The sequence below is a fragment of the Sphaerodactylus townsendi genome, linkage group LG03 (genome assembly GCF_021028975.2).
Source record: "Sphaerodactylus townsendi isolate TG3544 linkage group LG03, MPM_Stown_v2.3, whole genome shotgun sequence".
NCBI lineage: Eukaryota > Metazoa > Chordata > Lepidosauria > Squamata > Sphaerodactylidae > Sphaerodactylus > Sphaerodactylus townsendi.
The window spans coordinates 46,665,536-46,787,431 of record NC_059427.1 but is presented as its reverse complement, the minus strand read 5'-3'; the positions used below and the strand labels follow the sequence as shown (position 1 = coordinate 46,787,431).

The 121,896-nt window shown below is 42.6% G+C and overlaps 4 protein-coding genes across 7 annotated transcripts; 2 read left to right on the top strand and 2 right to left on the bottom strand.

The window, feature by feature from the left end:
• The first annotated feature begins 1,628 nt into the window (after nucleotides 1–1,628).
• NR2C2 (nuclear receptor subfamily 2 group C member 2) lies at nucleotides 1,629–45,280 on the top strand. Of its 3 annotated transcripts, XR_007243791.1 has the most exons (16): nucleotides 1,629–2,055; nucleotides 4,930–5,013; nucleotides 17,670–17,780; nucleotides 18,534–18,734; nucleotides 19,852–19,954; nucleotides 21,641–21,820; nucleotides 23,271–23,418; nucleotides 25,419–25,512; nucleotides 25,736–25,869; nucleotides 26,241–26,418; nucleotides 27,261–27,382; nucleotides 28,403–28,542; nucleotides 30,216–30,353; nucleotides 31,095–31,187; nucleotides 35,278–35,383; nucleotides 37,283–37,314. XR_007243791.1 is itself a non-coding variant. In XM_048487987.1 (15 exons), the coding sequence occupies exons 2-15, from the start codon at nucleotides 4,954–4,956 to the stop codon at nucleotides 37,455–37,457; spliced, it is 1,890 nt and encodes a 629-aa protein (XP_048343944.1). In that variant the 5' UTR covers nucleotides 1,629–2,055; nucleotides 4,930–4,953; the 3' UTR covers nucleotides 37,458–45,280. The 3 variants fall into 3 exon arrangements, 2 of the variants coding, with proteins under 2 accessions (XP_048343944.1, XP_048343945.1); XM_048487987.1 differs by lacking the exon at nucleotides 31,095–31,187 and having other exon boundaries at nucleotides 37,283–45,280; XM_048487988.1 differs by lacking the exons at nucleotides 35,278–35,383; nucleotides 37,283–37,314 and having other exon boundaries at nucleotides 31,095–31,585.
• A 2,144-nt stretch (nucleotides 45,281–47,424) lies between these two features.
• Nucleotides 47,425–52,789, top strand: MRPS25 (mitochondrial ribosomal protein S25). Its single transcript, XM_048488581.1, has 4 exons — nucleotides 47,425–47,643; nucleotides 48,698–48,804; nucleotides 50,343–50,430; nucleotides 52,409–52,789. The coding sequence occupies exons 1-4, from the start codon at nucleotides 47,510–47,512 to the stop codon at nucleotides 52,614–52,616; spliced, it is 537 nt and encodes a 178-aa protein (XP_048344538.1). The 5' UTR covers nucleotides 47,425–47,509; the 3' UTR covers nucleotides 52,617–52,789.
• A 2,334-nt stretch (nucleotides 52,790–55,123) lies between these two features.
• Nucleotides 55,124–78,479, bottom strand: RBSN (rabenosyn, RAB effector). 2 transcript variants are annotated; one of them, XM_048488580.1, is made up of 12 exons: nucleotides 78,340–78,479; nucleotides 73,113–73,363; nucleotides 69,735–69,875; nucleotides 69,121–69,221; nucleotides 67,341–67,386; nucleotides 67,091–67,252; nucleotides 64,556–64,797; nucleotides 63,743–63,813; nucleotides 60,406–60,492; nucleotides 59,840–59,942; nucleotides 58,657–58,761; nucleotides 55,124–57,354 (listed from the first exon to the last, which is right to left on the bottom strand). In XM_048488580.1, exons 2-12 carry the CDS (start codon nucleotides 73,273–73,275, stop codon nucleotides 56,197–56,199), a joined length of 2,379 nt encoding a protein of 792 aa, XP_048344537.1. In that variant the 5' UTR covers nucleotides 73,276–73,363; nucleotides 78,340–78,479; the 3' UTR covers nucleotides 55,124–56,196. The 2 variants fall into 2 exon arrangements, with proteins under 2 accessions (XP_048344537.1, XP_048344536.1); XM_048488579.1 differs by having other exon boundaries at nucleotides 73,113–73,392; nucleotides 78,340–78,464.
• A 17,319-nt stretch (nucleotides 78,480–95,798) lies between these two features.
• TRH (thyrotropin releasing hormone) lies at nucleotides 95,799–102,733 on the bottom strand. Its single transcript, XM_048491747.1, has 3 exons — nucleotides 102,439–102,733; nucleotides 101,017–101,231; nucleotides 95,799–98,480 (listed from the first exon to the last, which is right to left on the bottom strand). Exons 2-3 carry the CDS (start codon nucleotides 101,213–101,215, stop codon nucleotides 97,888–97,890), a joined length of 792 nt encoding a protein of 263 aa, XP_048347704.1. The 5' UTR covers nucleotides 101,216–101,231; nucleotides 102,439–102,733; the 3' UTR covers nucleotides 95,799–97,887.
• Between the last annotated feature and the right edge of the window lie 19,163 nt (nucleotides 102,734–121,896).

The window sequence follows — 121,896 nt, the reverse complement described above, 5'->3', positions numbered from 1 at the left end:
TATTGTTCAATTAACCATTTATTCCAAATCTCCATTAAAACTTTCAACAAGCAAACTGTAACAATGCCTTGCATGAATACCTCCTGCCTTTCTTAAAAGAGTCTCTGTCCAACAGGGACATCAAGAAATTCCGCCGCCAAGAAGAGGAAGAGTTTGGATTTATATCCCACTTTTCTCTCCTGCAAGAAATCTCAAAGTATCTTACAACCTTCTTTCCTGTCCTCACCCCACAACAGACACCTTGCGTGGTAGGTGGGGTTAAGAGAGTTCTGATAGAACTGTGACTAGCCTAAGGTCATCCAGGCAAGTACCAGTCATACCTTGCAACTATTATACAATAATTTAATTCGTCAATATATTACTACTGGTTAGTAAGCTTCCAAATCTCATTAGTTCATTTCCAAAAGATTAAAACACTTCTTCAAAAATAATCATGCCACTCTCTTGCCATAACAATAAAAGCACAGCATGTCCAGATTTGGAACTTTTTAGGAAGTGTGATTCCCTTGGGGGATGTACCAAAACAAATTACAAGAATGCTCACTGAGAAAAATGGGAAATGTCTGAAGAACCTATGGAAATACTGGGGTCCAGAAATACCAATTAATTTGCATCGGCTCCACTGAAATACATTGAATGTGTGCTTTGCTGTCAAATCACAACTGACTTATGTTGCCTGCCTCTGCATCATGCCCATAGTATTCCTTAAAGGTCTCCAATCGAAAAACTTGCCAGGGTAGACACTGAGGGTGTGTCACACGCCCAAGGTCACCCAGCAGGTTTCCATTGCAGAATGAGATTTGAACCTGGGTTTCCCAGATCTGACACCTTAACCACTACACCATTCTGGCTCTCTTACTGAAAAACGTTACAGCACACAAAAGTTGCAAAGGAATTATAGAATGGATTTCAAGAATCCTGTTCTGGGGACTGGAATAACAGCTTCGTCCGCCAGTAGAATGGCAATCCCTCAGACCAGGTAAACTGATCTGCGATTGAAGCCAATGCTCCATTGTTTCTCCCCAGAGTGGAGTGATGGTCTCTGGGACTGGATGGAAAGTTACCAAAGTCAGCCCTGGGACTATATACTGCTCAGGGCCTGGAATAACAGACCCCCACATTAGAATGACCACTTATTAAGATTGTCATTCCACTCTGGTCACTGTTATCCCAGTCTCTAAATGTCCCATTTTCAGGGACTCTCATTCCACTCTGGGGGTTGCCATTTCAGTCCCAAAGCCAGATTTCTCTAAACCCTTCCCACATTTTCACTGCAACTTCTTTCCACTGTAATATATTTCAATAGAGTCCACACACATCAGTTGGCATTCCTGGCTCCCATTCGACCCAACTGGCACTCCTGTCACCCCTTCCACTTACATAGCTCTCTGGGTAGCCTATATAGCCCTGGCGAGATGGTTTTGGGCGCAACTCTGTGCAAACTAGATCTAGAGCAAACTTTCCCTTAGCATAAATTGGGAAGTTGGGCCAAGGAACACAGGAACTTTCCCGATCCTATGGGGGTCCAGTTAGTTCCGACCGGACTGGCTACAGGAAGGGGCTGCACTACGGCCAGTCAGCGGCGTCCTCATCTCAGCGTCCGAAAGGCGTCAGAATCCTGGCGAGGATGGAACGCAGATGGAACTCAGGCGGAAGCAAGAGGGGTTCTTTGGAACGCCAAGGCGCGAACGTTTGCTGGCGCCCAGGTAGCCCCTCCCTCTCCCCTGCTGTTTCCCCTACACTTCGGCCCCGCCTCATTAGGCGCGGGGGGGGGGGGAAGGAAGAGAGATGGAGGGGGCCGTGGACGGCGTGATGCTGGGAAGAGGAAGCGGGGCAACGCTGCCAGGCGGCGACGGCGGCGCCTCGCGGGGTCACGAACTCTGACCTTTCGCGAGAAAAAAAGGCGCCCCCCCCCCCGTTCTGACCCCACCAGAAACAAACAATAACAGACGGCCGCTCCGCCCCCTCGCGGGACACGTTTAACCCCTTCCTCGCCGCCGGGGGAGGGGGGCCAATTCAGGCCGCCGCCGGGGGGGTCTGGCGCCAAATCCCGAGGTAGGTTCAGTCTTAGCCCTTCCTCGTTGTGTGGGGCAGCGCTTGTCTGGCGGTCGGTCGGGCGGTCGCCGGGTTCAGTGGCTGGGTCTCGAGTCGGATAGCGGCGCGTCCGGGCGGGTGTGGCGTCTGGGTTTCCTGGCGAAGGGCGCTGGGTGCGGCGAGTTCCCCGGGGCGTGGGTATCAGAGGGCTGCCGGCCGTGCCGATGCGAGGCAAAGCCAGCAGCGAGAGAGGAAGGAAGGAAGATGGAGTCTGAGCGGGCGGAGGCGGCGGCTTGAACCCGACCCTTTTACCTTTGCCACCGGGAGGGCGGAGGGGAGGGGGCGGCGGGTATTTTGCATACGGGGCAGCCCGGCGCCATCTTAGGGGCCGTTTTCCCCCCTCACTTGACAGTTATGGCCAACCGCTTTTCACGTTCTGAGGAGAACAAGGGACGGAAGGTTTAAAAAGAGGAGGAGGTCGGGGAGGCTAATGGCGGAACTGAAGGACTTGGCCGCCGGCCAACTCCGCCATCTTGAGCCTCCAGCGCCTTTTTTTCTCTCTCACACACTCCCCCTTTTCCCTGTTGGGGGGCGGGACGAAAGAGTGAAGGGCGTCCCAGTTTACCAATCAACATTACGGAACTGGAGGGTGGGTTTCTGTGGTTTGTGAAAAGAGCTGATTGGTTGCAGGAAACGTCTATTTAATGTCAAGCTTCATTAAAGGGGACGAGTTTCTCATCACATTTTTCTTGTCAGTTGCTGGTTACATTCATCCATTATAGTCTTAAGTGGTCAGAAATGCACACAATTCCAGAAGCAGATCAACAGTATCTTTATATAAGGTCGAGCCAAAGCTATTCAATAAAAAAACCCCACTCAAATTAAGGCATGTGGTAGTACTACCATCAGATGAAACAGCTTTTGATAGCTAATTGGTGACAGAATGCACCCTGTACATTTATTTGCATGTATCTGATGTGTTTTAACAGTATCTCTTTAATTTGCACTTTGGGGACTCTCTTGGAATAAAATTTTTCTAAGCATTTTACACATGCGCTCTCCAGAGGCTTTCTATTAGCCAACATTGTAAATCCCTGCCTCTCAAGGTTGTCCCTAGTTCTCTTGGAAATGAGGAAGGGATCCCTCTAGTCACATTGAGGAGATTTTCACACGGTTGCCGGTCTAGGTTGTTCTTGCAATTTGAAAGATATCTTTGGATGCATGTCCTTTATAACAGGATTTTACTAATGTTAATTTGTTAGTCTTTAAACATTACATGATGTATTTTAGTACATTCATAGCAGCTTACAAAAATCACAACCAGTTTTGAACATCTGTCCTGTAAACTAAAATATCCAGCCTCCATGAAGCCCAAAAGAACACTACAGTCATCGGAACACTAAAATAGGAACAATCAGGGTACAATTGTCCTCGGGAAAAATGCTCCAAACAGTCTTCTGGCAAAAGTGTACTGAAAAAGTCAAAAGAACTGCCTGACAAATTTTTCTAAACCTTTCTGGAAAGGTTGCCTTGCATACCTCATGTGGTAAGCCATGCCAAGGAGATATGGCAACTCCTTGGCATGGCTCTTATAGATATGGCAACTCTTTGTCAAAGCTCTTATAGAAAAATGTACCTCTTGAAAAAAAAGTCCATCTAGTAAGCAGGTGGTAAGTGGACTGAAGAGTTGCTTTAGCATGCAAAAAGTCATGGTCAAACCTAACTAGTTCCACTTGTGAACTACATATGCACCCCTCAGATGGTTTCACACCAAGTGTTAAATCAGGCTAGATTGTCTACTTTTACATGCATGTGGCAGGCATACTGGAGTTCTGTAACAGAAAGGGTTAAAGTAGAAAATTAGAAAACTTTTGTGGTAGTGAATTTAAATGTGTCTTCATACAAAGCATCCACAGACACGATAGCACCTGAGTTAATTGAAATGAAAGCCCATGTTTTGACTCCCTCTCTATCCTCTCTGCACTCTACAATTGCAGACATTTTCCTAGTTTCTTTATCGAGAGAAATGATGTCCAAGGACTTTTGCAACTCCACGTGCCTGTGAGCACTATTCTGAATGTAAACTAATTACATAACTACCATGTAGAAGTTCACATATCCACTTATGTTTAAATCATTCAGAGTTATGAGAAGATACCACCAAATCCAGTTTTGCAGCTTCTTTTGCTAAATATTTCTTTCATTCGTAGGCCACCGTCTACTGTAGCAAACAGTAAATATAGAAATACAAGGCTGTTTTATCCCCCTGAATTAGACAAAGGTTATCACTAAGCTTTGTCTATTTTTTGAAATAAGCAATGCTATTGTCTAAGCAGAAGTCCTAACATTAGTACTGAACTATAATTGTTCCTCTTGGCTTCTCTGGCACTCTCAGAGGGGAAAGGAAGGCCTTGTACTGTCACTTTGCATCAAGCTTGCAGAAGCATTCAGAATCTCTGATCATGTCTGAGTGTTTCCTAGCCTAGCACAAAGTGAGAGGCTGTTCTCCTGCCTCTGTTCATGCTGGTAGAAGTATGCATAGGATCTGTCTTACTAGCCTGGCACACTCAAACAATTCTTCCCTCCCTCTCTGCAGTGAATGGTAAACTTGGAGGAGAGCCTCTCCCAAATATGGTTGCCACAATTTCTGGTCCCAGTGGCAATTTTGTGATTTCATTTGACACTAAAGCTGTTTTTATTAAATAAGTGCTTTTAAAAAAAAAACAACCAATTTTACAGTTGTAGTGTAATAGACACCATTTTCTTACCAAAATACAGCACAGTGTTCCCTACTGGCATAAAACTATCATATGTATTTAATTGTCTTTGGTAATAAAATGGCAAAAATCTTAATTTTTCTGTGCATAACAAAGTAATTGGCATCCCTCCAAACAGGTTCTCTAATGATTGCCCTTCACCATGACAACCAGTATGGACGTTCTGGCTCAGCAGATAGTGGAAACACAGCAGGTGGCTGAGGTGAGTGATGGATGATATTATAGCAACTCAGCCTTGAGTTTTAAAAGGCAAATATCACTTTCTAATGTTGTTTACATCTGATCTGGTAGAAGTCATTCATAATATGCTTTATTACACAAGAAAGAAAGCTATTTTCAGTCTTAAAGTTACATACCACAGTTCATCTGTATGTAATAAAACATCCGTTGGAAGAATGGGGTGTGTGCTTTCTTCTACCCTCTAATTGCAGTTTACAGCAAGCTGCTAAGTAAGAAGGATTGAAATGCATTTAATTCTCCAGATGTGTTGCACATCTTTCTTGGTCATAGCAGCAGCCTACCTTTGCAAGTGGTTGCATGTATGAAACAAAGCTTTCGACTTCCCCTCTTCCCCCATTATTGAATTGACAGCAACAGTTCGATCTCAGAACCAAAAACATGCAAGCAGGCCTGTTTACTGTCATCCTTGTGGTATGAACTAATCAATGGTTTTTAGAGTACAGTAATCTCATAACAGCCACAGACACATTTTGGGTTCATAGAGGAATGTTCCAAAACCTTTTGATTCTGAATACTTGTGGACATATAAATACACGGGAGCTCTTGAGAGAGTCTGTTTGTTGCTGTTGCGTCAGTGCAACCCTAAGCAGAGTTGCATCATTTTGAGCCCATTTTAGAAGGGTGTAACTCTGCTTAGAGTTGCATGATGTATGTGTCAGTGCCACAGCTGTCAGTGAGGAGTAGATGCACACCATCTCTCTAGAACATGTGCTCTTAAGTTCAGCAGGGTAGGTTTGCTAGCTCTTGGGGCATATTTGGGGGAAGGAGAGATTTGGGGAGGGGAGAAATTTCAGTGGGGTATAGTGCTGTAGGATTCACCATCCAAAGAGCTTTTTTAAAAATGGGAACTGATCTCTGTCTCTTGGAGACCAGTTGTAATTCTGGGGGATCTCCAGTTGCCACCTGGAGATTGGCAACCCTAAAACAGGGTTCAGTCTTGTACAGTCTTCTTTTTCATATGAATATTCGATTATTAGTTAAGATTGGTATATATTGCCTTAGGCCTACCTTCAAGTTGTAGATTCTTTTGTAATTGTAGTTCAATATCTCTTAATTATACTAGAGTTGTGTCTTTGTCCCATGAGTCTCTTGGTCTCAGTTAGACTACAACATTATTACAAATTGCTTTAAGAGGGCCACTCAGTAACATCCTACTTCCTGAGGTACAAGTACAGTATGTAACAAGAGTTTGGAATGAGGTTGGTTTTACTAAGAACACAATCCAAATTGCCACAGTAGAGCTGTGCTGGAGCCCACAACTTTTAGAGAATATTTTTTAATGTTTTATTATTTATTTGTTTGATGATTATCCACTCTTTCCAAACTGGAGTGACTCAGGGCAGCTAACAGCATTTAAACTATACAGTTCAAATGAATACCCTATACAGACGTGTAGGTGAACATTTAAAATCCTGAACACTCCCATGAGACTAATAGCAGTAATGGGGAGAGCAATCACCGAGAGGATGAAAAAGGAGGGGGAGGAAAAACCAAGGGAAAGAAAGGAGGAGGGAAAAGAAGGTACAGGACAGAAGGAGGAGGCCAGCTAAAGCGGAACTGTTGCTGTGCTCAACCACAATCCCAGTGGAACAGTCTCGCAGGACTGCAAAACTGAACCAGGTCCCGCAGGGCCCAGGTCTCATTTGATAAAGTATTCCAAGACAGCCAGACACTTTTTGGGCAAGGGACTGCTAGTTAAATTGTTGCTAGCTGAGCGTAAAACTCTTAGGGGAGAACATCAAGAAAGGTGGTCCAACACATGATGATCCCAGACAGTTTAGGGCTTTTAATCTAGGCATATCTCATAAGTGCTTGCCACCTCAATTACTTGCCAGATATTCCAAAATGAGGTCATAAACTGGTGCCATATGTAAGGCTCTGCAACCTGCCTTTTGCACGGTATTGGAATTCCAAAGTTTTCTATAAAGTAAAACTGGCTAACTAAAATATAGAATTTGCTAAGATTCTTTAACAGCCTTTCAAAGATCTAGGGCTTTAATAAAGATAAACGTTTGGTCTCCAGTAATATATAGTTTGTCCAGGGACTGCACCCCTGGACTCCCGCCCCGACCAGAAGAAGCCCTAGGAGGAAGGCGTACCCATCCCATTTGAGCACACACAGGGCGGCGGGCGGCGGCGGACAGTCCTGGAGATGCGAGGCAGCTCACAGGGAGCAACCCTGTCCTCGGCCACCGGCTGCCAGGGCTCCAAAGGCCATGCAGTGGCAGAAGAGGCCTAGAATATGTCGAGCCACGCCCAGGCAAAGCCTGATGCCATGCCAAAAGCCCAGGCCCTCAGCAAGGGGCTCGACACTGCAGAAAATAACAGGAGAACAAACTCGGGCAAACAGGCAAGGAGGTGGTTGGCAGTGATGGCTGGCAGGTGGAGGTGAACAAGTGGCAGTAAATGGAAGAATAGTGAATGGTGGCAGTACTGATGGGCAGGTGGAGGAAAAAGGCCGAGACAGCAGGTGAGAATGGAAGAGAAGAGAAAGCAGCACTATTGACCTGAAGTATACTAGAGCCAGCAAGTGGATGAAATCTGCGCTTCTTTCACGTTCGAGTGGTACTACCAGTAATTTTCTCAAATAAAGGCTAGATTCCTATAAAACTGTGCATCAAGTGTTTACATGCTTGATTAATGCTGAAAACTAAATTGCACAGAATGATTTATTTATGAATATAGAACATTTGTATCAAACTGGTCCCACCCGAAAAGGGTCCCAGGGCCACTAATGAGAAATTAAAATTTCGAAATTACTTTTGTAAACTAAAACCAGTGCCAGTCCCAACTAACCATCAGACATATGTCCATGAGGCATAAAAACATGCTTTTTCCAAATGAGATGTAGGTATAACATCAGATCCAAAAAGGATGATCTGAAATAGGAATTGACTTAACCTGCTTTCGTTAAAGAGAGAGAGAGAGAGAGTGTGTGTGGTGAGGAAGCCAAGCAATTCTCTTTGTGGAAGGAGTGCCCTAACCTCTGGGCTACCACAAAAACAGGTTCCGTTCTTTGTAGCCACCATTCTAATCTCTGACAGTTAGAAGATAATTTCAGTGCATTGGCAGGTGTATATGACAATGGGTAGGTGATCCTTGATACCTGACTGCTTAGGACATTATAACAGCATGGTCAAATTTTACCAGACTGAATTTGACCTCTTGATTATACCTTTCGTGCATCAAATCATTTTCACGAGATCATAAAGGCATTTCAGGTTTGGAATAACCAGTTCCAGCTTTTTGCAGTCGATAAACTTGAAATCCAACTAAATAAATCAATGAGACACTGCTTTTCATTAATATGGACTTTAAATGAGTACAGGCTATTTCAAATACATCTTTCTACAGTACTACCAAGGGCAATGAGTCTATTGCTTCCATGGACAAACCTCTTTATTAATACAGCTAGCTTACGTCACGGTATCAAACATCTGTACTTGGAATTGGCCCACTGATTTCATTGGTTTGTTCCTTTAAGCAAAAATGTGAAGGATGGGGACAGGAAAATGGTGTTGTCCTTTCTGTGCCATCTGGCCATATTGTTCATTTACATTTTATTTGTTACAGCTCTATTATTTATATTACAGATATTATAACACTACATCATTCTGCAAATGCTGCTGTTTAACCAATAATAAAAAAATAAACCCACTTTTACATTTGGATTTTCTGTCCCAGTGCATGAGTGGTGTCGTGGTTAAGACTTGAAAAGAGTGGCAGATTCTAATCTGGAGAATCAGATTTGCCCGCTGGGTGACCTTGGGCCAGTCACAGTTCTCTCAGAACTCCTTCAGCCCACATGTTGATAGCACTTTTCACCACCACCAAGTTCTGCAGTCTGATATTGTTTTGAAATTTTAATCTTGGCTGTTCCAATATAAAACAACCAGATTCAGCATAATTAAATCCACATAGAGTGTGTTCTGGTAACAGAATGTACAGATTTACATATGTTACATTCAGCTAGCTTTCACCGGTTGTGCAGCTGCTGACATTTTAAAATGTCCATATGATGTAAAACAATTTAGCTTTGCTGCATCTTGACTCATTGTCAATTCTGCCCAGATTTTCTTCCCTTGGCCCTTGCTTTCTCATTGGCTTCTTTCCTAGGCCCCATGTTTTTCTAAATAGCCTCCTTGTTTACTTTCTGAGTCAACTGATTAGCTTTTATTTGTAGCAGTGTCAGTCTTTTAGAGCATGTTATTTCCACCAGTTAGTTAACTGCTCTTGAATTACAGTTATGTCATTTTAATGGCTAGGTAATCTTTCAAATTGGCCAAATGACTTACCCACATCCTAAATACCAGATATAGCTTGGAGTCCCTAAACATTCTAACAGAGGAAAGACACAGAGCAAGAAAAATAATCTACTCTATGCTGATGTCAGAAAGAACCCACCAGGACTAGGGATGTACATTTTTGGGCTGCCTGCCTTGAGAAAGAGTGTAGGTTTGCAAAACACACCCATGGAACAGGAATCCTCACATTTTGGCTTGGCTTAATAACAGGTCATCATTTTTAGTCGCTGCTGCTGACTTGCACAAGGAATTCAGGACAGGTCAGTATTTGGCCTCTTAAGTTGGACTTTCAAAAAGACAAAAGCTGTGAGAGAAGAGACAACATGGCTCTTGAGAAAAGTGGTCTTTTTCTTTCCTTAACGGTGGAAACGGGTTCTTTGCTTAGAAGAATTGGTGGGACAAAAGATACAAAAGGCTGAGAACCACTGGGCTAGAGCACTTGGGAGGTACCATGTCATCAATGGCATATCTAGGGAGGCAAGTGGGGCAGATGGTCATGCGGGGATGCATTTTGGCTCCCAGCCAAACTCACGTACCCAGCTCATGCCACTTGTGTAGCCCACACCACTTGCCTCCTGCCCCCAGCCAAACCTGCCCGCTGCCACTCTCCTCGCTTACTCAGTCTATGCCGCATGCCCCTTTCTTGCCTGACACACAACACTTCTTGCCTCCCTCCCCCCACCCCCCTGGCACCCAGATTCCAGCTGAACTTGTCCTCCACTGCTTGAGCAGCCTGCCCCATTTGCACAGCCTGTGCCACTCACACAGCCCATGCCACTTGCCCCAGCTCGCACGGCCTGCCACACCATTTGCCTCTCTCTCCCGTCCCCCCACGTTCAGCTCCCAGCCAAACTTGCTCACCACTGCTTACCCACACCAATCACACAGCCCACACCACTTGCCCCTGCTCACTCAGCCCACCATGCCACTTGCGTCCCTCCTCTCCTCCTGCCCCCAGCTGAACTCACCCGCCCCCAATTGCCTGGCCCACCCTTTTTGCCCAGCCTGCCACACCACTTCCCTTCCTCTCCCACCGTGTCCAGCCCCCAGCTGAGCTCGCCTGCCCCTTGCCCATCCTGCTCACCCAGCCTGCCATTCCATTTGCCCAGCTTGGCCCACCTTCAGCCTTCTTTGAGTCCCCACAGCCAAAGGTTCTGGCTCCCGGTTTCCTCGAGGGCTTGCAGCTGCTTCCCCCATGCCCACTCTGCAACCAACTTTGTGGGTTCCTATTTGTGAGCTTTCCCTTTTAGAGAGGACTTTTACCAGCTCTCAGAAATGCAGTTCAAGAGGAAGAGGGCAAATAGACAGTATGACAAAAACAAACATAAAGAGAAATTAACAAATTTAGCTTCTTTGTGTCAGCATTATAATTTTATTTTGGGGGTGTTGTATACTATACCCAACTCCCAGTTTTAGTTCAGCACACACATCTATCTCACAAAAGACCATTTTTATGTTAAAAATGTGAACTGCTTTTCTGATCCAAAAGTTGTGCATAAACTTGAAGAATAGGAACATGAACACACTGTAAATCAACTTTTGTCATAAAATACACTAAGATGGTTGCCCTTTTTAAAATTTAACTCAACATATTCTTGGGATTTTTTTGCACCTCCTTTTGTAAATCTACAGTTCTTGAAATATTAGAGCTATGTGTACATTTTGAGCACTGTTGTTATCTGTTGTTGATGCTCCTCTAGAGAATTAAAATGGTGTCTTGCAGCATTGTGACACATACCATGAAATTAACATATTTGTCATTATGTATCATAAAACCGATTGCATGTGTAGTATTTGCTGTGTGCACCAGAATTTAGTGGGGCCTCTGTTTCTTTAACTGTATTAGCTTAATGAGCTGTAAAGATAAAAGATGTTCCATGGGGAATAAAGTAGAATCCTTTTTTTTTTCACTTCACTGGTTGAAAATTATTCAAGAGCCAGATAAATTCTTTTCCTGTGCATTGTGCTACTTCGTGGTTTATTGCATGGCGCAGGGAAGGCAAAGTGGGGGAAAAGCTCTGTAGGTTGGACACATCTCCCCCAGTGAAATTAATCGTATTATTAGACAAACTGCTTCAGCAGCTGGCAGAACAGCAGGAACACGTCGATTCTGCTTCCTTGGTTACAGGGAGTGATAGTGTACTTGACCTTCACAGGAGCAGGGTCACAGAGAGGGCATTTTGAACATTTCTGTCTGGTTTTGTGATTGGAATTTTTATAAGTGGCATCTGGAGACATATGTTTGCGAAGAGCCTAAAACTGGCCTCCTCATTTCTTCTGAATTGTTTTGGCTAAAAATCTTTGCTGAGGAAAAATGTAAATAAAGCTGCAGGAGGAGTTGACACTGTAAGTATCAGAGTCTCGGTAGTATCAAACTGGGGCTCAAGAAGGGAGTTTAAATTTTTTGCTTGGAATATGTAGAAATTCTCTTGGCTGGTGGATCATTGTAATATCTTGTTTATAAATATTTCCATTTTCAGCAGTTTTCAATTGAGACTCAGTGATCTGATATTGCTACCAATTAAAAATCATTTAAGAGGCCCCTTATTACAAACTGAGTTTTTTATTTACAGTTTTAATGGTCATAATTGGCAAATCTTTATTTCTTTAGATCTGCTGAAAGCTTTATCGTCATTGACCATATCTGTTAGCACACATTTTTTGTTCATAGCTTTTAGCAGCATTTTCATACAGTCTGATAAACTATAATGTGTTGTATTTTGCAGTGTAAATATGGAGGGGTAATGACAGCTTATTCTTGTCTTGCTTAAAAAGAAATCTAATTTAGCAAGCTAATTGTCTACGTACTAAGTGGCAAATGCCGTGGTCTAACCTTTTTCTAAACTATGGAGGCGAGACATAAAGAGAAGCAGTTTGGTAATGGTTACGAAATTATAGGATTCATAATAAGACTGCTAGAATATACAGTCTTAATACTAGAATTAAGTAAGATGCTTGTTATTTAGTGCTGTACTTTTTGACAGTAGTTGCAATATGTATTAACATTTGCAAAGCAAATTAAAATTTGGAAGAAAATTGAGCTTTTGAACTTTCTGTGTACCTTTTCTTCAGTTGGAAAATGTAGCATCCTACTGAAAGTTTGCTGCTATATATGTGACTTATTTATGCAGCCAGGTGTGACCTCTCTAATTTGAAGTTGTGGAGGTTGTATATCACCAAGATTCATGCTGAGTATTTCAGAGTGAGGCATATTCTGCTTAGAATATCCAATTAATATGTTTTGTGTACATTGTGAATATGATAAAAGTGTCGTGACTAAAGAATATTTTGTACTTTTTCGGCTAAGTTTTGCATGTATTTATTACGGAGAGATTGCAGTTGACATTTCTCGCAATATTTCTAGAAATTATAATTACTTCTCAGTCAAGAATTAGTAATTAGCCAGCAGTGTTTACAGTGTTAATAGTCAAAGATCCTTTCCTTGGAGATACATACATACATACTCTAAATATATATATTCACCACATGTCATGTAGGTATCATTTGGTGAACTTAGGAAAGTGGTATTATGAAACTACAAGAATAATTGGAAAATAAATACTGGGCCAGATCCTACCACTCCTTGACCAAAATGTGTTGATTCCTATGTTCCTCTCTATTGCTGTGACCCTTTCTGATTCCTGGAGGATTTGGTTGTTGGATTGAAGGACCCACATGAAGGAGAGGGTCCTGCGTGTGTGGGGTAGAGGAGCTGGGGTGAAGAGGGACAAGGAACAGAAATTGCTCCTCCTTTCTATTCTGCTTGCACAGCTCTAATGAAGGAAGTGGTAATTTCATCCCTTTGTCCTGACTCCTTCTAGACTGTCAACCCTCATGACATCTGCTCTTCCTTCAGGGTACTAAAGAGCAGAGGCCTGAGATCTATTGTTGACCTTGAGGTTTTAAAGAAGGACCTCACATGCAAATGATTGTAGATGGAGAACCTGAAGTCCGTAGCAGAGGCACTCGAACCAAATAACTTTCTGTTATCTGTGGCCTTTACTGAGACCCTGTTCTAGTTATTCCAGTTTAGTGCCGGTTTGCCTACCAAGACAAGCATTGCAAGCTTTCCCATTCAGCCTTGCTTTCATCTTGGGGTCTTCACCAAGATGATTGTTGACAGTTTGGATTACAAAGAATTTATCTGTGCCCTTATCTGAATTATATCCTTACCAAGGTGCCCTCAATCGAATATAATGGAATTCCACGTGACGCTGCAGTGCGTACATTGCCACAGTTTTACAATCAGCCAAATGAACAGTTCTCTCCAGCTGTTTCAGTGACTATAGTGCAGAGGTCTTCAAACTATGGCCCTCCAGATGTTCAGAGAATACAATTCCCATGAGCCCTACCACTTGGCCATGCTGGCAGGGGCTGATGGGAATTGTAGTCCATGAACATCTGGAGGGCCATAGTTTGAAGACCCCTGCTATAGTGCTTCGAAGAGATCATTGATACTTCCAGATAATGTTTCTACTACAGGAAAGGAGTGAGATGGTGCAAAGGTTGGCACACCAAGTGGTAGTTTTTGATCTTCAAAGCTCATATTCTTGGCATATCTCCAAAGTTCAGAAATTGCCTGTGAAGAGCTTGTGCTCTGGGCAAGATTATGCAAGACCTTTTCAGTGGTTTTTTTTCCCCCCCCCACTGCTGTTTTAAATAAGTAACTTCTCTGTCTTTGGACACCAGCAAAATGTTGGTATGTTAGTAGACCGTAGACTCCTGGCATTAGGAGTCTCCTTCCACATTCAGGACTGTAAACTTTGCAGATGCAAACTTTGCTGGTTGAGAAATATACTGGCAAACTCTGCCTGCACAAGATTTGTGGTCCTTTCTAGAGATGTCCCATAGTCTCAGCTGCCTATTGCCAGGGGTGTAGCTACAGAAAATAGCACAGAAAAGAGCAGCAGTGGCGTAGTGGTTAAGAGCAGGTGCATTCTAATCTGGAGTAACCGGGTTTGATTCCCAGCTCTGCCGCCTGAGCTGTGGAGGCTTATCTGGGGGATTCAGGTTAGCCTGTGCACTCCCACACACGCCAGCTGGGTGACCTTGGGCTAGTCACAGCTTTCCGGAGCTCTCTCAGCTCCACCTACCTCACAGGGTGTTTGTTGTGAGGGGGGAAAGGAAAGGAGATTGTAAGCCCCTTTGAGTCTCCTACAGGAAAGAAAGGGGGGATATAAATCCAAACTCTTCTTCTATGTTTAGCACTGACGGTGGTGTACAACGCACCCAGCACCCAATTGAAGTCCTGCTGCCCCCCATCTCAACTCCCCTGCCGCTGACCTCCCTCTATCACCGCACCACTAACCCCACCCCCACCCCACCCTGCAAACACCTTTTCCAAGCAGTGCTGGTCAGCAGCACACTGGGAATGGGGAAGGAGGATGCCCTCCCTGGCCTTAACCCTACCTCCAGTATGTAGTTAGCTGGGACTACTTGGAAAAGGTTTTTTGGGGGATGGTGGTGTGGCGCCAGATGGGGGAGCTTGGCCGAGGGCTGGATTCGATGCAGGGAGAGGGGGCAAGGGGCCAAAGTGCATCCCCCATGTGACCCAGGCAAATGGCGCCTGAGTCGTCTGGTCCCCCTGGTTCTGCCACTGCCTGTTTTGAGAGAGGGGATAACAAAGGCCCCTTCCGCATGGGCCAAATACAGTGCTGTGCAAACGGTGTAAATAACGCTGGTGTCGCCCCGATCCATCCGCACAGCCAGCCGTCCTGTCGACAGCAAGCGCATTGGCAGAGTGCAAGACTTCACATGGCGGTGTGGTGGTTTTTTTCTTGGCCGCACATGTACCCCCATGTTGACATTCCATGAGACCCTGATATGACCCTGGGCGCCTGTATAGCTACGCAGATGTGAACCAGATATTTTTAAAAACTGAAAGTGTGGCTAGAGCAGAAGTGCCTCCTGCTCGGCCTTTCACTCGGTACCGGTTGCAGAGCTCTGTTTTTGGAAAGAATTGCTATTTTAAGCGATTTACCAGTACACTGTTTTGGGGGAAAGAGAGCGTTGCAGCAACAGTGGCTGTGCAAAGTTCTCTCCCCAAACGGTGTTTTTACCGTCCTTAAACCGCTGTTTTTGGCCCGTGCAGAAGGGACCAAAGGGAAGGAGGCAACCGGCACGGATCGGCCTTGATTGAGGGACCTCATCTCTCAATCACCTTTCAGATTGCCAGTCACTTGTACAGGTTGTGTGAAAATAAAGATATTTTTTAAAGAAACTTCCCCAGATTATTTTAGTGTACTTGCAGGTTAATGGAAATGGGTTGTGGCAGTATTCAAAGGTGTCTTTTCAGGTACGTGTATCTCTGCTGTTCTTGCTGCTTCAGAAGCAATTTATGGGTTCAAAAACTGAGATTCTGGTGAATCCCAGTGGGGCCCCCACTCCCCAGTAATGAGTTTTACAACTCTGAGGTCAGAGGAGCCTCTAGAGATGTAATTGCCTCTATCGATTGGCAATCAGGCTCTCCTTGTCTGCTCTGGGCTGGGCTGTGGTGTGAGGAAGGAGGCAGAGGCACCAGCCCCTTCAGAAGCAGAGCAGGATAGGGTTTGACTTTCCCTGCCAGCACCCTTTAGCTCTGAAGTTCCTAAACTAAGCACAATAGTATAATTTAACTTTTCCAGGCACTTGTAAATGCAAATGAATGTGCTGGTAGCTCCCAAGTTAATAACAGTCCATGGTTCCTGAAACAATAACTCCTTATGAAATATAATAAACTAGCAGTCAAGCAAACAAATACAGTGGGCTCCAGAAAACTGTTGGGGAGGGTAGTTATGAGCTTCTTGCCAGTCTGGCTGGGACAGGCCACTGGCCAGGCAGTGATAGCCTCTCTCCTGACAGCGTCCTTCTTTCCCTTGTCTTCTGTTCCTCCTTTCATTTGCTGTGGTCAGTGCCCTGCCCTCCTGAGATCAGCCCCACCCCTTCCCCTTGTGTTACACTGGTTGGCGAAGGGCAGAGAGGCCTGGCAGATGCCACTTCAAACGGCCTCCTTTCAAGCCATGGGCGCAAGAGCAGCAGCTCTGAGTGGCCATTGCAAGCAGGCCTAACGCAGGCGCTTTGTCCAGCTGAGGAGACCCACAGAGGGCTTTGGAAGGGCATATAGAGGTTCTGAGGCATAAGAGAGAGTTGCATTTCTCTGAGGGTGGGGAGGGAAGATATATCAGTGATGACTGTATTGTTGAAGCAAAGGATTGTGGGAGGTGTCGATCCCTCTTTGCTTGAAAAGCAGCTCCCTCAGGACTACATCTCCCAGAGTTCTTTGCTTTTAAGGAGTGAGTCATTGGGAAAATGGTTTGCTTTTTATATAGTAGGATATATAATGAAATACAAAAGGCCATTGATGTTATTTTGCTTTTTTTAATTGCTTCAGTTTTTGTATAATTTTATGTAAAAGTCTCCACTCAGAATGGCCTGCCTCTGTGGCTGTGCGTGCAAAGAACCTGGAGCATTGTCAGAGTGGCTGCACTGCTTTATCCACTGGCCATTAACACATTTTGGTAAGAGGTTTTCAGTATGAAAAACTTCTTACCATGCTCACCAAATGCACAGTTGAACCCTTCAGTCATTGTCCATGATACTGTTTACACCAAAGGTATTGTTTTTAGTAAGAGTGGCATCAGTTCCACATATTCTCTGAATTGGCTGCCCTGTCATTTCAGCCAGGCCATTGTCTTTTTCACAAGGACAAGGTGATGTTCACCCATCCTTCATGTAAATGACAATTCTGTTTTTTTACAGGAGCTCTGCCTTCCTTTATTCTGTCCCATTCTTCAGCATCCTAAAAAAATGAAAGGAAAGAAATGTGGTCACCTCATTCATAAGAAACTGAAAGTGTAATATGTATCTGGATCAACTGGAGTTCACTAATAAAAATCTAATTAATGAAATAAAACAACACAATTTTAAAAGTTTTCAATTATTATCATCAAGGGGAAAAAGCATACTATTGTTTAAAAATAATGGCTAGTTCCAAATGGGCAATAAATGGAATGTACCCCAAACCAAAGAATTTTATAGTACTTTAAAGGCATGTGTTTGACAATTGACAGAACAAATGGCAAGGTGAGTCAGCAGGGGGGAAAAATCTCCATTGGATCCCAAGAACAAGAAGAGCAGTTTTTAAAACCTCAAGACCTCTTCCACGTACACTAATGAAACAGCAGCAGGAAAGGAGAGATGATAGCAGCAAAGGAAGGAGGCAGTGGCAGTCCAGGATTGGATTTTCTGTCCCCCCAATAGCCCCTCACAGGTCTGGCTTGTTATTTTTCTAGTACTGAATCTATGAGATTAAAATGTATCCACTATGTTTACATAGGTGCAAACTGTACGGACAACATTATCTGAATCTCCAGTGATGACCAGCCCCTCACAACGTATCCAGATCATCTCCACAGACTCCTCTGTAGCTTCACCACAGCGTATTCAGGTATAAGGTTTGTTTCCCTAAATGTTGGTTGGATTGGGGGTTTCTCTCTGCCTGCTAAAGCTGTTTCCTCAGATTGCTCTACAATAATAAAACACATTTATTTATACAGGATTGTACAAAATGTAAGACAGGAAAGTTGTTTTATTGTGTAGTAGTTATTTGAGACCATGGAGTGATCAAACAGTGTACCAAACTTTACTGAACAATTGCCCACTTTGCTTCATTACTGAAATTATATTTTTGTTGAAATCCTGACATCTCTCTTGCTAATGTGTTTACTGGGTGGGAGATGGATATGTTGGGAAGATTTCCTGTTGCTTTCCCATTACATTCTAAATAGTCCTATACATCCTTAAGGCGCATCAAGATAAAAGCTGTCCAGTTTTGCTAGTAACACCTGTTTGTGACTGAGTTGTATACATAATCTGACAATGGAGAAAAACCAGCATACTTTATAAAGTGGTGGAATCTAGTCCCTAGCCAGAAATGACTCATTAACACTTATAGAACATTTCCATTTTGGGGGTGCTGTGTGGTTTCCGGGCTGCATGGCCGTCTTCTAGCAGCATTCTCTCCTGACGTTTCGCCTGCATCTTCAGAGGATCCAGCCATTGAAGATGCCAGCCGCAGATGCAGGCGAAACATCAGGAGAGAATGATGCTAGAACACGGCCATACAGCTCGGAAACCACACAGCACCCCAGTGATTCCAGCCGTGAATGCCTTTGACAATACATTTCCATTTTTGTTATAGATTGTCACCGATCAGCAAACAGGGCAGAAAATCCAAATAGTTACGGCAGTGGACTCCTCCGTGTCCCCAAAACAACAGTTTATATTGGCTAGTCCAGATGGAACAGGAACCGGGAAAGTGATCTTGGCTGCACCTGAGGCCTCTAACGCCAAGCAACTTATTTTTACCACAACGGATAACATCGTACCCGGAAGAATACAGGTGAACACAGGCTTCAGAAGGAGTGTGTGCCTCAGGACTCAGTCACGCAGACTTATATAGTAGCATTAAACCAAAGATACTTAGTTTCATCAAAACACAATGTTTTGTTCCATGAGATGATTTAGAAAAAAAAAGTGTTAACCAATGAAACAAAAGTGGTCATTTTTGGCAGTAGTGCGACAATAATTTTGCAAATGAATATAAATTTTGAGAGAATGATTTTGACATTTGTGACTTACATGGAAAAATGTGTTTTTCTTCTTGGAATATTTTATCACACACACCTTCATTATTTATTTATTTATTATTTATTTATTATTAAACTTGTATACTGTCCTCCCTCAAAGGGCTCAGGGCAGTTCACAGCAAGCAAACAAAACAAACAGGCAGATAAACAAACAAATACCGTAGATTTAGTACTGGTCCTCATTAAAACACAGTGCAATATTATTACAATATACCATTACAATATACCATTTCAAACAACAGATGGCGTCTAACAGCTAAAACTCCTCTAGGGGGGGACAGCAGGGCCCCGGTTGTTAAAGGGGGGCGCACATCAGCAGCTGGCCTCCCCAAAAGCCAGGTGGAATAGCTCAGTCTTACAGGCCCTGCGGAACTCATTGAGGTCCCGCAGGGCCCGGACAGCTGGAGGGAGAGCATTCCACCAGGCAGGGGCCAGGGCCATAAAAGCCCGGGCCCGAGTGGAAGCCAGACGCATCATGGAGGGGCCGGGGACCACCAGCAGTTTGGCCTCTGCCTTCATTAGGCATTACTGGAATGTTTTATCATGAATAGGTGGATTCACACTTGACTGTTACAACAGAAACTGTCACAGCCTTTTGATTGATTGTTTTTCTTTTATCAAAAAATATCATTGCCACTGAGCTGATATTCTCCAAGTATTTCTCCCTATATTCTAATCAGTTTCCTTAGATCTTTTCATTTTTTTCTAAATATGCTCTTCTACTCTAGCTGACATTTTTATACCTTCTTTTCTGCTGCTGCTCCTACTTTAATACACTTTGCACTCCCATGTGCATCATACCTCTGCTTTTTTTGTTTTCTTAATCTAATCTGATGCTCTAATGGTAAACATTCTAATATTTCATTTTAGATTGTGACAGACTCTGCCTCTGTGGAACGTTTGTTAGCTAAAACTGATGTTCAGCGACCACAAGTAGTAGAATATTGTGTTGTCTGTGGAGACAAAGCATCAGGTATGTGCTCGTAAGATAATTATTTGGTGTGGTGTAAAAAGTGAACTGTGACTGTTTATACTATGAAAATATCGTTCAAGGTGTATGTATGTGAAATATGGCTTTTGACTGTAGGATGTTGTTAATTGTTTTAGCATTGCTCAAATTAGACATTGACCCTGTGGAGTATGTTGGAGGCCCAATGAAAAATTATCCTGCATGAGCTACAGGAGGGCCTGTGATCAACATGCATTACCTGACTATGGTGGGGTTTGCCTGACGGAAGCAGCACCTTCATCATAGGAAGAAGGCTGAAATTAATCTTTCAGCGAGCTGCTCTGCATTCTGCTCTCTATGCTCACAGGTTACAGGACTACCACTGAAATAATCCTTGACTATCTCAAGTGTCCAACCCTCACAAAATGCCATGTTTACCATTGAAGATTATTCCGTATATATTCTACCCCAATCTTTGGATACCACATCAGCTACAAAACCAAAGGGAGCGAAACAGCTGCCTAAAAACTAGAATTTTAAAAGAAAAAAGAAAAACAAATCTATGTGTGTGTATGTTTCTAAACAATTAAAAAATACCCAATGTTGATATATTATTTCAAAAAATAACAAACATCAACCAAAAAACGCATTCATAATATAAAACGAAATTTCTACAAATGTATGCACGTGTATAACACATGAAATTCACCTTTCATTATGGCAAGTAAACAAGAAAAAAACCCATTTTGACAACGATCTTCATCGGTCAGAATTCAACATGAAGAGTCGCACATCAAAGATTACAACCAACACGCAGTATAATAAACCTGAGAAATAAATATATTTTAAAGTATTATTTCTTTATAATGTACAAGCCATACTTTTCTTCACACTTAGCATTTGTTGGCTGTAACCTTTTCGGTATGTGTAATTGTGACCACTGGTGAAGATGGTTGGTGAAAAGCAATTCCCCCCCCGCCCCCCCCCGCCCCCGCCATTTATTTGCCTTTGAACACCAGCAGAAATCCAACCAAGCTGGTAGACAGTGGATATTTCCCTGGCAATCGGCGTTTCCTTCCATGTTAAGGACTGGACACTTGATTTTACAGGTGTAAACTTTGCAGGTTGGGGAACACACTGGCAAACAACGTCTGCACAGGATTTGTGGTCCTTACTTGAGATGTCCCATAATATCAGGTTCCTCTTGCCAGGGGCATATCTAAGGAAAATAGCACCTAAGACAAGCACTGGCATTGAGCCCCTGTCCTGAGGAGGGAAGAACAAAGGGAAGGAAGCGACCAGCATAGATCCTCCTCACAGTTAACTTGATTGAGCATATCCCATGCGGCAGTACTTTCTTGTCATTAGTAGATCTTTTTTGAATGGAAGCAGCTTTTTTACTGGTCCACTTGCCCACAACAGGTGGGCTTAAGCACCAAACATATCCCACTACCTTAAATTAACATAGTACTGACAGCACTTTTAAGTAAATGCTCTTACAGTGATAGCAGATGCTTTGATCATAGAGGATTTTCCTCTTAACAAAAATCTTCCTAAATTACACCTGAGAGTTATTCAGTGCTAGGAAAAAGTGTAAAAGAACTGAAAAAGAAGTCCAAGGAATAATTGTGCAACATACTCAGCATGTTACAAAAACAGTTTATAAATCAATCATCTTGTTGCCTGTGTATTCTTAATTTTTTTTATTAGGTCGTCACTATGGTGCTGTCAGTTGCGAGGGATGCAAAGGCTTCTTTAAAAGGAGCGTAAGGAAAAATCTAACCTACAGTTGCCGTAGCAACCAGGATTGTATCATCAATAAACACCATCGGAATCGTTGCCAGTTTTGTCGGCTAAAAAAGTGTCTTGAAATGGGAATGAAAATGGAATGTGAGTCTACAGCACACAATTTTTTTCCCTATGGAGTGTTAAATGGTAATTTGGGGCAACTTTGTGGCTGTGATTAAAATCGAAGATTGCTTTCCTATGTTTCGTTACTAAGTTTTCATCATTTCAAAAATAGATTAAAAAAACCTTTTTATCTATTAAACTCTATTATTTGGTTCACTTTCTTAGGTAGCAGTGAAGATGTATTAACAGTGCAATCCTAAGAACATATTCCTGGGAGTAAGCCCCACTGAACAGGCCTAATAGAGCTATGTGTAGACTTGCTTAGGATTGTACAGTTAGAGCCTTCCATTTTTGTTGGATTGGTCAGCAGTATAGTGACATCTGTGGATTAGATGATGGTAGCCCAATCAAAGGATTAACAAAAGGCTAAGACTCTGTATCTAAAGTTTCATATTGAGGTCAAATATCTCGCAGGGTCTTCTGACAATGGGAGTGTGTCAGAACACAGGACATACGGCAGAGCTTAGGAATACAGCATGACTAAGGAAGACATGAATACTAGTAATTTTCTGGTAGTTCAAATCAGAAGTTCAAAGCATAGCCTTTAAAATGTCTAAACCGTCAGCACAATAAGACTGGCCTTTCTTCAATAATCTAAAACTGTTTTATGATCAGCTGTTAAGGCTGATGGTCTTGTTTGTCTGCAGAAATATGTTACCTGTTCAGATGTGATTTTTAATACATGTAAGCACATTATATTTACTAGAGCAGAACATTTAGCTATAAGGCATTCATATCTAGAAAAAGCAAGTCCTCAGCTCACAGATAAAAATAGCCATCAAAACCTGTTTTCATTGGTTTGGTAGCACCCATTCAGCTGATAGTGTGCATGTACTAGTTCATAACTGGACCGCCTTGATACTGAAAAATAAAATTAGGTGCCATCAGCAATTTAATTATAGTAGATTCCATGGATAACCATGGCATAGTAGATAATCATGGATAGTCTTCCTAAATGTGCATACCCTGTTTCTCCGAAAATAAGACACCCCCTGAGAATAAAACGTAGTAGAGGTTTTGCTGAAGTGCTAAATATAAAACATCCCCCGAAAGTAAGACGTAGCAAAGTTTTTGTTTGGAAGCATGCCGGTTGAACAGAACACCAGAGCATGCAGCTGTGGAGCGGAAAATTAAGACATCCCCTGAAAATAAGACATAGCACATCTTTGAGAGCAAAAATTAATATAAGACACGGTAGATGTTAAAGATGGGTGATACAGTTTGACCTTGCACAACCCTTTGGGATAAAACCTATGAAAACGAATTGGCCGTCATCAATTTTTTGAGACTTATCTATCAACAACCAGAAACATTGGAAACTGGAACAAGCACAGCCATGCAAGTTTGAAGTCCTGCTTTAGGAAAAATCAACATGTTTATAACCCTTTGAATAAATATTTGTTTTCAAATCTATATGCCTATGGTGTAGCTGTACAGAGCGAAAGGAAGCCTTTCGATGTGCAGAGGGAGAAGCCAACCAATTGTGCTGCTTCAACAGAAAAAATCTATATCAGAAAGGATCTGAGAAGTCCTCTAATAGCAACTCCGACCTTTGTAGCTGATAAAGATGGAGCCAGGTAAGTGAAAAACGGGCTTCTCTAAGGTCGGTGCAGTCCAGAGCTGTTGGGAAGTCAGACTTCAAATGTTTTGTTGACAAAAGAAAGAGGTAATATGTAATTCAATTAATTTATGTTCAGGACCAGCGGAGATAATTTCCCCTTCTTTTAAGTGCATATAGTACCATATATCTTTCTGTATTTATTGGGACAACGTACACCAGCTCTTGACAAATTTTATTTGGCTCTAAGAACCAGACACTTATGCCAGTGCTGGGGAGACTTGCTGTAGTGCAGTGCAACACTCAGGCACCAAAGGGGTTTTCCCGTGGGCAGGCTTTAGTTAGCTTCCCTTTGGCCCGGTAATGCCTCCATTTGCTGGCATAGACTCATACCAGCGAAGAGGTAGGCACAGCCCATGCAGCTGTATAGAGCAGGTCCATGGGGACTCATGGAGCATCCTTGTTAGTTTGCTAGCCATGGTGCCACTACCTCCCCCTGAGGATTGCACTGTCCACTTTAATAACATTCAAATAGTGGCAGGTAAATTAATTTCTTAAACAGCTACTTTCTATTCTAGTTCCAGTCATCTACTAAATTAAACTTTTCAAACCACACATACACACAATCAAAAACAAAACACAGGACAGATGAACAGGCAGAATGATTAATAGGAATCGGGAAGGGTTGAAGATTAGCTTTTTGTTGTGATGACAACCAGGGTTACCCTAATATGCATTTATATACTATGACAGTGGTGGCGAACCTTTGGCACTCCAGATGTTATGGACTACAATTCCCATCAGCCCCTGCCAGCATGGCCAATTGGCCATGCTGGCAGGGGCTGATGGGAATTGTAGTCCATAACATCTGGAGTGCCAAAGGTTCGCCACCACGGTACTATGACATTTTTGTCACAGCTTTAATACTATTCTGAGAAACTATGAAGAGGTGAGGATTAGGTTTTGGGGCAGCAACAATGAGAAACTGTGGTCACTAACATACAACCTCCTGACGGCTGAGAAATGAGCCTAGTTTCTGAATGGAACATCATCACAAACTAGTCTCTTTTTCAGCAGGAAGCCTTCCATGTTAACTGTGTGCACAAGGGTGGTGGTGGGTGGAAACATCTGAGGATCAAGCAGACTCATTCCTGTCTCAAACAAATTGGAATTTTCCCTTATTTTTAGATGTAGTCATTCAGTAAACATGGCTGTAATCTTTTATTTATTTGTGGAAGTTTTTCAAGACCCAGTGCAGCTTAGTGGTGCATGTCAAAACTTCATCTCAAAGGAATTATACTATTAAGGCTGAGACAAGGCTCTGAAATGATAAACTCCGTGAGGCAGAGGCTTGTCACATGCATTTTATTTCCATCGTATCATGCAAAACCATGGTGCTTAGTACATATAGATTAGAAATGGAGTTTCATAAAAGAGGTATGTTAATTAACAGATTTTGAATAAATATGGGAATTGTGATATTTTCTGAGGATGCATTCTGTAGAAAATTGTTTTAATCATAGTGAACTGCAAGTTATTGCCATGGGGTTGAACCCAAAGCACCACTGGAAGGAGACATGTTGGCAGAGTGGGACTCCTCCCTTGCCCACTGCAGTCCAATGAAAATATGTTCTTATGATTCGTGGAACCCTCAGAAACAGCATGCAGGGGGGGAGGGAAATAACAGCCTTACAGTGGGACGGGGGACTCTGCAAAAACTATCTTCCCCTTTCTAACAGAAGGGCAGCATCTTTCAATCCAACCAATGGGATTCATATTTAAATGAACCTTGTAAAGAATGAGGGCAGAATCAAGTTTAAGATTATTGCATTTACACATCAGCACAGGCATAGCCAGTGTTCACAACTGAAGATGGTGTCCTGTAGTCAAATCTGAGACATCCCAAAATTGAAAGTCAGAAAACTGCTATTTCTCATTATATTCAAGGAAAATTATGTAACTCTCTAATAACATAATATTCATTATTCTTGAATATACCCTTTTGCATTTTTTGAACAGATCAACTGGTCTTCTTGATTCAGGGATGCTGGTAAATATTCAGCAGCCGCTAATACGTGATGATGGCACAGTGCTCTTGGCTACAGATTCCAAGGTAGGCTCCTTGACTTTCCTTGCATCACATTTCTTATTAAATGTGCCTTGATGACCATGCTCTTCTTCCTTGGAAGCAACACTTAGTCCAGATTCTTCTTATCAGCTATGCGAAGGGTTCCCCAGTGATGAAGAATTGACTTGGCTGGTGGCTGAATCTGGAGAATATATATCTTAACTTCACATAACATTAATTTTCATTAAAGTAGTTTTTCCCTTTATAGGCCGAGACAAGCCAGGGTGCATTGGGAACCCTAGCAAACGTTGTAACGTCACTTGCCAGTCTCAATGAGTCGCTCAATAATGGTGACACTCCTGAAGTCCAGCAAGAAGACCAGTCTGCAAGTGAGATAACTCGGTATGCACCATGTCTTATCAGCATTATTGGTTTACTTGTAGATAGATGCAATAGACACATTGGAGAGCCAGTGTGATGTAGGGTTAAGAGTAATAGACTGTATCTGGGAGACCCATGTTTGAACTTCTGCTCCCTCTGTGGAAGCTAACTGGGTGACCTTGGGCCAGTCACATTCTTTCATCCTAATATATGAGGGTTGTTGTGAGAACAAAATGGAGGCAAGGAGAACGATATAAGGTTCTTTGGGTCCGTGCTGAGAAGAATGGTGGGGACAAATGAACTAAATAAAATAATTAGTGGTTGTATTTCCTAATATAAAATGTCTTAAAATTGGATGAAACATTCTTGACAGACTTACTGTTGTATTTCAGAGCATTTGATACTTTGGCTAAAGCACTTAATACGACAGATACTGCTGTAGCTCAGAATCTAGCAGATGGGATGGATCCCACAGGCGGTGGGAATATTCATGTGATCAGCAGAGATCAGTCTACGCCAATCATTGAAGTTGAAGGACCCCTCCTTACAGATACTCACGTGACATTTAAGGTATGGTGTTTCCTTAATTTATTTGGCCAAATCTGATTCATGTTACTTATTTAAAAAGAAGAACCCTGTCAGTATGTGAACTTGGAGGACAATTACAGTCTGTTTCCTCAGCAACCCGATGGCTGGGAAAGGGCAGCAGTATCAGTGAGGATGTGACACTCCCAGGTGACTCAAGCAAGCAGACAGGAGGAGAAGGAACCTCTGCTGCCCCTGACAATGGGTGAAACAGTGTCTGTAAAGGCGAGGAAGGAGGGGGTGAGGAGGGTAACAGAAGCACCCCTGCTAGGGAGTGAGGCAACGTAGCAGGGGGTCAGGAAGACGAAGGAAGGAAGGATGGAGGAGGAGGAGGAGGAGGAGGAGGGCTGGGCAGGCAAATGGTAGGGAAAGCAAGTAACTGAAGGAGAGGAAATAGGGACAAGTGGAGGTGGGACACATTCCTGACAGGTCCCCCCTCCCCCTGCTCATGTCTGTGTCTGTGTGTGAAACTTTCCCAATGCCTAGAAGTCTTACACAAAGTACGTTATGTTCTCACTTCTTTAGCTTAACCCATAACATAAAGAGGAGTTGCATGACTTATTTAATATTCAGACAGACCCTAATGAATAGAAAATAACTATGGAGTACACACTGCTTCATTCTATTGTCTTTACACTCTGAGTTCAGACGTTTTTAAAGCTATTTTTAAGAGAAAATGGGATATGTTTATAGTTCCATAGTAAAAAACCTAAAACCCTCTTGAGTTTATTATGTTATCTATCATATCTAAGAATAATCAAGAAATGATTTTTAAAATAATTTATTGAAATTGAACTTCATGTTTGTCCCTTTCTGTTCTCATGCAGTTGACAATGCCTACTCCAATGCCAGAATACCTGAATGTGCATTACATTTGCGAGTCAGCATCCCGATTACTTTTCCTATCCATGCACTGGGCTAGATCCATCCCTGCTTTTCAAGCACTAGGGTAAGATGATGGTTTGTTGATTTTTCAGGGTTTTTAAAAGGAATTAGTGGAATCTTTTCAATCTGTTTTGTTGGTTTCAAATTTCAAATTGTTTCATTTGCTAAAAGCTCAACCGTTTTCATGAAATTTTAATTAATACTTGGTTCTATGATTCATTATCATATGTGTAAAATGCCTAGGAGGGTAGGTTATAGGCATGAAGTTCAAACAGAATAGCTTATTATCTTTATGAGTGTTATATGCATTGGCCCAGTTTCCAGAATCAAGATTCTGTTGACTGACTTGTTTGATAAAGATTAGTGTGGAACCTGGAAATTGTGCTCTGTGGTAATAACCACAGTAATTAAGGGCAGGTGGAGGGATTGAGGTAGCCATGGAAAACAGTGTGATAATTTCTCTTTAAGTTTTCCATTAAATAATCATTTGTTCCTTTGGAAGTAGGGAACTACATTAGACCTATAGGCTGAGGGGGAAGAAAAAGTTCAAGATATATTCATTGCCTCCATCTGCCCATTCATTCCCTTCAGGCTCATTTAACTATGCATTTAATCATTTGGGTGTATCAGAAATCTTTCCAGATGGAAGGGATATCTATTGGCGAGACATTGTGCCTTCCCCGTTTTGCTGCAGCCCTTAATGCCCCTTCCAAATGCTGTTCCTGTGGAACAATTCTTATGGCCAGCACGGGGTGAGTCAGAGGTTTTCAGTGTTGGAAGGGAGTGGGGGGTACTAGTGAAATTCACCCTTTCCCTTCTACCTGCTGGATCCAATGCAGTGGGGTAATCTTCATACATTGACACCTGTGGACGAGAGCCGGGGAAACTGTGTCATCTCAGGAAGGGCTGACATTTATGGAGATGAACGATTATGGATGAAGGCAGCTAAACCATACTATCCTAGTTAAGATCTGCCTTTCTGGCCCTGTTCTCTGTGCCTTCAGAGATGAGATGGGCAGCAGTATAATAGGTTTTTTTGACCCAAAATGTTATCTTGAGCCTTATAATGCCTTTTTTTTTTTAGGCAGGATTGTAACACAAGCCTGGTGCGTGCCTGTTGGAATGAGTTGTTCACTTTAGGCCTGGCACAGTGTGCACAAGTGATGAGCTTGTCAACTATATTGGCTGCCATTGTCAACCACCTGCAGAACAGCATACAGGAAGGTATGTGCACGGTAATGTTTTTTACAGTTTTCGTTCTGTGACTTACTAAATTGCTATCTTTTATCAATGGGAACGATTTCTAAATACTTATGAATAAGATTACGATGTTGGGGTCGTGGAGGTGCTTGAATACATTTTGACGAAGTACGTTACAGAAGTGTTTCCTCAACAACAGGGTATAATGGAGATCTGTTTATGTCTCTTCTCGTTCTAACGTTGATTGTTTACCAACTTAGTTGTACCAGTTGGGTAAACATGGAAAGCATCTCTGTCGTTGGAACAAGCTGCTAAAGGGATTCTTGGTTTCTTCCTTCCCTTGTACATCTAATGAATTTGCTAACACAGACAAAATATCCAGCGTTCCTTAAAGTTTCAAGCTCTGTGAATAGGTGCTCTGTGTGACGGGTGTGAAAACCGTGTCTGCTCAGCAGGAAGAAAATTCAAACACTACAATATCTGTTCTCCTGTGCATAGAAATTGGCTTCTTATTGCAAAGTTAATTAGTGCCCAAATTGCAACCCCAAACCCGCTTATTTATCGCAAAGTGCCAACCCGGCAATTTAACCTGAATACTGAGGTTTTAGTTTAGAAAAAACGGTTGGCTCCAAGGCGTGCGTTACTCGGGAGTAAGCTTGGTGGTAGTCGGCTTTGAAGCAACTCTTCCAACAGGTGAATCACAACCCTAGAAGAGTTTACTCAGAAGCCAGCAACCAAGCTTACTCCCAGGTAAAGGATTGTGGTGTAGTTCTTCGCATGAAAACCAGTGGGGTTTAACAGCGCTTAATAGGGTTACCTACACTGCTTCCCCAAAACTAGGTCTTAGGTTTAATGCTAATAACCGAGCCCTGCGGCCCAGGCCAGCCTAGATGGGGGGGAGGGGCACTCTGTTTGCGCGTGCCCACAGAGTGGGCTCTGAGTGACACCACTGTAATAGGCAGATCCTACCTCAAAACAGCATAACTTATGTAGTTCCTTTGAACAAGGAGAGAGGCTGGATATTCAGAGGCCCTGGAGAAGATTTCTTATGCTTGACTAAGTGTAGGACTTTATGATTTTTCAGCATCCCAAACTGGAGTGGGTTTAAAATAGATTTGTGGGAACAATAGGCAAAATGGAGTGATTACCTAGAAAGTGAAGGATCACGGTAAACATCTGCGGAGCTGGAACTATATAGTTCAGATATGCTGAATTTTTATTCAGATAACATTTTAGTGGTCCCGGATAGAGTCTAATATTATCAGATCTTGCCTACTTCCTATAAATCAGAATAGATAATAATTATTCTGTAACTCAATAATTAATCTGTAATCACGGGAAATTAATGACTTTATGTTCTTCTATTGTTGGCATACCTAATTTATGAAGGCATGAAAAGGGTTGGGAAGTATTTCAAGTATTTTCTTCTGCATCTCCTCTTGAACCACCACATTAAATAATAGTCTGCCAATTTAGATGAAGCCCTAATCTATGGCCCATTGAATCACCAGGCATGTGGGAAAGCCCTCGTTCTGTCCAGCAATATGAAACCTCAGCATTGGTCAGACCTGTAACTCATGACAAACTGCAAGCATGAGTTGAGCCTGCTGAAAGGCTACTCAGATCTAAGGAAGTTTAGACATGTGTTAACTTTCAAGTGTATTTCTGCTTTCTTAATATGTATTGTCTACTTGTAGATAAACTTTCTGGAGACCGAATAAAGCAAGTGATGGAACACATCTGGAAACTTCAGGAGTTCTGTAACAGCATGGCTAAGCTTGATATCGATGGATATGAATATGCTTACCTTAAAGCTATAGTCCTCTTTAGTCCTGGTAAGGCATTTGGTAATATTTACAGTCACCTTCCCTTATCATTTTAATACTGTGATGGTGAGTTTGTTTTTTTAGCACTAGCTGAATTTAAACCAATTGGTGATAACACTATACTTCTGTGTGGGCTATGAACTCCCTAAGAAGAAACTATTAACATAGTTCAGTTAATAAACTGATATGATCTGCTGACTCTTGATTTGTGTAGTTTATTTTGTCACATTTGCAGCTGTACTTCTTAGAAGAGCAATATTCTCAATTCCCTTTCTCTTTTTTTGTATAGCGCATCTGAAATAATTAAAACACATGAAATATTGAGTAGCCTACAATACTATGACACTTAAGGATTGCTCTAGCATGAGAATAGGAATATAAAGCTTATGGGCTGCATCCAGTAGGCTAGTGGTTTTCCCAAGTCCACAACCTTGTGCCAGCACCGTGTGACAACTTGCCCACAAACCTGCTATCCTGGGGGGGAGGAGACCTTGGGAGGTGGTTGGTTGCAGACCACGGACTTTTAAATGGCATACATACCTTCTGCTAGAGGAACTATCTGATTGATAGACTTTGAATAATGGTTGAATAATATCCATTGAACAAAACCTGTTGGTTTGTGAGAATGCTCTGTTTGCAAAATCATTACTGTTTTATGTTGGACTTGGACTAAAGAATGGTGAACAGAAATATGTCCTCTAGCTTTTGAAGTGGCTGAAAAGAATTTTTGTGTTAACATTTTTTATTAAGACAATCGCCCCCAAATGGTGGAAAATGCAAAAGTGACCTGAAAGGCTACTACTGTGTGGATCTACTTTCCAATAAACACTGAGAAAACGAAAGGTAAACAGGATTTCCCAGCCCTTGTAATCAATTCAAAACAACAATGAAATGCAAAAAAAGAAAGAAAAAAACAGGTGCATTCTACAAGACTGTTTAAATCCCCTGAGTTCTGGATGTTTACAGTGGACTGTAAGCAAAGAAATAAATAAGATTCTGTTGAGGCTTCTTTCACCATGGAATCATCAGTTGAAACTTAGGCAATTCCAGATGAAAGGTTTTTTATATGGAAACAGCCTCCATTCAGTGAAACTGAATATCTTGATTGCTTTTTATGGTCAGGACACCATATAAAACTGGAAGGGTGAGGAAACAGATCCCCAATGAGTATCATACCCCTTTTGAAATTTACAATCTGTTCTCATATAGGACATCCCTTAGACATTGACCAGTTGCAGTCTCAAAGCATTTCTTTTAACAAACATTAATCAAATAGCATTGTGTTTATCTACGTTTTCGTATGTCCAATTCATACGAAACATTGGGTCAATCCTTCCTATTTACCTAGTGGTTAAGAACAAAGCACGGGTTTCAGAGGAGAAAGAGTTAATCTGTTGACCATGAACTATTTCCTGCCTCCAGCTAGGCAACATGTTTGCAGGAGATATCCTACACATGCTCTGGGAGGGGGGGCAAACGTCCCTCATTCCTCCTCCTTTGTATCCCAACAAGGAGGAACTCTCCTTCATTGCCAGAACTCCCTATTTGCTCTCCCACATCATTGGAAGTGGAGACAATCCAGTCTTAATTCCACACAGGAAGAATGTAGATGCTTTGAACATGTAGGAATTTTTAGAATCTTTTGAAAAAGCATTTATTAGCTCATTATCTTGCATTGCTGCATTTTCCCTCTGGACTGTGACAAGCTACCATGTTTAGACACCTTCATCTATAATGTGTGGAACAGAACAGGTTCTTTTTAAAGAAAGATTTACCCATTTACCATAAAGTGGTATTTCAGGTGGTTTACAAAATTTAAAAAAAAACTCAAATACATTCATAGTAAGTCTAAAATACAGACAATTCGTCATTCTAACCCTATGCAGGTTAACTCTAGGCTTTTTTCCCCATTGGATCACAGCTGACTTATGACAACTGTATAGGGTTTTCAAGGCAAGAGGCTTTGGAGGTCATTTGCCGTTACCTGCCTCCATGTCACAATTCTGGTTTTCCTTGTTGGTCTCCCATCCAAATACTAGTCAGGGTTGTGGCTGAGAGTGTGTGACAAACCCAAGGTCACCCAGCAAGTTTCCATGGGGAAAGTGGGGATTTGAACCTGAGTTTCCCAGAGCATAGTCCAAAACTTTAACCGCTACACCATGCTGGATTTCCCAAGGCCTGGTCCGACAGCTGAACCATTACACCAAACTGGCTCTTTACTCCAGGCTACAGCCATTAAAATAAAATTGACTTAGAACGGAATCACTCTTTATTGGATTGCTTGGTAAAATGTCAGATCAAGAAGGCAATACCACTGTAGCATAAATATTAGATCTGCAGTAGATAAAATAAGAAGTCAGTAACACCAGCAGTTGCAAAGAGTATTTATATACCATAATGTATGCCATATATGCTAGGCATTTAGGTAAACTATTCTTACAAGTGGCAGACCTTCAAGTACTTGCAGGGAGCATCTCATTTGCCCTTCCCTTACTATTTCCTCTTTCTCTTCCCCGGCACAGCCTTTTTCTGTTTCCTGCTATCTTCTCTTCCTCCAACCACCATCTAACATATCTTTATCTGTCCATGTTTTCATCTTTCCCTTCTTCACTCACCCTGACCGCCTCTCCTTGAGAAAACTCTGGCCAAACTGTATCTAAGCCAAGCCCAGTTGCACAGTGGGGGAACCTGCACTTACCAGTTCTTCTCCTCCCTACACTGGTTTCTCTTTCCCTCCTCCTGGTAACCTCCATATCTCACCTTTCCCTGATGTCGCCTCTCATTTTGAAAGCAGCTTGCGCCGTTCTCCTTTCCCCCGCATTTCATTCTCACAACTCAATGAGGTAGGTTAAGCTGAGTGTGTGTGACTGGTCCAAGTAACCCAGCCAGATTTTACAGAGCAGTGGGGATTTGAACCTGAGTCTCTCAGATCCTATTTTGAAGTTTTCATGGTCTAGCTGCTGTTGAACAATCGCAAGCAGCCAGGCCTGGGTAAATCATGGTAAGAAGTCACTCAGTGATTTGCCTCTAAGCCTGGCTGCTGTGAATCCTCCCTCAGAGGCCGAAACAGACCCCACAAGCATCCTCCCCTTTCCCCCTGCCCTTTACTGACAGAAACTAAGGCTGGAAGTACTGTTGTGGGAGCCAAGATTTTTCTGCAGACATGGGGCTTTTTTGAGGTTTGTGGAAAGATCTGTCTTGCCAGTCCATGGGCCCAGTCTCCATATTTAGGTAACCGCAGATAGGGCCGCATTAATAATTAGCTACACTGACAAGTGGGAGACCCACAAAGACATGCTGGAGGCATCTCATTTAACACTTCTCCACTATTTCCTTTTTTCCTCTCCTGGCACCCCCCAGTCTTTCCCTCTCTCTGCTTCCTTTTCTGTTTCCCATCTGCTGGTGAATCTACCTTTATCTCCCTGCCCTCCTCGTCTTCAGCTTCACCTCCCTCCCAGCTGCCTCAGCACAGGTAAACCATGGCCCAGTTGTGCAGTGGCAGCCACTAAGCCTAGTTCTGCAGTGGGGAAACCACAAGGACTTGCAGGGGCACCTTGCCTTCCTCACCATACGATTTCCATTCTCACTCTTAATGGCTAACTTTAAATTCTCATGTTTCTCCACTTCTTTCTCTCCTCCTTCCCAACAACCAGCCGACCCTTTATCTAACTTGCTTATCATTGGCTATATTGAATATGTATTAATTTATGCCCCATCTTTCCCCATAATGGAGACCCACCTCTTTCTCCTTCACCTTATGCTCGCAAGAACCCTGTGAGATAGATTAAGCTGAGACTGGCTCCAAGTCACCCAGTGAGCTTCCGCAGCAGAGTGAGGCTTCAAACCTAGGTCTCTCAGTTCCTATTCTGAAACTTTAACTACTACTCCACACTGGATTTCATGAGGTGCCTGCTTTTGAACAGTAGCAAGCGGCCAGACCTGGGTGAAGTATACAAGTCACATAATAGTGATTCTGACACTGGTTGCTGGCAGGCCTGGCCCCAATGAGTTCCCCCCTCCCCCTCCCTGGCCCAAGGCCAAAACAGCCCTGGAAAGAGCCCTGCTTCCAGCCTTTTTTTAATTTATTTTTTTGACAGAAACCAAATCTTGAAGGCTGGCAGTATTGCTGTCGTAGCCCAGCTATGGGCATTTTTTTTTCAAAGTTACAGGCCCTGCCTTTACTGTTGGGGGAATTTTAACCCCCTAGTGTTTTGTTGTTGTTGTTTTGTTTGTTTTAGATTTTTGCAAACCTGGGGCTTGTCTCCGGTTGGTAGAAAGAGCTGTCTTGTCTGTGTATGACTTTAGTCTCTGGATTTAAGATTTGGCCATGTTGAGAATCAGATATATTAATAATACAGATGCAAGGCCTTTTCTTACCATATAAGCAGGAGTTCTAACAGTAATTTAAACCAGTTTTATAGGCAGTGTTCCATGTATCTAGGTAGCCTTCTTTTTGATAAATGGCTGTTGTTTGCTACCAAAATCTGATATGAATTATATTAAAACCAAAATAGATCTTTGATCATGATTAGTAACAGTAGTCTTTTTAACGCAGTGCTTATTGTCCTTTACATTAATCATGTAATCTGTATTTACTGTCAAGAAATTAACATCCACTTTGTTAAATGTAGTCTTTAAGCAGCTAATTCCATTATTTTTCTCCAGTTTCTTTTATACTCACCATTCAACATCTTGGAATGACTGAGACCTGGAATATTCTGTACAGCTAATGTCAAGTTAAAAGGCGCACAAATCTTTGAACTGTTTTAAACAGAAGACTCTAGCCACGATCCTCTTTCCTGGAAGTAATCCCCACTGAATAAAACGAGGCTTACTTTTATATGTAGACCTACTCAGGATAGTTCCCTCTATCAATTAATGTCATCTTCTTTGGTTCAGGTAAATACACACATTTTATTTTTGCTTTTTCTAGATCACCCTGGTCTAACAAGCTGTAGTCAGATAGAAAAATTTCAAGAAAAGGCTCAGATGGAATTACAAGACTATGTTCAAAAAACCTATCCAGAAGATACTTACAGGTATTTTATTTAAGTATTCTATATTTATGTATCCCAAAAGCATCCTTCAAAACAGTGATACAAAAATAACAAATTGAAGCCTATTACAGTGGGCACAAACAACCCAAAACCCTGTGTTTGTTGCAATTTGAAATCAGTGGCATCTAAAAGTGCTTAGCTGTGGGTGGATGATACCCAGTGCCTGTAAACTTTATAAGTAGCAGATATCATGTTGTTAGAATAAAGATTTTAAGTAAGTATCAATATTCACAAAGCCAGCTGTGAGATAAAAAAAATAGGGACCTATGTAACGCTCAGGCTGTTTCCACACGGGTGGAAAACAGCGCTCTAGGGGTGGTAAAAACACTGTCCCTGGAGCGCTGTTCGCACAGCTGGCGCTGCTGCATCGCAACAGCTCCATGTTTGCCCCACTCAAGTGGTGCCAAAAACACCGCTTTTGAATCTTGCTTGGGGAGCAAGGTTTTTCAAAACCAGCGTCTTCCACCTGCTGCCATGTGAACGGCAGCGGTTTCCCTGCGCCGGCCCCAAACACCTCCTTTCCTCCTCCTGGCTTCCGTTGCTCTGTGGAGGCCAGGGGACACTCCTCCTGGCCTCCGTTCCTGCAGTCATCGCTCTGGCCCTGGGGGTGTGTTCCCTGGCCTCCACAGAGTGACAGAAGCCAGGAGGAGGTAAGGAGGTGTTTGGGAGGCTGCTCAGCTGTGCGAAGCCTGCTCCGCCTACTTTGCAGGGCTTGCATCAGCATGAACCATGCCAAAGGAACCCCACCCCTGCTATGGCCGTGCAGAAACAGCCTCACAGGAACAGAATAAGGTTTACTGCACTGCCAAACCCACTACCCAGAGGAAAGCACAGTGGTCATCTCCTACCCACTGGGAATACCATGTTTACAGTCCTCATGTTTGGTGAGATCCTTCCCCACCCCTCACCCCAATGCCACAAAGTCGAGCAAGCCCAAGTTCCCACTGTCAGAGTTAGCCCCTGGTAGCTCAAAGCAGGTTGAAGGAGAAGGAGGCACCAAAGAATGACAGCAACAGCTGGAGGCATCAGCTGACCAGTCAGAGAGGTGGGAATGATGTGTGCACATGCCCAAAGAAATGGGTATTTTGGCAGAGGCGGAACGAGCTTGCCCATTGGGTGATGCTGGTTAACTGACCACTGTAAATAATCAAAACTTTACAACACCTCTAACTAATGGAATTACCTAATGAGCTACGTGAATATTGCCAGGTCCAAACGTGCCCAAGTTGGAGGCCTAACTTTAGTATTTAGTAGTATTTAGTGTCTTTTCCCAACATTGCCATCATATAAATTAAACAGAATTTTCCAAATTTAACACCAATGTAAAATATGCAGTTTTATACATTTAAAAGAATTGATCCCTTTATGCCATCATTTTTATGCTTTTTTCTATCCCATGACATTTCTAGGACACTGGGAATGACATTTTCAGATTATGTAAGCTAAGTAGGATTCATAGAATTACTGTAGATGTGTCTGAATGTTTGGGCATGCTTGGATCTCCGCTTTATCTCATTTGTATGATGGACTTTCAGACCGGGCTGCTGTGTAAAAACAGCCTTTGGTGCACATAACTAGTTGTTCTGTTCTTTCAATGCAGGCCTTTGTGTCTTTTCCTCTTAAAATGTTGTGTTTCAGTATGAAATTTCTTTTTTCTAAGAATGACTTGCACCTCCACAGGTTTGAAGATCTGCTATATATATATTTGTTTCATCAAATGTGTACCCAGCTTTAAAATTTTAATGGAGTACAGCTATTGAGGAAAGAGTTTCCTGTCACAATAGTCAATAGCTCTAATAATAGACAATAGATCTAAATGTTTTAATTTGGCCTTTTGAATCAGACCATCTTTTTCATGTTTTGGGTGCTTTTCTTTTGCAGGCTAGCCCGCATTTTAGTTCGCCTCCCAGCACTTAGACTAATGAGCTCTAGCATTACCGAAGAACTCTTTTTTACTGGTCTCATTGGAAATGTTCCAATCGATAGCATCATCCCCTACATTCTGAAAATGGAAACGGCGGAATATAACGGCCAGATCACAGGCTCGGCTTCCTAGAAGGGATCAGCACATCTCAATGGATCCGAATAATCATGACTCACTGGTTAACTTTGCAAAATATGTATACATATTTTCGATACGTTGTATTTCCCTGCTAGTTATTCTTGTCTATTCAAAGGCAAGGCGGAAAAAAAAATCTTTGGCATAAACCTGCTAGGACCATTTATGGCGTAAGGAATGTTATAATTCCTTTTGATGAAAAGGCTATCGTGAATTGCTGAAAAGGCTCGCAAAGACGCTTTTTTATGTAAATCTTGTCAGTGAGCAAAAAAAAAATAATGTCAGAAAACTAACTGAAAATTGCTGAACTGAAAATGTTCCTTTTGAGCCAGTGACAGAGTTCCACTTGTACAGCCGTCGCTGCTGTCTCCCTTCCTATTGCAGTCCTTTAGACCTCCAGGAAAGCTGCTCTGAAGCATGGGAGGGTACTTTAGAGTGGCATGCAGTGCAGACTCTATAGAAGGGGATGGACAACAACCCACCCCCACCCCCAAGCAGCAGTGCCTCCTGCTTGGGCTGCAGGTTCTTTGGATCCAAGCCAATGTGCATGTATTTTTTTTTAAATCCCTCGGAATGAGCATCTGAAATTTGCCAGGATATAGTGATATTAGCACTTTGAAAGCAGATCTTGTTAAAAATGATGACATCGTGTAAGTGAAAAATAGCATTTTAACTGCAGACATGTGAGTAATTTCTAGGAAAACTTGATAAGCTGTGGGAGACAATCATTTATGTTATGAATTTCAATTGTAGGTATTTATTAGGAATGTGATTCTTTCAAGCAGATTCCTATACTATTAGAAATTACATTCGACTAAATTAATGACAATGTTTACAGCATAAGTAGAACATAATGTTTATGACTCAGCTGTCAGCAGAATAAATGCTGTAGAATTTATTCACAGCATACTAATTCCTTACCTTGGTAATGAAGAATCATGGAGATTTTCAGGGGTTCAGTACCAGCCTGTTACTGTTTTACTTGTCAGTGCTGTACTATGACATGTCTTTTTATTATCGAGTACATCAGTCATGAAGTTGCAGGGGTGCTATCAGTTTCAGTTATCACCACTGGCTCTTCAGCACCTCTTTGTACAATTAAAATTCCAGGTTTATTCCTCTGTCTGAGGCTTAGAAAAGTACATGAGGTGTGGGTCGACTTGGGGAAAATGACTTGGGCATGATCTAGCATCCAGTGTGAAGCTCAATCATCTTCTCTAACGGAGCTGAAATTCTTCCAAAATCATTTCCCCCTCCTCTGTTGCCACCCAAAGCGTCAAACTGAATTGTTAAAAAATCACTTCGCCCACGGCAGTGATCGTCTCAGCATTACCATGATTACTTCAGAAGGCCTTTTTTGTTTCTTTGCCTTTAAAACGCATACAGTTGTGGCAACCCCCCTTCCCTTCTTTGGTGAGTTTTCACTTATGGTCTACGCAAGATTTTATCTATCTGTCTAGAAAATATACCATGTATGAAGGGGACCAACTACAACCATAATATAAGCTAAGGACAATCTGTTTGGAGTTGGGGTACTAAGAGATATCCATTGCACCTTTTATTGCCTCACCTGTCAAAAGACATTCTACATGTTTCAGTAGGTCCAGTAGGCTTTTAATTTTAATATAATGCTTTTCTATTATGTCTTTCAAATCCAAGTTGCAGAATTCATTTTGCTCACACAGCAATGACTTATTTCTGGGATTGTTGATGATTTGAAAACATTCCAAATAGGGTAATTGTTTCTCCTTTTTTAAATTAACAGTAATAGGTGTGGCCAGGAAGGCTTTTTGAAATATTGGTGAGCAAATATCTTTACTCCCATTGTAAATTTTGACTGACGGGTTAGACAATGTAACATTAAATGATAACTGAATCACAGACAGTCCAATCCCGATGGTCAGGGAGCTCTGTGGCAGCTGGGGACAGTGCAGTGAAGGCAGCACCATGCCACCTCCAAAGGGGTTTTGATCGGCAGGGAAAGGAGGCAAAAGCAAGAACCTGTCTGCAGCTGCAGAAGGGGGCATTCCCCAGTGGGAACAGCAGTGGAAACCAACTAAAATCAGCTATACCTCTAGGAACACCTTTGGCTCGCCTCTCCCCCCCCCCCACCCCCCACCCCCCGACCGCAGGTGGCGTGCTCTGACACAGGCATAACTCCTGATTGGCAGCCACTTCTGATTGGGCGCTGTGGAGCTGTGTGGCACCTGCACACCAGGATCCTTTCTCTCTCCGCCAGCATAAATGTTGCTTACTTTGGCAGGGTGCATTGGTGCAGGCCTCCGCCACTCTCACAAGCCATTTGCTCCCTACCCTCTATGTCCTAAGTATAATTCTAGCATCTAAGTATATCCAAGCCTGGAACGTTTCCCATCTTTATAATGTTGAAATGACAGTTTGGTTCACTATACTCTTGTTTCACATGAAGATGATAGGTTGAATATAGTCCTGAATGAACATGAGAATTATCATTCATTTTTATGCACCACCTTTGTCAAACCCATTATTTTGTGCATTATTGAACATGGTACTTTGATACAAGAGCATTCATGCCAAAATGTATTTTTGCTTTCATATTTCCAGACGGATGGGGGGAGCAGGGCTAGGTGGGCACTAAGACCCAGTCAGAGCATTCTAAAACAAGGAAGGCCTGGCATGTTTTGTTCTGGGGCAGAGGACTATCATCTTTATGTGGAACAGAGTATAAATATTGGCAGTGGAGAAATAGCAAAAAGTGTTGTGCCTTTTCATTCTTTGATTTTATAGTTTTGCTCCAACTGTAATCCTAAAATAATTTGTGCACATACAGTCAATAGAATCAAAGTTGAAGGCTAGGTCTTGAAATGATAATAGAAAATAATTGGATGTCCAAAGCTCAATTAAAATGTCCAAAGCTCAATTAAGATTAAAGATCAGAATACTGAATAATCCCGGTGTTTTGTAGCAATGCTGGTAGTTCAGCCAGCTCTTCCATGATGAAACCCCTCTTTTGTTTTCCTCTCAGTTTTGTAAGTGGCCTTAAAAGTAGCCGCAGCCAAAATTCTTATCTTTAAAACTTCTCACAAAGAAGTATATGTACTTTTGTGCGAAAGGAAATATTCGAAGTATATAAATGCTCTTTTTTAAAAGACAATTTTAGTAAAATCCTAAGAATCTTTTCCTGGCACTGAAGTGTCCAGAGTATGATTCTGAGTAGATTTGCTTAGAATTGCTCTCCTAGTTGTAGTGAAATCTACAAAAATAATTGGCACATACTAGTTATATTGTGATGGCTTTGTTTTCCAACATTAGGCCGTGCTTCATACACTACCTTGAGCTAATGCATTTGGTAGTATTAATACAATTAAATATTTTATAAAGACGTTAGTATGTGCTGATAAAGTAAAATGTAGTATTTTCAATAGATAACTGTACTAAGATTATAGCTGTCATGATTTTGGGAGCTGACGTAATTCCATGAAACGCTTAAGAGGACTCTTATTCAAGTGAAGGTTCCTACTGAACTCTGTGCTCTACAGGGGTTACACTGCGTGATTGTCAAACTATTGAACTAAGTTCCATTCTCTTGACTGGAGTGGAATAATTTATTCCTGTTCGCTGGACTAAAAGATTGATGTTAACTTTTTAACTTTTTTCCTTGCTGTGCCATCACAGCTGACTTTGGTAACCCCTGGTAGGGTTTTCAAAGCAAGAGGAGTTCAGAGATTGCCTGCCACTGCCCGCCTCTGCAGAATGACCCTGGTATTCCTTGGAGGCCTCCCATGCAAATACTTGCCAGGGTTGACCCTGAGATCTGACAAGATCAGACTCGCCTGGCTATCAGTGGTTTTACGTAATACCATTTAATAGCTGGTATGAAGCCTTTCAGTCATTTGAAGTTTTCCTGTGTAGCACTTTTTGTGGTTCACTGGTTAACCAGTTGTCATCTACTTTAATCTAATCCCATGAATAAAAATATGTTCTATATCTGCAAAAGAAAAAGATGGTCTTCCCACAGTTTAGGAGATACACAAAGATTTCTGCTTTCCACATGTATGTATATAAAAACTACTGGCCAATTGAAAAAGACCATCCTATTGCATTATGCTCTCCTTGGCCAATATATCTGGCCAAGGAGAGAATAATGCAATATGATGCTCTTTTTCAATTGGCCAGAGCTTGATTGATTTTTATGAAAGGTATCTGGCCAGTGCACTTCAAAGAAAGAGGCCCACCTCATAGGGTGTTTGTTGTGAGGGGGGAAGGTCAAGGAGATTGTGAGCCCCTTTGAGTCTCCTGCAGGAGAGAAAGGGGGGATATAAATCCAAACTCTCTCTTCTTTATGAGGAAGGCTGGATTGATCTGTGTGATATCCAGTGCCACTCATTGGAATCAGCTGGGGCACTTATGTTCCTTTCAATTCTCCAAAATTAGAATGTAGACTTTAGAAGAGAAAGGGATACACATAAGCACACTGGCAAAGAGAAATGCAAAAAAAAAGAGCTTTAACCTTCCTCTCTGCTCATTTGCCCACTGGGCTGTCTTGAGTCAGGGGGCTGCAAGCATCAACTCAGTAAGCCTGGAAGAGCTTTGCTTTCTTTTGCCAACCCCCTCCCCCATTCCAACGCAAGCAACTCTTTAACCCGAGGAGGAGGATTTTAACAGTGACTTGCGATTGTGGGGCTGTTATTCAGGAAAATGAAAGCAACAGACCAACTGTTTATAAGAGTTCTGTGTTTAAATGGGGCCCGGGGGGGGGAGGAAACGATGCAGTTAAGAAACCACTCTGCATTAAAAACCTGGTGTAGAAAATCCCTCAGTCTGGGCTTTGTTTGTTGCTACACTGGACCACAGTCGTACATTTTATTGACTTCAATGAAATGTGAACATCTGTAACTGATCTAGCACTATAGCCTTAGTATCATACAGATTAATGGCTGAACCTGTGGAAAACCATTATATACCATTTCCTGCAGTATAATTTGCTCTGAGGTTCCTTCCGCACATGCAGAATAATGCACTTTCAAACTGCTTTCAGTGCTCTTTGAAGCTGTGCGGAGTAGCAAAATCCACTTGCAAACAGTTGTGAAAGTGGTTTGAAAACGCATTATTCTGCGTGTGCGGAAGGGGCCAGAGTTACAAGAGAGCCTTGAAAGTGGCCATTCAAAGGAAAAAAGTCAGATATTCGATGCTCTTCATCCAGGCTCTTGGGTGTGCCTAAACTAGCATTTTTTATCCTGACCATAGTTACTTAGGTGTACAATGATTATGTGCTTGTATCTAATTTTGTCCAGTGTATTATGTATAGTGTAATATAAGGTGTGTAAGTATGTATATAGAAATATGTACAGTCAGGTAATCATATATGCCAGATTTCTACGTGTTAGCAAAAAAAAGTTTTTAATGCATTGCAAATATTGAGCTTCCTAAATTTTCCTTCTTGCTCAAGAGCTCAGACCTGGTGTAACCATGTGTCAAGTAAGCATCTGTTTTTAAACCCAGGAAGAATTTGCACTTTGGTTTATATATTGAGAGAAGCTATTTAATAGTTCTGGATATTGTTTCTCAACACTAACAAGCTGGGTTGGAAGGAGTAGTGATTGTGCCATTTTAGGCGGATTGCACCCACAGACCGTTGACATTTCTCTGTGTTACTGACATACACAAAAATGGGCTTTTTATTCTTCGGGGGGAAAGCTTTTATTTTATATTATTTTGGTACAGGCACCTTTTTTAGCATGTGAAATTTAACAACTCTGTTAATGCTGCCTGTGTGTATCCTGAAGTTTCTGATTAGAATGAAGAAGGCTTCCATAGAAAAGCCGTGTCTAGTTTTATATGGTTTTATCAATTATGTCTCACAAGTGAATGCAAGATGGAATACAGTAATTAGTGCCATAAATAGCATATGATGCGCCCTGCCTAGATAGGACATTGTCGTATTTGAACAGACTAGTAATGTGACACACACACCATTAGTAGCTATAGGGAATGTTTTTATACTACCATTGAAGGCTGGGGGAGCTATTCCAATAGATTCAGGAGGGAATTGTCTTGTGAATCATAGCCGGTATTCTTTACTGTCATAGCCTCCCTAAATCTTATTTATAAGTGTTCTGGCTTGTCTGAGCTCCTCCCCCACTTTCCTACAGAAGGCCTTTTGAGTTCATATGTGATCATCATTTGAACAAGCAATGGCTATATGGAGTTGCATCCAACATAATTGCAGAATTTTTTTAGAGAGAAGTTTTAACTACCTTTGAAAGAGTAACATATTTGATTAAAGGCTTCATCTAATTTATATATATCAACTTTTAAAAGTTTGGGCTTGAAGAAATAAACAATACTGCCAGTCAAGTATATAGATATGTAGTCCTGCAATTGTGAAATTGTGGTCATGACTGCACAGTCCACAAAAAATGCCAAAGATGTGGGGTTCAATCTTTGGGGAAGTCTTATTCAAATAACTGCAAAGGTTTAAGAGTCTTTCTCCCCTGCCTCCATTTCCTGGCTACCTAATTAACAAATGTACATAGCTTTTTTGTTTCAAGTGTTGACCTTACAGAGTGTTTGTCTCAACTTTTGAGTTTAAAAGTTCCCTTATCTTGAATGAGGCTCTCATCCATTTAGTGCTATGACAATCTTGCTTGCTGTTTTTAAATGGAAATTTTATTGTTAAAAACTGTCCCATTTTGGTCATTATTTAAATGGTGTTTATAGCCCAACCAGTTTCTAGGTTGAGAAAAAATGGCAAATGTAAATGTTGAGAAATACATCTTGCTATTATTAGCACTCTTGTGAAGTATTCTTTACTGAAAGTTTCTGATTTTGATTCAGTAAATAATTCTTATAGAAAAACTAATATGGAAGAGAGGCTAAACTTTATTTTCAGAGCTGGGGGTGGGGGTGGGGTGCAGGGATAAATGTAAAAGGAAAAAATTGATGTCTGTTAAAAGAAGTTGTTGAGCACTACACTGCCCAAAACTCACACACCAAACAGACTTTAAGTAATCACTTGCTAACTCTAAATCGGGGGTATCAAACATATGGCCCAGGGGCCAAATTCAACTCCTTGAGAGGGCTTATCAGGCCCACAACTCAGCTTAGGTACACACACACACACACCCCGCACTTTCCAATTTGACCTGGCTCGCGGACCTGATAAGCCTTCTCAAGATGAGGTAGCCACCCAGTGCCAATCTGGGTTGGGGAGCCTGCTGGGGGCTCACCAGCTGAGGCAGCCACCACCCCTCCCCCCCTGCACCCAGCCCGACCTAAGTCACATTTGTGTTATATCCAGCCCTCATAACAAATGAGTCCAACACCCCTGCTCTAAACCTAATGTATAGCCATCGTTTCCAGTCATTTTATAACGGAAAACTGCACATATTTATCCCTTGTATCATTGTTGTATGTTTTTGGAAAATCCTTCACACTTTGAGCTCTTCTTAAAACGAATCTTTGCTCCAAAAGGAATTGTCTGTGATAATTCCCAGGGGTATATCTTTTTTAACATTGTGCTTTTCATTGTCTCTTAAAATGTTGCCTGTGTACTTTTTTTTTTTCATTTCAGGTTGAAAACCTGACAAATGCTGTTGTTTCCTTGCCATTTCTTTGTAAATGTGATAGCATTTAAAATAGCATGATCTTTTTTAAAATCTGAATTTTTATATCTAATCGACGTCTTCGGTTATGGAGAGAAATTTGCATTGTTGTGTGTGTATATAGAGTATTGCAGTGCATGCTTATGCATTTTATTAAATGCTGTCTAAATGTGGCATTGTTGTGGCTTAATATTGCTACCTAAAGGAGGTTTATACAATTAAAGTAAATAAAATACATTATATGGCCTCTGATTTCCTTTTAATTTGTTTGAAAAGTTATTTTTAATAACAGGCAATGATCGCACACTAGCAGCGTCCTATGTATGGTTAACTTTGTTTAAAACAGTACTAAGCCCTAGATGCCACATTACTAAGAGTGTGGTGCAGAGGTGGGATCCGGTCAGTTCTCACCACTTCTCTAGAAGTGGGTAGTTTTAAGTTTTCAACAGTAGTGATTATCAGCAGGTTGAGAAGGTCCTATCTGATCCCCGATGCAGATCTTCCACATCACCCATAGCTGCATTTTAATCTGCTCTCTGATACAAATGCTCTGGGTCAAAGTTGCGAAAATGCATATCAAAATGTTAGATATCCACTGTATATAACCCTCTGTATATCCACTCCTTGTCCATTCAGACAACTAGTTAGCTATTAATAATTTAATTTACTCATTTATTTACATTATTTATCGTTTGGCTCTCTCTGGGACTCAAAACGAATTTACACAGAGTGAGTCAATACAACAACAACATGGTACAGTCAATAAGCAATGAAGTATGATTTGGGTCTGAGATTCACCCAGGTCTAAAAACAGAACTGAAGCAAAACATAAGTGATAACGTAACACATCCAATTATACAGAATTATACAATGGCAGCCAACACACAGCAACCTATACACAGTAGTATAGACTATAAGTTACCAAGGTACCTTTGTGAATCATTTAGTACAGTGCAGTTCTATTGCCTGCATAGAAAAGCTCTCTTGACTCATTCAGTTTTGCACAGTTTGTGAGAATGGGAGCCTTCCTGACCTCAGGCAGGCCATTCCACAACAGAGAAACACATGTACAGGCAGTTGTGGACGTTGCCCATTTATAAGTTGGCACCTGCAGAAACTTGCAGAAGTTGAGCAAAGCTGTCTTGGCAGAGCAAGGGGAGAAAGATGCTCTTACAGATGTGAAGCTCAAAGGTCATGAAGAGATTTTTTTATGGGATAGCTAATACTTTCAGTTGAGTCTTGTAACTGATGGGCAGCCACTGGAGGGACTATAAAATGAGAGCAACATGCATGTTCCAGATAACAGCCAAGCTGGGCCATTCTGCAGCAACTGGGGTTTCCAAACTGATTTTGAGGGGGAACCAATATACAGTGCATTACAATATTCTAGTCTCGATGTCACCCTGCCATGGATCCAGGTAGCCAGATCTTAATGGGCATTCTTGCCCATCATTTTAGTGCATCTCTATAAAAGCCAGGGTAGTCTTATATTTGCAAACAAGTTATAGTTATGTCAAATAATAACTGTTGCGTGTATCATATTTAAGGACAGCATCCTACATTCAGGATTGACTTCAGTTAAGTCCCAATCATCAGGCGAGCAGCAAAGTAAAAAACAAGGTTTGTTCACATAGATGGCTTCCACAGTAATACATCAGGCAGGAGAGAAACTACGCATACACTCACTTAAATATCTTGCTCTCAGCTGACGTCACCCCCACAACCACGGAAACCTCAATAGCTCAATACACAACAACTTCCTTTGGAGTAAATACAGTGTGAGGATAGGTGGGAGTTGTGTTTTTGTATAAAACAAACTCTTGCAAGACTTGACCTGGCTTCAGTGCTGGAGGTCATGTCAACACTAAAATGCATGAGATAAGAACCGAAGTTCATCTTCGTGGGCATTCTGTGCAGTTCCAATGTGCAGAAACCCACTTGATGAACTAGTTACAAGTAAGTGCAACTTCGTATGGGCAACGCAGCAACGAGCAGCCAAGTCTTTTAATCTAAGCAGCCAGGATTGAAAAAGTGTGAGATCCTGTTGGAAAGTGGCTCCTTCCACCATCAGTTCCGATAACTAATGACGCTTTAGCCTTTGGTAGCAATTCCAGCGGGGCAGCTGCGGTTGCCTGTTTTGCAGCATGTTAAGAACGAACAAGTGCGATTCCAGCATCAGCTTATAAGATATATAATATGCACGTATCTTAAGAAGCGGGCTGCAATTCATGCAAGTTAATGCCAGAAGGAAAATGAGCTACTTTTGTTGGTGCCTTGGTCTTGCAAGTGCCAGCGTTCTTCCTCCAGAAAACTACATTACCCATGGCTCTTTGCAGCAGAGGCCGGATCTTGGGGTTTCCTTTTCCCTTTGGTGCTTAAAGGTGGTTGGCTGTTCGATTGGGCTGGAAGCTGCGTGGTTTACTATCCGGGTCCTGGTGGTACGGTTCTTGCAACGGTATCGCCATCATGCCTATGAAGGGCAGGTTCCCCATTAGGAGGACGCTGCAATACCTGAGCCAGGGGGAGATCGTCTTCAAGGACTCGGTGAGGGTGATGACCGTGAACTACAACACCAGCGGGGAGCGCGCCGACGGAGCCCGGTGAGTGCAGCCCTCCATGGGGGTACAGAAGGGATCCTGCGGCTGCCTTTGCTGTATCTGCGGCCAGTCAAGATGCTGCAATGCACGAACGTCAGGGTTTGTTAAAGTAGATGAAAAGCAGTCCCCAGGCAAGCTGGACAGGCATGTTTGTGAGGTTAAGGGGGGGGGGGGAGAGAAACGCTGCTGGACCCCCTCCTCCATGCACACACTGAGGCCCCTTCCGCACATGCAGAATAATGCACTTTCAATCCACTTTCAGTTCACTTTGCAGCTGGATTTTACTGTGTGGAATAGCAAAATCCACTTGCACATAATTGTGAAAGTGGATTGAAAGTGCATTCATCTGCATGTGCATGTGCAGAATGGGCCTGAGCTTCTGCAACGGGAGCTTATTACAGTAAATAACACAGAACAGCTTTCTGGCACCTTGAAGACAAATTTGTTCCGACCTAGAGTTTGCTTTATGAGGGGCATATGCAATTTTGTCCACCAGAATTATGATTCCACTGCTATATGCATTTTTGTCCACAGAAGTGACTGCCACAAGGGAATCTGCTAATAGGGTTCTTCTGGGCCTATTTTGAGGCTGGCTGGGCAGCTGCATAAAAATAAATCCCCCCCCCCCCCGAAAGTTTATGCTGCAGGAAAAGCCAGGCTGGGGTGCCCCCAAGATTTTGAAGGCAAGTTAAGTCTGTAGCAATTCCTCTGAAGTTTGGGTTGAGAGAGACTGGAGGAAAAAATAAGTGTGCCCTGACACTTCGACGGATTTGTTGTGGCTGCTTCAGTAAGCTTAGGTAATTGGGCGACACTAAAATATCAGCCTTCAAAGAGTCTGAAAGACGTTTAGTTGTTTAACTAGAGCAGATTAACACAGCTGCCTTCCTGGAATATGTGACTATAAAAATGTAGGATATTCTCTTCTGCCATACTGAGTTACGCAGCATTGTCAACTTTTTCCTCCCAGTCCTTCTTAGCAGTGGAAGAATAATTTTTGCAAGCTTCCTCTGACATGCACACCTTTCTGATTTGTGCCCCCTTTTTTCCTCCTCTGTAGAAAATTTGTGTTTTTCAACATACCTCAGATCCAGTACAAAAACCCTGAGCTACAGATTGTGATGTTTAAGAACATGACACCTTCACCCTTCGTAAAATTCTACTTAGGTAAGTGGAAGTTTTGTTTTTCACTTGCTGACGCACAGGAGCCTCCATCCGCACACACACAGAATGGAAATACATTTTTAAAATGTACATCTTGGAACTATTTGAATGGCAAATAAGGAAACAAATAAGGAAGAGGAAGGCAACCAAAATGGTAAAAGGTCTGGATTCCATGCCCCATGAGGAGTGGCTTAAAGAGCTAGGTATGTTTAGTCTAGAGAAGAGACGGCTAAGGTGTGACAAGGATGGTCATGTTTGAATATTTGAAGGAATGTCGTGTTGAAGATGGAGCAAGCTTGTTTTCTGCTGCTTCAGAGGCTAGGACAAGGATTAATGAATTAAAGATACAGGAAAAGAGATTCTACTTAAACATTAGGAAGAACTTCCTGATGGTAAGGGCTTGTTTGACAGTGAAATACACTGCCTCAGAATGTGGTGGAATCTCCTTCTTTAGAGGTTTTTTAACAGCGGTTGGATGGTCATCTGTCAGGAGGGCTTTAATTGTGTATTCCTGCATGGCACCAGGTTCGACTGGATAGCCCTTGTGGTATCTTCCAACTCTATGATTCTAAGTTTTTATTCTAAGGCCCGCACACACACTACTCCAGCGGAAGAAAGTGTTTTACCATTCTTCCATCTGCTTGGATGCCGTGCTGTAGGGAGGGGGGATGGCACCCAGGGCAAAATGGCACCTGCCCACCCCCCTTCCCCACACACCTCACTCACCTTTAAAAGCTAAAAGAGCAGCCTGCTCTGGGCCGCAGAGGCAGTCTGAGGAGAGGGGTGGGGGGAGTGATTCTCTGCCCCCCCCTCGCCTGCATCTGGGGCGTTTGCCCCCCCCCTGTCCCGTGGTAGCTCCGCCAATGCTTGGATGTCATAATTGATTTGTCATTTATCTTATTTATTCAAAACATAGCCAGTTTCAAATATTTTCTAATCCTCACAACCACCATCTATAAACTAACAATATTTATTGCAAGTAGTCAGCAAGGTGCAGCACGCAAATTCACACATACTTTGACCCACAGTTGAAGCTTCCATAAGATTAGGGCTATTATTTGTCTTACAGCATCACAACATATGAGATTCTGCATAACTCAAAAGCATTACAGAATTTTTTTGTCAGGATTTCGGATTAGAAAAATGTGAGATGGGACAGCTTATGGCAGGTTTGTTTTTGTTGCTTCTGAACATGTTTGAGAGCCAGTGTGCTGTGATGGATATAGTGGCAGACAAAGGCCCTGGGCGACCCAGGTTTGAATTTCCACCATAGAAGCTTACAGGGTGACCTTAGGCCCATCACAGACTCTCAGCCTGACCTATCTCAAAGGGTTGTTGTGAGAGAATGCAGGAGGGGAGAAAGATGTTCAAAAGTTGCTTTGAACCCACAGTGGAGATAAAAGTGGGATATAAATAAATAAATGCAAATGCATTTCATCTCTCATTCTTGGGATAAGGCACACCAGGAATTTAAAGCAATAAATGATAGTGTTTGCTGGGGGGAAATGTATGCAGATATTGTAGTCCTTTTTTTTTTGTAGACAGCGGAGAGCAAGTCCTTGTCGATGTGGAAGAGAAGACTAACAAAGAGATTGTGCAGCATATTAATAAAATCCTTGGCAAAAGCGAGTAAGTATATATACAAGAAATTTGTGATGTTGCCGTGGTTAAAAATGTTGGTCCAGACTCTGGGAGACCTGGGTTCAGATTGCTCCATTCAGCTGTGAAGCTCACGTGTATCCTTATGCCACTCTCAACTTAACCTAATTTATAGGGTTGTTATGAGAACAACATGGGGAAGGGGGAATTGTATATGCTGTCCTCGGCTGCTTTGAAGAAGAGCTGCCTAAAAATACACTAGGTACAAAGAGGATATGCTGTTTGTTTTATTCACTGTGACTGGTCACTAAAAGGTTCATACATAGTGTGTTTCAAATTTGAAGCAACAAAAGAGCAAAAAGGGACAAGAATCTGAATTTGTTACCCCAGGGTAAGGTTTGCTGCCCTTTCAGCCTTAATGTCTCAAAGGTCAGAGAACTAGACTGTTGCTCAAGGAAACCACTACAGAAAACAAAGTTTCACTCCTTGTGCTTGGAGTGCACTCAGTGCGACTGAACAGCAGAGCCATTGTGCATAGGGTCAGTCTGAGTCTCTCAGAAGCAATATATGTTGGTGGGAACCATCAAAGACCCAGGCTTCTTGGGGTTTGGAGGAGTCCTTATAATGGCAGGGCAGTTGTTTCTCTGCCTTTGATTACAGCAGGGTTGTTGAGGGGGGAGGGTGACAATCGGAGGTCTGTACTCAAGCCAACAAAGTTCTTGTAGCTTCCAGCAAATCATATCAGCCAAAATATGTGAAGAATGAGGTATCTTGTCAGTAAGTTATAGTCCTGATTAAGGGGGTGTTGTCATGTATGTGAGCAATGACAGCACTTTTGGGGCATTTTTAAAATACAAAAATTTAAATGTTAAGACTGGAGAGACTGCTTGTTTCTTGCCCATCTGCAGTTGCTGTGGTTTGTGCAGGGGTTTAAGCGACAGTACTTACTGCTAAGTCCTGAGTACGGCAAATTGAGTTGCTTGTACTCCATTTGTAATTGGCAGATCAGTCCCTGCCTTATACATTGATTGATAGAGCCATTATAACTGTAGCTCTAAAGCTTTGGAATAAGCTGCTAGAGCAGGGGTCTGCAACCTGCGGCTCTCCAGATGTTCTTGGACTACAATTCCCATCAGCCCCTGCCAGCATGGCCAATTGGCAGGGGCAGATGGGAATTGTAGTCCAAGAACATCTGGAGAGCCGCAGGTTGCAGACCCCTGTGCTAGTGCCAATCAGAAAGCGTTCTTTTTAGTCCACTTTCATAAGGTTTGTACATTTATCTTATCTTAATTTGATATTTAATGTTCAGTCCCTTTTGTAATAATGTCTAGCACAGAATTGCCCTTTTTAAGGCTGCTGCATGGTGTGTAGATACAAGCCTTACAGCCTAACCCAGGTTGTGGGGGTGGGAGCAGTGTTAGGGAGTGGTGGGGGTCCCTGCCAGCTCGTTTGACCCCTCTACTGATGTAAGGGGCATTCATGCTGGTGGGGAGAGCAAACATGCTGGTGTCTGAATGCTGCACAGCTTCGTGGCAGCCAAACCCAGAAGTGGGCACTGCCAGGGAGCTACGCAGATGTCTGAGTGGATTCTGGCATTGGGGATGGAGAGTCTAGGGGCATTCATCGGGGTGGAGCCGACTTAAGGCAGCTTCCACTAGTGTGCCATCCAAGCCTACCTGTTTCCCCAATGGGGTGATTTAGTTGGGAGGAGGTTTTTTTAAAATTTCCCTTCCTTCTGCGCCCCGTGAATCCCTTTTGGGGTGGCATGGCACAATGCTCCCCTCCATCTGGACTGCACTGCCCAGAAGCATGCCTCTACCTTGGATACCCACAGTAGTGCCGAAGTCCATGACAGCATATTACAGCACATGAATTGCAAATGGACATGTGTGACAAAACTTTTGGGGCAGTAAAGGCTTTGGGAGTTGCTTGAATTTGAAATAATTTGGCTGTGGCTTGATGAGATTGTATCAGGACAGTTCTCGACTGATTTTCTCGTTTCTGGCAGGGAAACACTTCAAAAAGAAACACGAGAAAAAATGAAGCTACGGCACCCTGCAACCTTTGGCCCCAGAAAATACCACTTGCGTGAATGTATGTGTGAAATAAAAGGCCAAATTCCCTGCCCTGGGAAGATACCATTACCAAAGGAGATGACGGGCAAATATAAAGCAGCTATGAAGGACAAGGCTGCTTCTGAAGCCAGCACCACATGAAGTTTGCCTCTACTAGGGACTGAAAACACTAGGAGAGATTCCCACTGCTAAAGCAAGCTGGCAAAGTTGATGAAACCACCATTCCTCTGTAAGAGACTATTTCGATGCTGGCCATACTTATTTAATACAAGAAAGATTTTTTTTTTACAAAATAAAGAAACAGATTCCTCCCACCCTTGTTTTAGACTCCTTGAATTGATTTGCAAAAGAGCTTTGATTATTCTGACCTCAGTCCGTTTTCATTATGCAAATACTGTGTATCTACATTCATTATGCATGTGGGCTCTACTGAAAAGTTCCCAATTCAGTTAGCAGTATAGAAGGAGCTGCTGTCACACTTTTCAGATCTTGTATTCTACAGGTTTACCACTTACCTGCACAGCTTTTTATTTAAACAGGCATCTGGGACTGAAGCTATTTCACAGTGTTTGCCTACTAAAATCCCACAGGCTAGTGAGTGTGTGCAGGTGCAGAGTATTTCCTTTTGCCAGGTAGAACCTGGCACAGAATTTAACCTGTTGGAAGGAAAGATCAAACAAAAATGGCAGCTCTGCAGGCACATGATGTAGCATATGGTCGACAGAAATGTTTCAGACAGGAAAAGTCATTTCTTAGCTGTAGGAAGCATACTCCTTTTTGTTCTTGTGGCTCAAATGGTACTGCAAGACATGTATGCTGCTTATATTGTTCATGAGTGTAGAAAACTTTTTCTTATTTTGGAGTTGATGGCCCTGCTGAAGAGAAAAGAGGATAACTTCTCTATAGTGACAGCTGACTTTCTTTCTAGTGGCCTATCACTGGTTCTTTAATAAATAGTTTTAAACTTCTAGGCTGGGGAAAGAGTAAGTCCTATTAAAATGCTAAGGATCATATAACTTAGAATCACAGACTGTAAACACGGAAGGGATTTGCTGAAATGACCGTTCGCCTTAGCCTCTTGAAAATCACCGTACCCACACACACAAAATAAACATGTTATTTTATTTCAGAAAGCTTGCAAACTAGAGTAGTGCATGCAATTGTATAAACAGATGTATTTAATGCTAAATCTCACAATGGCAATGGTTTGTTCCGTTTCATAGTGTCAGTTCAGTAGTACAAATGGAAGGCTGGTCAAAAGGTGGGTCTATCACTACCCTAGTGAGAAGGCTAGTTACCTTTCACATTGACTTGCAGTCAAGGAGCTACAAACCAACACAACTGTTGGAAGAAGCACATCAATACACAACTCTGTGTTAATCTATTCGGCTATGAAGTACATACAAACAAGACCGAACACAAGTAACGCTTTACAATTTTTTTAAAAAAGTAAAGCCACTGAAACAGTTATTTTGGCTGGCTAAATAAAGGATGCCAAGTAAATTTGGTGTACACGTATAGCTAGGTTTCTGCATTTTACCAGACATGTATGCCCATTAGTTGATATTCAGTCCCGCTAGGTTTGTTAAAAAGCACCACAAGCTCTCTTCCAAAAATATTAAAGACAAGCACTTTCCCTTGCAGTTATTGTAGTAAGTGCTGGTTTTGCCACACGAGTTTCCCCAAGATGGCGGATTAAAATAAGCTGCTTTTGAGGATGCAGTGAGTTAGTTGAACCAGTTTTCCCGTTTTTCTTTTAGAAACAGCCTAAAGCCCTACGTATAATTGCCCTTAATTCTGCAGCATATTACCTGCCCCACTAGTAACACAACTTATCTAGAAACATTTTCCTTGTAGCCCAACAGTTTCGATCACCCAGTTTACAATTAACTTACCGAACATTAGTGTCCTGCTGCTCTTGGGTGAGGCCCGTCGTTCTCTAGCATTTAGACCAACATATTCCAGATGAGAACGAAAAGTTCTAAATTTGTGCAGCAAAAGTGGTAGTGTTCTTGGGGCCCTCCCCCCCCCCCCCCAGCAGAAGCCTATCTTCCTCTTCAAATGGTGCCATTTAAAAGACCAAATTCATACAGTACAAGTGGAAGCTGACAAAATGGTACATTAGTCCCTCCACTGCAATTATTTTGATTTCCCCCCCAAATACTCCAGTTTCTGTTTGGAGGACCAAAAGAATCCAGAAGACAGGCATTCACAGCTTTGCAAACGGGGATATGAGCAGCATAATTTCTGCCACTATTGTTTCACAGCCTCCATTCGTTAAAGCAAGGCTTGCACAGGCCCATCACAGAAAATGAATGGAAGCTGCAGCGCCAGTTGCACATGGCGGACTACATGCCCAAGCTTCCTCCCCTGAAGGACATTAGGATTGCACTTTCACTCTAGATTTACAAAGGAACAAAGAAGCTGAAAATATTCCTTGCTTTTCCTTATATTTTACTGTTAAGAGGAGTTAAGCTTTGCCTTAGCTAACTAAAGGTCTATTACAGGGGTAGGGAACCTGCGGTTCTCCAGATGTTCAGGAACTACCATTCCCAATTGGCCAATTGGCCATGCTGACAGAGGCTGATGGGAATTGTAGTTCCTGAACATCTGGAGAGCCGCAGGTTCCCTACCCCTGGTCTATTACAACTTTTTACGCTATCATTCATGACTAGATCAACTATAGTCCGCACTTGGTCCCCATTCAGATTGGCTGTTAGTAGAGGACCTCTACAGCTTCCCCTACAGTGACCGCCACAGACCACCAAATTCAAGGCCCTGAGGCAAGCAAAAATCAGTCCGACTGTCGTGGCACTTCTACCATTTTCCCCTCCAGAAATCCTCTGTAGTTCCAGGAGGTGACAATTAAAAAAAACAAAACTTAGCATCCACATGATATATTCCCGGAAAAAGCCGTTATAATAAAACCAGTTTTTGCTTGTAATGTTGAAGAGAGCTGAAACAGTCAGATAGTGGAGGAAGAAATAGTTCGTCATTCCAAGACAAGGTTCAAGGATAAATTCCTAAAACAAAGGTACTACATCTATTACATCACAAATACCCATATCTAGTTTAAAATCCCCTTATATTATTTTTGTATTGCACAGTCAGATCATTGGCCTTTTAATTCAACAGGTCGCTGGATCTCAGGAACCTGCTTTGTAACACTGGTGTTTTGCACATCCGGCAGTTGAACACATCTGCTAAAAAGATACCTTCTAGATCTGTCAGACGTGCTTGACAGAATTTACAAGATAATCTGGTCCCTTGGCTAATAACAAAACTGGCTCAGAAGGCCAGCCTGTAAAACTGCCACAGCAGCCACACTCCAAGGGAAAAATGGCAGGCTGCTTCCTTCTCACTTAAAGTGTTCGAAAGTATCCATTTCCCTCCTAGCCCTCTTCCATTCACCATCACAAATAAAAGAGACGCTAAGGAGCATATAACCATGCTCTTACAAAGTCTGCTTGTGATACAAACTGGTTGTGAGAAATTTAAAATAGATTTTAAAATGTAAAACAGGTCTTAGGTTGCCGCAGCGCTATAAGTAGTGTGGACAATGTTTGCAAAGTCTGGATGATATAGTGAAAATGCCCAACACCAAAGTGCAGAAGATTAGATGCCACCCCCCAAAATTCCCTCTTGCACCTGCTACTCACTTGCCTGGCCCCTGGGATAAATCAGGGACAGTCCAGGTGTGTGATTAGATGCAGCCACTGATTCAGCAGCTGAATTTCTCCTTCTGTTTTGCTAATGTGCGCTTCAGTTCTTTCAAATTCTCAGTCAGCACTTCTACCTCATCCATCCGCCCACTGTGCTTGGCATCAAAAATATAAGCTTTGATGTTATCTATCTGTTGGAGAAGTAATTCCTCTTCTATGACGTCCTCACTCAACACTTGGTTGTCATCATCCTCAACGTCGAAAGGATTTGTGGAGGGAGATGATGACTGAAAAGGATTCCCAGAGTCCTGACCTACAGCCACGTGGAGTGAATTTCCGACATCCTCTTCGAAGGGGTTCAGAACACTGACAGCCACTCCATTTGCTTGCTGACAGTCGTCGTCCTCGTCAAATGGATTATACTCTTTCAAACCACTGTGCAAGGCTTTGGTGGGCAAGGAAGCCACTGGGGAGGAATCTTCAGCAAACGGGTTATTGGGTTTCTCCCTTAAAGTGCCATTATCTATCTCCTCTCCGAAGGGGTTTGGTACAATCGTCTTATTTTGTTCCGTTGCTCTGTTATGTCCTTGGGCTTCTGAAGGTTGGCCAGAGAAGAATGGGCTCTCAACAGATGGCAGCTGGTAACTTCCACTCGGAGAGGGCGCTTTACAGCCTGGGTTACTTTGGCTCACGGTAGTATCCAGATCCAAAGCATGTGCTATGTGGTTCAGGCTACCTGGTGCAACCTCTAACTTCCTGTGCTTCATTTCTCTGAAGTCCAGGGAGCGGGTCCTTGAGTGCTGAGTCATTTTCTTTCTGTGCTCCCTCTCCCATTCCTTTTCGCAAAGGATTTGCAATTGTTCTCTCTGCATCTCCTCCACCTCGGCTTGCCTTTTAGAGAGTTCAATGGCCTTTTCCGTCTGCTGTTGATCGTACTCATCCTGCAGCTGCCGCAGGTTCTCCTGCAACATCCGGACTTCATCCAGACGGTTCGCTTCTTTTGCTTGCTCAATGAAGGACGTGATGTTGTCAATCTGCTGAAGGAGCGGGTCGACACCTTCCTTCTGACGGGACACGCTGGCAGTCGGTAGCCAGCCTTCCGCTTTCTTCACTGCAACTCTTTTCGGCCGGGAAATCTCCCCATTGGACGCTGCCAAAGATCTGGAAATAAAATCCACGTGCCTCTCTTCCGATTTTCTGTAGGAGTCAAGCGTCACCTATCAAAAACAAGCAAAAATATTCAAGGAACAGTTCTGGAAGTTCTGGTTTTATGCAAAAATTAACGATACCAAAGAACAGGGATTTCCCCCCCCCCTTGAGCCACCTTGGTTGATGATATGACAAGTATCTGAAAACCCCATCACAGTATTTATGTAATACCCAAACACTAGGTTTTTGTATTTAAAGGATATTCTAACAAATGTTGATGGTATGAAAATTAATGAGAGCAGTCAGAAGCAGTGAAGCAGTTTGGACTCCCTAGGCCAGTGGTGGCGAACCTTTGGCACTCCAGATGTTATGGACTACAATTCCCATCAGCCCCTGCCAGTATGGCCAATTGGCCATGCTGGCAGGGGCTGATGGTAATTGTAGTTCATAACATCTGGAGTGCCAAAGGTTCGCCACCACGGCCCTAGGCCTAAGGTGTGCCACTACCATGAGGGTCAGTGCCTGCCCTCCTTGCCTGCCACCAGTGAGGCGGCAGAAAGATTACTCCTATCCCTCACTGTCCTCCAAGGAGGAGAGAAACTGCCACTTGTCCCGTTGGCCACAAGGAGGCAAAAAGCTGCCATCATCCCTTGACAGGTGGGCAAGGTGTGGGGCTGTGGCACCCACCTTGCTCACCTCTTCCCTGCCAGGCTGCCCCTCCACACCACCTTGTCCTGGCTATGGGCACCCTATTACATAGGGCAGCTTAGGGCCCCTAATAGCATCATCTGGGGACCACCTTTTCATAATAGCTTTGTAGTGTGTGGGAGCTACCACAGAACCTTGGTCAAGGTGTCAAGTGCCAGGTTGTGAGGGAGGAATTTGTGGGAGGCAGCTTCTGCCCACAACAGTGTGGCCTCGGTGTTCAGGAGGGTGATATGGAATCGGGAGCAGCTGTAATATAAACAATATAGGCTCTTCCCATATGACCTGTTTTACCAGAGGAACACCAGAAGGAGCTGTTCTGCAGATGCTCCCAAGCCACATGAGGAAAAGGCCTGAAGTGTATAGTAATTTTCAATGCCCTTGTGGAATAGTATATCACACTGGCTTGATCCTAAGTGCCCTTTCCCCACTGTGACTCCTGTGAGGTTTGCAGGGATCTCCTGACCATCGACTGTAGGGGGTCAGGGAGCTGGGAAAGTCACTGTCTACACCTCTCTGTTTGCACTGCATAAGTTCCCAGACCATGAGTCTACTTGACTTCACAGAAACATCAGTCATTTAAAAAAGCATTATTGATTCTTTAACCTTAAACCAAAATGCAAATGTAATGACTATTAGAAGTATATCACAACTGGAGTATTCACCTGTCTTTCCATTTGTAGTTTTCTATCTGCCTCTTGTTTTTTTTTCTCTTTTAATTCTTCATATTGCTCTTTGGTTGGTAAGGACATCAGACCAAGTAATTTTTCCTGAGGTGAAAAAAAAAATCAAATTATTACCTACCAGATCTAAAGTTCACCCAAATCTAGAAGCTGCACTAAAGAGAACTATGCATAAAGAATGTAGGCTAGGCTCGAAGTATACGTATTATGCAGATGATGTGTACGTTGGGTCAGATGTCATCAACATGTGGATGATACCTTGTTCTGAATGTTCTAATCCAAATCCCCTGGTGATATGGTAGAGGTTCTGAATAACTGCTTGGCCACATACCATATTAAACAGTTGGCAAAACTAACTTTTGGAAAATTAAACTTCAGTGTCTTTTACCCACAACTTTTAATACTAAGACTGATGAACGTTCTTGCATTATAACTAATCTCAATAGTTACCTGTGATGACATACTGTGCAATCCAAACCTAAGGGGGGGGGAGTGGGGGGGAAGGACTTTGGAAGCAGTGTGACCCTTGCACTGGAGTCAATGCCACCTAACACTAGCATGACACCTATGCCACCATGGGGCCACTTATGCTGGAGGCCACGAGGAAGCAATGCCCAGGCACTGTCCAAGCCTCTGTGCTGGCACTGCTCCAGCACAGGAGCCCACACTGGCGTCAATAGGGGCATTCCAGGGTCATTCCCAGGGGTGGAGCTGACAGTCGGCTTCCAGTGGGCTTTCAGTCTGGAACACCCCCTTTTGATGGTGTAGATTTACGCCATCCAAAATGCAGGTGCAGCCCATTGAGCTACGTAGGGGGTTCGGAGGGCAGCCAGGGATTTTGGGCAGTTTTTGTGCTTGCCATGTTGCCTGAAATCTCTTTAGGGGTGGTGCTGCTGCATCACAGCAGTGCCATCCCTGGCCACCACACAACTGCACCCCTCCTTTGGACTGGGCAGTAAGAATCATTCACAAGCAAAGTTGGGAGATCAATATTACAAATATTTCTGGTTTTCCATAAAAAAATCTTAGACCAGGATACCAGGCATGAAAATATCCTGCAAAATGTTTCTCACCATAGGGTAGTTAGTATGTCACCTTCTAATTAGGTTTCTAAACACAGTGTAGCATATGCCAGGAGCAGTTCATATCTCAAAAATCCACCTACCTGCACAAAAAGTGTCGCTGAATATCTGATCATTCTTTGAAGTTGCAAAGTTCTGGGGTGAGGCTGTGATTCTTCATTCAAGCCCAGAGTTAGAATTTTCTTGCTAAACCAAACACATCAATGTGTTAGCAATGCCAGCCTCAACCAGCCATAACCAATACACAAAGTACAATACGCATTAAATTCAGACAGATGTCTCCCTAGTTACAGATAATGCTAGAGACAATACCACATATGTATTTGGCTTATGGCAGGCACATGACAATATTTTATTAGCATTTCTAAGCCTGTTGCTTCTCTTCAGTCATGAAACTGTACTACCATATGCAAAATCAACAAGAACACTTATATTGGATTTTGTTTTCAACATTAGAATCATCAACCTAATTTAGCTTCTTTGGGTGCAACCTTTGAATCAGATAGTTCCTAATTAAGGCTACAGAGTCCAATATAAGTGTGGCTGCACTAAGGCCATAATTACCATTATTGACAGAAATCAATGGGCTTCAACATGCTTAGACTGTGCCCTAAAAACACCAATAATTACAGAATCCCATTTCTCTTACCTTAAAGCATCGATTAATTCATACATTTTTTGCACCTCCAGCCTCAGATCACTGGCATGTTCAAGACTGTATGTTGTCTCCCCAGCACTGGAAGAAACAAGGATTGTTACATCATACAGAAGTTATTTTTGTATGAAGTGCTTCACAGTCTTTATCTAAATTATATATTACCAAATTGCAAACCCACAGAGGTTGCCCAACAGAAGAAATTTATGGAAGTAGCAAGTACATCCTTAAACTAAACTGCTAAATATGGGTTAATATAAATTCTTAAGTCTTTAGCCCTGAACATCACAGTAAGAGAACGTAGAGATTTATTTATTTACATTATCTGTAGTCCCATCTTTCTCATGGGGACTTGAGGTGGATTACAAAGAGGCCCCTTCCACACAGGCTAAGTGCCTGCTGGTTGCAGTTGGTGTAAAGAAACCCACCTTGCCATTGGTGCATTCACATACCTCCATACAAGCAGCAAACGGAGCCCACGGAGGCAATGCGGGTTGCCGTTGTGCCTTCACACGGAGGTGTGGAGTTTTTCCCCACTCACCTCCCTATGCTGCGTAGCTATGGGGCGAGGCAGGCATAGACCTCCACACCCATGCTGCTGCCCCTGTTCCCCTGTGTAACTTCGCAGAAAAGAGGCGGGGACTGGGGAAAAAAGGGAAGCATGGTCAAGCAATATGCTTCTCGGGGCAGCTGTTTGCTCACGAGTGGCTGCAACCCGCATTACAACCAAAGAATCGCGGATAGCGCAATTCTAGAATACCTCGTTGAGGGGGAATGCGGAGCGGACTCGCGTTAGGGGCAGCAACCATGTGAAGTTCCCCCCCATGGGTTTTATCCCATTGTTACCCTGGGTTTATTGGCCCATGCAGAAGGGGCCACAATGAGTCAGTGTAATCAACAAAAAGGGAAATTCAATAAACAATACGATAGGAATGCAGAAGCCTGGAACCAACCAGAAATCTAAAAGATAGAACTGAATCACAGTGTAAGTATTAATATTATGTATTGTTGTGCAAAAATTACATAATGGGATCCTACTAACAGTAAGCTATACACAGTAGTATAGACCAACACTCCTTAAGCAAGAGTTGTTTATGAAGCAACTGTATTTAATTTCCAGTCTAAACTAATTAGTTAATATTCAAATGGGATTGGAAGATGTCAACAATAATGAATATTGCAGATTTGCAGGTGCAGTCAGTACCTTGGTTATTTTAACAACATGCACAGTACAGCAGCAACCAACTACCCATTTTAGACTGGGACGTAGCACCATTCATGATTTACTCCCTCAAGTACAAAGAATACAGGCATCCCTGTACCTAGACTGACCCAGAAAGAACACTGGGGTGCATCCAGTGGAGCCAACAGCGACAAGAAGGTGGATGTGGATTTTTTCTGCATTCCCCTCCGAGCCCAAGAAAGTCGATTCCTGGGGTTACAGAACTACCAGCACATGGATTTAAGCATTGCAAGGAGAAAGGAAAAATAATCCCTCTTCGTTTCTCAGCAGATGATACTTTTCCCTATACGAATGCTCCCTGAAAAGCCCATGTTTCACGCTTTTTTCCATTTTGGAAACTAGCCTATCCACAGCAACATGGTGGGCCAGGCAACAAAAATACTGTGCATTTTAAAAGGCTTATGTTCTGAACTAATATCCCCTCATACCTGGGCTAGCCTTAAGGCCCCATCCAAAGGAAAGCAATGTGTAATCCCCCTGGCAAATTTACCCTCTCCCGGGCACTTGTCCGGGTAAAAAGGTAATTCTGCCGGGGTGCAGCCTCCGCAGTGCTCCGCAGTGGGGATGGGCTGGGAGTGTGTCTGGGGGAGGAACTGACAGTATTTGGCCTCCTCCTGGCCATTTGCCTCCTTACATAGACTTTAGACTTATGGCACTTAAAAAGATGCCGAAAGTCTATTAAGCCCAATGGGGGCTTCTTGGCAGTAAGAAGGCTCTTTTGCATTGCAAGCCTCCCCAAACCACCAGGAAGGCCCTATGGGAGCGGTGAGGCGGTGTGGTTGCAACTCCGTTGGCGGCTGCCTGCCCTCTTGGATGGGTTACCTCACTGCTCATGCAGGTAGCAGAGAAAGATGAAGAATAATAATTAGTACAGGGTACTAAATACTTGTGTAACTTCTCGAAGACTTGCATGCAAGAACCCAACCTAGAAATCCCAGTTCAGTTCCTGCTGAATTGTCCAAAATCCACTCCCCACAGTTGCTTCCCTAATCTTTCACTGGAGGAGCTAATTTTCTCTATCTCATGGTAGGATTACCCCAATCACAAAAACATTTAGCAGATCACAACACTGTCTCTCTCTCGCCCTACAGAAGATTTCTGCAGATAGAGGGGCAATTTTTACAAATTCCCCCCTGTGACTGCAGACGTCCCCAACATTTCAGGGGGCAGATGGGGCTGCAGCAGGAGGAAAGTCACACTCTACAAACAAAAATCCCTTCTGCCCATGGAAATCCTCCATGGAATCCAAGCCTTTCTATTCAGCCATTTATTCGGGTGGATGTTGGACAGTTTAGTAAAACATTAAAACCAAAAGCATTATATGCTATTAATGTATTTCTTCAATAATAGATATTTCTATCACTACCCTTACCAAAATGTCTCATAACATGGTAGAACATTTGAAAAGAGAAAAAAATAAAACAAAAATTATATTGAACTACAAAATATCTGACCTGAATATATTATAGGAGGACCTCTTTATTTTGCAGGACTCCAATTCTCAAGCACATTTTTAAACATTTATTACTTTAGAAACTCTGGGTTTTGATCAAGAGAAGCATTAGGAAAAATCCAGTACACCTTCACGCTATTCCAGGGAGGAGGGAGAATTCCTTTTAAGCAGCACATCAGAGAGCATTTTGGGCTGCTACAGGAGATGTCTCCACAGACAGAACTCCTTCCATTGACTGAAGTGTTCTACTGGATCCAGGCCCATGTATTACTTTTGCAAGTAATCAAGACTGAAGAAAGCTATCTTATGTTATTGTTTGGTGTAGTTGTGTAAAGAAGCCATTATATGGCAAAGTCTCTTGTCTAGCCGTAGCAGAGCAAATTGCTGAACGCTTGAATTTTCTCTACCATTATAACAGTCCTCACATGCGAAGGGCACGTTCACGTATGCATCACACAGAACCGACACAGAAACCTCTCAGACTCCAAAAACAGTGTGTGAAGAGGATTGTGTCAAAATTATTAATATGCAATTATTTGAATTCAACAAAAAAAATCTGTAGATAACATCTTTTTCCTTTTTCCGCTTCTTATATTTTTGTATAATACTCATTTAAAATAGCTGAAGGAGCTTACTTCAGTGATTCTGCCATCTTGATATATTCCGGGGCCTTCTGATCAACTTTTTCCATGTACAACCGGAGTTTCTTGTTTAATAAATAAAATCAATTGATTAGATAAACTTCTTAAACAGCATCCAAAGGACATGTACAGGATTATTTAGTGAGGTTTCTACTTTTCCCACTGTGTCTATTAAGATTTTGTAATAGCTGCTGGACTGACTAACCAGAAGATCTGTTTAACCCAAGTGATCAGGACTTACTGGATGCAGCAAGGCCTAAGATAATAAATTACAGATTTTAAAAGCATTTTCACATTCAAGCACATCTATCAAAGCAGTCCTTCCAACAATGGGCTTTACTTATGAGAGTTGCAAAGCCAGTAAGCAACTTGAAGGCTTTCTTCCAGTTTTCTGAACATACTAGGATCACTATTAGATTATGAGTGTCATCCTTTGATAGCCTGGAACATATGTGAATCCAGGACCAAGCAAAATGAAGAGTTTCATTTCTTTCTTAATACTCAGTGTTTTGTTTTCAACCAACCAACTCAACTTCAAATTCCATCAAAAAAAACCTGGCTTAAAAGAACATCAACTTCAAAATTAAATTTCCTTTCCCTTTTCACTGATTTCTCATCAGTGTCTTGTTTGTAGACTATAAGGCCCAGGAAAAGTTTGTTTTATGTTTATCTTAAACCTGAAACACAGCACTTGGCCCTGTTGAAATAATGGTTAAAAAAAAATACTCGGCAACTTATCCCAAATTCCATTCCACTTCCACACCCTTCCCCCACCTCTCTCCTCCAGTCTAACAAATGCCATTTTACCTCATAGAGTTTCACAATGTCTGGGGTGTACTCCCTCTCATCGATCTGCTGCTCCCTTTTGAGCAGAGTATCTTTGCAATGCCCACAGCACCGGATTCGATCATCATCCTTCTCATCCATAACCGAGCTCACACTGCTCACGCTACTAATGCTGCCCCGGCGAGAGCCGTGAACACTGTTGGGTGAGCAGTTTGGGCTTGTATGAGAGGCTAAGGCCTCCTTGCTGGCAGTGGTGAGCTTACCTGGAACAACACACCGGTATTTCATAAGGAACAGAAGGCAACACCCAGTTAACAAAACATTGGCCTAGAACCTAAGTCCAAAGACTCGGGTCCATTCTAGTTACACATCCTAAAAACGGGAAAAATAAAGTCTAATTTACAAGGTTGTCAGGAAGAATTAAATAAGGACTTGTTTTGCTGGCAAGTAAAAAATAATTGTTAAAAGAAGCGTTATTGTGCAGTATCACTGGGCTAGTTTAGTACTGAACAGACAGTGTGCGCCAATGATGTTGCACAGTGATGTAACTACAAGCCAGACATGATTAATCTCTAAATAGGGTATGTTCGAAGGACAGCCATGTAATATTTCCAGAACTTCTACCATGAGGCATGATTTTCCCACTTCCCCTCTCCTGTGGCAACCCCAAATGGCCACCCAAACTTGTTCTTGGGGTCCCCTCTCCTACAAGAACAGGATTTGGTAGGGCATTTCAGGCTGCTGTGGAAGGGGAGAAGTATGAAAACCATGTTCTGTGAACAGAAATCCTGGGCCCACAGCAATGTCTAGTCTGGACCCAAGCCTTCAGCTCCATTATACTGAGCAATGTCTCTAAAGCTACCAGCCCGATTCTTAAAGGCAACTGATTAATTAATTCTCAACATGAGTTTTCATTAGATGATTACCCTAGCTCAGTGATGGTGAACCTATGGCACGAGTGCCAGAGGTGGCACTTGAAGCCCTTTCTGTGGGCATGCACACACAGAGTTCGTCATGTGGGGGGTGAAAAATCACCCCCCCCCCACGCACACACACACAGAGACACATCTAGGTTGGCCTGGGCCACTGAGCACGACGTGCGTGCATCGCGGTGAGCAGGGAGGACTCAGCTGGCAGGTCTGATGCCTGTGCTCCGGGTGGCTGTTGCCCGAGGGGGGGGGGGGGCATAGAGGAGGCAGAGATGCTAGAGAGGCACAGAGCAGTGCATGCGGGACTTGCTGGAGGCTAGAGCAGGTTGGCCCCTGCTCGAGTGGGTGGGGGGAGGAAGAGGGAGCCAACTGGTTTTTTCTAAACTAAAACCTCAGCATTCAAGTTAAATTGCCGAGTTGGCACTTTGCGATAAATAAGTGGGGTTTGGGTTGCAATTTGGGCACTCGGTCTCAAAAAGGTTCACCATCACTGCCCTAGCTATAGAACCTCATAATTATTCCTTAGAATGAAGCCGTCTGGGTTATATTCCTTGTGTAGCTCTTGGGCGGCCTCTCAAGGGATCCCCTTCTCCAGCTAACAGAGCTCGGTTGTGCATCAGGAAGACAACTTCATGTCTGGCTAAGCAACCAGCCATCGTTTTTCTTCTACAGAGAAACCCCGCACCCTGACTGTGCAAGCACTCATAACTTGCCCTTGTATGAACTAATTGTTTGTACAAGAACTTGGAAACCAATTAGCTTTAAGAAGGCATATGATATTTTTACCAAACCAATGATAGCATTTTTGACTAAATGTAAAGTGGCAACGAAAGAAGAAGCCGGAGCTCTGATTTGGTCACACAAAAATCAGCTGCACGCTTTTCATATCTTTGAAAGCAAAACAATTAAAAAAATTTTTTTCTATTACAGTCATTTTATAAATTGGATTTTTATGGTCTGGACAGATCATATCTCCCGCCAGGTAGACTCTCTGTGTCTATCTGCAAACTGACAGGACAAATCATCTTGATTTTATAATACACAGAATTATTAGGAATTATACCAGTTGGACTTGATGGCCCTTGTGGTCTCTTCCAACTCTTATGTTTCTACGATTCTATAATTGTAAATGTTGTAAGAACAATGTATATAAATGACCGTAGGGATTTAGGGAGTAAGGGAAAGAAAAAATTTACAATGAAGTAATACCCTTAATTGGTTAAATTTCTTGAATATTGGGAGGCAGGAGTTAGGTTTTTTGCTGTCAAATCCCAGTTGACAAATGGTGGCCCCATAGGTTTTTTTTCAAGGCAAGAGCCATTCAGAGGTGGTTTGCCATTGCCTGCCTCTGCATCAAGCCCCTGGTATTCCTTGGAGGTCTCCCAACCAAATACTGCCAAGGTTGAGGCTAGGCGTGTGTGACTGGCCCAAGGTCACCCAGTGGGGATTCCAACCTAGATTTCCCAGATCCTAGCCTGACACTTTAACCACCACATCACAGTGGCTCCCAGGAGTTAGTATGTGGGACTACTAACCACAGGATTACAAATATATTTGAGGGGATCAAATCAAAATTGGGACATCTGAAAATGAACCCAAATTACTTATCCAAGACCACTGTACTCACTTGCAAAGGGAAGACTGACAAGTTCCATGCACTTCTTGCACATGATAGACCCACAAAGGCGGCAGTGGTGACGTCGGTTCCTAATGGAGAACTTGGTACCACAGTCTGGACAAAATGGCACATCTTGATCATTAACCCAAGGCACAACAGACTTCTCTATTGCTGCAATAGGATGACAAAGCCCATTGACTATAACCACTGAAGTCCAAGCTGGAAGCAATTAGCAAATGTCAAGAATGCCAGCACCTACCTCTTATCTTTGCTGAATCAGTACTGGTTCTGTCAAAGGAAGTAAGCTGACAAAGGAGAAGGACAACAGAAAAATTCAGCCAAGTGCACTTTTCTATTGAGGCAAACTTGCAATTGCATAGCACTTAAAAATAACAGCTAACCGGTTCATTAAAGAAAAAAAAAACCTTAGCCTTCCTATTATTCCTTTTAAAACATCTTGGACTTTATAAAATCATCCTTGAATGTAATTGAAATTGGAGATCTTACAGTCCAAATTTTTCAGGGCACTTCTCCAGTTCCCTAAATGTGTCCCAAATGCAGTGTTATTCTTAGAAACAGGGGTACTTCCCATACTGACATGCTTCTGGTTAATGGCTCTGAAATACGGGCTTAAATTCATGCTTAACCTGGACACAGGGCTTATTATGACACTAAGACAGGACAGCTTCATCAGCCATTGGTCCAAAGCAATGGAATGCAAAGCTGCCGCAACTGGACTATCCACTTCATTTCTTTTACATCTGGGATATGACACTGCCCTAAGATCAATCAATCAAAGGCGGAGGGATATTGCCTATTCAGCACAGTCTTTTTGTTCCTCTCCTTTTCGATTGGAATTGAATTTACAGGCTCCTTCCAGATTGCCAAGTATTTAAAGAATCTACGGTCCCTAAGTATCGCATCCTCTTTGCTAAGGCCAGATCAAATGTATTGCCCTCTGAAATGCTCCGTGGCAGATTTGCAAGCATCCCATAAATCTCTGGACTAGGCCCCTACTGCAAAAAGGATGTTGATACCATAAAGCATATTCTTTCTTTTTTTGCAATTCCTTCACATTGTTACAACAACAGTTTATTTATCCCTTGCTGAAGCATGTTCCCAGTCAGTCATCTTGATTCTATGTGAAGTTTTTATTAGAAGGTAAGAATCTAAGGACATCACTAACAGTTGCTAAGTTCTTATCTGTGATCCTGAGAACCTGTGAACAAATTAACAGACATTTGAGAGTACAAGCCGGTCTACTTCTGCATTTTGTATACTGTATGTTCTTTTCTGTTTGGGTCTGTATTGAACAAACTTATTTACTGTTACTTCAGGACTGGCCACATATATTAAGAGCTACGACAGTAAGGTCCATAACAGAATATAGAAAGTGAAAAAAGGAAAGAAAAATTGTGTAGATAGAAATCTCTGAGACAACTGTATCTTTAAGTAGGGAAAACCTGTTCATTGCAAATGGAGCAAAGGAAAGATAAAAGGAAGCTCAGGCAATTCTAAAATTTCGAACCTCAGAATTAAAATGTGTGCAAAACTTGTAAGGGAAAGCATAGAGTCCACTGTGATGCACTAAACTCAATTCTAAACATGCAGTCTTTGGAGCAACAATTGGCGGTTGTTTCATGTTAACTGATGATGCTGCCAACAAGAAATACTGCTAAGTTTTCGTCAGATATTCGTTGCAGATCTTGGTCCGACAAAATGCTTTTCTTCCTTCTCATCTCCAGATTCCATATAGAAGGGATATCTCAGCTCACCAAAGTTTAGGAGTCATCGTCCAACCCCCAAATCCCACCTCACTCCCCCCTCCACCACACATATACTTTTTCCTTGGCAGGAAGGTTTAAGGAAAAAATAACACGGACTACTCTGATCCACCCACTCAGATGACAATCTACTGTTAAATTATGATCTGATTTACAGCATAGCAGTACAAATCAAAAGCAACAATTGCCATACATATGAACTGTTCAAAGATGATTTCTCAGCATTTTTACAGGAAAAAAAACAAGCCCATTTACCTTCTCTAACCTGATTATTAATTTATTGACTTCCACAACATAGTGATCAATTCTGGCTGCTCTGTGCTTCTTGAAGTCAGAGAGATGGCTCCTCACAGCACCTGATTAAAAAAAACCAATCAAGAAGTTCTTTAAAAAGAATGAATACGTGAAGCTGTTTTATACTGAATCAGACCAGTATTGTCTACAAAGCCTGGAAGTGACTCTCCCGGGTCTAAGACAGAGATCTTTTACATCATCCACAACCTAGTTCCTTCAATTGGAGATGCTCGGGATTGAACCGGGGACCATCTGCACACTAAGCTGATGCTCTACCACTGAGCCATGGTCTTCCTCAATGATACAATACTAGGGCATCATAAACTGAGGCCACAATACACTACAAAGCTAAGCAACCAAGCTTAAAAACAGAGTTAAGATAGCAAACATCTAATGGAATTTAACTAGCTATACATCTGTATTGGATTGTTGCCTTAGAATTTTAATAAATTTCATCCAGTTGAATTGCCACTTGATCCTTGATAATTTGACATTATTGTGGATAGATCCTACTGGAGCTCAGAATACTTTCCTGAGGAAGTTTTCTATTATCTTTACCATTCTTGATTATTTACCTAACTCCTGGGGTTCCCACATGTATGGATCCACTCCACCATAGCTGTAAGATTCATATCGCTCCTGAGGACCCCCGTCGCTTCGGTCATCTTCTCGTTTCAAAAGTTTATTCTTTGCTTTTTTAGCTTTTTGGACCAGATCTGAAAGACGGTCAAATGGTAGACAGGCAATGGGCTTAGAAGAGTATAAATATGTTTTGGATAATGCCATAAGAAGCTGAACCATAAGAGATCTTACCATTTCTCAAACCACCTTATGATATTTGTCTCTAAGACCCTGACCATTCTCCTTCTACACCTGCAGACTCCTGGGGCTGTTTTCCCACCTATTCTTGGGAATGTTGTGAGCATTAATCAGGTTTGCAAGAAGCCCTGGCGATGAACAGAGCTATGTAAATGTTTCACATAAGAACACAGTCCTGATGAAATACTCCTACTCGGCTCAACCAGGTGGGAATACAAATGTGACAGTTAGCCAATCAGCCCAATTATTAGCATCTCATAGGAATATTTTGTTCCCTTAGACAAAGGCTTAATTTGGAAAGCAATTTGTGAAACAGAACACTGGACAAAGCAGAAGACAAGCGCGCTTTAAAGGTAAAGCAATGACGCATTTAACAGCCTTCGGAGAGCTGAGAAACAAGTTATTAAGCGAAGGAAATTAACACCTTGACATAACTACTTGCTTTTTGCAATTCACTGTGGCTGCTAGGCTATTCAGAACAGAAAGAAGTAGCCAGTGAACATTGATTTTTGTACTTCCACAGCCTAAACTTTTCTTGAGGTCTTCCTACTAATTTGTACATATGCAAATTGGATGGTGACAGAGTTATTTCCATGCCATACTTTATTTCTTGAGAGTACTCCCAAGAATCACTGCCTGAAAGCAAACAATCCAACTTTAAGGGGGGAGGGGGGAAGTGGGGGTGTTAAAATTGCCAAGAGAGACAGCAGGATTCCTAAGCTTTATTGCATATGGGTCCAATAAGAAAGAACAGCCAGTGTGGCATAATGGTTTAGAGTGCCAGACTAGTCTCTGGAAGACTCAGGTTCAAATCACCACTTGTGCCATCAAGCTCACTGAGTGACCTTTGCTAAGTCACATTCTCTCAGTCTCCTGCCTTGCAGAGTTGTTGTGAGGATAAAAATGGGAAAAAGGAGAATGATACAACCACTTTGGGTCCCCCTGGGGAGAAAAGTGGGGTATAAATAAATTAAATGAGCACGTATTAACATTTTCCTGCAGCAATTTAGATCCCACTTTGGAAAGCAGGTCAGTCTGATAAAACAGTCTCAAGTCGGTCTGATAAAACAGTTTCAACAGAAACTGAGACACATAATAGCCAGTGGTTTGGATCCAAGAGTTCTTTTACACGGGTAGCAAAGAAAGGCTCGACCAACAGTGCAACCCAAGCCTTCATAGGAAAAAACTACACCAGAGCACTAGAAAAATAAATGCAATGGCTTTCAAAAATTATACATAAAAGTAAAATTATGGAAGTATAGTACAGATTGAAAATGTAACTTGTATTAAAAGTTGTGGGGGGAAGAGGGAGAATGAAAGAAATTACAAGAAAGAAATTTCTATAGTATTTTAAGCAAGATACTGATGTTCTATCTTGTATTATATGAACTTCAGAGAAACTTTTCCCAGAAGTTACCAAAACTGTCACTCCAACAGAGCAAATTTAGGACATTTCTCATTGCTAACTATTTCAAGCCAGTTTTTGGCTCAGACTGAGCCCCCCACACTTTCTCTCCAAAGCCAGGGTCAAATTTGGAGGCGCGTACAGGCGTATCAAAATCTGTCTTTAGATAGTTTTCTGAAGACAAGAATACAGGGAAAGTGGCAAGGGAAGGACTGTGAGACAGAATAAACATTTCTTTGTGTGTGTGACCCACTGCTAAATTTTAAATAGCACGGACCTCTAATCCTGGTAGGAGAATTCAAGCTTCCAAGATCAAAATACTTTATGTAAAAGACACACTTTATGCATAAGTAAAATGTATCAGTTATTGCACCTGTAGCAAAATTGTTCCTTTTTAACCATTGTAGGAAATGCTCATATAAAATCCAGTTTGCATACTCTTTTATCAACATAAGCCCAATAAAAGGAATCATCTTATCCATTCCATTTTCAGAATCAGTAGCACTGCCAGCACTGTAAAATACTCTATATCAATCAGTACTGCCGGTACGGTCCTTAATCAGAAAACACATAAATCAAAAAAGGTAATCTACACTAGGGATTCCCCTGAAGGGGGGGGGGGGGGGGCATGAAGGGGGATGGCAAGGAATGTTGGGGCAGTAGGGGGGGCAGGGATTCCTGGTCCAGCTGGCAGGGGAAAGCTTTTATCCTTCCATCCTTGCCATCCTTATCCTTTTATCCTTCCATCCACATGGTAATTGTTAAGTTTTATAGGAAAAGCAACAGCACTGTTCTTGCTGTGTAGCCAGAGGTGGAGGGAGCCAAGGCAAAGAGTCGTGTCACTGTTTTTTTTTTGCACCAGCACTCTCCTTGCAAGGTAGCCCTGGGGGAGGGGGAGGCAAGGAAAAGAGTCACACCATCACTGCTTTGCAAGGTAAGATTTTTTTAAAGGAAAAGCAGCACTCTCCTCACTGTTGTTTTGAATTTGCAGCAGATCTAATACCCAGAAAGAGGTATGTGTTCATAAGTGTGTGGGGGGGGGGGGGGGGTCGCTACGGATGTGGCTTGAGAGCCAAAGGGGCAATTCCCTGAAAAAGTCTGGGAACTCTTGGTTTCGTATTGCATATTTAATTTTGTTGGTATAAATCAGTTTATAAAAGCTATACCTCATAAATGTCGCAATCCAATTTCATCCAATTATTTCAATAGAGGAAAAATTTACGTGAAGTTCCAAAGCTGGAGGCAGTGGGACATGGCACCACAGTCGTTCTGCCTTGCCCATCGCCTCAAAGAGGGGTTTTGGTGGCACAGGGAGGCAAAGAAAAAAAACCCCTCCCCACTACTGAAAAGCCCCCTTTGGGCTCAATGGACTGATGCCAGTCAAAAGGTGGCAGAAGTCCAACAGCCAGGGCCACGAAATGGCCACAAACATTGGTTCCACCCCTGAAAACATCCCCACCGTGCCTCCAATGTGCACACAGGGTTAGTGGCATTGTGAGAGTGCTGATATGGCACTGGAGGTTGCAGCGGTGGCCACCCTCAGGCTTTTCTGCCCCTTCACCAGGTAAATACCCTGGGAAAGGCAAATCCACTGGCACAGGCGTGCACCACTCCCACTATTTGCCTCCCCCTTTGGATGGGCCTGATAATATCAGTTACCCATGACTTAACACATCAAACATTTAGAGAAATACACTACAAAAGTCAGAGCAGTTGTGATGTTTCTTACTTCTGAGTTGCCCTTTGACATCTTTGTCTTCACTTGAATGTTCTTCTTCATAATGAGACTGAAGCTGATAAAATGACTGCAGATCCTTCAGACACAAGGGACATAGAAATCCCTCTCTCACCTCCCCAGGGTCATCAAAAGGAGGCGTGTAGCTTGCTGCCATAGTGGTCCAGGGAGTCAAAAGCTAGACAGACTTCAAGTCTCAGCAGTAGTGAAACATTGATGCACCATTCAATGACATGGCTAAAGGACTAACAGGGAAAATGTGTAAAACATTGCTCTGAAATAAATCCAGAAAAGGTTTTTAAACAGAATGAAATCACAAACTTTTTCTGATCTTTTTCTAATTCTTTCACCTTTTCCCCCATGGGCCAAAGCAAGCCACTGCTATGAAATTAACTAGGGAGAGAAAAGCTGTACATAGAGGATCTTCTGTGATACCACTTAGTATACAGTCCATTATGAACCAGGTGTTTGCTGAACTGCACGGGTAAATATATGTTGCAGCAAGGTTTTTTGTGTGGATGTATTTCCCTGAGCCCCACTTTTGATTTCCATTCTCTCCATGCCAAGCAACACCACTTTAAGTGCAACCTTAATTTTCTTTTTTGTCAGAGCAGGGGAGATTTGCCCTGGACATCTTCCCTCCAGCCACAACCAGCCCCTCCCACCCCCTTGCACACCTTTTCCCTTCCCCCTTTGCAGATTTGTTATCAATTCCATTTTTGTTATTTATTGTACAGACAATGACCAAAGAATCACTCAAAATCGCTCTTTTATTGCATTTGAAAACCGTGTGTGTACGCGTGCGCACGCACACATACACAGGGAGAGACACCGCCCAGAGCCCCTAGAGGATGGGGCGGTATAAAAGTTTAAAAAATAAATAAATAAAATAAATAAATAAAAATATCAGTTCTAGGACCTGATCCCCTTTTTCAGCAGAGTCTGCTCCAGGGATTGTTTTGGCTCCTCCTTTTGGTCAGATTATTTTTGAAGAGGGGCTACAATACCTATATAACTGCAATCTGAGGCAGAAGCATACTGGAAGAAAATGGTGCCTGGGGCAACACCTGCCCAGGGTGCCCCCCATGCCCCACTTACTTCAGCCAGTGAAGGTGGGCGGCAGCAGTCCCAGGCAGCCTGGTGGGGCCGGGCTGAGGAGTGCCCAGTGGGCCTCCGGAGGGTTCCTGACCCCGCCAGGTGCCCGTGGCCCCTTGCATTGGCGCCCAGGGTCAATTGACCCCCACCCACATCTCTCTGGCAGATACGCCACTGATCACAGGTATATCGATATAACAAAGCCTTGCAACTACCCGGTGTGATGAGATCTGGGCCTTTAAAAAGGAGTTGATGGGTGGAGTTAAGAGAACCAGGAAAAGCTCAGGCTCGTTGAGACTTCAGCAAGCAGCTACAAGGCAAGTAGAGAATGGCTCCTCGCATGTAAACAGAGAAATGCAAGGAGACCACACAACAGCTCCACTGCGCAGCTAAGAACCCCAAGGTAAGTGTTCCATGCATAATTGACCTATTTCTTCTGCCTTGTCTGACCATTACATTTTGGTCCTTAACTACACTTCTGAATATATTATCAAATTTACAGAGCCAGTGTGAAGACATGGTTTAAGTGTTGGAGTAGGATAATTTACCGCAGAAGATAAAATGGAAGAGTGGAGAATGAGCTTGGATCCCATTATGGAGAAAGGAAAAGTACAAATTAATTAAATAAATACATTTTAAACACGTCTATCTTGCCATCTTCAAGATAGCATACTGCTATTAATAAACTTGCAAAAACTATCAAGAAATAAAAATCATTAAATGAATAATTAAACCATAAACAGTCAAACAGAAGTGGTAGCAATAAAAAAACCCCTGACAGTTCAGTTATCTACAAAAGATATGAGGCAATATAGGTCTAGCTTACAGCCAGAATAATATAGGCGTTAAGAACAATGGACTCTAATTGATTGTTACCCCACTCCTTCACATGAAGCCTGCTGAGTGCCATTAGACTAGTTCTCTCAGAATTCTCTCAGCCTCACCTACCTCACAAGGTATCTATTGTGGGAAGGGGAAGGAACAGTGATTATAGGCCACTTTGAGACTCCTTATGGGGTACAAATCCAAACTCTTCTTCTTTTAAAATCCAGTAAGAATGAGATCCCAGCTTAACACTTATCTAATTTAGAAGCCCCTTTACAATTCTCTAGAACAAGTTTAGACCATCCTTGAACTCTAAAGGGCAATCTTATACAGATGTAAGAGCACAACCCAGAACCCTGGACTGTGCTGCGACAAGCAGAAGCCAGCAAGGCGAAAGTGGCACTGGGCCACCTCCAACAAGCTTTCTGGAGGGGTGGGGGAGGAGGAAAAAACAAAAACCTCCCCGCCACTGGAAAGCACTCCATTCAGGCTAATGGACTTTCACCACCAAAAAGGGTGATGTAAGTCCAGAGCCAGGGCGATGGTGCAACTGGTCACATACCTGGGATGAAAGCATCCATTCCAAATGCCAGCACAGCTTTGCTGCGTCTGGAACCTCTGGCTTTTGCTGCGGCGGGGCTGCGGGGTGGTCAGGCAACAGCACCTCTGACCCCTCCATGGGCAGGAGTACCCCTTGCACTGGCAGAGGGAGCAAACATACCGATGCAGTCCTCCACTGGCTCCTATGACCGATTCTCCCCTATCTGGATTGGGCTATTAAGTCCCACTGCATTGAGTGGGCAAATTCCTATGAAACGATTTCTAGGAGTAAAAGTCTAATAGTGCAATGTTATTCCTGTCGAAATCTGTTAAAAATAATGGACTTAGATTGCAATGACCTTGCATAGGATTGAACTGTAAGTCACTCATTTTGAAACCAGAAGGTAAAAAATGGTTCAAGAAAGTTAACATCCTTAGATGAAAAGAAAAAGATAAGCATAATTAAGAATTCAATAAATAAAGAACATGTATAACTCAAAAAAGATGCTTGAGATGAGCATTCCACTTTGTCTAGTTAAACATCTAGCATTTTAAAACAACTCTAACTAGGCCACTGAAGGCTGCAGCTAAACAAATAAGGCAATTAGACTGGGGAAAAGGGGTAGGGAAACTTGAAAGGAGCAAGCAAATAAGTGATTTTTCGCCACAACAGGATCCCAGCACAAATATTCTCCATTGTTATCTATAAATGTATTCTTACTTAGCAAACCTAGGTTGTACTTGTGTTCTCCCCTCCCACCCTCATACACACACTTTTTTTAAGATTATCCAACTGATTTTATGAATATTCATACTCTTTTACAAACAAATTCACAAGGGAGTAAATCTGCTGATATTTGAATCCCTTATTTTCTCCAACTATTTTCTTTTTATGACACGCTACATACCCTTTTAGTAATACATTATGTAGCAAAAGTTTGCCAATCAGTAGCTGATTACAAAATTTTCAGAGTTAAAGAGTTACATTTGCCAAAGGCCCACAGCCAATGGCAGCAGGACCAGATTATGTCATGCTGAGGCCCTGAACTATGTCAAATCCAAAAAAGCCCCATAACATTACCACAAATAGTAAGAGAGAGTGTGTGTGTGTACTTAGAAGTCTCTCATAATCTGAGGCCCTAACTGTAGTTTAGTTTGTGAACAAAGATCTAACTGCCACGAATTTTGCCAATGATTTCGAAGAACAAATGGCACCCCATTTATGGAATGCTCTCCGCAGAATAATTCATGTGGCTTCCTCTTTACTGGCTTTTAGGCACAAACTAAAAACCATTTAGCCTTTTGATAAATGACTGCAAAGCCGGGGGGGGGGGGGGTATTGCTACTGCTTTCCTGTTTTTACTAATTTTAATATTATTTGAGATTTTTATTGTTCCTTATCAGTTCTTACAATTCTGGTAATAACTGTATGTAACCGTGAAGAAAGGAAAACACAAATATTCATATGAGACCCAGTTTGTGTAGTATAGAATCCCCACTCTGGGGGACCTTGGGCCAGTCGCACACTCTCAGCCTAACCTACCTCACAGGGTTGTTGTGATAATAAAATGGAGAAGAGAGAACAATGTAAGCTGATTAGGGTCCCCAGTAGAGAGAAAGGTGGGGTATAGGTGAAGTTAATAATATATATACATGCATAAGCAAAGAGTATGAAGGACCAAAAGGAAACACAGCACAGTCAGACAACAACAGAGAGATGCACTAAAGAGTATCATGGAAGGTGGCCACTGACATTTCTCAATGGCACAACTTTTCCCACCCTAGTTCATTTAGCATTCTGTAGAAACTGACTATCTTGCACAATTCATGAGCACTTCTTCAGTTTTGCTATTGTTTAAATTGGTCATAGTCCCCCCACCCCCACACCATGCAATGCTGCTTACAAACCAGGTAGCTTCTTTCCTTCCCGCACCCCTTTCTTCCCTGAAATTCAGAACTGCAGAAGAAAAGGACAGAATGGAGATGCAGGATAGGCCTCATGTCAGTGTGTGATGCCATTTGAAAATGTGGCTTAGACACCGGCAAAATAGTAAGCAGGTTGCTGCTTGTCACTTCAGGCAGGGCTCCGAGGCTGTCAACAGCTGGTAGACACCTGACTCATGCTATTTGAAGTGTGTCATGGACATAGAGTTGGAAGACTCTCGCAGTACAAACTTTTGCATCTCGGTGTGCCACGCAGCTGTCGAAAGCACTAAGCTTTAAAAATCAAAATCAACACAGGGGAGGCATGCTTGGGGTCAAACCTGCAGCATCCTAAGTGGAAGCCAGTTGTTCATCAGTATATTCTACTCTGATCCCAAGCATCTCTCCAGGGTTTTGGAAAAACATCCTTCCCATCACCCCAGTGCCGGATCTTCCTTTAAACTAGAAAAGCCAAGGATGGAACCCTCTACATGAACAGCAGATGCACTGAACCAAGGCCCACTCAAAACTCTTTCCAAAAGCAGATGTCAGAGTGGGAAAAGGCACCAGATGGGAGATGACTGCTCAGAGGGAGGCACCCACAATCCTTAGGGAACACCCGGATAAACAGACTTGTGAGATTGCAGCCGCGGTTACTCAGAATGGGGAAGGCACTGCACGCAGGGACCCCCTTCCCTTGACTGCACAAAATACCCCAACGCACAAAGGCTGTCTGCGGCACGCGCCCAGGGGGAGGGGCGCCCCCCTCCCCCAGCAGGCGAGGAGCACTGGAAGGAAGGGGGCCGGGCACCAGCCGCCGAGAGAAGTCGGGTCTCACCTCCACCTCTCGACGGCCATCCCGGCGAGCAGGTCTACAAGGCCGGACCCCGCCCCGACAGACCGCGTGGGAGGAGGGCAGCTCCCCAGGAGCAGCAGCCTCAGGCCGAGTGCTGAACCACCGATGGGAAGGAGGGCCTCTCATCCGGGGCCTTGAGCATGGGCGGGGCCCAAGCTGAATGGAACTGCTGCGGCGAGTGCCGAATAATCGATGGTCGGCGATGGGAAGGGGGAGGCAGGCGAGTTGTCATGCGCAGTAGCCTGCCGGTTCGCTTTGGGTTTATCCTGCGAGGCTGGTTGTGCGGAAGAAGCAGAAAACTATTAATTCACCTGCGTCTTTTATTGTTTAACGATAAGTTTGCAGAGCTGAAATGTCGTGGTTTTCCTTTGGCACACAAGTTTATAAACCCCATTTTAATCTATAGACTTAGATTTCCTGATATTTTAAAGATATTTTATTTATTACATACTTTTGAGCCGATTATATGTGAAGATGGAGCTAGTTTCTTGCAAGCAGAGTAGAGCTTCTTCATGGTGTTAATTAATTTGTAGGAGTCTTTACTACAGTTCCCATATTTTTAAGTGATCCCAGGACAGATTTGATGGGTATATTTCCTTTTTTCCTCTTTTAATATTATTGTATTTTTGGAGCTTTATAACTATGGAACCCTTTTTCCTGATCTGTGTGCTGGTCATATTTATGTGATGCCAAGAAAGGCAATGGAATGTTTAAGGAAAATACCTACGTGAGCTCTTGGGTGAGATGACATTTGAAGTAGAGTTACTATTGCCCATACATTTAACCAAACTAACCTTTAGGCAAAAAATTCTAATTGTTAATAGCTGTTAAAGAGGACAAGCTACCTGGGGCACTGGAAAACAATTTAACTTTGCAGGTTTTCAGGCAGACATTGTTGGAGATGCCTTAGGGTGAGCTCCCAAAGGCACCTGGTGGGCCACTGCGAGTAGCAGAGAGCTGGACTAGATGGACTTTGGTCTGATCCAGCTGGCTTGTTCTTATGTTCTTATGTTCTTAGGGTTACCTAACACAAATTTGTCTCCACATAGAGACAAATAGAGTCAATATGTTTTATCTGGTGAAGATTTATAATGGCATAGACAAAAATCCTCCAAATGGTATGGCAGCCTGGTGCATGCAAAAAACTTGCTGTGTGGAAATAGTACCACAAGTTTCAATTTCAGTAGCCATCCTACATAGGTTGATGTTCACTGAACTGAAGGCCAAGGTCTCTTTTATTACAGGGGTTTAGATTAGATGGTCATTGTCAGTTTTGTACTCTGAAGGTCAAATATTTGCACATGTTTGTGTTTTGCTTGCAGAAATCAATACCTTGATGAAAAAAAGGTTAAAATATTTGGAGACTGATAGATGGTTTACTTTAAAAATATTAACAGTTGAACAGATTGTGAAAGCACATAACATAAATTCCCGTACACTTGATCTGTTTGCGGACTGATGAAATGAATTTTGGAATGGCTGCTAGGCCAAGTACAGGCAACCTTCAGCACATATACAGATGTTGGCATCGAGTTCCTTGCAAAAGTAACTGAGGCAAGCCACTGAGGCTCCGAATTCCAGGAATCTTGCCAAGTACACCCCCCCCCCCACCGCTCCAACACTTAAATTTACTGGGAAACCAACAGCTTCTCAGGAAGATGTCGATTTTCTGTGTATTTGGACCAAAAAGGTTGCCTTCTCCTGCCCTAGACCCTTTGGATCAGGATTTGACAGTGATAGAATAGTCTCGTGCCCGGGACTGCAGGCGCCCCCCACCCCCAAGTTGTATTCAATGGCCTATATGGCCCCTTCCAATTGTATGATTCAACAGACCGAAAACTTCACTGGCAGGAGTGCAAATGTCTTAGTAACCTGTGCCAGGACCTTTTTGCTTTTAGCAAAGACTCAGAAACGTCAATTGCTAATGATGGGATGTAAGGTTTGGAATAAAGGGACAGTGGAACTTGGAAAGTGAGAAGGGAAACCAGCTAAGTGAAACACAGAAGCAATGAGGCAGGTGAGCTGAGAACATTAAGAACGGACCAGCCTTTGTCAAGATTCCAGATAATTCTTAAATCAAAAAATAAATCCTGAGCATTTCCCAAAAAAAGAAAGGGCCAGTCCTGAGTCAAGATGGGAGGGGTTTATCCATCTCTAAACTTATGTAGTTGTTTGTATAACTGGAAATTTAACATAATAAGGAATACTTAAGTGGGGGAATTTTTTGTATTAGTAAATGAGTTTAAATATTCTGATGAAGTAGAGAATTTGTAGATGAAGCAGATAATTGGATTGACGCTTTCCCAAGGGGTATGGGTATTGTCATCATTAAAACAGATCAGCACAAAACGTTCAACCACGGAGTGAGTCACCGAAATAGGTAAAGTGATGTTCTATGTAAATTCACTCCAAGTCTATCAAGCACACGCTGTTTCAGCAGACTGTTCATTTTCTCACAGTAACATACTTTTCTTAATGGGAGAATTTCTTCATGGAATTGTGTGTGTCAATTGACATGTGATCTACAATCAATTGTGACCCAGTTTTTCCCCCTTTGAAATCTGAATTAATGTTTAGGGAACTTCCTGCGAACATAATGGGATTAATATATAACCAGTGCATGAAGTAGAAATGCTAGATAAGAAAATCTTCAGATTTTTTCATAGCAAACCTGTGCTATGAAATCATCTTCAGAATGTCCAGAAGGCTGTATTAAACTGGGGCAGATTCTAGGGTTAGGGTGAACGTAGCCATCTTAAATGCAATTTGACGAAGTTTTATGTTGTGGCTGCGCATGGCAAGTTGTGAAGAGGCAGTCTCTGTGCAGGAAAGTGAGATTTGAGGATTCCACTGGATGGTGCTGTCAGCACAGCTGAAATAATAACAAGTTTTGCTTCCTGGAGAGAGAACTTCTCTAAGATGTGCAACTGGTGAAGTGGTATTAAATCATATGGATATAAACTGGTTTACAAAGTCTCTCACAGCACTAAGTGGACAGGCTTAAGAATGGCAGGTGAAAGATGAGACTGGCAGAATAGCCTTGGTTATTCTTCCATGATGCTGGGAGGAAATTATTTCTTACTTTCTATGAAAGGTTTTGTGGTCATAGTTTAGGAGTGATGCTGCAAGTTGCTTACACAATGGAAATACAACGAAATTGAGATTCCTGAGTTTATATGGCTGATGTAATATTTTTAAAGGGGGCTTGCCTGGGCAAGATTGTATGGAGAAAAAACTATATGGCATAAACTTATTGGACTTGGATATGAGACACCTGGGTTCAGTTCCCTCCATTCAGCCACAAAGTTTGTTAGCTAATCTTAATCCAGTTCTGTACTTCTAGCACTTTACAGAATTCTTTCTTGTGCCAAGAATGTGGATCTCCATGTATGTGATGGCTCTTAGCTGTATAGATGAAAAAGATGTTAGGGAAACAGGACATACACTTACATTTTAAGCTTTCTGTTAAATGACCTGAGCAACATTACAGTTCACTGGAATCCCAGTCTTTTTAATATAATGTGCCAATAATAATCATTTTGCCTCAAATACTTCCTTTTATAAATCATTGGATTAAAGAAGCAAAAAGTGCTAATCGTTCAGCAGAATTTTTTTTTCAAAAACTTAAAATTAAGGATCCATGATTGCATGTGCCTCTGAATGTCTGGTTCTTGGGTAAGAAGATATTTTAACTAGTTGTATATATGGTAAATAAGTCAGCATGTGATGTGTTGTGAGTTGCATTCTCTGACAATAGTTAAGCTTTCTCTTATTATTCCGTCGCAGTCAAGGTAGTAGTGTTATTTAGAAACATTTCTCCCATTACGATTTCAAAACATGAACGTGTACACTGATTTACTCTCTTTTGCCAAAATGTATGTGCAAATACTTGCGTTAATAGAATTGCTCAGTACATCCTATTAGCTATTTTCCAGGTATATTTCCCACATTGCTACTTGTAGGCTCATAAAATTCAACAGCATGGTTCCATTTCTTTTGAGTGGGAAGTATTAGGCCCCCTACAAATGTCAGTTTCAGAGAAGTAACCATGGTACCTCTCTTGCAGCAAAAATGAACAGGAGTTTTTTATTCTACTACACAGCTTTCATACACAATGGCCTACTTTACCAGATGCATGAGGTAGGTCCTTAGTTGCCATACACATATATAAAAGATTATGAAGAAAAAAGTAACCTGGATAGCTTTAAAAGGGGCTTGGACAGATTTATGGAGGAGAAGTCGATTTATGGCTACCAATCTTGATCCTCTTTGATCTGAGATTGCAAATGCCTTAACAGACCAGGTGCTCGGGAGCAACAGCCACAGAAGGCCATTGCTTTCACATCCTGCATGTGAGCTCCCAAAGGCACCTGGTGGGCCACTGCGAGTAGCAGAGAGCTGGACTAGATGGACTCTGGTCTGATCCAGCTGGCTTGTTCTTATGTTCTTATGTTCTTATGTTCTTAAGTAGTAAATAACACGGGGAAAGTGTTTTTGTGCTGTGGAGAAGGGTAACTTTTGGATCAGCAAAACAACATCCTGTAAAAGTGAATTTTTCTCTGATAGACGTTTGAATCTTCCTGTTTTTAATTTTTCCCCTATGATACAAACTAGAATATTTGCAACGAATTACAACATGTGAAACAAAGCATATGGATGAGACCCATCTCTTATTTTATCATGCCAAAACAAAAAAACAGAAAAGCCAGCTTTCCACAAATTTAATGTAGTGTAAGAGATAAGCACTTTAATAATATAATATTTGTTAATAAATGTGTAACCAGCCCTTCAAATGTGATTAAAGTAGTCACACATAAGAGGAAGGGTGAATTTCTTCAATATTCAGTAATAATCATTTTAGCAACTGTAAAATGTAATGTTATTTCTGCATCTGATCAGTCAGCAACTTCTCTTGAGGAACTGAACAAAGATCTACCAGACCACTGCCAGACAGCCCGGAAAACCCACAACAACCAGTTGAACAAAATTAGTTTAGTGTCATCTACAAATCTTTTGCTAGAAAATGTATATCTTAGAGCAGGAGTCTCCATACACTTCTTAAGCTTGCAGTGCCTTTGGAATTTCAGAACAAGGGGGTGGACCATACCACAAAATGGCTCCAGGAAGTGAAGCCAACCACAAGATATCAGGAAGCAAGGTTATGTATGACTCTTCAACATGTCAGGCTTGAAGCTCTGTTTAACAAGATGTCTTTTAAACTGAACAGCCAGTCCAGAAGCATTCTTCCCATTGGGCAAAGTGGGATTTAAAGGGAGAATCTGGGGTCCCCAGTTTAAACATTGAAAGTGGTGCTGTTTCAGGGTAGGGGATAATCTGCTTTCGATGTTGTTTAAACTGGGGACCCCCGATTCTCTCTTTAAGGTGGATTTAAAAGGAGAATCTGAGCTCCCTAGTTTAAACACCATTGAAAATCATGCTGTTTGGGAGTGGGTTCCAGCATCACTTGTTTAAACTTGGGAGCCCAGATTCTTCTTTTAAATCCACCTTAAAGGAAGAATCTGGGGTCCCCAGTTTAAATAACATTGAAAGCAGAGGCGTAGCTGGGCCAGAGTGCACTGGTGCGCACTCTGGCTTTTTCGTGCACACCCCCCACTCCCACTTACTTTAGAAAACCGAGCAGGCTGGAGAACAGGCCTTCCTGTTCTGGTGGGAACTACATGCTGTAGATGCAACCTTGGGTTCATCTTGAGCTGTGAGAGTGAGCAACTTAATTTTTGCATAATAATCTTATTCTTATCATCTTGAGTTCTCATGATTTTGTGAGATGCTTTCACTGCCCAGGTGAGTGAGGCCTGGATTTCCTTACTTGTTTCCTTACTTTGTGGATATGCTCATCATGTACATAAGACTTTCTCACTGTACAAGGGTGGGGGCTCTCTAAATAAACTAATTTTAGCTTGTTGTGGATTTATTAGTTTGTTCATTTGCCTGAGGGTGTTCAGCACTGTGTAAATACACACATGGTATTATCAATAGTTTTGTTGCTGTTTTTCTCACTAGCCCTTGGCACACAAAATGCAAACTCGCACAAAAATCTCCTTGCAGCAGCCAGTAGTAGGTGTAGTCATGTTTGAAATGGATGTGCTCCTTTAAAACTAATAATCGTCTAACGATCAAGCGCTTTTAAAATAAAAAGCCTCACATATGAGAGGCCTCTGTTCCTGAGAAACATTTTGATGCCAAGCTAAAGTATTTTCTCGTTCACGGGAGAAGGGACTTGGATATGATTGATCTGTCTTGTTTGCAGTCCCATCTGTCAAAATGACAGGGTACAGTAATTTATAGGAACTTGAGAGCTTGTCAAGCGCTTTGTAAATTGTTTGTTAAGTGCAACAGTGCTTTCTGACATCTGGGGGCAGCTCACACCCACTCTTTTCTGCTATCTGGGATCATAATGAAAGTCTTTGGATTCTCCGCACTCGAGCTTGCACTTGTCAATTGGGCTTAACCGCTCTGAAAAAGTAGTTGTGTGGAGGAGCCCCCATGCAGTTTGAAATGCTGAGAAGCCCAGATGGCTGTAGCTTTTTCTTTGCCTGAAAGCCCACCGTGGTGGTAGCCCAGAGCCTCTGCTGCTGCAGACTGTTAGGAGGGAAGAGTTCTTGCCGAAGCTGTTTCTGTACAGAGGGTGGCAGGTTCTATGCATAAACCAGCAGTTTCGTATGTAAGGCGAAAACATCTGGTCACAGGTTAAGGTTGCAATCCAGATATGCCACAAATGTATCTGAGACCTGAGGTCTCAGCTTCAGAGAACCTGCAAACACTTTCCTGAATCCAATAAGTACTTTGGAGATTGGCACAAGAGCATTTCAAAGGAAATATAGCTTCACGGCCTGCATGCTTTATTCCCCCAAATTTCACATTTGTTTATGCAGGGGTCTGCAACCTTCGGCTCGCCAGATGTTCATGGACTACAATTCCCATCAGCCCCTGCCAGCATGGCCAATTGGTCATGCTGGCAGGGGCTGATGGGATTTGTAGTCCATGAGCATCTGGAGAGCTGCAGGTTGCAGACCCCTGTGTTAATGAGTGTGCATGGCTTGGTGGAGTGTAAGCCAGTTAAGCATTTCAAGTTCTTGGTAATCCTAAATTAAAGAATCAAGATTTACAATAATTATGATGGCACTGATATTTGGAATATATTGTAACTTTCAGAAGTACCTGTTAAGTTCAAATAATAGCAGTCTCTTCTGGCACAGTAATAGGGTCTCTACAGTTTCATATTTGTTTCTTTTACTGAGATCCAAATCTACATGGATATTATGTTCAAGGGGCACACAGATCCTTGTGTAAATTCACTTCTGTATTAGGAAATGTTCTCCATGTATCTTTTTTTGTGCACATATTGCTTTCCCTCGCACTGGAGACCACGGGAGATCATGCAGAACACTAGGTGTAAATTGAACTCTGTGGGCACATCAAGAGACGTTGGATTGGAGTGTCTGCATCTCTTGATATTCTGCAGAGTTGTTGTTTAGGAAGTCTTCTGGTTGTGGCTGCTTCTTATAACTCCAGCTGCTAAAATGATGAGACTGTTCTCTTGTAGACAAAACTCTAATGTGATGGTAGTATACATCCCAGAGCTCAAAAAAGAAAAGCTATTGAAACAATATTGCTGCAAAGATTTGGAAATGCAAAAATGACATCCTCCCAGGACTTCCTACAGAAGACAACAATATCGGTTTCTTCAATATGTGTTTGATGACTGGAACTCTTACTTGCTTACCTCCCCCTGCCCCCATCCTGATAGTAAGAATTATAATGGAACAGAGTGGATTACACTTATGGACTAGTGAGAGTCCTGTGAGATTTTAGTGCCATCTGTAAAATTATTGTTATATGTTTTAAAGATGTAATGTTTAAATGTTTTAACTATTTATTATGTACATTGTATCACAATTTGAAGTGTGTGTTAGCTGGCCTGAGCCAGCTTCAGCTGGGGAGGGCAGGATATAAAATGCAATTAATTCAATCAATTAATTAATTAAGAGTTCAGTTTGTAAGGCAGTTGACTTCAGTGGACTTAAGTAGGTATAACTCCACTTAGAATTGCACTGTAATTTTGTGTTTGATGACTGGTGACTGCTAGTTACTTGTCCTGTTCCATCTGCTTTGGGAAGACCTGGTGGACAACAGCTGGCAGTTTGAATGTAGCCTGCAAAAGAGATGCAGTTTGAACGTAGCCTGCAAAAGAAAAGCTAAAAACTACACAGCCAGGTAAACCCACAACAGCCAATTGATTCTGGCCTGGAAAACCCACAAGAGCCAGAAGCAAAATTGTTTTTGCAGCTGATTGGCAAAAATTATCCCTGTGGTGGTAGGTTCTGAAGTTCATTTTTGCTCCTTCTGTATTCTGCCTTTCAGCTCTCAGGAAGCAGACAGAGATCTATCAAAATGATGCTTGAAACTGTAAAAACACTTGAGTGATATACAGACCAATTCAGACTGGGCAGGGATGGCACCACTCTGGTACTGCCCCGCCCCCTCCAAAAGGCTTTCCTGCAGTGCAAGAAGCCCCAAAGTAAATTTAAAAAAAATCTTACCTGAAACTCCCCCATAAGAGAAAGTAGAGATACTCCACAAAAAAATGCAGTGTATCTCAAGGCTAGGCCCACTGGTGCAAGGTTGCTGGTGGTGGAAGCTGACATAGGTAGGCTCCAACCCTGGGAATGCCCTCACCATTGCCCCCGATAGAGAGCTGGGTGCCACAGCCAGGAGTCCCGGGGCCATGCAGTGGCCAGGCACCAGCGGATTTGCCCCTCTGCCTAAGTAAGTGTCTGGGAGAGGGCAAATCCACCATCATAAGCTAATTCTGCCTCAATGTAAGGGTCTGTTACCCCAGTCAATAACAAGTCTCAAGAATGGTTCAAGAGCTTTATTAGAACTGTGTCAGCCCAACAGCCAGATAGCCGAAACTGGGGTTTGGCTCTCTGGCCCCTATACATGGAGGTTACAGTTTGACTGAACCCAGTATACCCCCACCCTCACATTCCCATAGTATCAGCATGTGAAAGGACAGTGAGAAAGAGACATTGTTTTTGGGACAGGCAGTTACTCCCTCAATAAGGCAGATAAGGAGAAACAGTGTAAGCACTACTGCTAGTTACTTGCGAGCAAAGGAAAGAGGCCCCATGACCTTGGGCAATGATAATATCTGGGCCATCTGCACTCAGGCTGCCTACATGCAAACTGCCAGGCCGAGTACGGCGCAGGCCTGGCACTCCAGAGGGGGATTGCCCCCCCCCCAGGATTGCACTGCCCAATTGATGTAGATCCCAAGCCTTATAGTTTATTGGTAGGATTTGTGGACATTCTGCCTGGCAATTGAAAGGCGATTGGCAATTGAATAGAGTGGTTGGCAAATTGACAGGTGATATCCCGAAATGCAGAAATGAAGACATTAGGTTTGGTAATATTCCCGTTAAACTCCTTCAGATGATGAGTCATTAAAAATAATAATAAAGGGTTACTTGGTACCACACATCCTGAAACAAGGCATAGCACATACTAATTATAATGATTTAACATGGAGGATGAGAGGATGAGCACTTGCCACAACATCTTGTTGTGTGTGGGGCGCAATCTCAGTGATGAGAGTGGTTTAAAACGAATTGCAAGAGGTGCTAATTATACAGCTTATCCCTTTTTCACCAAATGGGGGGAAAAAATCAAGTTTAAAGAAATTTGTAAAGGTCACAGCCAGGAAACCTAACTATTTTATGCTTCATTTGCTGACATTTCTGAAAGTGGAACTTTTTTGCTGTAAACTTGGAGATGCACGTCATGACTGTGGGAGTGGGTTCCCCCCACCCCCCAAAAAATCTGTTTCACAGCGAAGTTGACACTGGACTACACTAAAAGTCTATTTAGCCCAGAGTTCTGTTCCCACACTGGGCAAACAGATGGTCCTGAAAAACCTACAAGCCAGCATGATGGTGGCAGGGGATGATGGGAACTGTAGTCCATAACAACTGGAGGGCTGCGAGTTTGACACCTACGCCTTAGAATATGGAAGCTCCACTTAGCCATCATATCTAATAGCAGAGGTGGAGCTTCCATGGGCTGCCTGGGGACAAACGCCCTTGGTGACCACCGTTCACGTCACATGGGGGCTGGAAAATCGCCCAACAGCCCTCCTTCCCCCCTCAGCCTAGACTGCAGGTGGGTGATCCTGGTGGGTGGGACCAGGAAGAAGTGAGTGTGGCCCCTGTCTCTTCCCACCACCATCCGTTTTGTAGCAGCTGAAGTCGGTGGGAGCAGAAAGAAACTTGGCCAGGCACGGCCGGGAGGGAGCTGGGCGAGCACTGTCTTTGCAGCCTGGCAGCTGGCTTGTGAGTCCTCGTCAATGCTGGGAAGAAGGGAGCCAGACTCCTGGGCTTGGCAGCTCTCCCCGACCAAAGCTCCCCTACCAGTGGATGGAAAGAGCACAGGAGCCCCATCGGAAGGACAGGTCCACGGTTGGGGGTCCTCTAGTAACCTCTTTGGCATGGGGTGGCTGTTTTGCTCCCCCCTCCCTCAATCTCCCCCCTACCTGGGGTGACTGTGGTGGGCAGCATGAAGGGCATGTACAGCCTGACTGTTGACAAGGTGCTGTGGCGCTTTGAGCTGCAGGAGATCTGCGGGCTCAGCTTGGAGCAGGTATGGTGGCAGCAGGAGAAGTGCAGTCTCAATGGTGAGTCTGGGGGTGGTGGGTGGGCTAGAAGTCCAGACTAGGGTGGGGAGGAGTTGTGAGTCTAGGCTTAGGGGGCAGGAAAGGTGACTGGCTGGTCTTCCCACTCTCCCAGTGGGGTCGGGAAGCCTTCTGGAATTACTACAGATCTTCAGAGTAGGATGATGTCTTGCCAACTTCCCCCACCCCTAGCCATCCCTTGCCACCTTCCCCCACCCCTAACCACCCCTTGACACCTTCTCCAACCCCTTCCCACCCTCCTTCCAACCCTAGTCACCCTTTCCCATCTCCCCCACCCCCAGGCACCTCTTGCCACCTTCTTCAATTCCTACCCAACCCTTGCCTCCCTCCCCTACCCCTAGCTCAACTGGCATTGTTCTGAGAGATGGTGATTTTGGGGTGATTCCGTGCAAAAATCATGAGGATCCACAAGGATCCATGTTTTCCAAGCAGGTTTTTGCACCACTGCGGTGCCACGAAGCATGGGATGTGTGATTGTTGTGTTCAGACATGTGGCCAGGGGCTTGGGTTATGATTTGGTGCTAATTTGGGGATGACCAAGTACAAAAATTAGGAGGATCCATGTGTTTTAACCACGTTTTTGAGTCATTCTGGTGCCATGGAGCATGGGATGTGTTCAGGCATGTGTCTAGGGGTATGATGTGCAGGTGATTTTTGGGTAACCAAGTGGAAAAATCATGAGGATCCACAAGGATCCATGTTTTTCAAGCAGGTTTTTGAGTCACTATGGCACAATGACGTGTGGGATGTGTGATTGCTGTGTTCAGACATGTGGCTAATGGCTGGAGTTGTGATGTGCTGGTGATTTGGGGATGACTTCGTGCAAAAATCATGAGGATCCATGTTTTTCAGGAAGGTATTTGCTCCACTGCAGCGCCACAAAACATGGGATGTGTGATTGTTTTGGTGATGCCTGTGGACTAAGACATGTTCTATAGTTTCATGGTGGTTTCATTTCATTCCAATGCAAAAATCATATGAATTCATGAGGATCCGTTTAAAATAATCTGGATCCGGCTTTTACCCAGATTTGTGAGTTGGGGCATGTTCTATAATGTGATGGTGATTTTGAGATGACCTGGTGCAAAAAAAACTTTGTTTGGTCATGGTGGGGGAGGGCGGCCACCCATACAGGGTTGGGGTGGCGGAAAACTCAGATTTTGCCCCAGGCTCCATTTTTCCTAGCTATGCTTCTGTCTAATAGCAATTGACGGACCTTGCTAAAGATCTACACTGCTGCACTGCTTTGGAATCCTGGTGCTGTCCAATAATATAATTCTTTTTTCCTTTCCTTTTTGGATAAACAGTGGTGGGCTACCTCCACCCGAAGATTCTTTTTGAGTCAGATCAGTACTTATAAGAAAAGCCTTCAGGGCCACTTCTAGGGAGCCTGTCTTGATTCCCTAATCAGAAAGTGTGTGCATACTTGTAGGTATGCAGAGATCACCTTTTTACACCTTGTCTTTCTCTCTGGTGGAACTATCTTCAACACCCTTTGTCACAGTAATTTCATGACTGAGAAATCCTTATGGTTTGCAGGTAGGCATTTCCCAGAGCTCTGTTCCTTAGCTCATCAAAGATTATGTTTTTAAAAACTTTATTGGTTAAACATGTTCCCAGAAAGCACAGATCTTTGGAGACAATCCACAGGCTAACAGAATAATGCACAATGCTAATAAAAGAACAAAATGGAGTAGCCAGTCAGATTTACTGAAAATATCTCTTCCTTCCTTTGAGAAAGGGGGCTACCTCCACTTACAGAGGGTTGTTCAAGGAGAAGGTGAAGATCTCGTGGAACTAAGTGATGAAATAGAATGTCTGACAATGAACAACACCCCAGGCTGTCCCATTTATGGATTTTCCTTCTAGCTTTGGAGGGCCCTTCCTATTATAATTTGGAGTACATCTTCAAAACGCCCTCCAAGAAGACTTTCGGCCAATTACTTTAAAAGTATAGATTAAAGGAGGGTGAGGTTGTTGAAGGGGTTGTTTGCATCATGCACCAAAATTAGTCCTGCATGCAAAAGTGAAGTCCCAGGGGCATTATGGCAAAAGTCAGGAACAATTTATCAAGGCATTGACGGGATTAACAAATAGCATTATGGGCATTCTACTGGGCTTAGCTCCCCCTCCATCAGAGTAAAAGAGCCAGCCTTCCTTTTGGGAATGTAGCTGAAATAGTCCTGTGTTGTTAGGAAATCATATTCATCCATCACTCCATAAATTATCTAATTCCCTTTTTGATTCATCTAAACTTAAGTCATGATCAGCAACGATGCCTTTCAAAGCCCAATGTAATTTAAAAGATGTAAATGTGTTTAGGATTGCACAATGCATTTTATAGCAGTGAATTCCATAAGTTAATTTTGCCTTGTGAGAAGTATTCCGCTTCATCTGTCTTAAATCTGTTGCCCAACAACTTCAGTTCTTGTATAATGGAAAAATGAATTGTAGTATATAAGGAATACCCTTATTCATTCGAAAAATGACAGGAGCTCAGAAATACAGGTCAGGATCTATATATACTTCCCCTTGGGGTAACAAGTCTCTGCATGTTTTGATTTTATGATGCATTTATTCTTCCATGTTGAGAAAGGTGTTGGGCTTTTGCCCACCTGATAGTTATGTGTAGTTTTTCTCTCTGCAGAGATGAAATGTTGTGGTTTTCTGTAACGGTAGCTGGCGTAGACCGAGCGGGCACACACCTAAAGTTCCTGTCAAGCACCAGCTAGGTTACATTTTCCTTTTGTGCACCATCTTTATTAATGGCCTTAATTAATTCACTCTAGAGATAATACCCTATTTCACAATATTAATTTTCCCCTGTACTTTGCAAATGACAGTGCACATGAAATTAATATCCCGCATCCACCCGTCCGCATAAAAAAAGTGACAATCTACAGACTGATTCTGTATAATCTAGCAAAATCGCTACACATGACACAAGCACCATTATTTAAAAATGAGTGTTGTTCCAAAATTACTGAACACCGTTTCTTTGGGAAAAATCCTGTTTCAGGTTCTAGTTTCTGCTAAACCCCTTTGGAGAAGTTGAGTCTGATGATGATTTTAGTCCATTTTGCTTGGAATCTTGGTATTTAATAACTCCACCTGTTCTGTTCAGAGAGCACGCTGCCTGCTGCAAGATTCTGTCTGAATGCTAGCCTGGGTGCCAGCCTCCAGGCGGGACCTGGTGGTATGTGGAATAAAAAGCTGATTCTGTTGCTAAAATCTTTGGCTGTTTCTGCACGGGCGAATAACAGCGCCCCAGGGACTGCATTCCTGGGGAGGAGTTTGCATGGCCGGCGCTTCTGCATCGCAGCAGCACCATCCTTGCCCCCCACCCAAGCAGTGCGAAGGCACTGCTTTCAAACCCTGCGCAGGGAGCAAGGTTTTTGTAAAGCAGTGTCTTCCCGCCGGCAAGGTGCGAATAGCACCAGCAGGAAGACGCTGTTTTCCCCGTCTCCTCCACTTACCTCTTCTGGCATCGTTGCTCTAGAGGGCTGGAGGGACATGCTCACACTGTGTGTAACAGACTTCCCTCTGTGATACACCTCTGAAAATGCCAGCCACAGATGCAGGCAAAACATTAGGAACAAGATCCACCCAACCACGGCCACACAGTCCGGAAAACCCACCACAATTAGTTGAATCCAGCCGTGAAAGTCTTACACTTACCCAATTTGGAAAGATCCTCTTCACAATCCATTCAATTTTCAGTGTCATCTGCAGACTTGGTGATTTCTCTTAGGTAGGAGATGATGGGGATCATCTTCAGGGTTTTTCTGGAATCCCTAAAGCCCAATGTGAGGGGCAGTAGCCCAAGGTCCACTCTAAAGAAGATGACTTGGTTTCTTAAGAATAATTACTTAACTGGCTGAGAATAAAGGTCCATCCAACTCAGCATTTTGCTTTCAACAGAGAGTTGCCAAATACTTCTAATGAGGTGAAACCAGGCAGCAAAGACAACAACTCTCCACTATGGGTTTTCGCAACCATTTGGTATACATTTGAATGTAGGTATTCCACTTACATATTGTGGTTAATAGCTATCTACTGAGACAGAAGGTACAACCAAATGAGGAAATTGTAACAACAATTCTGTCACCACATCTACTTTCCAGTTTCCTTTTTCTGAAATGTTCCTGACTAAGAATGCTTCTGGAGTCCATTAGTACAGCTTCAGGCCCAAGGCCTTGTCTTTTTAAACTCTAGATAGCCCTTAGGTAAAGTGTGGGGTTAGAGAAATAGGCCTCACTATATGACTTGTAGTTCTTTCACAGAGTACTGCGAGATACTAGAACCAGCAAAGCATCACTGCCATGTTGACTTTTTCATCTGTGTATGAACTATGTATTAAATAGAAAATGCATCAGTTGCCATTTTAGTGAGCAGCTGTAAAGTCACATGGAGTTAAACCAACATAAGAGAGACATGTCCTGCACGCTCCAAAAATAATGTGGATAATAGGAAGGCATATGTAAGATCTAGATCAGGGGTAGGGAACCTGCGGCTCTCCAGATGTTCAGGAACTACAATTCCCATCAGCCCCTACCAGCATGGCCAATTGGCCATGCTGACAGAGGCTGATGGGAATTGTAGTTCCTGAACATCTGGAGAGCCGCAGGTTCCCTACCCCTGATCTAGATCCTGTGAAGCTAAAAGCAGAGTAAAGCATAACAAAGGTGCTCACTAGCTAGCAAGGAGCAGTGAGAGTAGAGTCTCAGAAGCAAGCATGATCCAAACATCTTGTGGGGGTGAAAAAGGGCCACCTGATCTGCTCTGGCCCAGTGGTAAAAAGAGGCTTCCTATGAGTGTGGCTGGTCTCCCCTTGTTTCTTCATCTGATGAAACTTAGGCTGAACATCCCTTAAGTTACAAGGTCAAGACACACTGCGAGCTTTTCTCCTGATGCTACATAAAAGTGCGCCAGTGTAATAAACACCAGAAGATTTGCTTACAGTAACAAATCCAATCAGCACCTTCAATCTTCTTCCTGCAGTTTTAGCACTGGCGTGGGCCTCTCCTTTGAAAGTTCTAAGCACCCATGAACTCATCAGAAGGGTGGGATGCAGTGGTGTAGCCTCCTTGGGGTGGGGACAAATGCTGTGGGCAGGCCCCCATTCGGTCACGTGGGGGCGGAAAATTGCCCCCACACCCCTCCTCCTCCCCCCTTGACTGGGCCCAGCCCTGCCAGGCCTCTCCTTCAGCCAGCAGAGGCTCCATCTGCTGAAGGAGCGGCCTAGCGGAGCCATCGCAGGGCGCCCCTTGGCCCAGCCCTACCCTGCCAGGCCCAGCAGAGACCGCAGCTGGTCACCCCTCGCCCCTGCCCTGCCAGGCCCCACCAGGCTGCCAGGAACTGCCACCGGCTCAGGTAAGTGGGGCGCAGGGGGCACCACTTTGCCCCAGGTGCCATTTTCCCCTGCTATGCCTGGGTGGGATGTACCATTTTAAGAACATAATGTTTCCTGGTGATGATAGCTGCCTTGAATTCTCCATTGTTTAAAGGAAATTGTAGAGCATAAACAGAAAAAAAAATCCACCCTGTATCCATCTATTGGATGTGTCCTCCAACAGAGGATTTTGTTCTTGCTGCACCAACCAGATTGCAACTCTACAAGTATCTCATCTCACAAGTGTTCCTTCGTCAGTTTCCTCAACTACATGTTTTCTAGGTCAGCAGTAGCAATATTATTGTACTGAGAAATAATTCAGTTCATCTACAGCCCATTAATATGACTCTGGAGAACACCCAATTTATATCCTGCCTAATGCTGCATGTTCAGTTTTAACAATTGTCAGCTGGGCTTGGATTACTCTAAAAAGTCTTCACAGTTGAGAACACAAGGAGCGTTCCCTGGCACCTGATGAACATAAGCAGCAGGCAAGCCATGTTCTTAACTGCATAGTTAAGATTAGTTTTCCTTGTCTGAAGAACTGCTTAGGCGTTGCTGAATCTTTGGTGCCTGGTTATTTTACATATCCGTAACAGTTTATGAGTTTTGCCACTGTAGCAGTCACAGAAAGAACATTGCAAAGGTTGGAAAATGTGGCTTCACATAACACCCTCCCTTCCCAACTCTTTTATCTGCTAAAACTACAAATTTCCCACACGAGAGTATTTAGGAGTACATGTTCGAATATCTGTGGTTTTGTGTTTTAAGATTTAATAACAAATTTACCTGCCTTGACGAGAGAAAGCTATCTGTTCAGCAATAGGGACGTGAACTTAGTTATACAATGCGTATTCTTCCTTTTTTCAAGATGGAAAAGCATCTAGGTTCACACAGTTTTTCAGTGCTGCCCAGTTCAAAAAGGTGCATGAGCAGAAATCTCCTCTTCTACACAACCACGAGAAAGTAACATGGCTGCTATCCTCTGTTGCAGACCAGATGGTTTCCCAGATTTCCACATCCTTCTCCTTACAAGGCTGGAAACCAATAGTCAAAGTTCACTATGATACAGTTTAAAGGAGGATGCTGCTCGGTTTCCTCATGTTACTTTCTATTGGGTCCCCCCCCCATTTATCATATATAAGCAGATATCAGATGTACTTTTCTACACAAAATGGTCTACTGTGCTGATGGTGAGCTAGTCCTACAGACAGTCACCACCATACACAAGTTTGGCTTAAAAAGTATTAGTTTTTTCCCCCCTTCTATTGGTGACACTGAAATCTTTCCATTTTAAATTCAGGTTTATTTCCTTTTGCACAACCAAAAAGGACGACTGAGTTTGTGACACTGGTAATGATAAATATTTATTGATTCATTTCTGGCAGATAAACACCTTTCGTCTACACAAAGTGAAGACATATACTTCAGGACAATGGGAATTTAAATGAAAATCCACACGATGAGACAAAGACACCTGCTTGCTGCAATTGTCAATTCATACTGTTGTCATTATTCTGAAATAAAGTGAGATGTGGGTTCCAAATCAGCCTTGTGAAACCTTGATAATCAAAAAAGGGTCTTGCATCATTATGAATCAGGTTTAGGGCAAAGGATAATAGCAAATGTCTGATTTGCTGAACATGCATGTCATTTCTCTTTGCACATTAATCTTGTTCATTAGCAGAATGGCAGCTTGATCCATCACAACCAGCACAGAGAAGACAGCAATTGTACGCAATCCCCTGTCATAAAGACAGCTTGTAAGCAGCCTAACCACCTGGAAAATGGCTAGGGGAGATATGGCTTAATGGGATTGATACAGATTTTGATGGAACATACCTATGATGACTGGAGAACATCAGCACCAGCTATAGGATTCCCCTTCTGCATTGGCATTATTTATACTTGCAGAGCAAGCTGCCCCTTGGAATGTATTTAGATCCATTTTAGATCCCAGGATGCAGGGTACAGCAAAAGTTACAGTGGCCAAGCAGCAATCGAGACTGGAACATTGTGGTCTTTGCCTGACGGAAGCTGTGATTTGAACCCCTTAAGAAATGTCTTCTTCATAGTAGCTCACTTTGTCTACTTCATGCATAAGCATTGAACTAAAAGTGTGAGAAGCCACTCTTTTCACTTATACACGTTTTTTAATTATTTCATTGGCCTGTGTTAACTTTCCTCCCCAACACTTTCAGTGAATTCCCTCAAGGGCGTGTGATTGACTATGGGATCATTTTGTTGCCTGTTATCTAGAATAGTAGCTAGACTAGCTATTATAATGATCTGGGGAATCATCATCTCAGTGAACTCATGGCCCTTATGAGGGCACGAAAGTTTATGAGGCAGCAGCTCACTCAAAGAGTTGTCCTCAACAATAAAAATGGGCAGGTGGGGGTGTGGAGGAATTAGAAACTGAAGGAGATAATGGGTGTCATGGTGCTGTTGATGGCTACCCCATGGTGGGCAACATGTTTGAAGGTTCAGGGATCAAGAACAAATTATACATCTAAGGGATGAACTAAGAAATGAATCATGGAATGACATCTCCATATGGTATATTTGAAGAATGATATGTAGATGTTCCTGCAGCGCACTTCCAAGCCCTGCAGTTGCGTGGTGTTTGCTGGTCCCTTTCCTGTCTCATCTAGCCACAATTCAGGCAATAGCAGGTGCAGCATCACAGGTAATGCAGTCTGTGTGGTAAGAATCATATTTTTCAGTCCCAAAATGTTACCTGGTTTTTCCACTTCTCCCCACCCTGGCATGCACACATCCAAACTGTGAGAAGCTCCCACCTGGACATACAGTAAGACACTATAGCTGGAAGCACTATGCCCCTCCCCAGCCCAGATTTGAGTGAAGAGCCCAGTTCAGAAATGAACCTGCAGATGATTCTGGTTATACATTTCTCTACTGAAAGCCCTACGGAGGAAAATGGCTACAAAACAGTCAAAGATGCACATCTTTGTAATGAGGAAATGCATAGACAGACATGAGTATGAAACATGTCACAGGCAAACATTTTGGGGAGCTGGTCTGGCAGTTGAAAGCATTAAGGATCACACTGACTCTTCCCACATTGGAATAGCCCATGTCTTCCAACAGTTTCCTTTTGTTTGTATCTTTGCCCTCCAGGAATCCACAGAGAAAAAATATTGGAATCATCCTATATTAATGCACTTTATTTTATGATGTGGGAAAGCCTGGTTGTGGACCTTTCAATGGGACAACCCGGTCCTGTGCGTAAAATGAAATCCACATTGCTAAATCTGGACCACGATCCAAGAGGAACAAAAGAATTACCTGCATTGTACAGCAGCAAGCAGAGAGTCAAAAAGAGCTGTGAGTGGAACTTTGAATCATCAGGAAGGAGGGGATCATTCAGAGAAATGTAAACAATGCATAATTACAAACTGCCCCTTCCTCACTCCTCTGCCTCCACTGCCCCATCCCAAGAAGACCTCCTTCCCGGATGTTGTCGCTTCTCTTCTCCCTGGCCTTTGTTTATGCTGTCTAGCAGCTCCAACAAGCCGCTTTGGCTGCAGTTGATGGAATCCTGTGGGTCACAGGGGGCAGGGTAGTCTGGACTCTCTAAACCCAAGTACCTCTTCCCTGGATGTTGCCGTTTCTCCAAGTCCTGCTCACTGCTATCGAGCTCATCCTCCCAACTTCTCTTGCCAGGATGCTGTCGCTTGCTATAAGCCAGATACCTCTTGCCTGGGTGTTGCCTTTTGGTTAATTCATTTGAATAGGCCAGCTGGTTGCTAGGGATCTCGGAGTATGGATCCCACAGGGCCCTTTTGCCAGGGTGTTGCCTCTTCTGCAGTTCTACGTAGCGCTCAAATTCGTCATCTTCCTCTCGTTTCCCAGGGTGTTGCCGCTTCAGAGTTTCTCCATAGGAATCGTCGCTCGTGTCTTCCCTTCTCCCAGGGTGCTGCCTCTTGTCTAAACTGTTTAGTGATCGCTTTCCAGGGTGCTGTCTTTTTGAAATCCAGTTCAGCTGAGAAGCACTCGGCTCTGTCCAAGAAAATTTCCAGCGTTAACTAACACGAGAAGTAACATTATTTGTTCTCATAACCAGTGATTATTCAGTTAAGTTCAAGCAGGGTATCAAATGAAAGGCAGGAGTATCCAAAGTGATTCTGGTTTATTTAATGGATATATATACTCCTTAGATATAGAACCAGTATTGTTTGGTTATTACGTCAAAAATGGTCACACCTGCCAACTGGGAAAAGAAGAAACCCTCATCTACAAATGACTGGTTTAATCACGTATGGCAAATTTCATTAATGACTGTTTTAATCATGCATGGCAAATTGCATTAATTAATAAAAAATAACTGGCAGACAATTGCATTAATTAATAAAAAATAACTGGCAGACAAATTTATTGAACAATAGACATTACAATGTTTTGGAACGTTAAATGTGTGATGAAATCTTGCCTTTTGCATTCTGTGAATTACTATAATGGTAATTTTGTTTTTATCTTCTAATAGAATAATTTACTGTATGATTTTCAGCATGATTCTTTAAGGTTAATGTATTTAAGTGTCTATATAGCTTGAATTATTATCTGGTATATATAGCTAGCTTATTGAATCTGTTGAATATAATTAATAGTCATATGTAGTTATATTAATAGTTAATCTTAGGTAACAAATGTAGTTTGATTTATATGTATTCTGCTTGTCTCACTGATAATTGAGCTATGTAATCTTACCTTACCAATAATAAAATGCTAAGGGATGGAATGTCCGACAACGAACCCTCCACCAATAAGGGAGCAGGACTCACAAAGTAAGTCCTTCTCCCCTGTTGGTGGGGGACATTCCATTTTCTCCCACAGACTGAGAACCAGGTAAGTGGCAAGTGTCATGCCGGGAGAGGGGCGGGGCCCACTACAGTCCCGGTAAAACCCATTGCAGGGGAGATGCTTCGTGTTCTATCCTTTGCTAGGACCTATTGCATCTCTCCTGCAATGGGCTTTGCTACTAATTCTGTCATAAATGATATTAACAGAAGCTCAAGCAAGATTAATCATAGCAGTGCTGTATGGGCTTGGACAGGAGGTAATGTTAAACAGAAAGGCTGAACCATAATGGAAATAGTACTATAAAGCTGCTTGCAATATTGAAGACTCCATTCCACTCTTACCAGTCCACCAATGATTACTCAACTCCTGGTTCATGGGGATCAATGGGTAGACATAAGTGCAGAGTTTGCCTCTAAATTTCTGGGTAAGTCCATAATGGTCTTTTCATGAATTCCACTTCAAGAAATTTGTGGTAAAGCAGAAAAAAATTTTCTGCAGTGCCTACTTAGTAGTATTTGAGCAGGTGGGAGGAGTATTTGTTGGAGGGTTCAGATTCAGATTAGCCTATAGATGTGCAATGAATGCAAAAACTATGGGGCCTTATTTGGCATGCAGCAGTGCAAAGAATGTCCACACCTAGTCTACACAGAAGAGGAAGAGAAGTTATACCCCACCTTTCTTTCCTGTTAAAAGACTCAAAGTGGCTTACAATTTCCTTTCCCTTCCTCTCCCCACAACAAACACCTTGTGAGGTAGGTGGGGCTGAGAGAGTTCAGAAGAACTGTGACTAGCCCAAGGTCACCCAGCCAGAATGTAGGAGTATGGAAACACATCTGGTACCAGATAAGCCTCTTCTACTCAGGTGGAGGAGTGGGAAATCAAACTCAGTTCTCCAGATTAGAATCCACCTGCTCTTAACCATTATGCCACGCTGGCTCTCATTAGCTGCTATGCACAATGCAGAGGGCACAGACTAGTTGCTTGTGGAGTATCACCACTATTAAACTGACTTATTCAGAAGTCTAGATGTAGGTACAGCCTTCATAACTCAAGGGTGGTTCTTACCTAGCTCTAGAGAATCTCTGGTTAGTGGGTTTTAGACTGCTATCTGCTTGAGACCCTAAACACTTGCTGCCAGTTGGAATAGATAATATTGACCCAGGTGGAAACTTATGTTCAAAAGGCTTTCACACAAATTAATCACTATCATTTTGATTAGAGTATGTACCTACTGCAAGTAAAAGGGGCAAGATAGCCCCATTTCTCTTGCATAGAATGCAGAAAAGGGATGCAGAACTATTTTTAAAGAATTAATTGTCCGATGTCAGCAGCCAGGAATCAAGGTGTTCTAACATCTGCAAGTCATGCTCCTAAAAACTTGAGAACTTTTGTGTATATATTCAAAAAGTTAAGTGCATGAGTGCCATCAGGTCACAGCTGACTTATGGCAACCTTGTAGGGTTTTCAAGGTAAGGTACATTGAGAAGTCCTTTGCCATTGGCTGCCTCTGCATGTGCTGAGAGAATTATGAGAGAACTGTGATTGGCCCAAGGTCACCCAGCTGAATGCGGAGGAGTGGGAAATTGAACCTGGTTCTCCAGATTAAAGTCTGCTGCTTTTAATCACTATACCATGCTGGGTCTCAAAACGTTGCATGTATCAAATTAAAAAATAAATGTAAGGAAATTAACCTCAGCTGTGGAGACACAACAGAAGTCCTCAGATTCTCACTTACCGTTGTTGGTGTCCTCTTCATTATCTTCAGCCTTCTTGAGAATAGACCTCAAGATGATGTTTTCTGCCCTTTGGAAGATATCATCCAAGTGACTCTTTTCTTCATTCTCGCCATCCTCTGTAAATGGCTGCCCCAAATTGACACAAACACTGGTGAAAGCCAGAAAGAACAGCAGAAGGAACAGTTGAGCCGATGGCATTATGAGACTGAAGGTTCTGCGAAGAAAAACAGGGTGGCAGGGAATGGAACAAATATGATGATAAATGTAATCTTCATAATTATTCAGAAAGATGTGTCAGATGGCCAGGAGCTATAATTCTTCTGCCACTATCCCCCTCTGCTTTAGTTGACCATGGAAATGATTACTTGTCCCTTTTAATTTTCTGGACTCTCTTAGTTTTCACAAGGCTTTTTCAGATGAATATGGATATTTTTCTTTGAGCAAGGCACTGCCGGGCTACATGTGCAAATAAATGCTAATGTTCCTTCAAATCCTAATTCAGTTATAAGAATATGTTTTAGGAGTGACTTGAAGGCATTTAGTACCTAAGATGTGAAGCTATATAACTTCTTCTTAAAACTGGCGGTTAGGTCTCATTGCATACTATACATATTGTGGGTAAAATGTATCCATTTTTACGATGGATAGTATCCAGACAAAATCAATGTGAAGAAAAATTATCCAGTTCTCCAAAGGTTTGTAATGCATAGCTGTGTCACAGCTTTCATTAAAGCCAAATGATCTTTACTTTTAAAAACTTTCTATTTAACCCGAATTTTATAATATACAAGGAATGAAAATCATAACAATATGAACTAGCAGGTCTTCCCTCTCCCTGCAAACGAGATGTTCATCTTTATAAATTCCATACAAATAAGTGGTTTTATATTTGTTCGCTTTCTCCCAGTTTAGGGGTTTCATTTGTGCTTTTTTACCAAGTGGTTTCAAACACCCTAGAAACCAAGTAAGGGTATTTCAAGAAACACTGTTTATGAAAACTTAACTTTTATTTAGCAGCTGGTCTGTTATATTTTGGCTAATCATGAAAGGAGTACAAACATTTAGATTTTTTGAAAATATTGAAATCATTCAATATTTTTCTTTCTGATCTGTTATCTAGCAAACAAGCAACTGGAATTTCAAGACATCTACTGCAGTCAATTCTGAGATGTTATAGTGACTGAGCACTGTTTTTATACAGTGAAACACATTGCTTAAGAAAAATACACACATTCTGATTGAAAGTTTGTCAAAGCAAGAAGTCAGATCAGGCATTTCCTCTCAGTAACTGGCACAATTTGGTAAACATAAAGAACATCACAGAATAACAGCTGGACATTAGCATACAGATGTTTCTCCATTACACTCTTCCCAAGAAGAGGAAACTTCAACCCTGACAATTAAATAGCAATGAGAATTACCTTCTGCACAGGAGCTTCTGTCCTAGGCTGAGGTTTTGAAAGAGTTCTTCCAGTTCACTTTGTTTTTGCAGCTGTTTACACGTCTGAGCTTCAAAATTGTTCTCCTCGGTAAAATCACAGGAGATATCCAATAGAACTGCTGCTCAGCTCCCTTTGGAGGATCAGCTCTTCTTATAGAGAGCTGCCTCTGGACCTATTATGCAAATACCGTGAGGTAATGTAGGTGATGTGTTGCTTCCCCCCCCCTTCATTGATGTCAGCGATCTGAATTTTGCGCACATATTAAAATTTTGACAGTTCTCGGCTGACATCACAATACTGGAGGTTGCTACTTTTTGTTTCAATAGCTAGAATAAAATCAGGAAGAGTTTTTGTCTTGGAGGGGGAGGATCATAATTGCTTCTAAGCAACAACTGCACAGTAAGGCAGCAGGGCAGCAAATCTGGAGAGAACAAAGCATAAATGGTACAGCTTCTCTGTAAGTGTTTTATTAGTTGAAGACTCATAGCTACACATTTGTCTAATTGACCATAGAAGTAAAATCAAACACCATTTTGTGATGCCCCACACCCAAGTCTAGAATATTAAAAGGAAAAACCTGTACAACAGCAACAAAACACCAACTGGGTGTTCCCTAAAATTGCTTGTTACCTGGGGACAGCGTCCTATCATTTTAATAAAGACTTAATGGGTCGTTATTTACCAGGTGATGTTATTTACCTCTGTGCCGTCAAAAGCTTCATCTGTGCATATTAACACATTAACCTTCTGTTAAAGGGACAGGGGTCTTTACCACAGAGATTTGGATAAGTTTCTAGAGTGTCACAAATGCCATGGCATCACAGCATGTGTGCCATGGTTCCTGCCATTTTCCTCCCACTGCTCTTCAAGCAGGTCCAGAGGATACAGTGTGGGATCTGGAACCTAAGGAAAGGAGATATTTATCTAGGTCTGTGGGCAATGCTAAGGAAGTTTCCAAATTATGATTGCACATACAGAAATCTACAAAGAAAAGGGGACAGGATGATATTACAGAGATGTCTAAAGACTTCCTTTTGCAGGGATTTCAAAGGACAATATGAGCATTTAACTCGTGGAGATGAAATTCTTATGCAGATTCAATAGAGTCAGACTCAGATCCGAAAGGGACTTGTAATATGATTGAAGTCTATAAAATTATGCATGGGGTAGAAAATGTTGACAGAGAGAAATTTTTCTCTCTTTCTCACAATATTAGAACCAGGGGGCATACATTGAAAATGCTGGAGGGAAGAATTAGGACTAATAAAAGGAAACACTTCTTCACACAACTTGTGATTGCTGTTAGGAATATGCTGCCACAGGAGGTGGTTATGGCCACTAACCTGGATAGCTTTAAAAGGGGCTTGGACAGATTTATGGAGGAGAAGTCGATTTATGGCTACCAATCTTGATCCTCTTTGATCTGAGATTGCAAATGCCTTAACAGTCCAGGTGCTCGGGAGCAACAGCCACAGAAGGCCATTGCTTTCACATCCTGCATGTGAGCTCCCAAAGGCACCTGGTGGGCCACTGCGAGTAGCAGAGAGCTGGACTAGATGGACTCTGGTCTGATCCAGCTAGCTTGTTCTTATCTTCTTATGTTCTTATGTTCTTAATATTTCTCTCACTACTGAAAAGCAATTTTCCTTCCATAGTGGTTTTTTTTAATTCATCCTACTTTGCTATTTCATCAGTAGATTGGGATTGTTTATTCTTTTGTTTTCACCTGTGCTTCGCAATGGAATGACACGTGTGATGCAATTAGCCACAAGAATCTTCAATATTTTGGCTGTGTTCCAGCTACCTCTCTGGAATTTGTCACTGTGTGTCACTCTGCACCCTCTCAGAAGCCTTTCCTTTAATATTATTTCATATGGTGAAGAAGTGATGCGAGGGAAGGTGACATGGTACAGCCCTATCTTGTCAGATCTTGGAAGGTAAGCAGAGTCAGTACATGGAACGGAGACCACCAAGGAAGACTCTGCAGAGGAAGGCAATGGCAAACTACATCTGCTTCTCACTTGCCTTGACATTTCCTTGCTGGGGTCATCGTAAGTTGTCTGTGACCTGGCGGCGCTTTACACACAGAGAAAGAACTGGCACTGAAAATAAGATCCCTGGAGAAAAGAGGTGTGAGCTCCTCTCTACCTTCAAATAACAATTTTATGATCCCCACTGAATTAAAAATATATGTATTCTTGCTCTTGATTGTCAATTAAAGGTCAAGTCCTAGTACAACATGGCTAAACCTAAGATTTAGTCAAAGGACATATTGTTGAGTTGCCTTAATGTAGCTAAGAAGGGCTGATTATGCACAGCACAAATAAGACATCCTGGGGGTGCTTCATAATTTTTGTTTGGACAGCAGAGACAAAAAAGCCACGAGAGGAGAAAGGCTATTTCCCCCCATTCGACCATTAAAGCCTCTTGTCAGTTTCATCTGCCTCTAGCACCTGACATTTTGTGATGCTGAAGGGATTCTCCGTGCCTGCAGCTTTTTGCTTAAGGTTTTCTTGGAATGTTTGCTCTGCAGGCTCTGACCCTGGGTGCCTTTTCAGCTCAAAAAGTATGTGGTTGTAGTCTGTTTGTCCTGCTGACTCAGGTAATATATAGTTCCCTCCCTTTAAAAAGTTTTGATGCTGTCTTTGAAGACACAAACACGTGCATACAAGAGGTGGCAGATTCTCATATGTGTATGTTTATATCTTCCAAGATAGCTCATTGAAATTTTTTAAAAAGGGAAACTATATATTGTCTGAATTGGCAGGGCAAGCAGAGTACATCCATGAATTTTTCAGGCTGAAAAGGCACCCAGAATCGAAGCCAGCAGAGCAAACATCCCAGGAAAACCATAAGCAAAAAGAAAATTCCTGTGGCACCACAAGATGTCGGGCAGTAGTGGCAGATGAAACTGACAAGAGAGCTTTAAAGGCCAGGTGGGGACAATAAGATGTCTCCTCAGCTCCTGAGCTTCGTACAGCAAGAGAAGACAACTTGCAAATGACTTGGGAGGGAAAGTTGGTAGTTTTGTGTCCTTAAAACAGGACTGCTTGAGCAGAAATAAGGTGTCCTGAGGATGACTTGGGGAAAAAGCTGTGTGGAGTTCCTCTCCAAGACACCTTTTTTTGCGTCCTCGGGACATCTTATTTGTGCTGTCCAAAATGGACCACAATCTGGGGCCTGGGTGGAAGATGCCTTGGAACTGCCACATATACCGTTGGACCCCATTTGAGAAAGGCAAGCAAGAAATGAATCTCCTTTTCAAACAAAGCCATGTATTTTATAAGATAGGAAAGGGGGATAGGAAAGGAATAATCCCTTCTTTTAAATTAGACCAGGGCAGAAATTAAATACCAAGTCTTTCTTCTCTTTACGAACATTATTTTTGATCTTAGTTTGATTTTTTTAAAAATGCTAGTGGGTTTCATGCAGTTATTAATTCAAGAGATACGACCTCACCTTTGAAAAATAGCACTTGATGGGACATGATGCTGTACAATTTTAAATTCCCATTCTTCCTACACACAACTCCATGTAGACGAAATGTCATACGTGAAGCAACCCTGACTTCCTCATGTTCTCATTAACATCATCCACATAACAGGAGATTATTTCTATGATATTCTAGAAGAAGAAGAAGAAGAGAAGAAGAACACTTTGGATTTATATCCTGCCTTTCTCTCCTGTAGAGACTCAAGGTGGCTTACAAACTTCATTTCCCTTCCTCTCCCCACAACAGACACCTTGTGAGGCAGGTGGGGCTGAAAGAGTTCTGGGAGAACTGTGACTAGCCCAGGGGTAGGGAACCTGCGGCTCTCCAGATGTTCAGGAACTACAATTCCCATCAGCCCCTACCAGCATGGCCAATTGGCCATGCTGACGAAGCTGATAGGTGTGGATTCCTGAACATCTGGAAGGCCCTGGGTCCTCCCCTGGACTACCAAGGTCACCTAGCGGGAATGTAGGAGTGGGAAAACACATCTGGTTCACCAAATAAGAGTCCCCTGCTCATGTGGAAAAGTGGGGAACCTTCTAATAATAAGGTTAGAATCTACTGAACTTTCTCCAGAACATTCTGCTTGCTTATTTTTAGACCTTGGCTATCAAAGGATTGTTCCATGCAACCTGTGATAGAATTCTAGAACAGCCTTGGGGAATGGGGGGATAACACCAAAAACTATACAATATAATTCAGGCACTTGAATCTTGCTACTTTGTTAGGAAACCCCAAATCCAGATTTAACTTTAAAAAAAAAAAAAAAAGGAATGGCAACGACTTTCCCCTCCTCACCTGTTTCCGTGCAATTTAGAAAGCGGTTTCTGAGGTCAGAACTGCATAAAATGCTGAGAGTGGGGCTGTAGACTGAAGGGGAAATCCACATTAATTGGAAAGATGTAAACTTGTGTTTTGTACATCCATAAGAAAAGACATTTGTCACTATCTTCTCTGTGTGTTTATATTCCTCATCCCACTTCCTCTTGTGTGCATGGCTTTGCTTCTTGTGGCAGCCATTTTGTAGTAGTATAGGGTTGCCAGATCCCCAGCGATGCTCAGTTTTTGGGTAGAGAAACCGAGAGGGAGGTCAGCAGAGTCCTGACCAACAGCCTATGCATCCAGAAGTGATATGGGTGCATCTCTGAGAGATGGTGGGGATGCTATCGCATTTGGGCAAAACTCTATGGTTTAACTATAGAGTTTTGTAAATGTCACGAGAGTCCCCAGCATTGCAATCTATGTACTGATGTCACTTCCAGTGTGCACAAGAAGTTATGTCGGAGTGTCACCGGTAATGCAACACATCGCCAGTGAGGGCTCACACCATTCAAAAAGTCCCCTCCCCCATTGGTTGCAGGGGGACCTAACAACCCTATAAAAGTGGTACCACTCTATTTCAAAAGGTGCCCACAGACTCAGAAAGATTTGAGACCCTGCACCAAGTGCACAGGAAGCAGTGGAGCTGCCAAGTCCGCTAAAATACTCTTCAGTAACTGAAAAGTCTAATCAGTCAGGGACTGACAGGCTAATTTCCAGGATCCTTCCATTCCTGTTTTGACAACCACTGGGATTGGGTGCAGCTCTGTGCCCCAGTTTATGGCAGGTGTATGCCGACTGTGCATAGAATTTTGGCACATTAACGCCAACTGATCCCAAAATTTAAATCATTGTGAAGAGAGATCAAATAATAAGTGCATCTGTGGACCAACTTTTATTGCATTCATTTAAACCTGCTAATCCAAAGTGACTGCTTCATTTCAAGCTGATGTCATTCTGAAATTGAGATGGTATCTACCTGTCACATTTTCATTTTGCCTTTCCTCCCACTCCCAGGAATTCAGGACAGTACACATGGTTCTCCCCTTCTCCATGCTACACTCACAGCTATCATGGTATGTAGGTTATGCAGAGAGATTGGTGCAAGGTCACCCAATTAATTCTGTTGCAGAGCAAGAATTTGAACTCAGGTATCTCCTAGATGTTAATTCATGTTTTCCCTATTACTGTGTATGGATGTGAAAGCTGGACAGTGAAAAAAGCTGAGAGGAAGAAAGTACATTCTTTTGAAATATGGTGTTGGAAGAGAGTGTAACAGGTACTGTGGACTGCCCCCCCCCCCCCATATCAGTGTGTTCTAGATCAAATAAAGCCTGAACTGTCTCTAGAAGCTAAAATGATTAAACTGTGGGTATCGTACTTTGGTCATAGAATCATAGAGTTGGAAGAGACCACAAAGGCCATCAACCCCCTGCCATGCAGGAATACACAATCAAAACACCCTTGACAGATAGTCATGTAGCCTCTGTTTAAAAACCTACAATGAAGGAGACGCCACCATCATCTGAGGCAGTGTATTCCACTGTCAAACAGCCCAGTCAGGAGGTTTTTCCTAATGTTTAGATGGTCCCATTATGAGAAGGGTTCCTGGAAAAGACAATAAGGCTAGGAAAAGTTGAAAGCAGCAGGAAAAGAAGACGACCCAACATGAGGTGGCTTGACTCTGTAAAAGAAGCCACAGCCCTCCATTTGTGAGACCTGAGGAAGGCTGGTAACAATGGGGACATTTCAGAAGATATTGATTCATAGGGTCACCACGAGTTGGAAGCAACTTGATAGCAGTTTACACACACACACACACACACACACACACACACACACACACACCCCTGCAGTCCTGGTTTGACCCTCTAACTCATAGGTGTCAAACTCGTGGCCCTCCAGTTGCTGTGGACTACAGTTCCCATCATCCCCTGCCAGCATCATGCACATTGACTGGCTGTACCTAAATGTATTGTTGTAAAGCTATCATTTTTTTTTTAAAAAAAATCCTTTTTAAAAAATGTGAACATATTTGGTTTTTTAAGTGGATTTCAAATTTTCTCTCTTAACAGGGAAACTTGAAGAGTAATGAAAACAAGAGCTTAATGGCTTCACAGCTTTATAAGGATCCTGTCGTCTTTAATCTAGGTATCTGTCACTATTGTTTATTACGCTGGACATCAGGACCGTAGATCCTCAGGGTCCATAATACTAGAAAATTAGATCCAGGCATCTGCAAGCAAGTTTATTCTGGCGAACCGCTAATAAGAAAGAAGAGAGTACCACTGAAGCGAAAGAGATGTCGACACTGAATAAATTCCGGTGACAACAGATTCTTCAGGGCTGGAGACTGGAGTTTACAAGCAATTTTCAGAATGTGCTATAGACATGAGAGATTTGAAGAAAGCAGCTTGTTCAACCTGTATAGTGGGCTGATAATAAAGAACAATCCATGCAATAATAAAGGGTCAGCATTTTCTAAAGGGAGCCGTTCTGCTGATTGCAAATATGTGACGGTAAGACAGAAACTGCTGAGGATGGGATACTGGACCAAGTACATGATGTTCCTAGAGAAGAAATACACAGGATGCTAAGTCCAGCCTAGACCCTTTACTGAGCTAACTGGTCTTGTCTTATTTATTTACTTAAAATAGCTGAATCTCCATTAACAAAGAAATGTCAGAACAAGAATAGGCTGCTATGCTGTGCCACATAAAAAGGCTGAAAATGCTCATGATGTTTCTTTTATTAGAATCAACTAAAATATCTCTAAAAATGGTGAAAGCTCTGGAGTTTCCAGAATTCTTCAGGAGGAGGAGGAAAAACCAAAGGGGGGGGGGGGGCTCGTCAAAAATGGCTGACTTTTAAAACATACATTTGTTTAGATATTGCATGATCTTTGATTTACAAATGATCCAACCATTAAAACAAACAACAGTAATACAAAATCAAGCAACCAATGAAGCAACCAATGAAGCTGAATCAGATCCTTGGTTCATCAAAGCCATTACTGTCTACCCACCTTGGCATTTGCTCACCAGGGTCTTAGGCATCTACTACCTGATCCCTTTAACTGGAGGTGCCAGCAATTGGACTTGGAACCTACTGCATGCCAAGCAGATGCCCAGCCACTGAAAAACACAGTAAAGCAATTTAAAGCATCCTAACAAATTAAGGTGAAAGCATACAACTGCAGCAACAATCTTGATGCTTCCATAAAATGGGAGTTTCTGAAAGATCCATTACCCAAAATGACTGCCAAAGGTTTTGAAGCCCTTTGAAAGCCAAGGGGCCCTTCTTTTCTCACCCTGCACACATGACTGATAATCTCACAGGAAAGGTACAAATCCAGAGTAACAGATCTTCTGTTAATGTGAATTTTCTTTCAATCCATACAGAACCTCCCACTTAACAAGTATCAAGTAAGTTAGTGTCACTGAGATACATGGAAATTCTTTGATAAACAAGAGATGTGTGATGTGTCAAAGTTTTATTTTGACACATCACACATCTGATGCTTGACTTTGTGTCTATCTTCTGCACTTAAATATCTGAAGAGATTTCCATTCTTTGATATGTCTTATTGTTTATGGCTATCAGCAACCTCAATTGTTAAGGAGTGCCATTCAGTTCTTTTAAAACATGTACCATACATCTTTGAAGAAACTATCGCCCATTTGTTTATATGCAAAATAATAGTTATCATATAATCCCAAAATGAGGTGAATGTTTCTGTGTAAGTATGCATACATCTAATTTCCCACTGACTTCTTTTAACTGAAATTGTTTGCACATGCATGAGATCGCCAAGCAATACAAACTTTATGTACTTTTTGCAGTGAAATCATGTGCAAATGAACTGCTAGTGGAGGAAACCTTCTTGGGAAACCTTCAGCAAATGCAGAGACAAAGTATCTCTGCAACACAAAATGGTGAACACAGGAAGCAGGAAACGACTTGACCCCATCTTGACGGGGAAAGATTGCTACTTTAATGATTTTTGAGAAACCCAGGTTGGGGGAAAAAAATCTGACCTGAAGACAGCTTGTGGGATAAAGCTGTGCAGAGTTCCTCCCCCAAACCCTTTTTATAACTTTATCAAAACATTTTTTACAATATTCTCAAGACATTATATTTCTGCTATGCAGAATCAGAGGCAAACACAGGGATTGGCCATGGACACTTTGGAGTATGAGCGCTGATGGCCATGGCAGAGTTCCTGGTACCTGCATCTTTTTGCAGTGTAATCAAGTACTCAGGTTTGTTTGTCTGTTTGTTTATATCCCCCTCCCCTATCCCTGAAGGGTGGGTTACACGCTAAAACTTGCCAGTTTAAGTGCTAGCAAGTGCCTAGAATAGGTGGGCGGTCAAGTTATCTACAGAGGTCTGGTGGATAACTTGGCCAGCCATGAGGAGAGAGTGCAGCCCAGCTGGGAACTTTTCAGCAAACAAAGATAGGATTGGCTTAGGGATACCATGATTCTTAGATGCAGTTGTGATAATGTCCCAGTTTAAACTTACTTCAGTGCTCTGAGCAGTAGCCCCAATGGCACATGGAGAAAGGAATTAATCCCTGATTTGCCAGGCTCCTGATTTGAATTTTGCATACCTAACACCAAGCAAGAGATGGCAGGAAATTCTCTAGTAATGCACTGGAAGCTTGCCTCCTAGTACGTGACAAAATCTAAACAGTTCTCAAATGATGTTAAGGGGGAAAGACTCTAGTGTTTTCAGAATAAAACATCAGAGGGAAAAATAAAACATTTCCCAAATGTTTTGAGCAGAAAGCTGTGCGGACATCCAACAGGAAATATTTTATTTACTGCCTCAAAACATTGTATTATGGTATGTGTTGTACAGAACAGGCCATGGATAAGAATGGCACCAAATGAAATTAAGTAAAAGTGCAACATACTGCATAGATACTTGCTTGCTTTGAAGACCTGCTTGTTCAACAGTTAGGCCACACCCCTCCAATGAAAGGACCTGAATGGCATGCAGGCAACAACAACTTCACTTTGATTGATCTGTGAAAGTACCAGCATCAAGATCTCTGCAGATGTAACCCAGTCACACTCTGAATTTAAGAGAGAATGGCTGTGGATAACATTTTGCCTCCTGGCTCACAGGAGACCCAAGAAACTGTGGTGTCAAATCATTCTGCAATTGTTATACTCACACAGGTCAGGTTTGCAAGATATAGACATATATATTTCATTTTAATAACCCCTTAATGTTTAGTTGAAGGGTGTAACAAGACTGGGTTCTTCAGCTTTTATTACCTCTCTGCCCTGGTAAAACTCTTCAGACATTGTTTAAGTGATAGTATTAAGAACGGAATATTTTACTTATATATTGTGTATTAGCAAAACAAATTTGTCAATTTACTTCTGGCAAAGAAAGTATTTTTTTGTACCACATGTTTATTACACAGCTTACTTTTCATTTCCTTCCCTTCCCTAGAATGAGGTTTTTCATTTGAGACTTCTAGAGTTTATTTTACTAATGATATAACATGTTCAGTTTTGCTCCCACGCATTGCCTGGTTTTTCATAAACAGCTCAAACCAAAGCTGTGCTCTGGCATCCTTTCTGATAGCAGCAATGGATAGAAGTTTTGTGTGGGGTCACAAGTTCGTCTCATTGTACAGACAGTGCATAGAGACAGCCTTAGATAGAATAGCTGCAACTACACCATCCTGGAAACATTAAAAAACAACGTTTTTTGGTTTGTGCCAAAACAGAGTATAGAGAGCAGGAAACAAATTTCCCATTATGCGGTGTAGTAAAGCATTGTGGGAGAAAGTGTTCAAACTATTACCTTGCATATATCCAAGCCCGTTGACTTCAATGAACTGGGAAAGGTATGGTTCTGCTTAAAATTACGCTGTCATTTTCCAGCTTCTCATTCTGACAGTTAATACACCGCCAGAATTTATCTTCCAAGACTGGTACAGTGAAAACACACTTCTGTTGGAATTGATCCTTGACTACAGGATCAATCTTTAGCAGGTTTACTTGGAAACAATTCTCATTTCATTCAAGGGAGTTTGCTCCCAGCCACAATTTCATAGGATTGCAGCCTTAGCCCTCTGTTGGCACAAGAGGAAGCCATGAACTCTTGCTAGCTGGCTAGCAGCAACTGAACAAGATATGATTTGGGTTTTTGTGCTCTTCTGCTACAGGTACTTAGGCTTGGATATGACCAGACTCACAGGCCCTTGAGCATAAGATGAAGGCAAGGATTTTTGCCCTTTGGCTCTCAGCCAGTAGAGTCCTATCCCAGAGCTGGATGGAAGATCTGAAGTGGATCTGCACACCCATACACACACAGCGAGAAAGAGACCTGCTTTTCATTCAGAAGTTATCTCTTCTTGTTCATTTTTGATGGAGGTTTTATATTGTAAATGGTTTTGCGGCCACACTGCATAGATTTAGGAAGGCAAGTTTCATGTTTCTATAAAGAGGCACCCTTCCCACCAGAAATTATTGTGAAAATCTCCTTTACTTTGTTGATGCTCATATATGGACTGATACATCTTCACACGTGGACAATATGCTCCAGTATACACAGTCTGTTTCAACAGATCTATGTGTATGGTTCTTTTGCTGGTAGTTCACTGGTTCATGAAAATTAGTTTGACCTTCATATATAAAGCAGTGGGGTTGTTCCTGAATTTGAGAATCAGGTCTTCTCTCTCTGTCAAAAGCATATGGAAAAGCTTGTAATTTACATTCTTCTTGCTAATTTTCTCTTAGCATGGGACTAATCAGGGAGATAATGAAGAAGGCAGGATTTATTCCTTGTGGGTGGACAGCTCCCTCACTCTGACATGCAAGAAAATAGCTCCATAAACCAGTTCACATGAAGTGCAAAATGGTTTCCTTGCAGAAACTATTTTTCCTTAAAACATTACACTACTCAGCCCTCACATCCCGGCTTTAGCCAACCAAAACTATTATAGAAACTTCCTCATGTTAAAACTACTACCCTCTTTCCCAAAAGAGATTCTTTGTGACAGAAGAAAATAATCAGTCAGATTGTACTCTTCCCTACACGCACATACAGAGGTTTGAGGTAGGGGCCTCAGATGCCACCAAATCTGGGTTAAATTGAATGGTAGACCCTTCCCCCACCTCTTATTTCTTCTATTAAAGATACATTCTGACCAACAACTGATGGTCTAATTTCTCCAGATGAGAAAAATAACTGGGCTATCTCTGAATCCAGAATTAGGGTTGCCAACTGCTGGGAGAAAAATGTCCTGTCCCTTTAATAAAAGCTTAATGGGATGTTATTCACCGAGTGATGTTGTTTACCTTCATGCCATAAAAAAACTACAGCTGCCAATTTTCACACATTTGGCCTGTATTAAAAGTTCAAGACTTTTTTTCCTCCAGGTCTTCTGGTGACCGTAAAATGGTGTAGAAGCCATTTTAATGGATGGGAATTGAAGTCTATTCTGAAATTCAGGAACTGCAAGTAAGTGATGTGGCTCCTCATTTTTTTTTAAAAAAAAGATCTGCTGCAGGCAGGCAGGAGCTAGAGTGAAGCCAGGCAAGCCACAGTGAAGGCAGGCAGCACATGAGGTGTAGTCAACCAATCCAGAGTCAGGGCAGGCAGCAAACAAATGTAGGGTCAAGGCAGCCCAGAGTCAGGGCAGGCAAAGACGTGGTCAAGGCAGTCTACAGTCAAGGCACAGGCAGGAGATCAGGCAAGCTGAGAGCCAGAGTTCAGCGGGAGACCAGGCATATGGAGCTCACCAGGAAGGACACTCATTGCACCCAGACAGACCCAATCCAACGCATGGGGTTTATATAGGAAGTTCTTATTACCAAGGCTGGGACCCTGCAAGAGTTCAATCCTCTCAGATGCAGATGCCTCCATCTTACAGATTCTTCTGCCATACCTAGCAGCAATGTGAGCACTTCTCCTTTGACTCTGTAGCTGTTGCCTCTGTCTTTCCTCTGAGCAGCTGGCTCATTACTCAGCTCTCCTGAGATTCTTGATGGCTCTCCCAGCTTCATGCATCAGGCTCTGCCTTAGCTTGCAGCTGGCTCTGGTGCCTGCAGTTCCTCGTGAGAAGTTAGCTCTGAATGCACCATGTCTTCAGACTCTACATCCGAGTCCTTCATTCTCAGTGCCCAGGGACTGGCTCATGACAAAGTATGGGGTTGTGTCTCTTCATAGATTTTTTGTATCTCAATCGGGATGTGGTAATAACTCTAAAAATATGAACAAGGTTATTTCGACCTTGTGTGATGTATAAATGTGTGCAAGCAATTCTGCCCAGCTTGAATTTTACTGTTAGTGTGAAAGCCACAGCTTCTAAATGCTAACAACCCCAGAAAATATGCTACCATGAGCTACCTATCCCTGAAACCTGGAGCACATTCTGCTCTGTTTGCAGGTGACAAGAACAGGACAGTTCAGGAGCATTGCAAATTCAAAAATGTAAATCCTGAATTTCCAACTCTCTGAGAAAATGCAGTCTACGAGGACACTAGATATTTTGCTTGCAATAATGAACAGGAGCATTGGCAGTGAATGAGATTAGGGTATTAATTTGTTGAATAAGGGAGCTTTTTAAAGAATTACTGAACACATTCCTAGCAGAACATAAATAAATTGGCTTAGCTGTTTACATTGCGCAGGTCAGGCTATGATATTCCCCCATGTAGGGCAGGACATCTTCATTTTCTGTCAGGAGAGCCACCTCAACCAGCTCTCTTATATTATCCCTTAACCAGCTCTCAAAGACACATTCCTCAATAAGGTCACCCATTCTCTCTGTCTTACCTTTATTTTATTTAGCCCTTTCTCCCGGATGAAGGCCAACTCTATTTCTTGACTACAGTCAAGGGGCAGGGGCTGTTGGGAAAGGTAGTCCTCAGACCATTCATGGGAAAAACTGTCTGGCTTTTTGAAGTTTAATGATGCACAATACCCATCAGTCCATAGTGGTGGTTATCTAGCAAATAGAATCTGATGGAATCATGCTAAGATGACTGCCTTCAGAAACCTGAATATAGACATTTTCATCCCTCTACTGAAGAACATATTGAAGTCAGATCTCATGATCAGATAAAACGTAGTCATCACAAAATACTCTTAGACTTGCTATTTTCTGTTAAGGGAATATTTGCACTAACATACTGAATTGTCTTTACTGATAAACTGTAGACAGAGCACCATCTTACCCATGCATCCTATCTCCCATTTGAAGCAACTATCAGCCATTTCTGACAGGAAAAAAATGTGGTCTTCCTCCTACACATGCCACCGGCATGACTTCCAGAGAACCTCTATATACTTCAAACAACGAGAGATGATGTGTTAAGAATATTTTTGTGCTGCTCGTTGCATACGTAACTTTAATTGTTTCCATCAGCTGTCAAGCCTGAGAGAGAAAGCTATTAATTTAGGCTTACAACAAGTGACAGAAAACCACAGCTATTTTGATACACACCAAAGGGCAACTAGATACCAAGTCCAGAGGCACCTTAAGAAACCAACAAGATTTTAAGGGCAGGAAAGGACAAAGAGTTGGAAACTCTTTCTTTCAGTCAGTAACTTTGTTAAGCTGCTGTACTTGAGAATCACAGTATAAGTCTGACATTAAAAAAAAACAGAAATAGGTTCATGGAAGCACATGCCGAATAATGCACTTTCAATCCACTTTCATAATTGTTTGCAAGCGGATTTTGCTATTTTGCATAGTAAAATCCAGCTGCAAAGTGCATTGAAAGTGGATTGAAAGTGTATTATTCTATATGTGCGAAAGTACCCTATGTGGTACAGAGAACAGCTACCAGCATCCAAATCTAAAAAGTATTCATTAAGAAGGTAATGCTTTCAGGCATAATTTTAGCACTGCTTGGTGACCTCAAGCTAGACACAGTTCTTTAGAACTCTCTTAGCCTCATCTATCTCACAAGGTATCTGTTGTGGAAGGGGGAAGAAAAGGAGCGGCAAAGCACTTTGAGACTCCTTGCGGCACAGAAAAGCAAGGTATGAATCCAACACTTCTTCAGTTCTAAAAAGGTGACTGAGGTGAGGTGGGCAAGCTATTGAACTGACTTCTCCATTCCTCCTGCTCAGGGAGAAAAAATGGTTAAAAGTTTCCTTCATACACCATGTAGAAAAAGCCAATTCTTCACAGAGATATAAGGGGAAAGGCATCTTTCCTCAGTGAAAGGGTCTATAGATCATCCACAAGGTATGGGTGTTAACCTTCAAGGCCTTGCGCGGCCTGGGGCCCTCGTACCTTCAGGACCGCCTTACCCCATATGTCCCTACACGGCCTCTGCGCTCGGCAGAGGCCAATTTACTGGTGGTTCCCGGCCCCTCAATGACACAGCTGGCCTCTACCCGGGCCAGGGCTTTTACGGCCCTGGCCCCTGCCTGGTGGAACACTCTTCCTCCAATTGTCCGGGCCCTGCGGGATCTTGGAGAGTTCCGCAGGGCCTGTAAGACCGAGTTGTTCCACCGGGCTTTTGGGAGGGCCAGCTGTTGAGGGTGAGCGCCCTCTTTGTTGCTCCCTTTTTAACATCTGGGGAGTCGCTCCCTTTTTAACATCTGGGGAGTTGTGACACCTAGACCTGCCGTCCCCCTCTCTGGGAGGGGTTTTATTTATAGTTTATACTGGACGCCAAGTGGTATGCTGTAATTTTATGTTTTATGTTTTAATGACGCTGTATTTTATATTACCTATTTATTGTTACGATTATTTATGTAACATCATTTTGTTGTTCACCGCCCAGAGCCCTCTGGGGATGGGGCAATAAATAAATAAATAAATAAATAAATAAATAAATAAATAAATAAATAAATAAATAAATAAATAAATAAGAAAGAAAGATATACTTTTCCAAATGAAATGTGGGAATTCAGAGAATCTGGTACAGAGAATTGTGGTAATTTTACTGGAATATAACAAATTTAGTTGCCAATAAAAAACCTAAAAAAGCCCCACTGGCCCTGGGGAGGGTTGGATGGCCACGGCCAAAGGATTGGGGCAGGGGAACTGTGGGGCTTTCACTGCCATATGGAAGCCCTGCACTGTAATGGTAGCCACAGGAGAAATATGGAATAGCTACACATGCCTGTCCCTGTCTTGAAAACACCAATATTATCAAGTACCCACAAGTGGTAGAAAATTTCTAGTAGAAATACATTTATGATCTAAAGCATGCCGAATCTTTGTCTCGGTATTCTGCAGTTATTTATGAGAAGAAATGTACCACAATATTTCTCAATTGCTCAAGTAATCCCATCATCACAAACTGGCTGTCATAGGTTGTTTTTAAAATAACTTCTGGGTGTTCTTAGCAATAATCCATGATGTTTTCCATGTCTTTCTTTGTTTGAGTCAAAATGGCAAAAAATACATTTTTAAGCAAGGCAAAAATTATGGAAATGTGGAGGATTACCTTGTAAACAGATGGTGCTGGTGTTTTGTTAACATTGATGTACATACTGTCTTTTCTGTCATTGGAATAACAAACAATCTCCAGTTCACTGGTGGAGGAAAGTCAATTGTCCATACATGCTGTGATCCTATCTCTTTGGGATATAATAACTCAATTTTCACTGAAATAATTCTCCTTTGTCACTGAGATTTTGAATCAAATAAGCCAATTATTTATGAGGAAGGAACAAGGGAAAAAGTGGTTGAAAAGGATACTTTCCTGCAGAATAGGGCTGATATATTTCCTTGTTGGGCTGCCAACCTCCAGACTACAGAGATCACCCCCCCCCCCCCGGAGAAAATGGCATAGTAGACTCTATGACATCACTACCCTGCTGAGCTGCCTCTCCTCCTCAAACACCACCGTTCGTTCCCAAATCTCCAGGAATTTCCCAAGCCAGAGTTTGCAACCCTAATTCCATACCCCCATCACCAAATGGTTAGAAAGATGATCTATGACAAAGGAGACCTGTGACGTTTTCAGTTAAAGTTTTATTTTAGATGTCCTTAATTATTTTTGTCACATTAGAACCATCCTTAATTATTTTTGTCACAGTACCATCCTTGCCGAAATTTTCAGTGCTGTTAGTTTCTAGAGTATTTAGTGCTTGCATTATACACCAGGAGTATGTGGAATAAGCAAATGATGTCTATTAAAAAGCTCACTCAGAAGCCCTTCAGATGTTGTCCCAGATGAATGGGAACCATTTCTTCCTGAATGGCTTCCATATGACCGGCAGGCCATCCAAGGGACCTGATGAAGAAGCCAGGGACTGATTTCATTGATCTCCCACACAGAACCAGCATTGTGGCAGGCAAGGGAATGCTGATTCCAAGGGCAAGACCCTTGCAACATCTAAAGGTCCCCTGAGCATGCCATAATTGGGGCTATTTCCATTTTGGTATGTGGGACAGACTTCATAAATCCCCTCTAAACTTGAACACCTACCGTACAGAAGTGAGAAGGGGATTAGCTTCATAAAAGAGCTGCAGGGAAGCTACTCTGTGACTTTAAAGCAAAGAAAGGAAAGCAAAGAATATACAGCACCTATATATTGCTGCAGCTACATGTTTCACTAGAAATAAGGCCTCTGGCTGGAAGCGCTCATTATTAACTACATTGCATAACACAATTTCTTAGTTCTTTTTGGAAGACCAAGTGCCAGATCATGCAAAATACTGCCTAAGGCTGAAGAAAACTCTCTTATATTTTTTCCCAGTGAATAACAATGGCTGCAGATTGAAAGGCATGGTTTAAAATTCATTATTCTGCTACCAATGTTCAAAACAAGACTCCCTTGGGATATTACACACACAGCTCTTCCATGGATCTATTGTAAAATAGCAAATTACTGGACACAAAGCCATGAATTTGTATGAGGAAAAATTGCTCGACTAGACTGTAGCTTATAAGTTTGAGAGAAGAACTATATATGGTAGGTGGAAGGATGTAGCAGTGCATACAAAGTGGAAACCTTTGCTCTGTGCTTGGTGCGTTAAAAAGCCAAATTAATCCCTGAAGCTAAGTCCATTTAATTTTTCACAGGAATATTTTATTGAGCCTACAAATGGTGCAAGAAGGCGTGACTATTATGAACTACACATTTTTCTACTAAAGGGTTGTGGGAAAATAAGAATTTAAAATAGTGAATGGATAAGAAAAATAATTAAAATCAAGAGATGTCTGAAAAATCTTCCCTTTCAAAGTGTTTGACGAGTAAAAAAGGGGTCATACAAGCCATCTAGTCCAACCTCCTGTGCAATGCAGGATCAGCCTAAAGTTTCTTGAAGACTGTCAGGGAGGGAAAGCTCACCATTTCAATGTTGGTAACTCTACGGGTCCCCCATTTGTGATTGTAAGGAATTGCAAAGAGCAGAAATAAAAGGCTTTTGAATATAAGTCCGTTTATTCAGACATCTTAGAAAGCACACACACACGAAATGACAGGAATGAGACCTCCCGCCCAAACTACAGGTTATAACGTACCCGAATCCTCCCCCCTCCCTGGGCCATCCGGGCCCATCTCATGAGAACGGAATGCTCATCCTGGACAGCAAGATAAGCCGTCCACCAAGGTTGTTGCTGCCGAATCTGGCCCGCCGCCCGGCTGGAGGCATTCCGTCAAGGCCAGCTGGCTGGGAGAGAACCAGGCAGAATCGCCATCCTTACACTCTGCCTCCCCTAAGAAAGCCTCCCCCCCTGGTTTATTAGGAAAGGCTTTGTGGAAAGCAGAAATGAGGGAGGGGGCATCAATATTTTCTGTATACACCCATTGATTATGGCCAGAGGGATAGCCAACCCATGAAACTAGATATTGTAGACGATTGCGGGAGAAACGGGAGTCCAGAATAGCATCTATTTCATAGTGCTTGTGGCCATCAATTATAACTGGCGGGGGTGGCTCCGGAGGGTCGTGCCAGGCATCTGAAACGGGAGCCTCCTTGAGTAAGCTGGAATGAAAAACAGGGTGAATGTTACTTAACGAGTTAGGCAGTTCCAAACGAGCAGTAACATCATTGATCACCTTTGTAATCCGAAAAGGGCCCACAAATTTCTTGCCAAGTTTTGAATATTTGTGCATGTCTCTAAGGTTTTTAGTGGACAAGTAGACCCATGCCCCAACCCGCAAAGGGAAGTCTGAGCGACGTTTGTCCGCCTGAACCTTTTGTGATTCTTGGGCCTGCTGTAAGGTAGACTGCACCGTTTTCCAACCCTCGGCAAGCGAAGAAATCCATTGTCCGAATTCCGGAGGCTGCAGTACCTCTGCAGGCAGCTGGGGCAACGGTGGGAAGGACCGACCAGAAACAACCTCGAACGGGGTCTTTTGCGTGCTGCTATGAATGGCATTGTTATACGCATACTCTGCAAAAGGGAGTAAATCGCACCAATTGTCCTGATGATAGTTAGTATAACAACGTAAGTACTGTTCTAACGTTCTGTTCGTCCGTTCTGATTGGCCGTCACTTTGAACGTGGTAGGGGGCGGCGACCGCCGGGGTGGTCCCCAACAGCTCCAGGAACGCCTTCCAAAACTTAGACACGAATTGGGGACCGCGGTCGGATACCACCTTGTCGGGGGAGGAGTGTAGGTGATAGACATGTTGGATAAACAACCGGGCCAATTTAGGTGCCGACGGGATGGTGGTGCAAGGAATAAAATGTGCTTGTTTAGAAAAAAGATCCACTACCACCCATAAAACAGTGTTCCCGTGGCTTTCCGGCAAATCAGTTATAAAATCCATGGAAATGACCTGCCAGGGTCGAGATGCAATGGGGAGGGGTTTTAATAACCCATGCGGCTTTCCCGGTATCGACTTGGCTTCCGCACAGACGGGGCACCCTTTGATATACGTTTCAATGTCTTTGCGCATGGAGCGCCACCAGAACTGTCGGCGGGCCAGATGCAACATTTTCAAAAATCCGAAATGCCCAGCCTGACGGGCATCATGACATATTTCGAGAACCTGCCTCCGGAGAGGAGGAGGGACGTACCAACACCCTCCCCGTTTCCAAACACCACCCTCCAAACGTAGTTGTGAATCTCCTTCCTCCGCCGAGAGCTCGCGGAGCCCCGCCTCCTTGAATCCCTGGAGGAAGGGGGAGACGATGTTAGGGATGGCCGGAGGGGGAGGAGCCGCTGTTGTTTGTGATC

What these genes read in the sequence shown, in the direction of transcription:
- NR2C2 (XM_048487987.1), top strand. Translation starts at nt 4,954, where the DNA reads ATGACAACCAGTATGGACGTTCTGGCTCAGCAGATAGTGGAAACACAG. An exon ending in TCGTACCCGGAAGAATACAG is followed by an intron (nt 18,735 to 19,851) that starts GTGAACACAGGC and finishes ATTTCATTTTAG; the next exon opens with ATTGTGACAGACTCTGCCTC. An exon ending in TATCCAGAAGATACTTACAG is followed by an intron (nt 35,384 to 37,282) that starts GTATTTTATTTA and finishes TTTCTTTTGCAG; the next exon opens with GCTAGCCCGCATTTTAGTTC.
- TRH (XM_048491747.1), bottom strand. Translation starts at nt 101,215, where the DNA reads ATGCCATCGGCTCAACTGTTCCTTCTGCTGTTCTTTCTGGCTTTCACC. An exon ending in TGAAGAGGACACCAACAACG is followed by an intron (nt 98,481 to 101,016) that starts GTAAGTGAGAAT and finishes TTTCTTGGACAG; the next exon opens with AGCCGAGTGCTTCTCAGCTG.
- RBSN (XM_048488580.1), bottom strand. Translation starts at nt 73,275, where the DNA reads ATGGCAGCAAGCTACACGCCTCCTTTTGATGACCCTGGGGAGGTGAGA. An exon ending in GTGGGAACCCCAGGAGTTAG is followed by an intron (nt 69,222 to 69,734) that starts GTAAATAATCAA and finishes TTTTTTAATCAG; the next exon opens with GTGCTGTGAGGAGCCATCTC. An exon ending in TGATTCAGCAAAGATAAGAG is followed by an intron (nt 67,253 to 67,340) that starts GTAGGTGCTGGC and finishes ATCCTATTGCAG; the next exon opens with CAATAGAGAAGTCTGTTGTG.
- MRPS25 (XM_048488581.1), top strand. Translation starts at nt 47,510, where the DNA reads ATGCCTATGAAGGGCAGGTTCCCCATTAGGAGGACGCTGCAATACCTG. An exon ending in GAGCGCGCCGACGGAGCCCG is followed by an intron (nt 47,644 to 48,697) that starts GTGAGTGCAGCC and finishes CCTCCTCTGTAG; the next exon opens with AAAATTTGTGTTTTTCAACA. An exon ending in CTTCGTAAAATTCTACTTAG is followed by an intron (nt 48,805 to 50,342) that starts GTAAGTGGAAGT and finishes TTTTTTTTGTAG; the next exon opens with ACAGCGGAGAGCAAGTCCTT.